This window comes from Lepisma saccharinum, chromosome 5, assembly GCF_977018435.1.
Source record: "Lepisma saccharinum chromosome 5, izLepSacc3.1, whole genome shotgun sequence".
In the NCBI taxonomy this organism is placed as follows: Eukaryota; Metazoa; Arthropoda; class Insecta; order Zygentoma; family Lepismatidae; genus Lepisma; species Lepisma saccharinum.
In genome coordinates this window covers 92,139,369-92,242,513 of record NC_139233.1, presented here as the reverse complement: position 1 = coordinate 92,242,513, position 103,145 = coordinate 92,139,369, and the positions used below count along the sequence as shown (strand labels likewise).

General features: G+C 39.4%; 1 protein-coding gene across 3 annotated transcripts; it reads left to right on the top strand.

The window, feature by feature from the left end:
- Positions 1-45,633: 45,633 nt before the first annotated feature.
- On the top strand, positions 45,634-101,965 carry LOC145988429 (recQ-mediated genome instability protein 2-like). Of its 3 annotated transcripts, none has more exons than XR_014441756.1 (2): positions 45,634-45,694; positions 101,663-101,965. XR_014441756.1 is itself a non-coding variant. In XM_083123322.1 (2 exons), exons 1-2 carry the CDS (start codon positions 48,442-48,444, stop codon positions 101,851-101,853), a joined length of 348 nt encoding a protein of 115 aa, XP_082979448.1. In that variant the 5' UTR covers positions 48,388-48,441; the 3' UTR covers positions 101,854-101,965. The 3 variants fall into 3 exon arrangements, 2 of the variants coding, with proteins under 2 accessions (XP_082979448.1, XP_082979447.1); XM_083123322.1 differs by lacking the exon at positions 45,634-45,694 and adding an exon at positions 48,388-48,598; XM_083123321.1 differs by lacking the exon at positions 45,634-45,694 and adding an exon at positions 48,388-48,712.
- The last annotated feature ends 1,180 nt before the right edge of the window (positions 101,966-103,145 follow it).

Genomic DNA, 103,145 nt, shown 5'->3' with positions numbered 1-103,145 from the left:
TTAAATATATTTTCGACTCATTTTTCACGAGACAACCTTAGTTTTTATGAAAAGTGATTTTGATCTTCCTACTTAATTCAATTGTAAATTTTATTTTATTATTTCGTGGCTCCAGACACTAAGGTCGAAACATGACTCTGTATCATTCTACTGCAAATTTTCGAATGTATGTTTTTTTTTTATTATTTCATTTCCTATTGGCTATTAATTTTGGCAATTTCTTCACACGGAGCATTGCATTCTAATGTACTACATTAGAATGTTAATAATAAGTGCACTCCTCTATACATAAGAATAATTAGCAACTTAACTAGGGTCGGAAGTTGATGACCTAAAACATCTACAAAATTACCTATGACCTTAAAATTGTTAAAAAAAATGGCCTAATTTTTTTTTATAAAATAACCAAAAAAAATCACTCCTAAATTAAAACCTTGCTTTTCTCCATACATTAAAAGAGACTAGTTAAATAAGCTCGGTAAAATCTGTTGTGTGGTGGCTTATACTACCGAAGCAAAGGCGAAAAAACAATTACGTACTGATGTAGTGTTCTATATTTTTACTTCAAGATTACGTAAAATACAGCGCAAGGCCTTTCTGCAAAAGGCATTCACCTCCCTTTTTAAGTGGGCCTTGCCCAAAACAGTAGTCAGTCAACATCTGAAACTATAGTTTTGTTTCACGGACATCACATTATACAGGGTGTTTCTAAAGGTCGTTTACAACGCTTGGGAGGTGATTCCTCACACGAAAACAAGCAAAAAGTGTGAGTTCCATTTTTACGACTGAGGCTTCGTTTCCGAGATAGGAGCCTCGCAAAAGGTGACAAAGTGAACGTCACACCTAACTGGGGACAAATACTATCACAGATAGAAAGGCGGTTCCAAGGGAATCATCAAGGAATCGTATGCTCAGTCCGGAAGTCACTATGAAAAGTTCACTGCACGCATGCGCAATGGAGTCCTCAAAGGAATTGGGGATTTCCAACAAGAACAATGCTTGGAAAGGGTGTGTAACGCAGCAAGAAGGAATGAGAAATGCGTTAAAGACAACACATCCCGACCTCAAACATCAAAACATGAGCACGGAACACAAAATCCGAAAAGTTGAGCACGGTTGCATACCCCAGTTACACGCGAGGAATGAACGAATCATGTCATGTGGCATACGAGCGACACACACACACACACAACAAACAACAAATGCTACAATGTCTTACGCACAGACAGTGCGTGTCACTGTACACCAACTGAAGATGTCACTTTCACCACACAAAGGGGGTGGGGAGCAAAACCAAGAGTGTTCTCACTGGGATTTGCTGAGGGCGATAATCACAGACGGTTTTCAAAGTATCTGCCGTTCACTTCTACGCAGAGATGACAGCGACGAATCAATGATTGATGAGTACAAGCAAACAAGCCAGGTGTATCTGCTACCGTCGCGGCTGCGACGTTGATGCGAGCAACGAGGTCCTCAGCTGATGTGACAGGTGTGTCGTATACGGGGGTTTTCATTTCTCCCCAGAAGAAAAAATCCAGAGGGTTGAGATCTGGCGACCTCGGTGGGCAAGGCACAGGCTCATCCCTACCAATGAACCTATTGCGAAACACGTCATGCAGGAAATGTCGTACATTACGATCGAAATGAGCTGAAGCCCCATCGTGTTGGTACCACATTTCTTGCCGCAGTGCCAAGTACGGTCTCTAACAGTTCAGGCAGAACCTCACTAAGAAATGCATGATACGTGCGACCATTCAGGCGAACAGGGAGAATGTATGGTCCAATTAAATGATCATGTACTATCCCGCACCACGCATTCTGAAAACCTGTGCTGGTGATGGGCCACAAAAAGTGCATGTGGGTTGTCAAAGTCCCAGACATGACTATTTCTACTATTGAAGACATCCATCCTGGTGAAAATTTATTCATCTGTCCACAATACCTTTGCCCCGAAGTGAGTGTTTGTGTCCAGCTGATGCAACAACCATTGGCAAAACTCCATACGAGGGCGAAAGTCACGACGTAACAGTTCTTGTACTTTCTACAGTGTAAAAGGGTGCATTCCTTGCTCTGACAACACTCGCCAAACATTCACATGAGACGTGTTTCGTGCCCGAGCGAGCACGCGCGTACTGGTGCCAGGATGTTCTGCGACCGCTGTTAACACATCCTCTGCAAACTGATGTGTGCGTACACTTCGGGGTCTTCCAACTTCTTGCCGCGGTGGTAACACTGACCCTGTTTCACGCAGTCGACTGTCCACTACCTGAAAGAAAGCGTGAGTCGGTAAATGTCTATGTGAAAAGCGTTCTCCATAAAGACGCCTTACCTCACGGCTATTACCACGTGCCTCCCCATACATGACATGCACGTCTGCTAGCTGCTGGGTCGTATACGCAGCCTTCTGTGTAATAGGGAGCTAGAACTGCAAAGTATCGTTTTTGTTTAACACTGGCACACTGCACAAATTGGCCGTATCACCGTACGAACACCATAGACCAATTGTTGCGATACTTGACTTGCCCACTCCACCACGTCAACTTCTTTCAATACAACATACTAGTAATCTTCAATGCGTATGACAACCTAGAGCGAACTGCTGATCACATCCCAGCACCTGCAACACGACTGGGACGACTGCCGGAGAGAACCAACCCTACGAGCTCCTCTCGCGGGTACAGCAGTCATGAAGGTCAAACGTATACTACGAGAGCCAGACTTGCCTGCGCAGCGCTTCCAAAACTGGTCTCTTTTACGTCACAGTGATCGCGTGCGAACACTCTTGGTATTGCTCCCCACCCCCTTTATGTGGTGAAAGTGACATCTTCAGTTGGTGTACAGTGACACGCACTGTCTGTGGGTAAGACCAGTGACGTGCGGTGACGTCGACACTTGGGGTAGCAATCAGTGACGTGCTCGAGGGGGTGGGGTTGGTGTGGGTCATACCCCTCCCCCTTTAGGACACAGTACTCCTAAAAATAGAACGTCAATAACAAGAAAAGATTGCAAAATGACGAATGAGTACTAAAAAAGTACACGTAACCTCCACCCCCCCCCTTCGAAAATAAAAAAGATTTGATTTGCCTACTAAGCCAGAGATCCTGAGTTCTAATCTCGGCTTGACCATGGGTATTCTTTGATTGTGTCCCTTCATCAATTATATTGTATCATCTTCGCGATTAGCCAAAAGTGACGGAGAAGCAAAGTAAAATAAACCAAATCAAGCAATCAATCAATGATTTGACTCGATTTTTGTTACTTAGCGCAGCTTTTTTTTTCATATTTGGTTAATTGCGAAGATGATACGATAAATTAATGAAGGGACAAACACAAAGAACACCCATGCCCAGGTCGGGGTTCGAACCCGGAACTCCTGGTGTTGTAGCGCGCTGTGACAACCATTCCCCCACGGTTGGTTGATTTGGTGTTTTAAGTCCACTTTATTCACAGAAACAAAACAGGTAACAAAACACACTTTTTTGTAGTTTCTTCAATAATATTCATTTGGCTTCTTGAGTTCTGAGATACATTTTTCATTTCAAATTATTTCATTATTCACTGCAGAGTACAACACAGGAACAAGAATGCGCGCTCATCACAGGTTCGAATCCCGGCCTTTATTGTTCGAGGTCTCTTCATCAATTTCATCATATCATCACTCATCCCCTTTTTGGCGATAACCAAATGTGGCAGAAAAGCGAAGTAAAATAAACCAAACCAACAACAATATGAACGTGCATTCTCTTGCGCAAATAAATCGTACATCCGTTGGAGGCCAAAAGATTAGTATATTTAAATAAAACACTACTAAAACGAGAGCGAGAGAGAGCCTGAGGAAATATTTGTAATTTAATCATTATATATTCCATATTTGAAAAAAAAAATAAAGAAAGCATAACATTATTGTCTGCACATAACACATTCCCATTTCATAAATAATAAAACTACATCCCATAAGGTTCTGTAAATACAGAGAACATACGTAAGTACTGCAGAAAATTTTCCCTTGAGTTCTTTAGAGGATTTACAAAGAATCAAGGGAAACCAATCCCCTATCTGTCCTATAGGAGATAGACTGGGTGACCTGAAACCACGGGCTTTCAAAAATTGCAGCGGGTCGAGGGGACAAGGGAGGTAGAGGCACAAATCTTCCCTTTTCCTTCGGGCGACCGTTTTTACCTGTAACTACTAAGGCGGAAGAAGAGCGAGCTAGGCCAGTTTTGCCCGCGGATCACACCGAGGACGAGAAGCGCGTGAAAAAGAAAGTGTTGCATATGAACTGTGGCTTTAACAAGACAATAAATATTGTGATTTGAAAATAATTATAGATGTGAGATTGATTAATTTATCTCTGCTAGACTAGCTACTCCTCAGTGCACGTCACTGCGTAAGACATTGTAGCATTTGTTGTTTGTTGTGTGTGTTGTGGGAGGGATATTACGTAGTTGTCGCGTGTAAAAATACGTTGTCGTAATCATCTGATATTGTGATTTTCTTTCCCTCCTCCTGGTGGAGTAATGTGTCGCTCGTATGCCACATGACATGATTCGTTCATTCCTCGCGTGTAACTGGGGTATGCAACCGTGCTCAACTTTTCTGATTTTGTGTTCCGTGCTCATGTTTTGATGTTTGAGGTCGGGATGTGTTGTCTTTAACGCATTTCTCATTCCTTCTTGCTGCGTTACATACCCTTTCCAAGCATTGTTCTTGCTGGAAATCCCCAATTCCTTTGAGGACTCCATTGCGCATGCGTGCAGTGAACTTTTCATAGTGACTTCAGGACTTAGCATACGATTCCTTGATGATTCCCTTGGAACCGCCTTTCTATCTGTGATAGTATTTGTCCCCAGTTAGGTGTGACGTTCACTTTGTCACCTTTTGCGAGGCTCCTATCTCGTTTGCTTGTTTTCGTGTGAGGAATCACTTCCAAGCGTTGTAAACCTTAAGGGGAAAAATTTCCCCTCTTCCCGCAAACAGAGAGAAATCGGTATTTATGCTTTACTTAGCTTTTCTTTTACCCCCCCCCCAAATCTCTTTAAAAATCGACACGTATGCACATCACCCCCTTCCCATTTAAAGACAATTGAGTTGAATTTAATATGGCGGCCACTAATGTAACGACCGCCATGTTAGGCAGATTTCAGTTGTATATTGGCATTTATCTTATTCGTATACTTTCAAGTTAAAAACTTTTATTAAATTATTTATACTTAATTGTTTTTATAATTCATGTATATATTCACGATTTATCTTATGTTATAATATTATTCGCTTATTTTTGCAACATTTATTCAGAATTCATAGGCTAATAATTATGCCAAATAATATATGCAACGTTTTCATTGTTTAAGCACAAGTTAAATACATCTCTTCTTAATATCGATTTTTGTTCAACAATGTACAAGATTGAAGTAATTTGTCTTCGTTATAAACTAAATCTTTATTTAATCATTTTTATGTACAAGGGCAAATATGATCTATTTGATAAAATCAGTTTAGTTATTTCTATATAGTTTAATATTGTAATATTATAGCAAAGTATTTCTCCCTCGTTTTCAATAAAATATCGTTTTCCTATTGGCTGTTTATGTTAGGAGTGGGGGAACCACGCTTCGTGTTCTTGGCGATGTAAAAACTTCTACGTTGGCATTTGTTAATTGTAGCCAACCTGAACTTTAGCTTACTATCGCTAATTAACATTGATGTGTTATATAAATTATCAGTTTTTCTTGTGCTATTTTATGTTATGAGTTTGTATTGTAAGTTAGAACAATCTGTTATGCTGCGGCTCGCGCTTGAGGTAGCAGTTGAGGTCTTGCTATTAACTGTGAAGTCGGTGCGCGGACTCTCGTGTTAAATAAATTGCTTATCACTGCCTGCGAGCGTGCATGACCCAACAAATTATAACTTTTAACCTATGCGAATCAGTATGTACGCGCGCGATTCGTGATTAAAGATTTTGGACATTTTAATTATAAAGTATTTGGAATTTTATTTACTGTCACCTGTCGCAATTCGGTGGTTACCTTCCTGGAGGAAGGGCGGATCGTCTTAATTCCGATCCCTGGGTGAGAACTGGTGCTCCCAACTGACCAGCCGGAGCAAGGAGCGGTGTGTTGCCAAATCGGATCTCCATACACTGGAGTTACTTACGAGTGGTGGCACGTTGCATTGCATTTTGTGGTGCCGCAACGTGGGGCTTTGCATTTTGTGACCCCGCAACGTGGGGCATTGCATTTTGTGGTGAAGACAACGTGGGGTATTGCACTAATATGGTGGACGTCCGCTTTGAGCACACCAACGTGGTTCCCCCTAAGCCTAACCTGTTTCTATCAATTGTACCCAACCAAACTCCTTTACTTTTTATAGGGGGTGTTAAAGGACTTTTGAATCACCCTGTAGGCCCTCGTCTGTGAGTTTGTCTACATGAGATCAAGAATTGCACACACAGACATTTTATATGTGTAATACATATGTGTGTGTGTGTGTGTGTGTGTGTGTGTGTGTGTGTGTGTGTGTGTGTGTGTATTTGGTTGTAGATTTTGAGCTATGCACCAGTTACATTTGTTTTACATTTCATAATTTTACAGTTTCATAATTTTATAATACAATATTTTCTCATACAATATAGTTGGTAACACGTTAAGTACATATATTATTTTCTTAGTCGGGTTCCTCAAAAGTGTTGACAAGGCGTGTACTTCATTATACCCTGCTTCTTTTAGATCTCTTAAGAAATACTCACGCGTAGTTGCATTAAGATGACATTCAAATATAATATATGATCAGGTGTTCCTTCAGTTGCATCACACTGACAGATTGGGGATTGCACAATCTTCCTAGTGTACAAGTCTTTAGGGGCTAGGGTGTAATTTAGCCGACATCTAAGAAGACTTGTTAAAGAATTTCTTGAAAGATTTATATCTTGATACCAAGGTTCTTTAGGTATAAGTGGTTGAATTGAATAGTATTCTCCCATTAGTCTTCCTGTAATTGTCCATTGTTTCTGCCAACTTTTCAACAATTTCGTTTTAGCATGTGGCTCTAGCGCTTTTGCAGAAAATTTAATCCGAAGCGATCGGTGATTTGATTCTTCAGCTGCGTATTTGGCTAATGCGTCTTCTATGTGGTTTCCTTCTATGGATGCATGCCCAGGGGTCCAGACAAAAGAAATACTGTAACCTGAGTTAGTTAGTTTCTGATACATCTTTTTTTTATGTTAACAATACGTAGTAATCAGCTATTATCAACACCAGGCAGTGTAAGACACGCTGAATAAGAGGCGATCACTACCCTCTTGAGGTTTTTCTCCTGTATATACAACAATGCTTGACGAATAGCAAACGCTTCTACTGAAATAGCCCGCTAAAGTGTAAATCACCAAACTCTGAGACATTCTGTAAACAAACGGTCTCATCGATTCGATGTATCACTCCGCGTCAGCAATCATCTGCTGTTACAGTCATAGTTCGCCGCACCTATTCATTTTATATAAGAGCCTCTGAATGTGAGAACCCGCTCTCAAAACATGAGACGAATATGCAGCGGCATACATTGTTACTCTCCCGGTCATTCTCTCTTTCATAACCCTTAAAACTACAGACACTGACACACCACTGGGATACCAACTTAACCACTTCATTTACTGGTTTCTCAGGATACCACTGACAGAACGTTACATAAATATTGAGTAGAATCTGTTTCTCACCCCTTTTCAAAGGCTGTCCTTGCTGGTGCTTTGAAAACAAGCTCGGAGAACACGGAGACCTTCCCGCACGCATAGAACACGGCATGTTATTTTTCTAAGGATAAGCCAGGCAATATTACTAAGTTGCACTACTTCCTTGCTGTTCACATGATTATTTTTAGAAAATAACCAATGTTATAAAATATCATTATATACACAAATCACTAAGCTCATTGAAAGTTACAATGCATATTACTACAAAATGTTCACACTTATCTTGCCTTGCCATGTCACCAAGTTATTTTACGAAGTGCACTATATTTGGCGGAACAAAAATTGTTATTAGGATGCTTGTCAAAGTTTCCAACCGCAATAAATTTACGAACTTTCTTTGTCTTGTTTTGATCATCATCATCAATATATTTATTGGACTTATAGCAATGCATATGGCTGTTTATGCCCATTATATATTTTATTTACATAAGATAAAATTTACATAAAATCTACAAACAAATTTCAAATACACTCCTATTTATATCAAACAATAGAAATATACATTACCATGTTATATCATTTTGTCTAAAAAAAATGCAAGTAAAATATATTCAATTCGCATGCAAGAAAGAAGCCAAATTTATGGGAAATTATTCCTGGTGCAAAGAGTTAACCATAAAGGTGAAGCAATAAGTAAAAAAGAAAGAGCATTGGGTTTAAAGTGAGACGTCATTTGCGGCAGCGTATCCCATACTACAAATTGGATATTGTTTTACCTTACGTAATGAATCCTGTAACAACGCTGGATTTTCGTATGGATTATTTTACTTCTATGAGTTTGCAATGCTTTCTGCATGCAGTTGGTTTTGTTTACAGAAGGTCTCAGGGTTTGTGATTTGAAGTTTAGAAACAACGCAAATTGCGGCAGTTCTCACGAATAAAAAATAAGACTTAATGCCTTTATTAAAGTGAATCATATGGAGATAAACTCGTAATCAAGAAGTAAATTTAGGCAGCAAACGTCCACTCTGAATAAAGGACACTCACAAAACACCATAATGAATATAGCTAATAATAATAATTATTATTATTATTGTTATTATTAATAATATAAGTATTATTATTATTTTATTATTTATTATTATTATTATATTTTGGTGTGTATGTATGTGTCTTGTGTTGTAGTTGTGCTGTCTAGTATGTTTGTGTAGTAGTTGTGCTGTCTAGTATGTTTGTTTTGTCTTGCGTAGTAGTTGTGTTGTCTAATTTGTTTGTGTTTGTCTTGTGTAGTAGTTGTGGTGTGTAGTTTGTTTGTGTTTATATTGTGTAGTAGTTGTGGTGTGTAGTTTGTTTGTGTTTATATTGTGTAGTAGTTGTGGTGTGTTTGTGTTTATATTGTGTTATAGTTGAGATGTGTTTGTGTGTGTCTTGTGTAGTAGTTCCTCCATTCATATTGGGGGTTAGGCGTAGAGCTGACAACTCTGCACTGTAAAAAGCCATGTCAAGAATCAGCAATATAAGGCCATGGATGTTCCCAAGGTAAAATATTCCGGAGGTAAAATAGTCCCCCATTCGGATCTCCGGGTGGGGACTACTTTGGGAGGTCCCTGGACTAAGGATAAGATCTACATTAGGAATAAGGATATTAAATTAGGCACCTGGAATGTTCTGAGCCTTTACGGCCTGGGGCATTTCAGTGTACAGTTAATGAGATACTTAAGTATAAATTAGATGTAGTAGCTGTCCAGGAAGTTAGGTGGCCAGGAGAAGGGAATTGTAAAACTAAAAATTATACTTTTTTCTATGGTGGTACTGAAAATCATAATTTTGGAACAGGCTTTTTTATAAATAATAGAATTATCTCGGCTCTTAAAACAGTAGAATTTATTAATGATAGGATATCATATGCAGTTTTACAGGGTAGGTGGTGTAAAATTATTTTAATAAACATACATGCACCAACGGAAGATAAAGATGATAATACTAAAGATGATTTTTATACAGAGTTAGAACAGGTCTTTGATAAATTTTCTCAGTATGATATGAAAATTCTGTTAGGTGACTGTAATGCACAGATTGGCAAAGAAGAGACATTTAAACCCACGATTGGTAAAGAAAGTCTTCATGAATTAAGTAATGATAATGGTATAAGATTGATTACTTTTGCAACCTCAAAGAATTTAATTGTGAAAAGTACCACTTTTAAACATAAAGATATTCATAAATATACGTGGTCTTCTCCAGGTGGTAAAACTCATAATCAGATAGATCATATTCCAATTGATAAGAGAAGACATACTAGTATAATTGACGTTCGTACACATAGAGGTGCGGACTGTGCCAGTGACCATTATTTAGTAATTGCTAAATTAAGAGAAAGGCTCCCAGTGTTAAATCATAAGCAACAAAATCTAAAAGTTCTAAAATTTGATACAGGAAAGTTTACTGATGAAAGAATTAAGAAAGATTACCAAATTAAACTGTCAAATAGATTTGATATTTTGAAGGATTTAAATGATGATGAAAATATAAATGAAACAGACGTAAATAAGAATTGGGAGCACATACGTAATGCAATAGAATCAGCAGCTAAAGAAAGTATAGGATACCATAAACCAAGAAAAAGTAAGCCATGGTTTGATAATGAATGTCATAATCTAATAGAAATAAGAAATCAGGCTAGACTTAGGTGGTTAAATAACTCTGATGATACAAATCTAAACAATTATAATAGAATAAAGCGAGAAGTTAAACGCACGTTTAGAAGTAAAACAAGAGATTACTTGAAAAGCAAAATTAACGAAATTGAAACAAACAGCAAAAATAAAAATATCAGAGATTTATATAAATGTGTAAATGAGTTTAGAAAGTGGTGGCAACTTAAATTAAACTTGATAAAAGAAAAAGACGGTGATTTTCTAGCTGATCCAAGCGATATTCTAAATAGATGGAATAACTACTTTAATGACCTTTTAAATGTCCATGTAGGAGATAAATCAGAAGTGAATGAAGTACACACAGCAGAACCTTTAGTTCCAGAACCTAACTTGACTGAAGTTAAAGATGCTATTAAAAGGCTAAAGAATAACAAAGCACCTGGCATTGATTTAATACCAGCTGAGTTAATTAAATATGGTGGAAATTCATGAATATGTCAAATTCATAAATTAATTTGTTTAATATGGAATAAATTAGAAATCACTGAACAGTGAAAAGAATCCATAATTGTTCCTGTGTTTAAAAAAGGTGATAAAATGAACTGCAATAATTACCATGGAATTTCTCTACTCTCAACAACATACAAAAGATTGTCTAACATTCTTTTAACAAGACTAACCCCATATGCTAATGAAATTATAGGTGATTATCAATGTGGATTTAAACGTAACAGATCAACTACAGATCAAATTTTTCACATCAGACAGACACTTGAAAAAAAGTGGGAATATAATCAAAATGTTCATCAGTTATTCATTGATTTCAAAAAGCATATGATTCGGTCAAAAGAGATAAATTATATAATATATTAGTAGAGTTTGGAATACCTAAGAAGCTTGTTAGTATGATAAAAAATATGCACCAGTGAAACAGAAAGTAAAATTCGTGTGGGTATTAATATGTCTGACAAATTTACAATTCATGATGGGTTAAAACAAGGAGATGCATTATCTCCATTGCTCTTTAATTTTGACTTAGAATATGCTGTTAGGAAGGTAAAAGAAACTAAAGATGGACTAAAATTAAATGGTGTGACTCAGTTGTTAGCATATGCAGATGATGTAGACTTACTGGGGGATGATGTGAATACAATTAAGAATAATGCTAAAATATTTTTCAAAACTGCTAGAGAGATAGGTTTGGAAGTTAACAAAGAGAAAACTAAATATATGCTTACAGGCCGAAACCAAGTGTTAGGTAATAATCAAAATCTAATTATTGATAACAACTCGTTTGAACCAGTTTCCAAATTCAAATACTTGGGAGTAATATTAACAAATGAAAATGATATTAAAGAGGAAATAAAAAGTAGGCTTAATTCAGGAAATGCATGTTACTTCTCTCTTCATAAACTTTTGTCTTCTCGTTTAATATCTAAGAAAGTAAAAGTTAAAATATACAAAACAGTAATTTTGCCTGTAGTATTATATGGATGTGAAACTTGGTCCCTTACATTGAAAGAGGAACACAAATTGAGAGTATTTGAAAATAAAATCAGTAGGGGTAAAAAGGGAGTTCTACGCCAGAAAGTGATGCGTTTTTTGCAACCTTAATGGAAAATATCGTAAGGCAAACGCGAAAGTGATGCGCTCGCAGTGTTGCCAGCCCACCCCAAGAAAATTTCACCATGTGATCTTTTACAGGCGAAGCTAACCTACAAATAGGAGTTGGCAACACTGACTACTAGGGATAAAAAGATAGTTCTACGCCAGAAAGTGATGCTTTTTTTGCAACCTTAACGGAAAAAATCGTAAGGCAAACGCGAAAGTAATGCGCTCGTGTACTTTTCTTAGTCTAACTTAACCTAAAGCAAGGGGCTGGTAACCTTGCTTTAGGCTTGCCTTATGTAGTTCCAGTGCATAAAGCAATGTTGCCAACCTACTGGGTTCTTGCCATAGCCTTTTACGATGGGGGTTTCTAGAAAAAAAATTGGGGAGTTGGCCCACCCCCTTTGACTTAGGACTACCAAACTTGGTATAAATCGACAAAGGTAGCAACACCTTTTACTATTTTTATTTATCTCTAACCGTTCTCGAGATATGGCCCACTGACGAAATTTCCGGGGTGGTGGGCCATATTAATCGTAGCGCATCATAAAATGCTTCTTCGAAGTCAAAATTGCAGTCTGTTTTGCTCTATCTCTTACCGTTTTCGAGATATTTGACATTTTAAGTTAAACCATCATCCAGAGCATCAAAACATAAGATGACTACGATTGCGTCAATGCCAGCATTGCGAAATTGCGCGAACAGTTTCAATCTTTCAAAATCCCTAGGTTGGAAAGTATCAAGGCAGAGCTTCAAACGGATGCTTTTCACGCAGCCATCACCGACGCTCAAACTAAACTACAAACGCTGGAAGACTTCATCAACAATCTACCTTCGTCCAGCGAACTGAATGCTATTGCACGCAGTGTTGCCAACATCAAGCTCCAGCTCGAGACCTATGAGGACTTTGGGAAACTGAGAGTACCATAGCTCACATCGAGGATGCACTTGCCGTCATCAAAAATGATCTAGCGAATGTTCACGAGGCATTTGAATACAAACTGCCAGGTATCAGGGACACTTTGGCCAGTGTTGAACAACAAATTACCAAGCTGGAAAATCTAAACACCGAATCAGAGTTGTCGCATTTTCATCACTTGATTGACGACATACAGACTAAGTTGGAAACACTTCAAAAATCCACTCCCACCCAGGACGACATAACACAACTGCAGGAAGGTATAAGCGCGGCTGCGAATGCATCGGAGTTGGATGCTGTGAAGAAAGCTCTGGAATTGCTTCAGAACACGGTGGCCACCCTGCCTACTTCGCAGGAACTGAAAAGCGTGAAGAGGACCCTGAACCGAATTCTCAAATCGGACGACATTAAAAACATCCAAACCGAAATTACAACGCTTCGGGATGCTGTTGGCACCTTGCCTACCAACCAGAACGTCGGCGAGCTACATGCCTTGTTTGCAGAAATTAGGACCCAGGTCCACGACCTTGCAGCTCAAAACCCCAAGTTGACACTTGTGGAGAGCCTGCAGCAAATTATCGCCAACGTAAAAGAGCAAATTGGTAGCATAGAAGCAGGCCAGGAATCTGCCATAGCTAATTTCAGTACCCAGCTGCGCGAGTTAAACGAAAAATTCAAGAGGCTAATTGTCGATGTGAAGATCAAGCCCGATTACGACACTGTTGTTGGTGCTATCGAGGAACACCTGGAATCGGTGAACGGTAGATTGGAGGATGTGGAGAGCGAGGTTCGAACCAATGTAAATACCTGAACGCCAGCATCGACAATCTCAAGTCCACTGTTGTCATCGAACTGTACAGCATTCCGAACAGGGAATTTTCCTCGCTCTTCCATCCGGGCGCCAAACTCTACATGCTGACCCCTGCCAAAGCCTATCACCAGTTTTTCCTTGCTGGCACACTTCAGTTTGTCAAGGTTTCATACTGGTCTTTGCCTCACGCAACCCACTACCCAACCATGACCGTGACGAACATCAGTGACGAGCCTAAAATAAGAGGAGTGGAGTTGGTTGATTTCACCCACCCCGAAACTCGCGAGACTGCCTATGCCGAAGATGCCACTCAAATTATCGACATAGAAATAGGTGATAAGCTGTAGATAGAAAACCCGGCATTGTCTGCGGCCAGAAATCCCATCCAAGCTATATTCTTATTTTCACGCAATGTCTAGGCAGGCTATTGTGAACGAGCTGCACAAATCTGCACGGCGAAACTACGAACGCTTACCGGTGGTCACCAAAGGCATAGACGACCTGTGGCAGGCTGACCTCGTGGAAATGAGCAGTGGCAACTTGAAAAATTTACATAAAATCAACAAGGGATACAAGTATCTTCTCACTGTTATAGACACATTTTCAAAATTTGCGTGGGCTTTACCCCTCAATACAAAAACAGGAACCGGTGTAGTGGAAGCATTCAAATCTATTTTCGATGAAAGTGGCAGGCGACCTCGATTTCTTCAAACAGACAACGGGAAAGAATTCTACAACTCTGTCTTTCAGCAATTCATTCAAAAACGAAATATTCAACATTACTCATCCTATAGTCACATCAAAGCCAGCATAGTGGAACGTTTCAACCGAACTCTCAAAACACGCATGTGGAAGCAATTCACGCTTCAGGGAAACTACAAGTGGGTCAACATTCTACCGGAACTTGTAAGCGATTATAATCACAGTGTGCATCGCACGATACTCATGAAACCAGTTGACGTTAACAAATCTGACGAGCAGCGTTTAATTTCTACAGTTTATCGTCCAAAGTATAAATTTACGAGCAAGAAACCGAAATACAAAATAGGAGACCAGGTGAGGATCAGCAAATTCAAGCGTACGTTCGAGAAGGGCTTCACCAAGAATTGGAGCACGGAACTTTTCACTGTGGTTCGAGTCATGCCGGGGGCGAGGTACACGTATCTAATAAAGGATGCACGCAACGAAATTTTGAAAGGACGATTCTACGAAGAGGAACTTTCGAAAACAAGACACCGGGACACCTACCTCATCGAGAAAATCCTGCGCAGGAAAGGTAAAAAACTATTGGTTAAATGGCTGGGACTCGAGGAAACAAGCTGGATCGACGCGGACGAAGTGATTGTGTGACAGGTGTGTGGGATGTGGTGAGACGACTGCCACATACATCCGCGGAACTCTCTAAGAAAAACTGCGAGCTTCTGTCTGACAATATTCGCTGCCTCGTCGTCGGACCCTCGGGTTGCGGGAAGACAACGTTGGTTGTGGACAATTTCTTGCTTGCACCCGACTGGCTGGACTGGAAGAACAGGCATCTGTATGTTTTCTCCAAAAGTTTGGAGCAACCAAAATACCGCCAGCTGACGAAACTGACGACAAAATACCGCCAGCTGACGACGGGCTGGGCATTGCTACTTTTGCTTCTGAAGTTATATCGCTGGATCGCTGTCGCGATAACTCGGTGGTGGTCTTCGACGATGTAATCCTGGAAAACCAAAACGAGATTCGCAATTTTTTTACTCAGGGTCGCCACAGCGGCACGGACTGCTTCTACCTTGCACAGACTTTCTCCAAGATCCCCAAGCAGCTCCTTCGGGACAATGCTAATTTTATTTGTTTGTTTCGTCAGGATGCCACCAACCTCAAGCACGTTCACGATGAATATGTGGGTGGAGATTTGAGCTACAACGATTTTTCGAAATCTTGCTCTTCATGCTGGAATCAAGATGATTTTGGTTTTGTCACAATTGACATGACGAGGAAACCCAATGATGGAAAATACAGAAACAAAATTAATAATTTTCTAAACGTTGCAACGTTACAAGAAACGTCTTGACGTATTATAAGTAACTACATACCAAAAAATGAAACGTAAACTTGCAGACGACAACCTGAAGCTGCGCGACTTCCTGACAAAACGGTTTAAGGGTTGGAAATCCGAGAATCGTGGAATTTACGAAGAGAAAAAGCAACAGGACCAACCTAACATCGATGCCATCAACGGACTCGGTAAGGAAATCAAAAATGTCACCCAGCAAAACAAAGAGCTGATCAACGAGCTCGTGCCACTCACTGCTCGAAATTATACCATACCAACTCCGATATCCAGCATTCACACTACCCCGTACGAACTTGCGCCGCCACCGAAACGTCAGGCTCTAGGTAGCACCTCTTCGGAAAATGTAGTCGAGCTGGGACCGTTGGCGAGGGATTATCTAAGCACCGGGAAATTCAAGAAAGACGAGGTTTTCGGATTGTACCCGACCATGGAACTCAACGAGGGCGTGGTTTGGAAGATCGGAAAATCGAAAGTCACGTTCGAGGGTGACGACGTGAATGTCAATTTGGGAGAGAAGGACAGCTGGAACAGGTATCCCGCGCACGGTTGGACTGTGGGAACTCATCACCAAAAAGCAGCCAAGAGATTACACAGACGAGGATTACCAAAGTTACAAGGAAATTTTGATCATGACGGATGCCTTGTACCAAAACAACGACGCTACGCAGAATCGCGTCAAATCCAGCAGCGGTGAAAAATACAGGAATCTCATCAAGCCGATATGGAACCAGGTCAAAACAGGTAGCGGCGTCAAACTCTACAACACCCTGCCGAAGGAGTTTGTGTGGGTGGACGACGTGAGAAAGCTCGTGGACCGTTTGCTGGTCATTGCAGGCGAAGAGAATGCCGGCAACCGTAATTTCCACAACGAGAAGGTGGGCATCGTGGACATGATTAGCTCCAAGCTTGCCACCTTCACCGTGAACGACAACAAAGGCGTAGGGTACCTCATCAAGATCATCAACACCTTACCTCCGAAATTTTGGAACGTGGCCGAGGTCTCGTGAACGATATCATCAACAAGCTACCTCTCGAGATGCACCTGCCAGGTTACCAGTACTGCGGTCCGGGTACCAAACTTAATCAGCGACTGGAGAGAGGCGACAAGGGTGTGAATCCCCTGGATGCTGCATGCAAGGATCACGATATTGCCTACAACACTAATACCGATCTCGATGTACGTCATGATGCTGACAGAAAGTTAGAGCACGCAGCTTTCGGGAGACTCGTCAGCAGAGACGCCTCGCTGGGTGAACGGGTCGCCGCATTAGGTACGACCATCGCCATGAACACAAAACAAAAATTGGGGTGGGGTCTATAAATAACAACCTACCCGAACTGCTCTGTAAAAATATTCAAGCTCACACAATATATAAATAACATATCGTCAAAATGAAGCCCAAGGGTGTAGTATATTACATAGTATAGTACTCACCAAGAAACAGCGCGAGAAGAAACATTCTTGCTTGGTCAAAGGACACGGAATGAAATTGCTGCTCAGCATCCCTCAGTTGAAGAGGTTGCAACATTCGCGAAAGCAAGAGAAAAAGACCGGAGGTTTCATATTCACCATCCCGGCCATCCTGGCTGCTCTGGGTGCTGTGGGTAGCTTGGCCGGCGGAAGTGCCGCTATCGCCAAAACCGTCATCGATGCAAAGAAGAACAAGGCCGAGTTGGAAGAGCAAAAACGTCACAACCTGGCAATGGAAAAGAAGGGGAAAGGCGTGGGCAGGAAGCTCAAAGCTTTGAACAAATTTTAAAAAAAGAAGAGCCGCTGTCCAACCTCGACATTGATGCTCTGATCGAGCCGTTGGGAATCAAGCACTTCAGGTGTGTTTTCATGTCCGATTCTCTACCCTCTGTTGTGAAGAAAAAAGAGTGTGGTGTGGTTAACCTGGACAGTTACGAAAATCCAGGTGCACATTGGATTTGCTACTTGAAAACCAGCAACAACAAAGCATTTGTTTTCGATTCATTCGGCGGTGTGCCACCTGCTGGGTTGGTAAAGTACCTCGGTGCTTCGAGTCTCTACTACAACGACGAACGAATGCAAGGTTTCGACGAAGTGAACTGCGGTCATCTCTGCATATCAATACTTGTGTTTCTGTCTCAAATAAATAACCCTACGATCGAGGATTTTCAAAAAGCATTGTGGCACCTGAAGCACTATGGGAGTATTCCATCTCACCAGCGAGACTTCGGTCTTAAAACTCGTGTTGCATGACGACATCATCTATCCTAAATCAATTGCTCTTCGTGCATTCTACAGCATGTACCTGATACCCAATGTGACGATGCATAACAACACAATCAAAGTCGGCAGCGACAAAATCAGCATCACCCCTGGTCAGTACAACCTGTCTACCTTGCAGGTTCACTTGCCGAGAGGTGTGATACTTTCTCAAAATTCAGTCTCTCACAGAGTTGAAATTGTGTCTGCAACGGAAACCGTGGACCTGGGTACCGCCGGAGAGCTCCTGGGATTCGAAAACGATGCCAAGCTCGAACCTGGCATCAAGCACATCGGTACCAACATTCCTAAATTTCTAGCCATCGAGACTCTGAACGTCCACTGCAACGTAGCGGAAGGCATGATCACCAAATCTTCGGACGGCATCCCGGGTAGCCACAAGCAGACTGGGATCATTGCCACGTTCAAACCAAGTTCAGAGTTCATGGAGCCAATCATCTACGCACCCTCCTCACCGATATATTTTCCTGTATCTCGTAATCGCATAGACAACATAGAATTAGCAGTGACAAACGAGAAGGGTGAGGTGGTAAATTTTGCCGGAGCCACGACCACTGCTGTCGTGGAGATTAACATATAAATAACCATCATGGAACAAATCGAAAGTTACGAATTACAGTCTTTCCCTCCCAACCGTCCCACGTTTGCCAACCTTAACGAACCGAACCGAGAGATTGAGTTTGATGTGGACGTCGAGGATGGGTTCATTCACCCTCACAGAGCTGATTTGTACGTCAAGTTTGATGTAGTGAAGAGAGACAACGGGGAAGCATTTCTTGCCAATGCAAATTTAAGACTTGTAGATAATTTTGTGCCGTACCTATTCTCGAAGGTGGAAGTTAGAAAGCATGGCACCGTCATCGATAGGGTTGACTACCCCGGGATTACCTCTACAGCTGTGGGAACACTGAAACTCTCCAAGACCGATGCAGCATACTACCAGGCAGGGGGATTCGAAGCAGGTACAAAAATCAAAACTCAAATCACACAGTACTGTTTCCCATTCGCCTGCTTCCTGGCTTCTTCTCCGACTACACGGAGATCATGTGGAAGGGTGGTTTGCGTGTCACTTTTCGCACAGCTGCCAACGACAACGACGCACTGATGCGCTACAGCACTTTGGGGCCGGACGGGACTACCTCGCTTCCAAACACACTACCCGACGCTGGCAAGTGTCTTGTAAGGTCCATGGAGCTGCGCGTGCCAGTGGTAGAATACGAATCAAACTATGCTCTCAAGTACAAAGCCGACATCCTGAAGAAACCTCAAGTGTCCATTCAGTTTTACGGCTACCAGTGTGTGCAAAAACCTGCTTCCGGCAATCATTTCGAATTTGACGTAACCACGCAATTCAACAACATTCGGTACGACATGCCCGAGTTTGCAGCCGTACTCTTCCAGACAGGAAGGGACAATAACCAAGAAAAAGATTCCAGCCAGTTCGACAACTGTAAGATTAAGAACATTTACCTCAAAAATGGTAGGAACGAAGTTTTCCACGTGAGAACTACAACCTAAACATCGCAGAAGAGGACTACCTGAAACTGTACGAGGCCTACACAGCTTACAAACGAGTGACTTCGGGTAACGTGGATGTGTACTACAATCCAAACGAGTTTATAGCTCGCAGACCCATGTTCGTCATCAACACATCTAAAAGAAAGCACGTAGTTGTTAACGATCGCACCAACATCAAGATTGTGTGCGAGTTCCACGATGCTCTGCCTGCGGACACACTGTGCAGCGTCATCCTCATCGCGGAGAAAACTTTTGTGTATGATGTCAGGAACGAGCGAGTGACAGAGCAGTTTTAAATATGCATAGGAAATAACAAGAAATAATAAAAAAAACATGCTTGAGCGCGCAAAGGAACTTCCCCTTTGGCCCTGCACATGCCCCAAATTTTTCGTCCCGTAGGACACGGCGGGAGTTAGTTCCGTAAAAAAATTTACATCTATATATTTGTTAATTTTTTGTATTCTTTTGTGTAGGTCAACAAAAAATTCTGTTGATTGAATATATAGTATGTATTACAAAAAAAAACTGTGAAATTAATATTTTGAAAAAAATATCCCACCTCCACCCCCTCGTTTTGCATTCGAGGGCAAAAAAACACTAGTAAATCAATTTTTTTTTTATTTTGGGCACACAGAGCAAGTTTTACCTGTTTTCAGGCGATAGTGACCCCACGGCAAGCTATGAATCCCACATTCGAGAACGCATCTCTTGTCGTCTCGTGCATCCAGAGCAATTTTCCTGACGGTGTTGGTTGTAAGTATATGTTTAACACTCTGGATGCGATACTCTTTTCGCAGAATCGGCTTTTTGGTTTCGAGGCACTCGACGTAGTCTTCAAACTTGAGTTTTCTCTGACCCACCTGCTTGCCTATGCCTTTAGCTTTTTTGGTCACAGAACTCTCAGCTCGAATTGCATATGCTTTGGCACGAAGACCAGCAAACTCCAATATAATATCCCCATCTTTTTCATCCTTTAGTTTGCCAGGTACTTTTTTGTTTCGAGCCAGGATTTCATATCGATTTGGTTGGGGATAGCTCGACGTGTCGAACAAGTTAACGAGGGCTTCAATCGTGGCTATATCTTTATATGCGTTAGCAGTGTGGGCGTGATATACCAGACTGTCCGTATCTGTGTAGAGAAGGTTGATGTTGTTACCATAGTGCAAGCGTAGTATATCATAATATATCTCGAACATTTGCAGCTTGCTTAACTCTAACACTGTGGCACCAACATAGACTGGTTTGTTGAGCTTTACCTCACCACGATTCATGTGTACCAAAGCAAGCTGTTCGTTGTAGATTGTTCGAGATTTAAACAGTGGGCTTGCAACAAGTTTGCGACAACGGTCGATGCTAGTAAGCAACCTTATGTCTTCACGATTTCGCGTGTTTTCCATTGTTTTGCCAAATATTATATTATTCATGTCCTTAAAAAATTTGCGATCAAGTTCCGAGGTAGCAGCAGTACGATGTTTAGTATTGAGGTCGATGTATGGCTTCAACCAATTTGAATGGTTGAAAGTGAGGACTCGGTGAATTGCTGTAATCGTGACCCCTCGTTGCATCAACCACCGAAGATTTCGGTAGTGCAACCCGTAACTCTTTTTGGGTTCGAAATCCATGATGAGTTTTTTCTGCTTCGACGCAGGTGGACACTTGAATTCCGATGCTGGTGGGAGGTCGCAGAACACATCCTGTAGCTTCTCGGAAAACTCGAGGTCCACCTCGACATAGAAGCCTCGTTCCGAGTCGTCGAAACCTTCTACGTCGAATTCGGAAGGATCAGCCCACTCAAATCCTCCAAATGGAAGTTTTTGCTCCATGGAGTGCCCATAAAGATTATTAGCATCCGTGTACATGATGTAGCTGGATGGTTGAGAAGGGTCGTACACGGTCGACATGTGTTGGTTGTTGGCGCGAGCGTACCGTTGTGACACCTGGACCATGCCACCCCGAACAAGCTTTTCCACAAAGAGCATCATGTCCACATTGGAAATAAGCTCGAGCTTGACTTTTGTTAGAAGGAGCATGGCCGACCATGCCAGCCCGGGGAGACCGTAGAAGTATGCAGGGTCCAGCTTGTAGATTTGCATTGCATTTGCGCGAAACGCTTGAAAGACGTCTGCGAGGAGTGTTACATCCAGTTTTAAGTAGGCATCGTGGTATTCTCCAAAATTTCGACAACCCAGCTTGAGCCACATGGACTGAGCATGCTGATATTCTTCATCGCTGATGCCCGAACGTCGCAGCCGGCTGTGAAACTTCGCCTGTGGAGGCAACAACTCCTCCTCGAACTTGGAAGGGTCGCTGACATACTCGTAGGGGTAGACCCCCTTACACCTGAAGAGACTAGCATCCAAGTTCGGGAAATTGGCTGAGGTAATAATTAGTTGATTGTTGTTCAGCATCCCAGCAAGAGCATCGAGGCCTGCCTGGAGAAACCTCAGAGAATCGAGAAACCGAAGTTCTATGCCTTGCACCCATTTAGAGATGGTAATGTAGTGCTCCTCATTTTGTGCTATAATATTAATGCGGGCATCGTCGTATCCGAGATGCCTGATAAGGTGGTGAAAATCGTACCCGGAGCCGTTATGGAAGAATACGGGGACGAAGCGCGGGTCCTTAGCTTTCAGGTTGCACCCGTTACACCAAGAATCAATATAGCTCCCGGTGAAGTGATCGTGGTGTTGAACTTTCTTTTTATTCCTACTTTCAATAAATTTTTCGTTACAAACTGAACAGTGTGTAGCCTCTTCGTGTTTACGCTTTTCTTCGGGAGTTAAGTCTCGCATAGCTATAGGATCTAACAATACTTCTCGTATCTTGTTCACTTCTACAATCATCCTCTCCAGAAAATGTTTGGCTGCATCGGGGCCGCGATATACATATGGCTCAGGGGCAATTATTTGATTTCGTCGCACCACAACATAGGCAAAACTGGAGACACTGTGAATTTGACAAGGCGTGGTAGAAGAAACTTCTGGGTTGGGTTTACAGGTGGACAGCGGTTCAAGGAAGGCCTCTAAATCTGCAATGATAATAGCAGGGTGCTCTCCCATAGCACTATGCGCCCGAAATTGCTCCACAGTACCAGGCTCGGGTAAGACTGCAACCCCAGGCCTGTTGTCGTTACAATAGCGCATGTGGCGGGCAAGCTTCTGGGCAGCAATATCGAGACCTTGAATGTGTTGGTAATCTTGTGGTTTTTGATTATCGAACGTGGACAAGCACCTGCGACAGACTTCTATACAACCATTATGCTTGTTTTTTTGACCTGAAACTAACCGGGAGAGAGAGCGAATAAGCGTGTAATGATGGCAAACTCGTTCTTGATAAGTAACAAATTGATTTCTTGTACAGCTTCACCTTCCATGTTGCTCACTCGAATAGGGTATACAATATTCGTGTTCTTAGTAAGGCCGTAAACATTGATAGCTAGTTGCAGGTTTAGTAAGTTGTGTGCACGGGTCTCGAATTTGTTTATGTCCGACAACTGAACTGGGTAAGTAATCCCAGCCATCGCATTTTCTAATTTTGATTCGTAGGGTATGTAGTGGGTAACACGATGCGGGTGATCTTTCCAGTGGATACGATGCAGCGCTGCCAGCACCGACCAGAGAAAACATTTTGAATCGCTATTCTGGATGTTTAGAACAGCCTTCTTGACTGCAATTATTGCCGGTAGTGGAACATAACTAGACCCAGACAGTGAAACAAACTTGTTAAGGCTCAATTTAAGTTTATGCGGAGTACCACACAATGAACCACCCGAGCCTTCAGCCTGATGTTCTTCCTGTTTGGCAACCAGCTCCTCCAAGAATTTGTCGTAGATACTATCAAGGTTGGCAACATCTGCCAAGTGCAATATTTTTGCTTTGGTATTATGGTGAAAGCTGTATTTCTCATCAGATGGTTTTTTGTATTGGCATCCCAGCGATGCATAAAATTTAGTAGAGTTTGAAGCCAGTACATCACTTAAGATAGAAATTATCTTGGGTCGCACACTCTCTAGGAAGCTACGTACATCGCATAAGCTATCTGAGGTAAAATCAAAATCCTCTAATATATGATCAAAAGCAAACCGGCTTGCTTTTGTTGCCGACTTGACGCGTTTGGCAGATGGTAATATGTTAAAAAAATCTGCTTCAGCCTTCCTTTTGACCGAGGTCGATGGTTGCAGCACAGGGTGTCCAGTACCCTTGCAATTAGGCATATGCTTTTTGACATGTGCAATTGTAAAGTGTTTGTTACACTTAGGACACAATTCGGTTGCTGTTAAATGCTTGCTAGGCACACAGGTACGACTATGTCGTGCATAATTAGCACTGGAAATATTTTTTTTACATGTAATACAAATCTTCGTAGGACGCATATTTTTGGGGGGGTGTTTATTTATATATGTAGATATGCTGATGTATGATTTTTTAGATGTCGAATCCACACGTACTGTTGTACAATTAGATACAAAATGTTGTACAATTAGGTATAAAGTGCAGTACAATGAGGTACAGAGTATGGTACAATTAGGTACTGAGTGTTGCACAAACAGATACCCCAAAAAAAAAGCACTACAAGAAAAAATAACTACTCTTCAATCAGTCTCACAAAAACTCAACTACACTGCACTGTGTATACAATTTTTAAAAATCAAACAGAAAATATCACCATGTAAGGCAAATCTACGAGGAACACTGCGACAGGACGTCCGTACTCTTCAAGCTGCTCTCGCAGACTGAGACTGACTGCTCTGGCCCCCCTTATATAACCTCGGTTTATTTATGACGTATTTTTCCCCCAATCAGAAGAGACCACGTTAAGTATGACGTATTTTTTCCACCAATCAGAATAGACCACGTTAGATATGAGTCATCATATTACGTCATAATTTGTTGCGCAATCAGAAGATATGAGCCATCACATTACGTAATAACTTGCGCAATCAGAAGATATGAGTCATCACATTAAGTATTTTTTAATTAATCAGAAAACACAATATCAAAAGCATTCGCTTCTAGCGCAGGCTAATTATTGCTTATATATTTACAATTTGCAATCCCTCAGATTAATGTGTAATGACCGATTTATACAAGTACATAGATTCTGTTATTATTTTGAGGGGTCCTATATTGGACACACGATGGGGTCCGACATAGGATCATCAGCTATATATAAAAAAAACATCGCTCGTGGCACTAACTTCGCAAAACTGTGGGACTAATAACACAATTGCCATATACTTGGCTATTAGCTCCATCTATTTTCTTTATTAATATATTTGTAAAAAATCCATCTAATATCTGAAATTTAAAAAAATGTTAACTGTTTAAGGAATTTTTTTTGCAAAATATCCCTGCCATTTGTTTCAACTTACTAGGACCCCAATTTCATAGGCTTGATCCTAGAAGTCAAATGCACAGCCATGTATCCTTCGTAATCGCATATGCTAGTCAGTCAGATATTATCATAGGAGAATCACATTTCGCCCTATGATCCTACCCAAACTGACATTGCACAAGCTAGAAGAAACAGGGTCGGGATATTTTATGTTAATTACGGCAGCCTGTGTGCAGTTATAAGTTAATTATCAAAAGAGCGCTCTAATATATGACAATACTACTTACAATATTCCCTAACACACAATCAACATACCAGGTAAGATCCTATTTGTCCTTTTATACCCACCAAAACACCTAGTTTTTTTTGTTTCCTCATAGATGGTGCTGACGGCGCCACCCAGCTCGTGATAGTTCCTTTGTTTACTAACAGATGGCGCCCACTGTCCTCCTCCGAAAATTTTCAATAAAAAAACTTAAAATGTCAAATATCTCGAAAACGGTAAGAGATAGAGCAAAACAGACTGCAATTTTGACTTCGAAGAAGCATTTTATGATGCGCTACGATTAATATGGCCCACCACCCCCGAAATTTCGTCAGTGGGCCATATCTCGAGAACGGTTAGAGATAAATAAAAATAGTAAAAGGTATTGCTACCTTTATACCAAGTTTGGTGGTCCTAAGTCAAAGGGGTGGGCAAACTCCCCATATTTTTTTTTCTAGAAACCCCCATAGTAAAAGGCTATGGCAAGAGCTCAGTAGGTTGGCAAACATTGCTTTATGCACTGGAACTACATAAGGCAAGCCTAAAGCAAGGTTACCAGCTCCTTGCTTTAGGTTAAGTTAGACTAAGAAAAGTACACGAGCGCATCACTTTCGCGTTTGCCTTACGATTTTTTCCGTTAAGGTTGCAAAAAAAGCATCACTTTCTGGCGTAGAACTCTCTTTTTACCCCTATTAAGATCCTTAGGAAAATCTTTGGACCTAAAAGGGATGAGGAGACAGGTGAGTGGAGAAGGTTACATACAGTAGAGCGTCGATTATCCGAAGTAATTGGGGGACATGGGTGTTCGGAAAACTGGTTTGTTCGGATAATCGAACTGTACATGTTTATTTGCCAAAAAGAAGTACTGTACAGTAAATTTATTCATAAAAACAGGCATCTCTTTAAGTATGTATTGCAAAGTAACGTACAAAGGCAACTTTAGTAGGAATATATAGTATGTGGTACAGTTTATTAAACAAAAATATGTACATATTACATACGCATTTTGCATGAACAATACACACAGTACACAAAATTAACGTTTAAAAAAATCCTTTATTTTGGTCTGTCTAAGCAAGCCTACACGCTTACGAGCAGCTAAGTCACGTACTTTTTTCATTACAGATATCTGAAAGTGAGCGAGTACACAGTTCGGTTAAGCGGTCGTTCGGTTGACCGACGTTCGGATAATCGACGCTCTACTGTAATTTAGAACTACATAATTTGTATTCATGTCCAGATATTATCATAATGATTAAATCAAGAAGACTTAGGTGGGCAGGCCATGTGGCACGAATGGGAGAGGAAAGCGGAGTTTACAGGATTCTTGTTGGGAAACCAGATGGTAAGAGACCTGTAGGAAGGCAAAGACGAAGATGGAGGGTCAACGTTGAAATGGACCTAAGGGAAATCGGTAGGGATGGAAAAGAGTATATAGACCTTGCTCAAGATAGGGACAGATGGAAGGCCTGTGTTGCTGCAGCCATGAACCTTCGGGTTTAAGAAGGCTAGAGAGTTAGTTAGTGGCAGTTAGATTATTATATTTATATATAGTGTTTTCGGGCGTTTCAATGTGACTGCCCCCAACAATATTTGTCGCCCCTCTTCCGCCTCTCCAGTCACTTTTCCCTAGCGCCGTCACTGATCACGGGTTCGAATCCGGCCTGAGCATGGATGTTATTTGTGAGTACCTCCTCATCAATTTAATCCTTTCATCACTTATATTCATCTTCGAGATTAGCCAAAAGCACTGGAGTACGCAGAGGGGTTGCTGAAGGGGCTACAGTGCCCTCCGAAATGTGAGAAAATCAAAATTTCCTTTTGCAAAAAGCCGTGAAGAACTCGTCGAACACCAGAGTGGTAAATACAAACTCGCTTTAAAATAATCCCCGAGTGCCATTATTGTGTATGTCGACCCCCTTAGCCGGACCCTGTGGCCGAGTGGTTAGCACATCGAGCTGCGACTCCAATGATCCCGAGTTCGAATCTCGCTCGGGCTTGGTTGTTTGTGAATGTCCATTCATCAATTTCATCACTCATCCCCATCTTCGCAAATTAGCCAAGAGGCACAAAACGCGAAGTAAAATAAACTAAATCAATCAATCAATCAATCGCCCCCCTTAGAAAGCAGCCATACATTATCTACCTTTCAATTTCAGCCCCTCCCGAGAAAGACGCCAGTGGCCAAAAGGAATAGAAAGCGAAGTAAAATCACAGATTGGATTGATTTGTTGTTTTAAGTCCACTTTATGCACAGTAAGGCTAATCGGGACTGGACCTACAGTTCAAAATGGGATCCGAACCACTATGTGCCTCCACCGGGAATCGAACCCGGGACCCCTTGGTTACAAGGCGACGACGCTACCACTGCGCCATCGGGGATTCCTGTAAAATCACAGACAAAGATATGCTTCATAAAGTAGGTGTTGCCATGTGTTACAGACGTAATTGCATACATAGCATGATGAATTCATGATAAAACAAAGACCGAGTCTGTTGCCACGCGCATGTCTCTTTTGACGTTCCACCAGAAAAAAGAACGTGGCAGCAGACACTACCATGCGGAGTGGTTAGCACATCGCGCTGCGACGCCAGGGGTCCCGGGTTCGAATTCTGGCTCGAAATAAAATAAATCAAACCAAAATCAAAACTACCATCAAACAATTAACGAGAACCATGCTGGTACACCCAACGGCGAAAGAGAAACGAAAGTAAAAACGGTACAATCCGGTCCAATGGTAGGAAAAATTTATAACGTGCTTAATACCAGAGCCGGAGGGGAGCAAATTCACATAGGTAAATTCAGTGGCGTGGCGTGGGATTTTTAAAAGTGTTACCGGTTATCAGTAGGACATATAAGAGAGGCTTGGGAACCTCCCCACCTCATGCCCCCCTTCCCAATGTCTTCCAAGTAGTTCATATAATATTAATCTGGTACGTCTGCATTTCAATACTAGATTTTGGTAAAGTAATTAATCAGGAAAAAAAATGTTGACATAAGGACTGAAGTGAAATCGCAAACATTGGTTGTTTACACAATAATACGTAATTTGATACTTACAGAAACATCGAAGGCTACTTATAGAGCAGATCAATCCGACGACTCTTCTTTGAAAATAGTTATACAGGCTTTGTCAAAAGTATCGGGACAGGCCAGTAATAACGAGACCCGTGGACGGAGGAAAATCACATGTTGCAAGTGGGTAATGGTGCGGAAACTGCATTGAATGGGGGTGTGGCCATCATGGCAGTCATCTTGCATTCCGCCATATTCGATATCACACAATCTTTTCAAATGGAAATGGTTATGTATGACACATCAATTTAGGCTAGAATCTTCCCACAAATAACAATCCGAACTAGCCTAAATTAATGTGTCATACATGCCCCTTTCCATTTGAAAATATTGTGTGATATCGAATATGGCGGAATGCAAGATGACTGCCATGATGGCCACACCCCCATTCAATGCAGTTTCCTCACAAATACGCACTTGCAACATGTGATTTTCCTTCGTCCACGGGTCTCGTTATTACTGGCCTGTCCCGATACTTTTGACTAAGCCTGTATGATGCTGAGTGCCGGGTTCGAATCCTGGCTTGGGCATGGACGTTTGTCATGTCTATTCATCAATTTCATCATATCATCACTCATCCCCATCTTCGCAAATTAGCCAAAATTGGCACAAGCGAAGCAATATCAATCAAATCAAATCAAATCAAAAAGTTCTATGATGCTGTCATAAAGTGAAGTTTTTCATTTGAATTTGAATTTTAGGGTGCGTCATGGTCATGGTCCATGTTATCCACACCTGAATTCCACACTTTTTTTTTCACCCGAAAATAGAGTACATGACCAACAAAAGAGTTTCGATAACTGCGCACATCCACATAACCACGGATAGTCGTTATGCCACATCCAGCAGACGACTTGGTTTTTAAATCGTTCAAAATAGGCTTTGGCCTCCCTTTCGCCACAATTTCGCTTTTTTCTGCAAAAGAACGAACCGAATGATTGCTTCAAAATATCTTCTATCGCATGATTACACACACTGTTCAGATAGGATGAACCCGCCACCTCGGAATTCGTAGCAAGCTCCATTAATTAATTCACAATGCCCGAAAACAACATAAAGACGAAAGACACCAGTCACAAAACTTGCACTGCACAGTGCCTCCCACAAACCGTTGTTTACTTTTGTAACACGTGAAGCACCCTCCTTGCCCCCTCCCCTCTCGGCATCGGCGCTTCCCCAATATTTCCTTCGGAACCTGCAAGAAGTCCAGTTCTACTACTGTTGCCATGTTAGTTCTTTTGAAACCAGATTTGCCCAAATCGCGAAACTTTTCGTTTCAAATAAGACGTATGTAGTAGATGTAGTCTTCATCTGTTTCCTAACTACTCCCACTCCCATGTTTCGCTAAATCCACTGAAATCTCATTTCTGACACAACTACTATTTCGTATATTTTAAGTCCTTTGCTACCTTTAAGGCTTTCGCTTTATAGGATAATCGTGACGATGAGGATGACTGGTGAATTATTGAAATAAAATTATTATTTCTTTGTGTATGTAATTATTAATTTTTATAATTATGTAAGTAAAATAATAACAACGAACATTGAAATAACCATTTCTTGCTAAGGATTCGAACCTGCGACACCTGATACTTCAGAGCGTGCCAGGGACGGCGACAGGGGTGGGCACGGGTGTGCAAGCGCCCACCCAAAAATTCCTGTGCCCACCCGATTGCCCACCCAATCAAATTCAATAAGTACATATACTTGGAAATAGCTATATGAATAATTCGTTAAATAAATGTATTCTGGTGTTCATAACATGTGGGCTATATTTTACTTGTGAATATTATGCTAGAAATGCTCATATATTATCAACCCATAAAAAGCCAATTTTGTCATTAGAAAGTGAAAGTAATTACTAGAGCTATTGAAACAAAAACTGTGATCAAATGATTAAATGATTTCATGATTAAAAGCAGCTAGTAGGCTTAGGAGGCTCAAAATTATGTAGGGTATGATGAAGATTAGATCAGAATTTAGGTTGAACTTGAGGACTGCAGCTTCGGGCCTCCACATACGTATATAAATCCCGGCCTGGGTATGGTTAAAATAATTTCCAAATCTTCTACTCCCTCTGTTCCATAATGATTGTCCTGTACACTTTTGTTTGTTGTCCCATAATAATTGTCCGATAGGCAAACTGTGACATTGGTGTATACAGAAGAAGAAAATTAAACACGGGAATGAACCATACAACGTTATTACTCAAGGATCAGCACAAATTTGCCGATCAAGTATCCAAGAGAACATAAATAAAAAGTCACCATTTTGGCATACCGGACTATAATTATGGGACAAAGGTAGTAATATATAAAAATGGATGTATGTGTGTATGTTTGTTCCGGCATAAATCACGAACGCCTGGAACGATTTCAACCAAACGTGAAACACTTATCACTTGCAATCTCGAAAGAAATACTGTGGGGGTAAGACATCCCTGGCACCCCTAGGGGTGAGGGTGGGAAGTGGGTGACATGTAAAACGACCGATATTAGAGTGGAATCAGTAGTTTTCATGGTCGCCAAGTTGAATAGTGACACTCCCAATGCAGTTCAACTCCAAGACACCCCTGGCACTTCTAGGGGTGGAGGTGGGAAGGGGGTGACATGTAAAACGACCGATATAAGTGTGGAATCCATAGTTTTCAGGGTCGCTAAAATGAATAGTGACTCTCCAAATGCCGTTCAACACCAAGACACCCCTGGCACTCTAGGGGGTGGGAAGGGAGTGACATGTAAAAATAATCGAAAACGACCGATATTAGTCTGGAATCGACTGTTTTCAGGGTCGCTAAAATGAATAGTGACTCTCCAAATGCCGTTCAACTCCAAGACACCCCTGGCACCCCTAGGGGTAGGGGTGGGAAGGGGTGACATGTAAAACGACCGATATTAGTGTGGAATCCATAGTTTTCGGGGCCGCTAAGATGAATAGTTACACTCCCAATACCGTTTAATTTATTTATTCTTGCTCTTGGAGGTGGATCTAAAAATGTTGTTCATAAATTGTTGTTAAATTTATATTATAGTGAATTTGTAAGAGATTTTACTTTATAATTTGTATACTGTACTTATGTCTTTAAATAGCTGTAAATAAAATTAGTTACATTTTACGCTATAGTTAGAATTCATTAAATACCCGGGCAACTCCGGGTAATCAGCTAGTAAAGAAATAAAAACATAATCTTAGCGTTACTTCCTCCGGCAACACAATACATTATTTCGACATTTTAATTATTATTAGAATAATTTAACCATGAAGACTTAGATGGGCAGGCCATGTGCCACGAATGGCAGAGGAAAGAAAAGTTTACAGGATTCTTGTTGGCAAACCTGATGGTAAGAGACCAGTAGGATAACGTTGAGATGGACCGAAAAAAAATCGGCAAGGATGGGAAACATTGGATTGATCTTGTCCCGAATAGGGACAGATGGAAGACCTGTGTTGCTGCAGCCATAAACCTTCGGGTTTAAGTATGCTAGAGAGTATAATATAGTTTTAATTAGCTCTGCATTGAAATTCCAGAAGTGTCCCTTTTTTATTTCATTACAGTTTTTATATACCTGTCATCTTCAAATATCAATATGGTATGCGAAATATCAACTTTATATTCATTGTACTAATAAGAAGGAATCACAATAATCACTACAATACTGAAATCAATAAATTTTAATAAACCAGTTACGTATGGAAAAGCTACAGAATTTTTCAGTTACTAATGAGTGGCTTATCCTATTTAGAAATCCTCGTCCCACACATAAATTTTGCCACATGAATCAGCCGAAAATATCAACAGAATCTGTAGATGCAGTTGAAGTAAAGAAAAAAAAGTTATGTCACGAAGTATCCAGAAGACGATTTTGTTAGTTTGTTTTTAAGCCCACTTTTATGCTCAGATAGGTTAATCGGGACTAAAACTACAGTTTAACGTGTAGTCCGAACCAGTGTGCATTGTGCATCCACCAGAGGAGGGGGAGTCGAACACAGGACCTCTTCATTATAATGCGACAGCGTTATGCCATTGGGGAAAAATATACAGAAAGAACTCGCACCAAACGTGGCATTTTATCACCACAAAAGATGCGTCCATTTTATGAGAGTGATTGCCTGAGACAAATATTTGAGACTTTCGGAAAACAACGTCATTGTTCACGGAATTAGCTGCCTTGATCCACTAATAACGCTGTGCAATTGAAACTACCACCTCAACTTTCTAAGAGCTATGGACTAATGAAACTCCATTTTTGGAAGAGTAAGTTGTGGTTGATTTGTTTTATTTTAAGTCATTTTTCTGCTAATTTTGATAATGACGACGTTATAAGGTTCAATGGTGATTAGATGAAAGTAACTAAGGGGCAAAAACAAACACACGTTGACACTCAAAATACAAACCCTCATAAATTATTACTTTCACAGTGGTTCCAAGTGCCAGGGACTCGTTGCCCTGTAAGAATAAAGTTTGCAGGGTATGCTGCACAGGATAGAGGTTGACATTCTAGTATGTTCGAAATGGTCACGCAATACAATCCAAGTCATCTATGAAAAATAGATGAAGTATTACTTGTATGGTGATCAACTTCCATGAATTCCTTGTGTCCTAAATAATTTTGTTACCGCAAAAAATATGTTCATGTAACCATGCGTGTATTGCTTCTCCCGCATTAGTAACATGACAGTTCAGAAAACGAATAGCAACTTAGCTAATAATCTCTTCAATTCTGAACAGATTTTTCAATCTTACTTGTTTATTACTTATGAGTGATATTTTGTCAAAATAGCCTTTCATTAGTCTAGGAATACTTCATGGACAATGAACAAAGAATTTGTTTTCCGTGTGTGTTTTAAATCATTCCTAATAAGACGTTAATTTTAATCCAAACATTTAGTGGCGGCGATTAGGAGGTCCGGGAAGTGGGGGATGCAGTTCGCCCCGCCACATTTTGCCACTTTTTGCCCCTGCCACTATGGCCTCTTTATGCTAAGCATTTTCTACCAAGAAAAAGTATATTATCCTTACCCCTCAAATGTTGGCCCCAATCGCCGCTACTGCAAACATTCAGATAGATTTCTCAGTTGTACAAATCTCGTTAGCTAAGAACAGTGACCCCCAAGGAGTAAAAAAACTATTTCAGTCAAAAACTCATACGATAAAAATAGAGCTCAGGAGCATGCATTTAAATTACGAGAAACTTCACGATTGTCTATCATCGCACTTTCTATCATTGTCGCCGAATACATAAAATCAAGTAATTGCCTTGTATTTGCAACACAAGCTTAAACTTAATTCACATTTATTTCACTGTATAACATGAATGAAAGAATGTGATTAGAATGTATGGCTGGGGTATGGCTACGCACGGGTAAACTCTTCCTTGAAATAATTGTGTCCATCAGAGACAAAGCGAGAGGAAATGGAACAAAATGCGAGAATAGATTAGAAAAGAATAAAGAGGAAAACAAGAAAAGGAAAAGGAAATGAAGTACGAGTAAAATCGGGAGTGTAAGAGAGAGGGCAATACATGTAACGAGTGAACTCACAGTCCCCGAAATGACGTGTCAATCATACCCCGGCACGGGGCCAAACGTCGTTATGTGTACGGGAAACCGGTCGTGACTCACGGTCCAGGTTTTCAAGTTCGGTACTGAGACGGTCGTTTATTGTCATACTATTGCGAGGCGGGGATAAATACCTTGAAATATTATACTGTTTTGTTTACCTTGGATATGTAGATTCGAACAATCATAACACACTAATAGCATAATATCCGGTACCTGAAAAACGTCAAATAACAACACTGACGAAAAGTAAAAAGTGAATATATATTGTAACAACAAAAAAAATATTACAATCAACAACTCTTTACAAAGCCTCCTCAAACGCTCACTCATTCACTCTTTCTCTCTTTCACACCTCTGAGGTATTTTTACATGTGAAGTATAGATACAAATCATGGATCTCATTAACATATCATTCCTTTTAATTTTTAAACCTTTATGTGAATTTAGGGCATTTGTCTGCCAGCTCCTGTGCTCTTTTAAATTAACTTAAGTGCCAGCCCTCGGAAAGCGGTTAACTAAGACAATTGGGTCGGCGTGGTTAAACCTTTCGTTCGAATGAACGTATGCATCCAGTCGTAAGCACGACATTATACAAGCTTCTCGGACGGGGGTATTACACATAAGCCTCTCTCGTCCAATGAGAACAACTACACAATTACATAGGGATGCAAAAACTTAATTGGCTCCAGCTGCCGGAAATACACAAATCAATCGTCGGCGCGAGCAAATATTACATCAAAAACCACTATGCAACAAATAATACTACTTCATGCGCACGACCTTGCAATACAAAATTACGCTTTCCGCAATTAAAAAGGACTCATCAGTCAACTATTGACAAATTAAATGGCGCGACGGGGCGGTCGGTTACACAAGAAATGGAACACACTTTGACAATTTACACTAAATATTAAAGAAATGAAATGGAGCTTCTAACGCTGAATGCAGACAATTAAATTAGAACATCTGAACATGAAATAACCCTTTTTTACAACAATACCAAAAATTATCAGACACGGAAATTAGGTTCGGGGTTTCCTGAGTAACTTTGCAAATAAGTGAGACTTCGGCGTTAACAGTACGGTGTTGATACTAACAATGCCGTTTACATGGACATAGACCCTCTGAAGTATACTCTACCGGACTCTGCTACATTGCGTGGTCATTCATCTCTCATGGACGCGGGACTTGCACACGGTTCCTTTGTGGCGAAATTGTTCTCCGAGATCGATCGCGACGAAGAATAATTGCGACGATATGGTGTACTTGCACCTCCTCGGTACTTCGGGCGTTCCTCTTGTCACTAGCGTCGGGTGTACGTGGTCACGCGCCGGTCCGGAATCTCTCTAGTGTCGGGCATCAATTGGGCGTCGATCTGCAATCATCTCTCTCTGGTAACGGGCTTCGATTGGGCGTCGTTCTGGAGTCGTCCTTCTCTCTCTCTCTCTGGTAACGGGCTTCAGCTGGAACGTCGATGTGGAAACGTCCTTCGGGCTTTAAGCAGTGGTTGGTTTTGGCGTCGTCTGGCTGGCTTCTGCGTCGTTGCGGGTTCCGGGCAGGCGACGGCCTCCCTTCTCTATCTTCTTTAGCCCTCCATCATTATGCAGTCCACGCTTGGCAAAAACGAATCACCGCGTAATCTTCACCAAAATAAGGCGCACACTGGTAACTCTCTATCTGCAATTCGCTCACGGTACGTAAGAAAACGAAGTCCACGGACAGAGAACAGTAATCACTCGAGAGTGTAGCGCGGAGATGCTCTCTCTATGAAATCCGGGTCAAAACTGTGTCTGGAATGGTAGTACCGCATATTTATAAGCGATTCAAATTCGTCCGTTGAAAAGCACGCTCAAGTAGCTTGGCTTCGCTTTCGGAGTAGATGCGAATGACCTGTGTCCATTGTCTTGAAACGCGGTCGGCAGCGCGTCTTCGATCCTTGCGGGCTTGGGTCCAGCTGGTTTTCCTGGTCATCCGTGAACATGGGTTCGACCGCCCGCTGCGACTTGAAGCCCGGTCTCGACGAAAATAATCTTTCCTTTTCTCCGTGTTGGTGCAAATATGTCATATTCTAAGCGGCGGCTGTCACTCAGGAAAACCCGTCTCCCAACTCCCGACGTCTGGCTCGAATACAAATTTATCCACAAAATAAAGAACCTCACACTTTTATATTTGAACTTACAATGAATTAATAAACAAAAATAATTTATATCGAACTGCGTTTCACATGTCACTAGATACCGTGACATACATATGTCTTACATACACATATATACTATATATGGTTTTACATTTATACTGCCCACCCTAATATATCAATAAGGAGCTTCTGTCCACCCGGTCGGAAATTTCTTCCGCCGCCCCTGGAGCGTGCTGAAATAACAATCGGGAAATTATGCTTGTAAGTAATGTTTTCACCCAAAAACAGTTCTACCAACTCAAAAACATTGCTTCAATCCGAAATTATCACATTCCTGCGACAACGTATGTCAATCTCAATCGGCCCTTTCAACAATTATCACAAATTCCTGTAACCGAAATAATATTATATGTGCGAAATATAGAATTTTAGGTTGACATTTTTAGAAGGACAGCGGACCCCTGGATCATACCCATCCCTCTCCTCTCCTTCCCGCCCATGGTGTCGAGAAAGGACAAACAGGACTTTCGTAATCGCTGATATTTAAAGTAAATACAAAATATCACTTGGTAGTTTGCTTTTCCCCCAGTGTGATTTGATTTTTTTAAATTTTGATTTGGCGATTTAAGTCCACTTCATGCGCAGTAATGCTAATCGGGACAGTTTAAAGTTGGTTCCGAACCACTTGTGCCTCCACCGGGTATAAAACCCGGGATCCCTTGATTATAAGGCGGCGACGCTACCACTGCGCCATCGTTCCCCAGTGTGACTGGACACCTTCAGAGTAAGATAGACCCTTTTCGGCGACTTAGCTCTTTTCTGTCAATTGAATATGGCAACATTGATCTGTATCCGGTAAGGATCACCGGCAACTACGCCGGATAAACAGGCATGACAATAACCCGCCTCCTCCCGCCATAACAGTCTTTCCCGCTACGCGAAGTTTTCCTTGCGGTGGCTCAGGGCCCTCTCCTCATGTTGCCTGAGGAGGGTACCGGATCAGTCCTCCTATTCGCTTTTGCCGGTGTCAGAAAAAATGTCAGTCTGTAATGTTTCTTTACGACAATATTACCAGTTTATGTACGTAATATTATTTTAAGACGGGTTATTCAATTCTTTATATTTTGGTGTTCCCTGCGGTAACAGCGGCTACATGCACGCCACGGCTCTGGGTAAATTATTCCCGTTACGAACGTCCTCCTTATTTCGCTCACGCCCCCATTATACACTGAGTGAAATATCTCTCAATATATGGCAACACTGACAACCGGGGGAAGCAGACGGCTTTTGCGGTAACTGGAGCGACACTAGAACTGCCGTGGCAGGCGGACGAAACTCGAATTCCAGGATTTGCGAGAATCTCGGAACTTGTGTGAATATCGGGAATTATGAGAATCTCGGAGAGCCTATGCGTTACCGACGCACCGAGTTTTGAATTTAACTTGCATGCAACGTCTTTATATCGTCGAACCTGCAATGAGTTTTTTTTATATAGTGTTTGCCGATTTTCCTCGAGTTTGTTTGTTCTTTGGTGGATTTGTATCTTTCAAACATGTTACGTAATGAAGCTAGAAGTCGAGAGTTCTCAACGTTTAAAATTTCCGAAGATCTGGCGAGGTATGTACGATAAAAATTTATATATTTTTTTCTATGTAGAATTAGTTTTCAGAAATTTATCTAACTCTGAAAGTTATTTTTACAACTATGCGTGATACCATTGAACGTACAGTAAAAATAATATTTAATTTGCCTAATTTCATGTTCACCTCGTGCTTGGACGTGTACTAGCTCGAAACAGCCTTTCTTTCTAGTAAAAGTCGAATCTTGCAACAAAATTGATGGTGGACTTATGTTTCCGTTATTGTCTAAAAAGAAAGCTGTGTGTACAGTCACGGCACGATGTAATTTTTGAATAAATGCCAAGTGTTTCGTCTGTTTTGTCCATAATTGCACCACGTAAAAAAATACAAAAAAAAACTGCCTTGTATATTTCCTCTATCATCGAAAGTTGCATATATTGGCTAATTTTAAATTCTACCATGTATACTTGTGTTTAGTCAAGGCTTGCATGAGATGGTGATAATGAAATTGGTTGTGTGATGCTTTCTGCAAATTATCTTCACACATCTCTCTCTATTTTTGTGGCCAGCTTGCAATGTTGGCTTATGATGCAAGGAGGAACAACTCCCTCATTTTTCAACAAAAATGGAGAGGAAAGATGTTTGTGGGCAAACATATGTATGGTAATCTGGGGGAATTTTTTATGTCTTTGTAATTAAATTAATTATTATTTGTGCTATGTGCTTGACTTTTTAAACTTCAAAACTAATAAACATTTGTTCTTATTTTCAGATTTGCAACTGGTTACCAACAATCAAAATGGAGGATGCAATATCTGCTTCCCTGCTTTTACTCTGAAGTGGCACTTCACAACTGTTCCCAGTTTAGATGCAGCAGTTCAGTTTGAGCCACAACCAAAATATTTCAAGACAAGTGATTTATGTACTAATGACATTCCCCTAACAATGTTTAAAGGAGATCTCAAACTAATGCACATGTGTGATGTCCTGCTTGGCACAATCGAGTGCAGCGGTATATAACTGCAGTGAAACTGTTCCGAAATAAATCCTGCAAGATCCCTGTGTACTTACTTGCTTAACAAAGATGAAATATTTAAGTGAATAGAAAAAATATAAATGTCATTATTAACGTTTAGTAAAAATATGTTTTGAAAAAAAATGTTTTTCAGTGATTTGATCAGTTTATGGTGAGACAGATTCCTTGCAGTGGGAAAAAAATAGTGTATTCTATTTCTAGTTTTATGCCATACCCCAGTTTTTGTCTAATGCTGCTAAATAATATGAATGTTGTTGGGGGGGGGGGATATGTACTACAGGTAAGTTATGTGAAAACAGTCCAGGCAGATAGTGAAGACATTTTTTTGTCCCCAGTGAAAATAAGTAGTTTTCCCAGGTTGTGTAAATGATGTGCTAATAATGTATGATGTTTACCCAGCATTGTGAGGACAATCAGTTTCTACTTAAAATCAATAATTTTGAGCATTTGTGTCTGAAAGCCAGTTGGTATGGCTTGGTTTTTGAAGGACTGTTTAGTTTACGGAGCTAGCTTTTGAGCAATTTTCACCAAATTTTAAGCTGCATGTCAGGGTGTCTACCAAAATAACAAATCTAAAATTTTTGACCTTATTTTCCTTTTTCTTAGCATGTATTTAATCATGCCCTACTTAGGTATGGTTGGAAATTAAGAAAAATAGATATTTTTATTCAATGAAAAACTTCTACAACAAGGCTGGTTAAGATGAAAACTGAAGCTGTACTTTAACAAGAGATTTAAACTTGCTTTAATTATTAGGGCTTCAGACTTCATCCTGGATGGGGAATGGCCACATAACTTTAAAATATTTTTACAAACCTGTACACATGCAACAATGCAATTCGGTAAAATTTTCAAAGCCGGGAAACTGGTTTCTTCAAATTTACAGGAGAAAGTACTGTAGACTTGTGATAGGTCGTACAAGTGTTCTCTCTCATCGGTAAAGTTATTTCACCGTTAATTCATGTTTGTATGCGAGTGCTAATGGAACCTAACCTAACCTCGTAGGCATACCTCGTCCCCGCGATGGTTCGTGGGGCTATAGTGAATTTTTGCCCTTCCGTAGGTATTTTTCTATGAAAATGAGTGCTAATGGAACCTAACCTAACCTCGTAGGTATACCTCGCCCCGTGATGGTTCGTGGGGCTATAGTGAATTTTTGCCCTTTTCGTAGGTATTTTTCTATGAAAATGAGTGCTAATGGAACCTAACCTAACCTTGTAGGTATACCTCGTCCCCGTGATGGTTCGTGGGGCTATCGTGATTTTTTTAGGCTAACGTCAATGGTTTTTGGGGCTAACATCAACCATCCAGGGTAGGCCCAAAAATTCACGATAGGCCCACGAACCATCCCGGGGACGAGGTATGCCTACGAGGTTAGGTTAGGTTCCACTAGCACTCATTTTCACAGAAAAATACCTACGAAAGGGGAAAAACAAGGAAGGTTAATTAATATTGACTGGTGGACATATGCATGTGCATCATCTACAATCTGGCTTGGCCTGCTAAATGGACATGTGTATTCTTTAATTGCTGATGTGTTTGAAGCTTACATCAGTGTGCATTTGCTATCATTGTTAGGTTAGGCAGGTCAGGTTTATGGCTATTAGCATTAAAATTACTTCTGTAAATACTTTCCAACGCCTGATCATGTAATTTCTGGTCTTGAGCACTTTATACTATTCTCTCTACCTGGTAACACACCCATTTTTAATTTAAAATAAATTCTTAGGAGTAAGTTCAGCAACACTTCTTTTGTTTTTAGTTGAACAAATTTCTTTCTGCCGTCATGGGCAACATGATTGTAAAGAAACAAATATATATTTTTTTCTGAAATCGGACTGAATATTTATGCTGGCAACATGCATTCAGTCATGTGTTTGTTGCTTTAAAAAAATGCAAGACACCAATGAAATGACGCTTAAAGAATATGGTCACCCAATTTTTTTTATTGACAATGTTCTATGAACATCACCTATTGTCCATTTTTTTCCACTACGAAGTGGATGTAAACAAAAGCACGTGTTCTGGAGAAAGTCAGTGCAGCCCTATTGGTGGATTCTGGCAATAGTCCCTCCGCAGACCTTTTGCACCCTGATAGATAGTCCATTCAATGCCGTCTTGAAACTAGAGTAATACAGCATTGTATGCTGTTCAAAGCATTTACTAGCCTCATCCTTGTTTATGAATTCATAACCATTCTTTAGTAAAGCACCTATGGTGACATTCACTCATTTAAATTAACGAAATTCCCGCTACTTGTCCGTCACTCCGTGTTGTGCAGTGTTGCAAATTCGCAATATTAAGTACAGTCTATAATCTTGAAACACAGGACTAGACAGAATCAGAAAACATGATTTACACTGACAGTAACTGACATGGGAATCTCTAGATTACACATGTGTTGATGTATATACCACAAACACGCACACACTACTTTCAACTTCATGCGTTTTATCTAGAATGGTAAAATCAACACACTGCAAAAGATTGTAGCGAAACCTTTGAGAAAGCCAAATTGCTTGGTGCAAATACAACCAGTGATGCTTAAAATCGTACGGAATATTAGTTTAGCATTTATTAAATGATCCACCTATGCTTCCTTTCCTTACTTCCCACATAAAACATGCTCAGATTTCAGGAACCTGAATTCCCCCAGCTTGTCAAAGAAAAATGCCAGATGCATACACTGGCAACTGCTTCCGGGAAGGAATTTGTAGAGGGCGGGGACACAAGCTTTTGGCGTTACAGATGGGCAAACTGTGCCATTCAGTGTTGCTACCCGACCTTTATAGAAACATCGTTACAATTCGGTAATATTCCAAAGCTGTTATCGTATCTAATTGCTACATAGCCAACTTCGCAACTACAAAGTTTTATTAATGTTCCAACACGCGTGTACGTAATAAGACATTCACATTTCTTGTATCTAATTCATAAGGGAAAAACTAACAAAGTTGGAGACACTACTTCTGGTGGTCAAGAATCTTCCGAAACACTATTACCCTCAAGCACACGGCTATTTATAGCTTTCCTCCCCTCGACCCTGCAAAACCTGCCCTCCTCTCCCTTGCCGTGTGGTGGTTCTCGAGATTTTGCGTAGTATTTATAGGTTGTAAGTATCATTGAATGTTGATGTGGCTTCAATAGCAAGTGTTACAAAACATCTACATTTGAAACCTTGAGCAAGTGGCGATACCAAAATTGCGGGGAATCCAGAGTATTGTGTTGAATCGTTAACTTCTGAACAGGTGTCTTAAAAACAAGGATTTATGCGGTCCGCAAGGAAATTCAGCCGAACAAAAAGGCGGATGGCACATTTTAGCCGATTTTGTACTTGCTGCCGTCAGCAGGAAAGTGGATGTTTGTTTTTCATGGATATGAGTTTGTCTACGCTGGTTAAATTATTGCATGATTCATTTGGTTTATTTTACTTCGCATTTCTGCCACACTTGATTAATCGCGAGGATGAGGATGAGTGATGATATGGTGAAATTGATGAAATAACACTCACAAAGAACATCCATGCCCAGGCCAAGATTCAAACTCGGGACTCCTGGCATCGTAGCGCACAGTGATAACCACTCCGCCAGCTGTGTGAATTCTTCTTACATGGTATATTACCATTGACGAGAACTGACATCGTAAGTGTTTACCTCTATTTTATTATATTTTCTTCATCTCTCGTATTTACAACAGTGTTCATTTTAAAAACTAATATTTGCACATTTTTAAAAGCCACTTTAGTTTCGAAACGTGAAAAATACTGACACTGAAGCTAACACGTGCGCTAGGAGGGAGGGGCAAGTGCTGGCGAATAGAAAGTGGGCACCGCGCACATTAATACAAATTTCGGTAACTTATTGGCCACACCTACTTCGTTTTAAAGCTGGAAACAGTATACAGTACTAATTCATGTTGTAAACATCTTTTTAAAAATTAGTATTCCATGGTCAATTTCCATTCTTTAATATTTTTACCTAATCAGTGGTGGTTGATTCATGATTACTGTTATTGGCTTTGTAGGGGAGGCAGATTAATACGAAAGGCAGAATGCCTGGTTAGAGGTTACCGAGGTTCCAGCTTGTTTAGTGGCCTGGACGGTCGGACATATTCTCAGTCTGATAAAGAGCCAGCCAAACTTAACAATACATTTTACAGTGTAGTATGTGGACGAGCCTATGGAGGTAACTGCTAATTAGTAACAGTAAGTTCTTTTCTGAACTGTGTTGACTGCTGGTGTCAAAAAAGCAGGTTTTTTGTTTTTTTGAAACAGCGAAATAACAAACTTTGCATGCAAATTGTCACTGGTTCTTATTTTAATTGCTGAAATCCTGTTTTTCATATTTACTTTAATGGTGACATATTAGCAGTAATTATTTCAAATTGAATGGGATTTTTCAAATTCAAAACTTGTAGCAAAAATTGCAGTATAAGCACCTCCACAAGTTGTAATGTAATATCAAGGGTATATTTTTCACAAGGGATGCTTATAAGGTCCTGTGTTAAGCAGTGTTTTGTGTGAATTATAACAGCTATGCGTTTCCTTATTTTAAAAATAAAATCGAACTATTACATTAACATGTCTCTTTTTGCCCCCAGAAGAAATAAGTTCTTTATGGATGGATATTGCCGCTCCAATGCCACAAGCACGAAAGTGCTAAATCTTACTTTTGAGATGAAAACATTTTAGTCAATTTCCCAGATTATTAATAACTTTTGCATTTGAATAAATGTTGTCATTGGGAAAATATGCACCCACTTGTGACTGTTTATTACACCATGTAAATGTATCAACAAATATTCATGAGCAACTGCACTAGGTTAAATAGTCAAAATTTGCACACTCGTGGTTTTGGCATTGAACGACAATATGTGTTGCGTGTTGCAATTTGTTCTGCATGAGGTTAATATATGATATAAGCGATTTGTTGATTTTAAGTTGATATGATTATAGGATGGAAATAAAAATGTGCAATGCACTTTGCTTCTTATGTTTTGTTCTTTGGCATTGTAGTTCACAATTATGGAATTTTGTTTCATATAATTGCCCCATAAATAACCACAATTTCTAAAAATCTGATGTAGTGATAGCAGTTTTGGTCAACTGAAGAGAAATTGTTATTCATTTCAAACCAATTGTATAGCATAGAATGTGATAATTGAGAATCAGAGTGGAACCATGATTAATATAAAGGCAGAGTAGCTAGGTATACATATTTTCACTTTCTATCCTTCAGCATCAAATATAAAAAAATACATGCAGATGGGGGGGGGGGAGTAATTTGGAATTATTTAGGTAGGAATTGCTATTTTTACTTTGTTGCATTACTGAAGGTCTGTCAGCAAATTAGTTTTCAAAAATTTCTCTTCTTTCAAAACTTCATTCCAAATTGTGAGAAAATATTTACAATTCCTTCTCGGAAATTCAAGTTCCATCTTTCTGTGGTTTGTTTTCAGTGAAACAGATGAGGGAGAGAAATTTTTGAATAGTACTTTGCTGGCATGTACCAAAGGCCCAGTGCACTTTTTTCACAGCAACATATTTCAAGCGAATCTTAAGGAGCTGCCGTGAGAGAACACCTTAGTGATCAGCATCTATGGTAAAAAAAAAAAAAAATCAATTCATGCCATAATGTGTGCTGTGGATAAACTGTAGAGGTGAGTAACATGAAATATCTGTATGAATTCTGTTTTGAAACTGGTACCAACTATGATGACAAGTGCAGTTTCTCTTGCCTTGACCTTGCTCATTTTGTGCAAATGAAATTTAACATTTCCAGAAGTACTGCATTGATTTTTGCAAGTGCAGTTGGATGTTCATGGAATTACAGGTATCAGTAAACAAGGGACTGAAACCTATCTTGCCTAATACTTTACAAAATTTTCATTTCCCCCACATTTTATTTGTGAGTGCTTTCATCAAATGCAGTGATTTTCTGTTATGAGCATGTTTCACCTACGTCACAAACTATTGCATTGTCTCTTTGAGAAGCCATTATGGAGGCCACATTCAAGCAAGTGGGCTGGAGATTTGAACCTTATTGATGATGTACTTGGTACAATATTCACATTCTTGAATCCTGAATGCAATGCACTTTTCTGCCATTATAGTAATTATTATTCATTATATATAATGTTGTTCAAACAAGTTCACTATTTTTTTCTTACACATGGCACAAAATTGGCCATGAACATGGTGACTGTGCAAATCCTGGCATCACATGAAACCCACCTGTTGAATCCTGTAATTTTTTCATGATAGATTCTGCTAGTTTTTGCAACTAGTATGATCAGAAATTGCATTCTGTTACTAACGTAATGTAATGGAGTCTCAAATGTTTTATTTTACAGTACAGTTCTGCAAACATACAATTATAGTCTGTACAGTTTGTTGTAGGTTTTTTTTCTACCATGTGTTATGAAGATACACATACTAAAGTTCAAAACTACGAAATCCATACTCTTGGTTAGGATTGCCAAATATCCTTTATTGTGCAATTTTGTTTTGTTCCTGTGAATAATTATATATTATTTCAATGTAATATGTAATGCGAATTTAAATGTATGAAATATATCACCTGTGTGTTAGTGTAACTGGTTTTTATGTACCCGTTCTGTGTGCAAAAGGAGAAATATGGCAACCCTTACCTTGGTGTATGTGTAAGTATTTTCTTCATCTAGAATATTTCTTCTGCAGAGAAAGAAAATTGAATACATTATGAACAGAATTTTTCGAGAAATTTAGGTATTTGTTTTTGCCTAAAAATGTATTTTAGGAACTCATTCAAGACAAAGGATTATTCTTATTACTTTTCACGAAATTCTAATTAGTTAATAAAAATAAATTTATTTGTCTACAAGATAAAATATTGGCCTATTTCTTCGAACGAAAAAGGCTTTCTTTGCGAAAATGGAAACGCAAGCAGACGATCGGTGGTTCCGAAAGCAAGCAGACGAACTGTGGTTCAGGGAATGCTGTGCGTTGCCATGGTAACGGCATGACGGAACCATGTGACGTCACGCTCCCGGCGATACTAGCGCTGCAGCGACAGGCGGAAGAAGCACGCTAGCAGACGACAAATGATTTCCACGGGAGGTATAGGAACATTCCCATCTGTAAAACCTATTTCTAATCTGTGGGCACGAACGAGAAGTCAAACAGAGCATGGACATCAGAAATATAATAACATGTAATTTCTGGTAAGTTGGTTGATTTTGTATTTCCATGAGTTTAAAGTTTTTATGATTATCCTTAGAAATTTTTTTTGGTTGGAACGTGTTTATTTTGTAGCTATATTTTTTTCTGTCACTTGTTCTGTGGTGCAGGTCAATTATACATGTCGGAGCGGCCTTATGATTGCGGGATGTATTATTTGCGTCTATATTGATGTATATAGTGATGGGTTCAAGCCGTTCATTTGTGCGAGTCGACTCATGAGCGCTCGCTCACTGAGAAGAGTCGTTCAAATGAGTCGTTCAAAAGAGTCGTCAAGCTTCTTTTTCTCGAAACACATGCCTGAAGAGGAGGAAGGGGGGTAGGAGGTGTTGAAGCACATGATTGTATTTAAATAAACGAACACAATCCTTCAAGATTAATAAATTGTATTGCATTTTTGTGTATGTGTGTGTGCGTGTAGCCGACTAGATGGCCAAGATTCTGAAGTAATCGACATTTGATCTTGTCACAGAAGTTCCTGGGTTCTAGTCCCGGTCTGGGCAAGGATATTCTTTATGAGTGTCCCTTCATCTATATCATCACGCATCATCCTCATCGTCGCGATTACTTAAAATTTGAAGAAAAGCGGCATAAAATAAGAAAAATACAAATACGAGTCTGTGTGTGTGGATATACATATGTGTAAACAGTAAACACACAGACACAAACAAAATTTATTGCACATACTTGTTTTCATTACTCTGCCTCATGAGTGAGATTTTCTATATTTGTATCTTGTTTCAGTTTACATTTCATGCTGCGGATAATGCAAATTATGCAGTACGATAGCATACACAGAAATGCTATATAATTATATCAACCTTTTATTAGTAATAACGTGCATTTACATATTCTTCCTTTTTTTGCATTCGATCACTGGTTTTAATATCGCAACAAATGTGAGAAAGCGAGTCAACAAAATGCACTCCAGATCTGCGCTGCGACACATGCTTGCATTTCCACGAGCATCGCTCGTTCACGACTCTTGAAACAGCACGAAGAGTCACAGCACAGTCCCACGACTCTTTCCCCATCATTCGTTCACGACTCTCGAGACGGCACGAAGAGTCATTAAGCACCTTAACGACTCGCTCGCCTTAGCGACTCTTCTCCTCCCTCATCGTTCACGACTCTCGAGACGGCACGAAGAGTCATTAAGCACCTTAACGACTCGCTCGCCTTAGCGACTCTTCTGCTCACTCGTCGTTCGCTCGCGAGTCGCGAGCTCTCTTACACAAGGCACGGCGGCGGCAGTCTCGCCAGCAGACTGGATCTACAGTTTAGAGTAGGATCCACCCGCTCGCTCTCCGCGGATGGCTAACAGCTGTGTTTAAGAAATATATATCGCTCTTGAACATTATCCATGTCCATCCCATATCCATGTCCATAGCTTTTTGTTGTTCTACAGTCATTCAATATAAGTTTCTGCCAATATCATAATGTATGATCGAATTTCTATAAAGCGGGCCAAATTATACGTATGTATTTTTTTTTAATGTTGCTTTCTACTAGTAAAACACCTTAACACGTAGGCTCACCGCAGATGGCCAACAGCTTTTTTTTTACTTCGCTTTTCTGTCACTTTTTTTGGGTAATCGCGAAGATCAGGATGAGTAATGAGGTGTACTAACCACTCCACCATGGAGGCCGGCGCTTTAGAAAATAATTAAAAGTAACAATCGCTTTCCACACTAAGTATTTTGTGTTGCAAATTATAAATTACTCCCCCCCTTTTCTGATTCACCCTAATAGCATAGTGGTTAACGCTGTCATGTATTAAAATGCTTTGCTTGGCAAAAATTGTTATAAGTCCACTTTTATGCTCCAATAGGCTAATCGGGTCTCCCCGATGGCGTAGTGATAACGTCGCCGGTAATCAAGGGGTACCGTGTTCAATACAAAGTGAAGGTTCGGATCCCACTTTAAACTGTAGGTCCAGTCCCGACTATCCTATCTGCACATAAAGTGGACTTGAACAATAACAACTCAAAATAGGCTAATCGGAATATTGTAATCAAGAGGTCTGTGCCTAACACCTTCCCAAATTTTTTACAAGACTCCCCTAATATTTTTTACTAACATTTAATTTCTTGTAATTTTAGCGCTAATGGTTTGGCCGAACTTGAAATTACAGGACAAATTTGTTGGCTGTTCTTCGCTGCCCGTCATGGGCTGGGGTTGCGCGCTCTCTCTCTGCAAACAACAGTCGCGAGCTCGCGAGTCGACTCTTTCCTTCGTTCAAAGAGTCGTGGCACACTTTAGCGACTCTTTGAACGAAGGAAAGAGTCGACTCGCGAGCATGCTCCTTCCCCTCTCATCGTACACGGCACGTTTCTGCCCGCTTCACTCAACTAGGGGTAGGGAAAAGGAACAGAGAGGACCCCCCCTCCCTCTCCTCTCCAGTCCCCATTTTCTGCCCGCAGAATCGACTTGCTTTCTTTCAAAAATTCCGGCCGCCAGGCGAGTATACACTTGCGCATGCGCCTTCCTCGCAAAATTCGTGGAAAGGAGAGGGAATAATGGAATAATAGTTGCTTGGCGGGCGGAGGAGTCGTGGCACACATACGACTCTTTGAACGTGTCGTTCAATTCTGGTGAACGAGTCGTTCACCGCTCACAAGAGAGAGTCGTTACTTTTGAACGACTCGTTCACGAACGACCCATCACTAGATGTATATGAAGATACCGTGTCTGCGTGTGTAATGGTGTCAGATTTTTCATAGTTAAGCAGATGTCAGAGAAGGATTCCTTGGATAATTGTGCTTTCAAACTGTGTGTGAAAGATCTGTGTCAATGCAAGAAAAATTCCCAAGGGTCATGGGAATTGCAAATCAAAGTTCCAAACTCAAGAACAAAAACTCTTGTCGTGAATTTAGTTTGGTTGCAAGGTATAATAGACCATACTATCGAGTCTAATATTGCAATTGTGAATGATAAGACAGGAAAAGTTAAAGTTACTAATTGTTCACGAGTACCGGGAGGTGTTTCTTGGCTTTCGAAAGGTAGGGCTTCACCCGTTTCTAATTCTGCATGTAAACACTTGTCATAATAACTTAACTTTCTCAGCAGTATAGCAAAACAAGATATTGTTTCAGGCGATACAGGAGTTGGCTCCGAAGCTCAATTGGTAGAGCAGTGGTATGCTAGAGACCCAGATTTGAGTCCTTGTTGAACCTGCGTTTTTTTTCCTTAAATTCCCTCATTTGCATATCCATAAGGAACGAAACTTTGGGGCTACAAAAGGAAATTGTAGCAAAATTTATGGCCATGATCCGAGGGTTTTCGGGGTTAAATATCTCGGATGGGTCCTCTTGAAAAATTCTGAAATTTGGCACAAACCCCGAAAACTCAAAATTCAATGAACGGCCATGTTTGAGCCTGTGCTGTAAAAAAGGGTTTCATTTCTAAGCACTCATATTTTATTTATAGACACCCTGCAGGCAGGTCTACACATGAAAAAAAAATCAAGCCTTTGACTAAACCCCTTCATTGAAAAAATCGTGCTTCAAAATAAATTTTTTTAACTATTGTTACCCAATTTTCCACCATAATTTTCATACTTACTTACGATGCAATTTTAAGCAAAACATACTTCATTATCATAGAAAGTATACTTCATTAGCTACAAAATAAATTTTGTTTCAGGTCTCTAGCTCTAATGGTTTTTGACATATTAAGGTTTCTGAAAAGTGCTACATGAGCAAAAAATGGCTGCCCCAGGAGAACTAAAGACAATAATTTTTTTGAACATTGGTTTTGATATCGAGAAATATGTACAAACGTATGTACTAAAAATATTTTTTTTCTAAAATGGTCATGCAACCACCATTGGATCGTTGGCATTGAATGACCCCCGATTGTTTAACTCCGATTTCATCATTGTACACAGGCATTTTTTTCATGGTTACATTTCTATTTATGTCTGTTAAAGCATGATTCGCAGTTTTAGCAATTACTGCATGTTTGCTTAAGAATAGTTTTTCACTTCCGTATACACCTATATACCCCTTCTCTTCCAAAAATCCATTCCTTTACTGTCATCTTGGTTACGGAGTGCTGCTGCCATCTAGGTCACGTGTATGGTGTGAAAGAATTTCTTACTTAGGTTAGGCGAGACAGGTTTAAGGCTCTTAGTACCAGTATTCAAATAACATCTCTAAATTCATTCATGGTTAGGTTTGGCAAGTTTAGGACTCCATAGCATTACATTAATTTCCCAAATGCTTTCAACATTTCATCATGTTGGTCTCAAGCACGATGTCCCTTCGAGCCCCATGTCGGAAGTAGTCTGTGGAATGCCTTGTGGATGGGAAACAAGGATATTCGCATAAGGTACCTCTTACATCTGTTTTTCACTGATAAGTATGACTTTTCAGAAAAGCAAACAGTGCAAATTACTTTCAGAAACTTCATATTTTCTTTCACAATCATTTTCAGTATTCTGTAATACTTTCCCTTTCTTCTATGAATGAAAAATGACTTGTCGATGAGATGTGCGAATCTTTGCATAAGGTACTTTTTACGTGTTATTTTGCCTTTAAATTGTACTTTTCAAAACTCAAAACAGTAGTAATTACTTTTACCAAGGTTCAAATTTATTGTAACAATCATTTCTATAAGTCCTCAATACTTTGTCTTTATCTTATGAAACTTTGAAATAATCATTAAACATTTGGAACCATTACCAAATTTATAACATTTTGGAATTCATACATGTAATGCTGTATGTTTAGATTTTTCGTATAGTATAGAGTGACATAAGGTATCTGAACCCAATGTGGCCTACCTAAGGTTTGCTATTCGGGTTCGATACCCGGTGGAGGCACATAGTGGTTCGGATTCCACTTTAAACTGTAGGTCCAGTCCCGATTAGCCTTAATGTGCATAAAGTGGACTTAAAACACTAAATCAACCAACCAACTAAGGTTTGCTATTGTTTCTAATGGTGTGATGACAATAAAGTTAATATATTGTGGAATAGATATGGAATGGTTCACAGTTCCACATTTGTGCAATAATAATAGTAGTTTTGGTCATATGATTACTCCAAATTTATTCATATAATGCAATTTAATGTGTCTGAAGTTACTATTTGAACTATTTTTTTTAAATATGATGATTAACCCTCAGTAAGCTGCATGGTGGCCTTTTTTAAAATTTTGAATTATTTTCTTTACCAGTGCAATAATTGTCAGGAACAAAAACCTGCACAAGACCCAGAAAAAACCCATCTGCGAGGAGGTGCACCTACAAGAATATGCAACATGCGCATCAAGCTCAGGTGTTCGACATCGCACAAGCGAGCTTCACGTCACAGCCGTGGACAGGTCTCAATGCCTGCCAGGTTTTTCTATTACTCGGGTCTTAAGAAGACCCGTGAGACTCGATAGTTCTTGCAATTAGATGCGAGCACTGCTGTCAGTGTTGCCAACGGCCATTATATTTCACTACACGTGGAAATATTTGAATTTCTGCTAGGTGCAGGTGCCTTGAGGTTTTATAACCATTGGCGTAGCAAGGGGTGGGTGAAGTGGGCGACCACCCTGGGCCTCACGCATGTAGGGCCCTCGCGTCCCATGTTACTCGCCTAGCCCTCCCACACTTTACCTCCGCACTCGAGGTTCGATGCACTTTGTACTCGGCTCAGATTTGTCTAGGGGTATCTTTCTTTGTACGACAATGCACGTGGGTTGTTACAAGTCAACATAATTATATTATTAACTACAAGAGACAACGGATAATCTTTGCGAAACCTTATTGCTAAAGGGGATAAATTACCTTGTCCAGCATCTGTGAAATTGAAAACTGAAATTTTGGATATTTTCTATAGTTTAATTAACATAAAATTTGAAGTATATAGAAGTTGTATCCGAACGTTCATTTTTCTAATTACACTGCACAACAAATTTGAAGACATTTTCTGTCCTTTTAAATGAAATCATGTGATTTGGTCTTAACCAAGGATACAGAATTTAAGCGTGAAAACCGTATGCTTCTATCACGTATCATTTTCATTGGACAGCCACCTGATGCATGCGTGACAGGCATATTACAATACACTGTACAGTAAGAAAGCACAGTAACAATACCTACAAACATGACGTTGTGGAGCATTTACGCTTGTGCATATCTGTAGGGGTCTCCCTGATGATAGACCAACAATAGTCAGCAAGCATACTGCCGTTCCAACCACAGCAATGTTCTGGTGGAACCTTTCACCATGTTCATCACGGACTGCTCCCGGGTTTTTCGAGAAAAGCCCACACGTTAGTCCAGAAAGTGTAATTTGAGGTACGTGTGGCATCCCATGATATGGAATCAGTGCACCATGTCACGAACAGTGATTCATAATTGTGTGCTTTGACATTACCCAGGAAACTAGAACACACCAACTTGAATGTCTGCCATGCTGCATTTGCTGGGTCAGAAAGTGTAGAATCAAACGGCTCTAATCTGTGTGCCGACAAACACACCTTCCTTAACCTTTGCCTCACTTAAGTGTGGGAATTTCGTCCAGAGGTACCTGAAAGCTTGGCCATCTTGGCCTAGTGCTTTGACGAAGATTCTTATCAAACCAAGCTTGATGTGTAATGGTGCAGAAATACATTCAGATTGATTTATTGGGCAAATCCATTTCAATTCAGGCAGATTTGAGAAAATCTGTCAGGGTGATGTCACAGATAGCCATGAAACTGAAATATATTATTCTAGATACAAAATTATGAGACACATATTTTTTTGTTTCACAATAAAAAAATTTTTGGCCGTCTTAGGCCGCTTCAAAGTTTGGGGCCAAATTTTCACAAGTTTTGGTGCCAAAAAATGTAAACGACTGTTTCTCAGGAACCATTAAAGATATTTGGATTCTGTTTTTTTTATCTGAAAGTTTATTGAAATCCTTTTCAAATGCATATACAACGAACTTTATATGCAGCTTTTGGGGTGTGCTATGAATGAAATTTTAAAAAATTAGCCCCCTTTTGGACCCCCAAAATCTCGAAAAAGCCACCCTAAAAAATTTTCAAAATTTCAGGGCAATTAACAGCAATACCTCAAGTTGAACATATATAAATTTCACGGGGTGTATATGCCTGGTTGTAATTTTACACAACATTTTAATAAGCACATTGACAAGCTGAAAACTTAAACACAATCGTAATATTGAAGGAGACAAACCTTATTTCATCAGGCTATTATTGGTAAACAATATACAAATCATAAGAGTCCATAACCAAATAACATGTAATTGGTATATATCATGATATTGCTGATCATATTCAACATTTCTTATTTATAGAACATACTAGAAGTCATTTGTTTTTCATGTTCACATGTTCATTTGTTTCTTTTCGTTTGAGACAAATTGCTGTTAATTCCTTGAGTTTTGAGTCATTAGGAAGATGTTTACAAGTGGAAAAGCAGTGTTTTCTGAGAAAAGAATAAAGTGACCTGGTTTGAGAACAGGCATAAAAAATGTGTATATCAAAGCAAGAGTTGGAAGTTCAGACAACTTGAACATATGTTCATGCAGGGTCGTTACACAGTTAAGCACCTTGCTACAGGGCACAATTTATCAGCAAAGCATATTAAGTGTATTCAGACTGCAGAAGAATTTCAGACTGTTGTTCAGACACATACATCAGGTGTTACACTGATTTACATTCCATCTGCAGAGATTCAAACATTCCGTGATATGAAACACAAAGAGTGGGAACATGTGCAGGCAGTGCGAATGATTCATAAAAGTCATGTGTGGCATGCAGAGGGAACTGGAAATGATATTGTAGTTTCCATTGCAAGAACTGCCCAGAATGAGAAACAAGAAGTGAATGTTACTATTGGAAACAGCTCACATGTTATGCAGTATTGTAAAATTCACGACATCAAAGTGAGAACGTTTTTGGCTGTTATGTATGATGACTGCTGGTGGGTTGAAGAAGCAACTAAAGTGTACTTCGAGATGCAGGAAGTGCATGTAAATTTCATGCTGCCACGTGGACCTGCAAAGGGCTATAATTTTCCTGATAGAATTAGGCAACACTAACATCAGTACGTGATACCTTTGCAAAATATTCTGCAAGTTCTTTCTCCACCACACCCCCTTGGACAATCTGGAAGACTGCATGCCATCTCTAATACTGAAACTGCCTGTGTAGAAAAAGCTTTCATGAACAGAACTAACATATGCAATGCCGGTACTGGGAGTTCACATCGCATAGCTTGCATAAAAAATGTCTTACGTTTAAGTTTTCAGCTTGTCAATGTGCTTATTAAAATGTTGTGTAAAATTACAACCAGGCATATACACCCCGTGAAATTTATATATGTTCAACTTGAGGTATTGCTGTTAATTGCCCTGAAATTTTGAAAATTTTTTAGGGTGGCTTTTTCGAGATTTTGGGGGTCCAAAAGGGGGCTAATTTTTTAAAATTTCATTCATAGCACACCCCAAAAGCTGCATATAAAGTTCGTTGTATATGCATTTGAAAAGGCTTTCAATAAACTTTCAGATAAAAAAAACAGAATCCAAATATCTTTAATGGTTCCTGAGAAACAGCCGTTTACATTTTTTGGCACCAAAACTTGTGAAAACTTGGCCCCAAACTTTGAAGCAGCCTAAGACGGCCAAAATTTTTTTTATTGCGAAACAAAAAAATATGTCTCATAATTTTGTATCTAGAATAATATATTTCAGTTTCATGGATATCTGTGACATCACCCTGACACCCCCTGCCTGTCTGCATTTGGAATAGGCGTATTATATTAAAGTAACTTCTCTCTCGTTGCCGCATCCCACATTTTGGGGCTTCTCAATTAGATCTCGTGATATGTTCTTGATGCCTGTAGTAGCGGCCAGTGTTAACGGGCATAATGATTATCTCTGTCCCGATTGTCCACTCAAGAGGAAGCAACAGTATTTCTGTAAACTTCTTGCATACGTCTTATCCAGTCATACCAATGTATAATTTCGAGCATTCCTTCTTTGTAACACAGGAGAAACACACTTTCGGCTATTGCACCTTACGTTTCTTATGTAACTTTCAAATTTTGTGTTTTTGGCTAAATTATACGTGATACATGGAAACAAATTGCAGATTTGTTTTTGTCATGCACATACATTACAATCACACATTTTCATCTAAAGGACAAATTTTGTGTTGTGCAATGTTATCGGGCCAAAACTCTAATTTTGATGTTGGAAATCTCTATTGTTTATACCTGGATGCTTTACATTTCATGAATTACATCGGGAGTACACTTGTCACAAGGTAGACTCGCGTTACTCCAAGAATCGTCTTAACAGGCGCGAGGTCGCCCAACGTGTACATTTCTCAACCTCCACGGTGACAAGGCACTAGGTTGCCCGGCGATCCGTAATTACTTCAAAATAACATCCAGTACAAACTATCTTTTTACCTGTAAACTGGACACCAAGGCACTAGCTTGCCCCGCAATCCAATCTCTTACAGCATCCGTTTCGGGAGACCTGTCCTCCGGTCCTAGCTGACCGAAGCAAAAACAGCCTCTCCCTTCCAAGTCTCAGTTCCAACAGCCGACCTCCCCCACTCTCATCTGGGAGTTTATATACGTTTTGTTGTAGTCTCTTGCCAACGGCCCTTCTTTGAAAATTTTTAATCTTTAACAGCTAAACTGCCCACCTTTCTTTTGAACGTTCGAAACACGAAGACAGAACAGAGAGCTACATGGTTTTTATACATGGAATAATACGAACCTAAAAATGCATAATAAATTGATTTACACTAATCACACATATATATGTTTATACACTTGATTACCCAATTAATTAACATTTTAATAAATATTTCAATAAGGAAAAAAAACACTGTTGCCCTGACACGGGGGCAGGGTAACAGATTCCCCCTCTCCAGTGTTACAATTCAATCTGAAATTTAAATTTCGGTCTGTGTGAATTGTCTTAAAGTAACTGAGAAAAGTTAAGCACTGTAACTGAAAAAGAGAAAAAGTTAACTGATAACGTTATTTTCACTACACATCACAACCGTCTGTTTGAAAAAGAAGTGTGTCTATTTCACTGCACTAAATATCCTATTTCCACATGGTTTCTTCCTCCGGGAATCCTGGACATCTCGGTCATCTGGCCATCTGGACTGCTCCCAGGTGCAGACGTATTCAGCTCCTCCACCTTCCTAAGAACATGTCCAGGTCCCGCTCTAGGGTCAACTCAGCCTCTCCTCGGTCCATCCGAAGAACCTCCGGCTCCTTAGTACCCTAGTCCTTGCATCTGGGACATCCGCAGTGCTCGGTTCGACTCCTGCCAAATTTCAGCTTCAAATGCTTTCAAGGTTCTATCGTTCGATCACATGACCCGATTTTAAAATGGCTTTCCCATTTTTCATCTATAAGGAAACTTTCCCTTCCTTTTCCAGGCATCGAACTGCCATCATTCAGCACTCTCTTAGGGAATAAAATATCATGTCGTCATGTTCAGAATATTAATCACCTTTTATCGGTAAAAGGTCTACATAACATAAAAACCAAGAGTCCGTAATATACAAGGGTCGTTCAAGGTTGACCAGGACTTTTATTTCTGCAGAGGAAATAGGTAGCAGAAGAAACACTAAACTATGTCAGTTTTTCAAAGTATTCTCCGTGCGTGCCGAGGCACCGTTGCCATCGTTCTGGCAGCTCCCGAATTCCTTTGGTGTAGAAAGAACTTGGTTGTTGTCGTAGCCATCGTTGACATCGCTCCGCAGTGCTTCGTCTGTCGTGAATTTCTTCCCTCCCAGATGGTCTTTAAGGGGTGCAAACAAATGATAATCACTGGGGGCTAAATCCGGACTGTAGGGGGGATGGGGCAGAACTTCCCAGCGCATGTCGACCAGAGTTGTTGTTGTCACATTGGCCGTGTGAGGGCGGGCATTGTCATGGAGAAGAATGACATTTCCAGACAACATCCCAGGTCTTTTCTTGCGAATGGACTTTCGTACAGCACCACTCAACAATGTGGAGTAATACTGGGCATTAATTGGGCTCCCTTTGTCCAGAAAATCCACATGGATAACGCCCTTCATGTCCCAGAAGACACTTGCCATGATCTTTCCAGCAGACGGCTGCATTTTGGTTTTCTTGGGGGGCGGGGAACCTTTATGCCGCCTCTCCATGCTGCGTCTTTTGGTCTCTGGGGTTGAATTGTGCAACCATGTTTCATCACACGTGATGATGGATTGCAACAATTCATCACCTTCTGCTCGAAACCGATTCAGAAGCTGTTCACAGACCATCCTGCGTGTCCACTTCTGATCGAATGTCAGCTGGCGGGGAACTCACCTTGCACAGATTTTGCAGAAGCGTAAGTGGTCGTGAATGATTGTCTCAACACTCCCGACACTGATATTCACCTCGGCAGCAATATCCCGCACTGTTACTCACCGGTTCTCAAGAATCATTTGCTCAACACGTGCGATATTCACTGGTGTGACTGCAGTCGGGCGAATGTGTCCATGCGCTTCATTTGTCACCAGCTCCCGTCCTTTGCGAAACTACTCACACCATTCGTACACTCTTGTCCGCGACATCGTTTGTTCACCATACTGTGCTTGCAATCTTCTGAAAATCTCAGCTGGTTTCACTTTCTCCTTCACGAGAAATTTGATTACACACCGCTGCTCCACAGCCACAGACACACTGCTTGCCGCCATGTTCGCTGCAACTGCTGCGCATGCGCAAAATATGTCATGCTGGGCGCTAGTTACTCGCGAAGGAATACATTACGTCACCCACACGTTTCATCATGATTCGGCTATTCATCGATTTTTTACGTACGAAAATCCCGGTCAACCTTGAACGACCCTTGTATAAGTAATATATACCATCTCTCTGTATATTACATTCACATGAAATTAATTTACCAGGACACTAATGTGTAGCGACAATAAATCATGAACTTAATTACTACTGTACAAACAAGAAGTCGGTCACTCGGCTTCTTTTTCATCATTTTTTCAGCCCTTCTACCCCCTCCCTTTGAGATGGATTCTCACGGTAGAATTTAGGGACGAGTACTTTCCCTCACACTTCTCAAATTTCTTCTCGGAATGACCTTCAGCTGGTCAACGTTAGCCAGAACTCTCTTCCCCTCACCTTCCTTTTCCAAAATAACATTATTTGGAGTAGTGAAATTCAGAATTCTGTAGATCCCTTTGAATTTCGGGAAAAAGCACGCAGGTGGCTTATTAAAAGCAGACAAAATTCTATGGCCTTGAAGCAGTACTCGATCTCCGACGTGAAGATTAACCCTTCTTCTGCCCTTATTGTAGGCCCTTGAAGCCTTTTGCCTATAGTGGAACCACAAGCAAAACAACCTGCGCAGACCCGCGACTGCTGTGTACCGTACCCCTGCGAGTAGGGGTGGGGGAGAGTGGACCATGCTTCCTTATGGCCGGAGGTGGAGGGAAGAAGGGAAAGCTGCGCGGGGACTTTTTGTCCCAAGGTTTTTTTCCTTGTGGTCGATCTATAGTCTTTTCCTCTTTTTCTCTTGCAAATTCGTAAACCACACCCATTCTTTTCTTTAACTGCATGACATAATCCATCTGTCTCTCCGCCGTGACGTTCTCCCCGGTTCCATCTTCCCTCTGAAGCTCCATTTTCCGAGTGTCATGCGGTGTGTACAAATCACGTCCAAAGAACAAGAATGACGGCTTCAATTCAGTCATCGAATTTGTTGCATTATTAATGGCAAAATTTATCACGTCCAAATTTTCAGCCCACGACGAGAGTTCCTTGCAGAACTTTCCAAGTGCTTACTTGATTATCTTAATAGATCAGGGCGCGAAATTTCCGGTCGCCAGGTCGCCATTGGCGACCAAAAGTTTGGGGCTGGCGACTAAAATTTTGTTATTTCAAATGTGTGTCGAACATCTCAATACAACGTTCGTACATGGTTTTGGAAAGTGAGCAGATTGAAAACCCCATGTCCACTCAACGCCAACCCCATCTTACAAATTTATTTAATGTAGCATACTATGTAGCTAAACATGAGAAGCCATTTAAAGACTTTGTAGATCTGCTGTGTTTGGCAGAAAAATTAAGTGTGAGTGTTCTACCTAAGTATGGCAATGAAACGCAATGAGGAGAATTTATTCATTTCATAGCTGAAACTTTGAAGTTAGATCTAGTGGAGAAAATAAAGAAAAGTACATACATCAGCCTTCTGATGGATGAATCCACAGATAGATCATCAGTCGAGCATGCAAATGTGTACATATGTTCGATACGTGGATGCAAATTATGGTCACATCGAAGAGGACCTTTTAGGAGTAATAGATCTCACAAACTCTACTTCTGCTGGTTACTTCACAGCCATAACTGATTATTTTGATAAGGCAATAGGTTCAAATAAATACAGAAACAAGTATTACATTGTAGGCTTGGGTACTGATGGTGCAGCAAATATGGTCGGCACAAATCAGGACTGGCTGTTCAAATGAAATCTATTTGTAATAAAATGATAAATATTCACTGCCTTGCACATTGTTTGCAGTTAGCTGTGTTGGAGTTAAATATCGTAGAGCATTTGATTCTGTAATTAGGAATATTTTTCAGTTTTATCATGGCTCTGCTAAAGACTTCACCTTTTGAGAGAAACGTTAGAAGTAATAGGAGGAGAAATTCTAAAACTGAGTAATATCTACACTATTAGGTGGTTAGCCAGCAAAGAAAGTGCTGTAAGAGATCTCTTGCAATCATGGAAAGCTGTTGTGACCGATCTTGAAAAGGTGTCCCATAGAAAATACACTGATGGCGCTAAAGCTAAGGGTTTGCTGAAAAGTTTGAAGCAATTTAAATTTGTTAAGCTTCTGTACTTCCTTTTGGATTTTTACAGGAAATTGAACCCTTTAAGCATGGCACTACAAAATAAGAATATTTTGATTTCACCTCTGAAAATAGGAATTGAACTCTGTATTTCAGTTTTCGCTAACCTGGAATCTAATGTTGGACCAAGCGAACAAGATTTCTTGGATCATGTATCCATTTCAGGGAAGATCAGGGATGTGCAGCTCACAAACATTCAAAATGGAGAGCAAGAGTTTCAGACTGTTAGAGGAAACTTAATTTACAATGCGAAGGTGTACATCACAGAAAGATTTGCAATCTATATCAACAGATATGATTGCATCTCTGCATGTTTTCGACACCTTCGGTTGGCCTCCCAAAGAAAATATTCTTCAGTTTGGGATAGAAGAAATAAAGAAGCTCTACATGGACTTGAACCTGAGCCCCTATAAAAAGAGAAAATGGATGTTCTGTTAGCAGAGTGGACAGAATACAAACTTTTGTTTTCTTCTCTGACTTTGAATCAGATGCTGGAGAAGATTCACAGTGAGGAGTGTTCAGCAAGATTCCCAAATTTGCTCCAGATTTTGACATTTTCTGCTGCTCTACCAGTGAGCATAGCTTCATGTGAGATAGGTTTCGGCTGTCACAACAGACTCAAGACTACTTACAGGAACTCTCTGAAGACTGAGACACTGGATGAAATGCTCCTAGTTTCCGTAAATGGACCCCCCTCTGTCAGTGTTTGACCCAGCAGCTGCGATTGGTAAGTGGTACTTCAGTGTAGAACGACAGCGCTACACAAACATTAATTCCTAAAGTATGTTGTTTTTAATAATTGCTTATATTTTTATTATTTATCAATATAAAGTAGTGGCAACCAAAAATTTTAGTCCGGCGACTGACTTCAAACTTGAAATTTCATGCCCTGTAATAGATGCTTCTGATTTATTTCCCTTTGGTCTATACGGCGTAATATAGACAGGCTTGCAATTCACAGAACGCAATGTTTGTGAATACAGTTTGCTTCGAAATACACTCTGGTTGTCACTGACAACGTATTTCGGGAACCCTGACTGAAAACAGTACTTCAAAAATGCCTGTGAGATTGTTGTAGTTCTAAGTGGTGTCAAACTAATGTACCTTGAGAACTCATCTTGAATGACTAAACAGTACTTGTATCTCCCCTTCGTACTTGTAGGCAGTGGTCCAAAAATGTCCACAAACACTTTGTATCCAGGCGCAGTAGCTTTCCTCGAGTTCATAAATTCCATCTTTCTGCTGTTGTCAGGATTATACTGAAGACAAGTGATACAACTTTTGCAATAGTTACTGACATCTTTGACTACTCCGTCCCAAGTATAATTCTCTAGGACCTTAAACAATGTCTTTCCATGTCCTAAGTGCGCAGATAAAAAATCATCATGCGAAGATTTAAGTACTTCACTCTTCAACTTCTCTGGTACCCAACTTTAATCTGGAGCTAAACGGTGGATCAAGCTCAGTGTTTTCGTCAACGAAACGGTAAAGCAGTCCATCATCGTCGAGACAGGAATGTTGCAGATAAAAGTCAAATTTTCTCTTCTCTCGAGCATCCTTTATTTCAACTTCTTCTCCGTTTAAACATCCAATTAATTTCGACAAGTAAGGATCACTTCGTTGTTCTCCTTTCCACATTTCTTTATCGTTAAGATCTACGGACGGCTAAGTTTCTGTCTTCCGTTTACAGTGTTGCCAGCTGCATCTGTAAACATCGCTTCAGTTTTCCTTTTCTGCTTCCCGTCGAATTTCTTCTCTTGCTCAGAAAGTGGCCTAGGTTTCGCTCGGAATGGCTTCTCGTTATTCACACCCAAACGACGTCATCGCCTTGTAATCAAGGGGTCCCAAGTTCGATACTCGGTGGAGGCACAAGTGGTTCGGATCCCACTTTAAACTGTAGGTCCAGTCCCGATTAGCCTTACTGTGCATAAAGTGGACTTAAAACACCAATTCAATCAACACCCAAACGAACCTCGTAATCCTTTGCTAACCCCGGTTTATCTTGAAAAACATCAATATGCCTTCTCAGTATGGCAATCAATTTCGGCTTGTTTTCCTCTACAGGGTGGGTCAAAAGTCGCAATACACCTAAATAAAAGAAGCCACTGTGGGGATAGGTGTCAGTGAGTGTTGGATATGCGTGTTGGGGGTGGGGGGAAAACTTTATGATGAGGTTAATCTTGACGTCCGCCATCTTGGATTCAACTTCATTTTTTTAAATGGGAAGGGGGTCGTGTGACACATAATTTTAGGCTAGAATTTTGTCAGGAATTAAATGGTGTTGTCCATTTTGACATATCTTTATTCGTGTAGGAGTTACAAAGGTTTCTTTTTTCAAGTTTTGAAAAGTGGCACACTTTACATGATGTGTTCGATGTGGCCTCCTTCATGCTGGACAGTCATTTCCATTCTCTTCTGTCACCCCATATGCACACGTAACAGGACATCTGGTGTAATAGCCGCACATGCATCAATGATCCACTGTTCCAGGTGGCGAAGATAATTGATTTTGACCACATACACCATGGCTTTGAGGTGGTCCCATAGGTAAAAGTCCATGGGAGTGAGATCGGGGGATCTTGCAGGCCACTCCACTGGACCTCGACGACCAATCCAGCGCTGTGGAAACTGTTCGTTGAGTAATCCACGTACCTGCAGACCGTAGTGAGGTGGTGTCCCGTCGTGCTGAAACCATAAGGGGAAGTCACCATCCTCCGTCGCTACGGATGGGAACACCAGCTCCTCCAACATCTCTTTGTAGCTGTCGGCATTCAAATTGTTGTGGATGAACACAGGACCAATGGCCCGTGTTCCCCAGATCCCGCACCACACCATGACTTTGGTATGTCCAACCATCTTGGATGGATCAGTCCAATGTGGGTTACTGTCTGACCAATAACGCAAGTTCTTCTTGTTAACCTCCCCGTTAACGTAAAAGTTAGCTTCGTCCGTAAAGAGCACATTCTGGGCGAACTGTGGGTTATCTGCAAGCTGTGCTGTTGCCCATTCCGTAAACTGAAGCCGGCGGTCAGGATCGTCTTCAGAAAGGTGGTGTAATAACTGCAGCTTGAATGGATGAAAATGATGTGTCTTCAAGATCCGGCGTATGGAGCATCTGCCAACACCAGTCACATGAGACATGCTACGCACACTCCTTGTGGGACTGAGGGCGAAGCTACCTAACACGGCGATGGTTGTCGCCTCATCTGTTGATGAACGTGGCTTCCCAGACCGTGGCGTATCTTTCACACTCCCTGTGGCAGTGAACCGGGACAGCAGTGATGTAACTGTGGCGTGGGAAATTGGATGTCGGTCTGGATGGCGAGCGTTGAAATCGGCTGCAATGGTGCGAGAACTTCTTTCCCCTGATATTAGGATGATCTCAACCCGTTCAGCGTCGCTTAGTTTCATGTTGTCCTGTCAACCTGAAACGAAGAGAAAACCTTTGTAACTCCTACACGAATAAAGATACGTCAAAATGAACAACACCATTTAATTCCTGACAAAATTCTAGCCTAAAATTATGATCCACACGACCCCCTAAAGGTAAAAGGTAAAGTGTTCCCCTGTGCATAGCACCACGCCATGAAGGCGTATAGGGGGTGTGGGGGTAACGCCCCACACTTTCTTGATCCGGTCGTGAGTGGGGGTGATGTGATCAGCATCACGCTCCTGACCGCCTTTACCCCCCAGGGTTTCCCCCAGGTACCCATGTTATTCGACGTTGGGTAGGCGCCGGGGCCGCTTCCACCGTTAGAAAAGTTCCCGGATTTGAACCGGCCGGGGATCGAACCCGGGACCTTGAGCATGGTAGTCAGATGCGTTACCGACTGAGCCACCGCGGCCCCCTTCCCATTTAAAAAAATGAAGTTGAATCCAAGATGGCGGCCGTCAAGATCATCCTCATCATAAAGTTTTACCCCACCCCCAACATGCATATCCAACACTCACTGACACCTATCCCCACAGTGGCTTCTTTTATTTAGGTGTATTGCGACATTTGACCCACCCTGTATATCGGTATCCTCCATCAGCATGGCAATCCTCTCTTCGTCAACCCCACCTCCTTTGATGTTGCTGCTACGTGTGTCCGCTCCGCAAACAGAAACTTTCTCTCGGACTCCTTCGACTCCATCCGTAGTCAAACCCAGTCCCTTAGAACCAACAGCATCAACGCTGTCACGTGTCAGCGGCGAATCAAAAGGCATGATTTTCGAAAGATCAGGCTCAATTGCCCACCCGTTACCATGAATCATGGGTATAAGTCCCAGCTTAGCCATTAATGTCCTTCCCATTAACATTTCATGATTAGCATTAGCTAACACAAATATCTGATCCCGAGCCTTGTGTCCGTGAAACTTAATATTCACGTAAGCGCTCCCCAAAGATTCAACATTTCCTTCCGCAAGTATTACTTTGGTTTTACAACCCTTCAATTTCACTTCATTTGTCTTCATTTTCTCGAAAATCTCCAAAGACACAAAGTTATTGGACGACGCCATATCAATACATGCGTGTACTTCTACATTAGCCACGTTGCATAAAACGATAGGTTCCCTTATCTCTTTAACATTTACATTGTGAGGTGAAAAATTTTCCTTCTGTGTAAAATTTGCTGTTTCCTAGCTGACCGAAGCAAAAACAGCCTCTCCCTTCCAAGTCTCAGTTCCAACAGCCAACCTTCCCCACTCTCATCTGGGAGTTTATATACGTTTTGTTGTAGTCTCTTGCCAACGGCCCTTCTTTGAAAATTTTTAATCTTTAACAGCTAAACTGCCCGCCTTTCTTTTGAACGTTCGAAACACGAAGAAAGAACAGAGAGCTACATGGTTTTCATACATGGAATAATACAAACCTAAAAATGCATAATAAATTGATTTACACTAATCACACATATATATGTTTATACACTTGATTACCCAATTAATTAACATTTTAATAAATATTTCAATAAGGAAAAAAACACTGTTGCCCTGACACGGGGACAGGGTAACACCCATAAGGTTGATACGAAAACGTAACAAATGGAAATGAGAAAGATAGAAAAGGCTAATGTTTGTGAGCAATACACTACGTTCAAGATGGCGGAATATAGTCGAAGCATGTTTTCTCTCCGCAAGAGGTGTCATTATTCTACTGTTTTTTTGTTATATTTGTGTGCTTCAACGCTGTGTATGTGAAGAACAGTTTTCTAGTGGCTCAGCGTGTAGTTTTGATGCTTAATTTGATGGGTGGAACCTGGAAAAATAGGAGCTTTTTATTTCCTGCAGCTGGATGTGTACCTGGACTCTCGGCAGCCATGTCGTGGTCACCGACCCAAGGTGACCAACCACGAGGTAAGCAAACCGTCGCCCGGCACTTTCACCTGCTTTGCCTCGCGCTCATGTACGGCAACATCCACCTGAACCCCGGTCTCTCAAAACAAAATGCAACTGCTTTCTCTGTTTATTATCAGAACACACAGACCATAAAGAACAAGCTCTCTGATTGTGCTATAAACCTAAGTGAGTTAATACAATATGACTGTGTAGTTTTCACCGAGACCTGGCTGAATGATACTGTGAGTGATGCTGAACTTCTATTTGCCAAGCACTTTAACATTTTTTAGAAACGGCCATCTAAATCAACGTGGGGGTGGTGTCATGATTTGTGTAAACATGAAGTGGAACTGTATACACCGTAGTGATGTGAGTCGGGCTTGCGAAGTTATTTGGGTGGAGGTCAATATTCATAAAGAAAAGAAACTTATTCTTGGTTCATATTATTGCCTGCACAAAAACTCTCCCCTCCATATCCTCGAAGCTTGCAGGGATTCAGTGTTGGCAGCTATGAAATGTGGAAATGTCGTGTTGTGTGGTGATTTCAATCTCTCCATTGAGTGGGAGCATGTCTAAGGGTTGAAACTTGGTGAATGACCACATCTATATCAGAGCTCTTTATCCAGTAAAGCTCAACTTGTTGACCATTTCCCTCCTTGCAAATAATATCTGCTAAAATCAGGACTTTTAGCATCAATGACCTATTTTTTCAAACGTAAATTTCATCCTTTCATAATTCATATATGACAATGGCTAATACACAGTCTTGTAGCTTACAGTTTGCTGATCATTTTGGTTTTTGTTCCACCTCGATAGGATAATTCGGGGCTGAGATATTTTAGATTCGGTAACCCCTTACGACACCACCAAATGGCGGATCTTTGAAAACAAATATGGCTGCCACTCGAAGCCTACAGCCACTAAAATTAAAATAATGACTGTTTTCGACTAACAGCATGGTAAAGTAACTGCACAGAAAATATTAGATTTTTAAAAAATTGTCAGTAACATGGATGGTCCCGACACTGTTTCACAATGCGTACGTATGAAAACTTAGTATGGAAAAGGTTCATTACGTAACCCTTCCAATAGCGGTTGATTTTCAGCGCCATTTCATAACATTCACTACCAACACTCACGCACCTACAAGGTCGGACACAACACTGCTTCCGCCAGCAGACCCATAGTTCCAGCATGATACACCAGGTGGCAGCACCGAATTGACAATGGTCGGATATAAAGGGAACAACCTCTGTATGTATAAGAAATGCCATGTTAAATTTGAATCAGTTAATTGATATCTGCTCTCATCTACAATAACAAGCAAGCTTATAAGTGATTTAATACCTCAAATGGGGGCCTCCCTGATGGCGCAGTGGTTACCTTGTAATCAAGGTGTCCTGGGTTCAATACCCAGTAGAGGCACATAGTGGTTCGGATCTCACTTTAAATTGTAGGTCCAGTCCCGATTAACCTTACTGTGCATAAAGTGGACTTAAAACACTAACTTAATACCTGAAATGGAGGATTTGAGGAATGTTACATAAAGTGACACAAATATATTTTACATTTGGAAGTGATTAGTTAGATGTTGAGTTTTGAAAATTGAGAGCAGAATTGTAGAAGACCTGGATGAAGAAATTATACTCAAGCAGAATTCTTGCAAGTAAAAGATATATGAAAAAGACTGATTTTTCTTAGAGAAGATTGTCTAAGACATATTTTCTTTATTTAAATTTCACTTTGTTATAAATAATTGTTTTCCAATAATTTGGTTATGTTTTAACTATAGATTTTTGCTTGGTTATAACAATATATTGTAAATAAAAATTACTCCACTGTTTTTACAAAAATTATATTTCCTTGGTAAATGTAAGCTGGTATTACCTTTTCAGCATGTAACTGTAGCTTCCTACTGCACCACTCATTTATTTGAATTCTGATTGTATGTTATTACATATCAGGCAGTTATATGATGTGATGATGTGTCGATCAGAACTTCAGATATAACAGAGAGAGTTTACCAGTCACATGGTTTGTGATATAAAAAGTAATTTGTGAGACATGATTTAACAGAATTGTTGACCACGCTGTCTTCCCTATTCTCACTGTCTTGTGTTGTTTCGTATTAGTTTACAAAGTCATAAAGCTAAAACTACAATTCCGCTGGGCCAGGAACCAGCGTGGTGCCTTTATGGCAGTGACCCTGTGTTGCCACATTTACCTGCGAAGGAATTCGCGATCAAACAGCCAGTTAGAGCCACCGCTTTTGCAAGAGCTGACAACGGTAAAATTTCCCCTCCACAGAACAGCCAGTAGGGAAACAGGATTTTATCAAAATAACCGTTCTGCACTGTGATTACACACCAGTTAGTACGGTGACGGAATTCTAACGATAAGATTCAAAAGAGGGTACGTTTTTGGACATTTGCTGAAAATTAGTCTATTCCAAATAATAACATGGGTAAAGTGAAGATTTTGTTAAAAAGTAACATTTAGGGCACATATGTTCCCAATATGGCCTAGTAATATATTTTGTTCTATCACATTAAAAAATGTAACAGAAATTGTAAAGATAGTTCCATAATGTTGTTATTTTTATAGATAGATAAGTATATTGATCAGTGACATGCACTGAGGAGTAGCTAGTCTAGCAGAGATACATCAATCAATCTCACATCTGTAATTATTTTCAGATCACAATATTTATTGTCTTGTCGAAGCCGTAGTTCACATACAACACTTCTTTTTTCACGTACTTCTCGTCCCCCGGTGAGACAAGACTGGAAGGAGCTACTTCCTCTGCCTCACCAGTTCCTCTACTTCCCCTGGCCCCTCGTTCCCCACTGCAATGGTTGAAAGGTCGTGGTTTATGATACCCAGTCTATCTTCTAGAGGATAAATTTCAGCAGTACTTATGTTCTCTGTATTTACACCACAACTTTATACACGTTGTATAATATGTATGTATAATATGTGATGTAAAAATATAGTTTTATTGTTTATGAAATAGGGAATGTATTATGTGCAGACAAAAATACTTGGAAATGTTATGCTTTTTTAAAATTTTGTTTCAAATATGAAAGATATGAGGATTAAATAATAAATATTTGGTCATGCTCTCTCTCACTCTCATTTTAGTAGTGTTGTATTTAACTATACTAATCCAATGAAAACAATTGGGTAAGCTAAATATTCATAAATTCGGATGTATTTATTTGGGCAAGAGAATGCTAGTTATTATTGTTGTTGTTGGTTTGGTTTATTTTACTTCGCTTTTCTGCCACATTTGGTTATCGAGGAAATGAGGATGATTGATGATATGATGAAATTAATGAAGGGATTTCACAAAGAACATCCATGTCCAGGCCGGGATTCGAATCCATGACGAGCGTGAATTCTTGTTCCTATGTGTTGTACTCTGCAGTGAATAATGAAATAATTTGGAATGAAAAATGTATCCCAGAACTTGAGAAGCCAAATGAATATTATTAAAGAAACTACAAAAAAAAATTGTTAACAGTTTATTCCCCTTTAATATATTGAATTTTTGCCACCTCCCATCACTTTTTTCTAGCTATATAGATTTAATCATGATAATGAGCTAATAAGCTTATGGAAGTCATGAGGGACAATCGTGAACAGAGAACTCTGGACTCCTGATTTTGCAGTGCCCTGCAGATGCACTGGGAAGAGATTATTTGTATTTTTTTTTTTAGCATTGCTCTTCCATCACTGTACCTAATTTCTGCCATGACGATGAACGTAGATTCAATTTAATGGGTGAAGGGTGGATGCAAGAGAAACACTCATGCAGAGGCCAGTGCTCAAACCTGGATCCTTCAGTAACAACACCATGAGATGGAAGAATTAAAGCATTTTTTTTTTTCAAAAAATCTTAATCATGTACAAAGATGGTGTTTCAAAAATCCAATTGAAAAATATCACTGAGGAAATATGCAGTTTGCATAAAGGAGACTTAAAACAACAAATCAAAGAAAATCAAATAAGATTTAAATTAGTAATATAAGTATAACTGTATTAAATGAAATCTACAACAGCTGAGGTTTTGACGTACTGACCACACATCACCCCCATTACTGGTTGAAGATCTCCACACTTCTAGGTTGGATTGTGGGAGGGAGAGTGGCAGTCCAGAGATCAGCCTAGGCCCTTCAAGGGCTGTCGAGCCACAGGTTATTTAAATTAAATTAATTTAAACATTTAAATCAATTAATATTATATTTTTATTACATGAATAGGTAAAAAGATGGTATAAGAACAGTGATTTAACAGCACATATTCCTTATGTAGCTTACGTATAACTAAGGTCGGCAAAATTTGTAAAAAAAAATGCCCTGTGAAGGAAATAAATGTCAAACAGATAAAGATTTGAATATTTATTGAAGATAAAACAGGATTTTAGACAGAGTTGACGAAAAGTAATATGTTATGTGTAGTATAATAGATCTTGCATAAATCTTCTTTGGTACTGTCATCCAAAGTGGTATGATTCCAATATAATCCTTGCCTTTCAATTAGTTCGGTGGATATAAATAACCCTTGATTAAACAACCAAGTATATTTTCATTATTTCATTTGAGTTATATTATTATTTAATTTTAGAACTTACTTTCTGGGGGTCTGGATCCCCTGGACTCTCTCCCCTACATACATCCTTGGGGGTAGAGTATTTGGGGTCAAAGTTAATTTCTTGTACTACTCTTGAGGAGAGAACTAGCATCATCAATGGTGTATAAGTTATAGTATTCTATATACGTATATATATATATATATATATATATACTAAAATATACCCAATATTTTACTTGCTGGGGAGAAGGCAGACTCCACTGAGTGCATTTATTATTATAATAGGCCAGAAGTGAGATTAGCAAAGGGTCCTCACAAAAATGCCATAAAATCGGAGAAAATGAACTGCTTTATTTGTTTCTTACAAGGAAGAAACCGTCAGAAAGTTTGAAAGATTCTGCAATAAGAAAATTATGAATATTACCGTGACTGAAATGGTCGTTTGAAAATCTTTAACAGATTTTCAAGACATAAGCCGCGGTGGTCAACTCTGTATAGCATCTCACTGCCATGCAGGATCCTCGAGGTGGATGATATAATGTCAAAATTTTTCGGGCCTTCTCCGGCTCCGGGTTTCACCCATCTCAAATCAATGGTTACCTGGAGGAAACTGTGGAAGCAATTACATTGCTTCCAAAGTTGCCGAGATCGAGAATATGCGTAGCCCTACCCCCACATCCCCTAAATGTGCCCTCATAGCAGGTTTACATGTTTACGCATATACATGTTTCCTCTAAAAAAAAATTATAGCTCTGATATTTCATTGCTTACCTACTAAAAAAATATCTTATACATTGATTTCCCTTCAAAATTGAATATCAGTCAGTTTTGACCATAAATTTCAGCCATTTGCATTAGATGTGGTAAGAAAAGATACAGAACATAAAATGTAGCCTGAAATGTATTGAAAACAATGTTTTTTACCCCAGATTTCTAAAATTTTTCTTAGCTGAGTTATCATAATTATCGCAACTGTCTGCATAGACCAAAAATGTTGCAAGTCATGAAAAAAAATGGCCGCCATTTTCAAACGAAGTCTAGTTTTAGAAAAATAATGCCTGTTTTGAACTACCCTTGTACAGAGGTTACAACGACAAACAAATGAAAAATTTTAAAAATGGTCGCGTGACCAGTGCTGTTAAAAAATAACCTAAACCATAAATACATTATTACAGGTTGTCTACCAGTCAAGAATATCAAGAAAAAATCTAAATCAACAGCAGATAGGTCAATAAAGTCAAGAAATTATGATCGTGGTCAAGAATTTTTGCTATTTTTTTACAGTATAGTGAATTTACATTGTTATATACCTGTATCGGGATTTGATAAAATTGAATATTTACAAATCTAAAATTCTATTGAGTTGTGGTTAAGATTTTTTCACTTTGTTTCTTAAGAATTTCATTCTTGTATGCATGAAGTTTTATAAAAATATGTAAATAATGTGGCCATTTTACATCCAGGATGAAGTTTGAAGCATTAATTTTTACATGCATTAATAATTAAAGCTATTCTAAATCTCTTGTTAAAGTACAGCTTCGGTTTTCAACTTGGTAGCGTCGTCTCCTTGTAATCAAAGGGTCCCGGGGTCGATACCCAGTGGAGGCACATAGTGATTGGATCCCTCTTTAAACTGTAGATCCAGTCCCGGTTAGCCTTACTGTGCATAATGTGGACTTAAAACAACAAATCAAAAAAATCAAATCGGTTTTCAACTTAACCATCTTTATCGTAGGGATTTTTCATTGATTAAAAATATATATCGCTTTTATGGATTGCTTTTCCATAATTTAACCTGATCGTGTTGTATAAGTAAAGCTATCTGAAATCAAATTCCACACAATCATCAACTATTCTGTAACACAAGAAGATCTTGACGTTGAGGGTAGTACATAATTCTCCAGAGAAATTATGCATGGCGTATGCATGATTTTCACCAATTTTTTTTCAAATTATCAATTTTGATCAATGAGACAAAATTGGTAAATCGTCAAGAGTATTGAATATGTAATGAGTAGCTATTTAGTTAAATGGACGGGTTAAAGTTACAGTGGTGTAAGTCACTTTTTGTTTTTAAAAAAAGAGTCTTACTCACACTGATCAACACAACAGCTGTTTCCTTTATCACTAGACCTTAAACTGTCGTCTGTTGACAGTTGAATGAATACCTGACTTACTTCACATTTTCTGTTAACATATTGACTTATCTCGATCTGGTTTCTGTGTCGAAGTCTCTTTTTTCTCTTTTTTTTAAAAAAGGGACTTACACCACAGTAACTTTAACCCGTCCAAATATTAAGCAGTGGGGTCGAATTCAATAAAAAAACATTTCTCTTCTGGGGGAAATCATGCCCTTTGAGGTGCAAATACTACATTCATTTCTTAATATGAAATGCCCGAGACCACATTAATGGTTAAATTGAAGTCAAGAGGACAAGAATTAGATTACATTCGAAAAGTTTCCAATCTGTTCTGCGAGTTGTACAATCACGGACACTTCTGTTTTGTAACGATCTCACTGAAATCAAATGTTTTTTTTTTTTTTTTTAACCCTGAAGTGTCCGTGACTATATGTAGTAGCCCGAAACCGATAAATGGATTTTGAAACATTTTTACCACATGGAAATCAGGCTTTCCTGCTAGAAATCTCTCTCTCTAACTTTCTCTCTTCCTCCTCGTTTTCTCTCTCTCCCTCTCCCTCCTCTCTCTCTCTCTCTCTCTCTCTCTCCCCCCCTTTTCCCTCGCCCTCTTTCTCCTATTTTTCTCAGGCTCTTCCTTTTCTCTCTCCTTTCCATAACTCACTCTCTCTCTCCCTGCCTCCCTTCTCTGGCTCTTTTCTCTTTATTTATTTATTTATTTATTATCCTGCGCACAACAGGCATCTGCCCTTTTACAGTGCACAGTAAATGTCTTACATTTGAGGATTTATACACATTTTCAGATATAAAAAAAACAAACATATAGAGGTTATATATCATCCTTATACATTACCATGGATAAAAAATGAATCAAATCTTACACAGTTACATTCATATATGTATGGGTATATATATACACATAAAGAAGGTAAAATAATAATAATAATAATAAAAATTAAGTAAGAATGTTGTCCCATAAATAGCGTTTATACTCAGAAAATTTAGCAAATATGTCCAAGTGGCCGCGGTGGCTCAGTCGGTAACATGTCTGACTACCATGCTCAAGGTCCAGGGTTCGAATCCCGGCCGGTTCAAATCCGGGAACTTTTCTAACGTTGGAAGCGGCCCCGGCACCCACCCACCATCGAATAACATGGGTACCTGGGGGAAACCCTGGGGGGTAAAGCCGGTCAGGGGCGTGATGCTGATCACATCACCCCCACTCACGACCGGATCAAGAAAGTGTGGGGTGTTGTCCCCACACCCCCTATACGCCTTCATGGCGTGGTGCTAAGCACAGGGGAGCACTTTACCTTTTATGTCCAAGTGTACTCCCCTCTCTAACCATTGCATTATTGAAGCTACACATTCTTCGCAGGGGAGCCATTTCTGCGGATTTTGTACGGGTGTGGGAAATTGCAAAGAGTTGCTTTCTTGATCGCAACTTTCAATGGGGGACATAGAAAGCTATTTTTGAAAGCAGAGAGGAAGAATCCAATTTGTCGTTAAGAAGTTTGAAAAGAAAAAGGAGCTGATGTATGGTTCTTCTGTTTGCAAGGGAGGTAATATGTAATTTAATTAGTAATTCGTTATAAGGTGTCATCTTTGGATATGCACCATCTATCCAAAAAACTATATAGCGAGTGAATTTATTTTGAACTTTTTCAATAAGATCTATTTGTTTACTGGTTTGTGGACCTCACACTATAGATGCATACTCTAATTTGGGCCTAATGTATAGGTTAAATAATGATAACAACGCTTTATTTTCATTGAATTCCTTTGCAGTTCTCATAATGAACCCCAGTTTTCTATGCGCGTCATTAACAGTCTTTGTGATATGTAACAAACGATAATTTATCATCGAACACTACACCAAGATCTGTTATGGAGTTTGCCCTGTCTATCTGTCTGTGTGCTATTTCGTAGTTATAGTGTATTGGGGATTTCAATCGTAAATGTTACGGCCCTGCATTTCTTATGGTTTAGATTAACTTTATTTGCTTTACACCATGCGTTGAGATTTGTGTTTGTGTTTATCTTGTGTAGTAGTTCCTCCATTCATATTGGGGGTTAGGCGTAGAGCTGACAACTCTGCACTGTAAAAAGCCATGTCAAGAATCAGCAATATAAGGCCATGGATGTTCCCAAGGTAAAATATTCCGGAGGTAAAATAGTCCCCCGTTCGGATCTCCGGGTGGGGACTACTTTGGGAGGTCTCTGGACTAAGGATAAGATCTACATTAGGAATAAGGATATTAAATTAGGCACCTGGAATGTTCTGAGCCTTTACCGGCCTGGGGCATTTCAGTGTACAGTTAATGAGATACTTAAGTATAAATTAGATGTAGTAGCTGTCCAGGAAGTTAGGTGGCCAGGAGAAGGGAATTGTAAAACTAAAAATTATACTTTTTTCTATGGTGGTACTGAAAATCATAATTTTGGAACAGGCTTTTTTATAAATAATAGAATTATCTCGGCTCTTAAAACAGTAGAATTTATTAATGATAGGATATCATATGCAGTTTTACAGGGTAGGTGGTGTAAAATTATTTTAATAAACATACATGCACCAACGGAAGATAAAGATGATAATACTAAAGATGATTTTTATACAGAGTTAGAACAGGTCTTTGATAAATTTTCTCAGTATGATATGAAAATTCTGTTAGGTGACTGTAATGCACAGACTGGCAAAGAAGAGACATTTAAACCTACGATTGGTAAAGAAAGTCTTCATGAATTAAGTAATGATAATGGTATAAGATTGATTACTTTTGCAACCTCAAAGAATTTAATTGTGAAAAGTACCACTTTTAAACATAAAGATATCCATAAATATACCTGGTCTTCTCCAGATGGTAAAACTCATAATCAGATAGATCATATTCTCATTGATAAGAGAAGACATACTAGTATAATTGACGTTCGTACACATAGAGGTGCGGACTGTGCCAGTGACCATTATTTAGTAATTGCTAAATTAAGAGAAAGACTCTCAGTGTTAAATCATAAGCAACAAAATCTAAAAGTTCTAAAATTTGATACAGGAAAGTTTACTGATGAAAGAATTAAGAAAGATTACCAAATTAAACTGTCAAATAGATTTGATGTTTTGCAGGATTTAAATGATGATGAAAATATAAATGAAACAGACGTAAATAAGAATTGGGAGCACATACGTAATGCAATAGAATCAGCAGCTAAAGAAAGTATAGGATACCATAAACCGAGAAAAAGTAAGCCATGGTTTGATAATGAATGTCATAATCTAATAGAAATAAGAAATGAGGCTAGACTTAGGTGCTTAAATAACTCTGATGATACAAATCTAAACAATTATAATAGAATAAAGCGAGAAGTTAACCGAACGTTTAGAAGTAAAAAAAGAGATTACTTGAAAAGCAAAATTAACGAAATTGAAACAAACAGCAAAAATAAAAATATCAGAGATTTATATAAAGGTGTAAATGAGTTTAGAAAGGGGTGGCAACCTAAAGTAAACTTGATAAAAGATAAAGACGGTGATTTTCTTGCTGACCCAAGCGATATTCTAAATAGATGGAAGAACTACTTTAATGACCTTTTAAATGTCCATGTAGGAGATAAATCAGTAGTGAATGAAGTACACACAGCAGAACCTTTAGTTCCAGAACCTAACTTGACTGAAGTTAAAGATGCTATTAAAAGGCTAAAGAATAACAAAGCACCTGGCATTGATTTAATACCAGCTGAGTTAATTAAGTATGGTGGAAATTCATTAATATGTCAAATTCATAAATTAAGTTGTTTAATATGGAATAAAGAAGAAATCCCTCAACAGTGGAAAGAATCCATAATTGTCCCTGTGTTTAAAAAAGGTGATAAAATGAACTGCAATAATTACCGTGGAATTTCTCTACTCTCAACAACATATAAAATATTATCTAACATTCTTTTAACAAGACTAACCCCATATGCTAATGAAATTATAGGTGATTATCAATGTGGATTTAAACGTAACAGATCAACTACAGATCAAATTTTTCACATCAGACAGACACTTGAAAAAAAGTGGGAATATAATCAAAATGTCCATCAACTATTCATTGATTTCAAAAAAGCATATGATTCGGTCAAAAGAGATAAATTATATAATATATTAGTAGAGTTTGGAATACCTAAGAAGCTTGTTAGTATGATAAAAATATGCACCAGTGAAACAGAAAGTAAAATTCGTGTGGGTATTAATATGTCTGACAAATTTACAATTCATAATGGGTTAAAACAAGGAGATGCATTATCTCCATTGCTCTTTAATTTTGCCTTAGAATATGCTGTAAGTAAGGTAAAAGAAACTAAAGAAGGACTAAAATTAAATGGTGTGACTCAGTTGTTAGCATATGCAGATGATGTAGACTTACTGGGGGATGATGTGAATACAATTAAGAATAATGCTAAAATATTTTTCAAAACTGCTTAAGAGATAGGTTTGGAAGTTAACAAAGAGAAAACTAAATATATGCTTACAGGCCGAAACCAAGTGTTAGGTAATAATCAAAATCTAATTATTGATAACAACTCGTTTGAACCAGTTTCCAAATTCAAATACTTAGGAGTAATATTAACAAATGAAAATTATATTAAAGAGGAAATAAAAAGTAGGCTTAATTCAGGAAATGCATGTTACTTCTCTCTTCATAAACTTTTGTCTTCTCGTTTAATATCTAAGAAACTAAAAGTTAAAATATACAAAACAATAATTTTGCCTGTAGTATTATATGGATGTGAAACTTGGTCCCTTACATTGAAAGAGGAACATAAATTGAGAGTATTTGAGAATAAAATCCTTAGGAAAAATCTTTGGACCTAAAAGGGATGAGGAGACAGGTGAGTGGAGAAGGTTACATAATTTAGAACTACATAATTTGTATTCATGTCCAGATATTATTAGAATAATTAAATCAAGAAGACTTAGGTGGGCAGGCCATGTGGCACGAATGGGAGAGGAAAGAGGAGTATACAGGATTCTTGTTGGGAAACCAGATGGTAAGAGACCTGTAGGAAGGCCAAGACGAAGATGGAGGGACAACGTTGAGATGGACCTAAGGGAAATCGGTAGGGATGGAAAAGAGTATATAGATCTTGCTCAAGATAGGGAAAGATGGAAGGCCTGTGTTGCTGCAGCCATGAACCTTCGGGTTTAAGAAGGCTAGAGAGTTAGTTAGTTAGCCATGCGTTGAGATTTTCGATATCCTCCTGTAATTTAATGGAATCATCTTCATTGTGAATGCTCGTATAGAATTTTAAATCGTCAGCGAATAAGAGTTTCTCGGAATTTCTAAACTGTTTTGGTAGGTCATTAATTAATATTAAATACAACAAGGGACCAAGATTAGAACCTTGAGGTACGCCTGAGCCAGCTACAAATTCATCGGAGCAGCAACCTTGATAATTTACGTATTGTTTTCTGTTTTTGAGATACGAGCACATTAAATCTACGAGGGATGAGGAGAATTTATAAAATGCTAATTTCTTCAAGAGAATATCATGGTTTACAGTGTCGAACGCTTTGCAGAAATCTGTGTATATAACGTCTACCTGACCTTTGTTGTCAAGTTCAGTGATATGAAGTTTGTAATTTCTACGAGGTTCGTCACGACAGATCTCTTTGGTATGAATCCGTGCTGGTGCGAGGAGAGAATTGGTTTTACGTGAGCAAAAAAGTGTTTATAAAGAATCTGTTCTAATAGTTTAGCTGGCGCAGAGAGTATCGCAATAGGTCTGTAGTTTGAAATTTGAGATTTATGTGATATTTTTGGTATGGGACAAATTTGGGACAATTTCCATTTATCTGGAAATCTTGATGTTTGTATTACAAGGTTGATGAATATATGTAGCGGATATTTTAGACTTTCACCACACCCCTTGATTACATAGGGGGGGGATAAGATCAGGCCCTGCCGTTTTTTTAGGTTTAAGGTTCTTTATTGCTTCTTCTACTTCAGTGATTGATATAATCTGAAAATTTAGAGAAGATAAAAGGGTGTCGGTTTCAGACAGAGCGGTTGGTGGTTCGTTACAAGATTGTTCCTGTACGTAAACAGAGTGAAAATGTTTCGCAAATGCTTCGGCAATTAAGTTGTTGCTGCCGAGTTCTTGATTTTCATTACAGATAAGTTGTGCATTTGATGGTCGTTTCTTATTTCTTAGGAAAGACCAGAATTGCTTCACGTCCCCTGTTTTAATGTTTCAATGCTTTTCAAGTAGTTTGAGTACGCATCCTGAATATTCTTTTTTAGTCTGGTTCGTATATTTTTGAATTTTGCTGCATGCATTTGAGTATTCCCTACGTTATGCTTCATTTTACGATGATATTCTGCTTTGGATGCCAGATCCCTTATAATCTGTCGCATGAACCAACAAGGGTAGTGCCGGGAGGAGTGGGTTGAAAGAGGAATGCAATCATCGAACACGGACGTGACGATCTGATAAAATTTTTCAACGGCAATATTAACGTCTGAGCACAATTTTAATTCTCCCCAATCTATTGATGTAAATTTTTTATACATACTGTTAAAATAAGCTTTCCTAAAATTATAGCGTTCCTCGTTTGGTTCCGGATTTCTTGTTTTACAACGTACATGACCTACTTTCAAATATAAAGTGGGGTGATGCTTAACCTCAGGAACAGACAGAGGTTCTTCTCTGGACAATTTTATGTGGTTCAGATTTGTTAGTACTAGGTCAAGCATTTTCCCATAATTATTCCTAATATTATTTTTGTTTTGTAGACCAGTTAGTTGGGGAAAGTTACATAATGATTGACAGGTTTTATTGTTGTTTAATACTTTGCAATCTGTATCATGAATTTCCAGAATGTTAAAATCACCAATTATCAGAATGCTCTACCTCTCCTTCCACTTTCCATTCTCTTTTCCTTCCTTCCACCTTTTCTCTCTCCCTCTCCCCTTCTTTTCTTTCTCTGCTTTCTTTCGTTCTTTATCTCTCTCTGTCTCTCTTTCACTCACGTCGCAAATTGTCATCTCTAATAGTGCAATGTTTCTCAGCTTCTCATCATACAAATCATATCATTAATATTTTACGAATAACTCTCTATTTATCTTATGGCATTTAGATGAAAATTTTAAAACTTTTAAACAATTTTCCCAAACGTGATTGTAAATGTAAGCTTGTTTTTAATTCCGCTATTGCTGCATGTGGGGCACCGAAAGAATAGTCTCTGCTGTGTAACTACTAAGACTTGAAGACTACAATGCAGAAATACATCATTCACTTTACTAAATTTCAAGGCATCTACTACAAACACTTGGAAATAAAAGTAGAATTTCAAGACATCAAGAACTGGTCCAGATTGAGTCTACATTGTGCTGTTCTCTTCCAAGAGTTTTTTTTGAAGTTCCAGATCTTAGTTCCGCTCATCTATTTGTTGATGTATATGTACTGAAAATGCTGCTTGATGTTACTGATGAAGTATGAAGTCATACTGTGGGCATAAATTTATATGTGAAGCCAATTCTCTCTCTCTCTCTCTCTCTCTCTCTCTCTCTCTCTCTCTCTCTCTCTCTCTCTCTCTCTTCCTTGTCTGTGTTCTTCTTTTTTCTCCTCTGTTTCTTCCCAATCTTCTCTCTTAGTTCTCTCACGTTGTGGCTGTAGGATTACTCCCAGCTTTCTCCTACTGTCTCTTAGATGAGTGGCGTGTCCCGAAAATAAATGGAGAAAACAACAATTAACAATTCAAGAAATTAATACTATCAAATAATAACATGACAAGAACAATGATAATAATTTATTATTATTATTACTTTTATTACTGTGTAAACTAGGCAAAATTTTTCCTTGCAGTTTCTGTTGGACAAAATTGGATCTCTTTGAGATTAAGATGTGGTATGGCCTGGCTACCCTGCGCTCATTATGCAAGAATAGTGAGTCTGAACAACGGTAATTGCAGACTCGTAATGTTTTGTCTGAATGTCCTTGTATACTGCCAGAGATGGTACTAAAAGATAGTTGATATTCTGTACATGTGTCTTCGTTCTTCCAATGTAATTTTAATGCATTTTCTTGTATTGTAATTATCTAATAAAATGCAGTTTCTCGATGTAAGATTTTGACAACAGATGTCCAACTCTATAGCGAGACTTCCTCAGTTCCTTGATTAGAAGTCGGTTTCAAGAGTTTTTACTAGAACACATTTTTCATAGACAGACACTTATTTTCAGCATTCTAGTTTTTGGACTTTTAACCACTGTTATTTTTAAAAGAGATTTACCTACGTTTCGGAGGCTGAATCTGCCTCCGTCTTCAGGGTAGCATGTAGTCTGTTAGGTCACATAAATGGTTGCCTAGGAGGATTATTCTTGGTGGCCTAGGCTCCACCGCATCTGTCGGTCACAAGGACCTCTATATACAAAAAGTTGCCAGGTAGGATTATCAGTGGCCCAGGCTCCACTTTGTCAGATGACCATGTCAAGGTCACGTAGGTAAATCTATTTAAAAAATAACAGTGGTTAAAAGTCCAAAAACTAGAATGAATAAATCACCACTGATTATTTTCAGCAGTTCTAACGAGACACAATACAATGCACTGAATCCAATACGCCAACATTTTCTTTGCAAGAATTAAAATCACTGAGTTAATATTGAAAACTTTTACTCATGAAATAAATATTTTAAAACTGGATAATATAGCAAAGTTTGGTGACTTGTAGCATGTGACTGTTGTTAGTTGTTGTTATTATTATTAAACGTACTGCATCACATGTTCCATACATGCTGTAAGTCAAATTTTCTTCCATTGGATACATCTTTTGTGCAGCATTAATTCCATTTTTGTCACTAGATGGCAGCATGTTAAATTTATAACGGGAGGTTATTTCAGTCGTTCACCGCCAGCGGTTCGGCCGTTCGGCGGACTCTTCATGCAACAGGTCCCGGCAAATTGCGTTCAGGAAGTCCGTAACAGAAACCGCTTGTTTTGTAATGTTTCCACTTTTCACAATTACAGTTACAATTACAATTGAAATAAGCACGTACCTTGTCGCAAGGATGCTGGAAAAGGTGTCCTCCCAAATACAAATATTTCTGGCACCTTATTTCTGACATCTAATCTTAGATTAGACATCGTTACTTTATCGTCAGTTGTCAGAAAGGGAAGACAGCATCCCGGCGCATAAAGCAAACCGAAAGCGTAAAATGATATTTAAAAGTAATAATAATGATGATCACTAACCTCCTGTGTTATAAGAGATGTTGAAAATGACCTCCTTTAACAGCAATACAACACGTTTCTTAGGTTCAAGAGATCCTGTCTATCGTAATTCCCTGACCACTTTTCTGCAAGAATTCGTTTTCACGTAATTATCGTACATAAAAACTCTCTGTTCAAGACTATATTTGTTTAAGGACATAACTAATGAATGAATAACAATTAACACACAATAAAGCACTGGCCATGAGTAGCACATTACAATAACACAGTATAAGCAACACGTGTACTGATAAACGCAAACAGAAGTGAACATGAACGTACACTGACGTCTGGTAGCCGACAGTGTTGCTAACCATTTTTCGGCAATGTCCCTACAGACGTAGTCAAAATGTCCCTACAACTGACCAAATGTCCCTACGCCAAGTAAAGCGACTAAAAAAATTATCACCTCATGAGCATGCAAAACAGAAGATAAAATATACACATTTACTTACCAAATCTTTCTGCTCGGTGCTTCCACAATTAATGAAGGAGCGAATTTACATTTGCCTATCCTAACTTAACCTAACCGTACCTGGAAGCGGCCCCGGCGCCTACCCAGCGTCGAATAACATGGGTACCTGGGGGAAACCCTGGGGGGTAAAGGCGGTCAGGGGCGTGATGCTGATCACATCACCCCCACTCACGACCGGATCAAGAAAGTGTGGGGCGTTACCCTCACACCCCCTATACGCCTTCATGGCGTGGTGCTAGGCACAGGGGAACACTTTACCTTTTTTGTACCTGAATGGTTCGTGGGGCTATCCGTCAATGGTTTGTTGGGCTACCCGTTTTTCGAGCCCAAATTTTAACTATGTTTGCCTTGCCTAACCTAACTTAACTTAACCTAACCTTACCGAGAATGCTCAGTGGGGCTATTCCTGAATGGTTTTGCGGTAATTGTGATTACGAACCGATAAAAAATATTTTTTCGTAGCACTTTAACATCATCGAGGACGCCATTTTAGTATCCTGCAATTTTATGATTGATGTAATGTTGCCAAATTTACCTGTAATGAAATCAGTTCTTCTACATCGTGATTGTCGCTGTCACATGTAAGCACGTTCTTTGGGCAATATACTGAAATGAATAAGTTTATTAATTAGCCCTCCTGCACACTCCACCTAACAATCTGTATAACATTAACAACTTTTTTACTGTTCTCTTCCGCTATTCTTACACAATCCATGCTCTCCAAGTATGAAATAAACAGTGTGGCAACGCTGTAGACAGCGTAACTAATTGTAATTTGTTCATATCAACAAATATGGCTACCATACTTGTATACGGAGAATCATTGCGAGAATTGAAATGCTTATTTTACAACTTCTACACGTTAATTAACATTTTTTCCCCCTCACCCCAACATGTTAACTTGAGATAAATCATCACGAATAATTATTTCGTGAGTATAAGACGTAGCATAGAAATTACAGAAGGGTCCGGTATTGTAAATTCTTGCCTTAATGAATAATAGGGGTGTGCGGGACAGAATTTTTTGGGTCGGGACGGGATCGGGACGGTATTTTTTTTAAATCCCGACATTCGGGACTGAAAAATTTGCAATTTCCCGACCAAGTCGGAAAATTTTCGGGACGGGAAATGTTCGAAATTTCCCGAAGCACTGGAAATCTCGAATTTTACAAGTCATTTTCACTTTAAGTGATTGTTTTTGCATTTCTAGAATAAAAACTTACAATTTTCGATAAGTTCCAGAAACTTACAAGGCAGAAAACGTCGAGAATTAACGACTTTTTAAAGTAAAGTATCCCGCACACCCCTAATGAATAAGGTTGAGTCGTTTACTGTTGATTATGTTATTTGAAGTCATACATGCTGCTGCTGTGCAGAGATAGATGTTGGTTGGTGATGCTGTATTTCCTGCAGTCTTTAACAATTCTGGTCCCATTTTATTTCCCTTTTTTTTTTTGTATCACTTAACATTGAAAATATTATTTCCGTTTCCGCTTTAGAATGTGGCAATGTTAGCACTATTTTCGCGAGAGTGGAAATGTTTTCAAAAAGGAACTTGCCTTGAAAGTTTTTGGTAACCGATAACATGTTCCAAAATTCTGATGGAGATTTGTTAGTTACTTCTTTTTTCTCCTCTTCGCTAAAGTATCCAGATAAACTAATTCATAAAATGTCATTTACCAAGATTGAAAAAAGTACCTACGTTTTCCCTCATTTGGCAAAATCTGTCCCTACGTTCCTACGCGGGCGAAATTTAGTGAAAAGTCCCTATGCTTAGGGACATGTCCCTACGGTTGGCATCACTGCGACACGTGCAGTATGAAGCGCCCTCTCGCGGCTGACAACTCACCCAACCCCCGATAAGCTGCCGGCGCTGTCGCGACAACTGAGGATAAAGTAGCGATGACTAATCTAAGATTAGATGTCAGAAATAAGGTGCCAGAAATATTTGTATTTGGGACAAGGTACGTGCTTATTTCAATTGTAATTGTAACTGTAATTGTGAAAAGTGGAAACATTAGAAAACAAGCGGTTTCTGTTACGATAATTACGTGAAAACGAATTCTTGCAGAAAAGTGGTCAGGGAATTACGATAGACAGGATCTCTTGAACCTAAGAAACGTGTTGTATTGCTGTTAAAGGAGGTCATTTTCAACATCTCTTATAACACAGGAGGTTAGTGATCATCATTATTATTACTTTTAAATATCATTTTACGCTTTCGGTTTGCTTTATGCGCCGGGATGCTGTCTTCGCTTTCTGACAAATGACGATAAAGTAACGATGTCTAATCTAAGATTTTCTGTCAGAAATAAGGTGCCAGAAATATTTGTATTTGGGAGGACACCTTTTCCAGCATCCTTGCGACAAGGTACGTGCTTATTTCAATTGTAATTGTAACTGTAATTGTGAAAAGTGGAAACATTACAAAACAAGCGGTTTCTGTTACGGACTTCCTGAACGCAATTTGCCGGGACCTGTTGCATGAAGAGTCCGCCGAACGGCCGAACCGCTGGCGGTGAACGACTGAAATAACCTCCCTGTACAATAAGCTTAACACATTTTTTTAAAAAAATATATATATATATGTAACTTTAGATTATTATAATGCTTAATACTTATAATTATTATTGCAGATCTGCTTTTGTTGAAATATTGACAAAATATATCTTTGAAGCATATTTATACTTACATCTCATGTTGAGTTTCTCTACAAATCTTATGAAAGACGCAAGACGCAGGAGAATAAGAGATTCCTGGAGTTTTGGAGAGTTTTAAATATTTTCCTTATCACAAAGGAAAGAAAAGTGCAGCTAACGTGCATGGTCTTCTATCTGAACAGGAAGAACATACACGATATACGGATGGGAGCATAAATAAACACACACATATTCTCTCTGAATCCAAAGCAAGTCTTATGATCCCATGAGAAGAGACAGTTCACACTGTAGATAGTTCAGGACTGACGAAAGGGGTAAAGAGGAACAAAACCAAATTATTATAAAATGGTCGAATGAATTCACGGAATGCAACTGGTTTTCCTGCTTGCAATGCAGCAGCACTTTCTTCCTTTGCAATAAGGTGTTGAGAATTCTAAATACAGAGCTTCCACCAAAATCCAACCTGGGAATCCTTGAATACAAGGCGACAACCCTAACTACTAGGCTGTCAAAGAGGCTCAATCAATTCAATTATATCTTGCTGAGAGAGAAGCGAATTAACTACGCAGTAGTACTTTTTGTAGTATCCCTACACATCATAAGATACATTTTTCTTTTGTGTGCTCCCATATGGGGATTATCATTTGTATGCGAGAAGCAACAGAAGTGATGAAATCCTTTATCCTTTCCTCTCGGCTTTCAAACTCTCTAGTTTCCAGTTGGATAGGGTAATGTTTCTCTTTCGTAATGTGTAAACGACTGTAAATAATTAAAATAACAATGAACAAATGAATGAGTTAAAATTTTGATGTACGTCAGCACATGTGCCTATTTTGCATCCTTCAAAGTATGCGAGGATAAACCCTCCTACCTAAAATCCTTACCTTAGAGTTAAAAACGTGGTGTAGAAAACTGCTTGAGAAAGGTTGAAAATGTAAGTTTGTAAAGGGACCTGTACGGGACATACTCACCACGTTAAAAACGTAAGGATGTTCTCAGATACAGTGCAAGATGCTCGCTCTTCTCAAAAAACTAAGAACATTTCAAAAGGACTGTCATCATCTTCCAATATGCATGGTAAACAGTTGGGCAGTTTGTAGGAAAGTAAGTAGAGTCCAGTGCAGATATTTCTGCCGTGCGATGCGCGAAACAACTAAAGAAGCAGTGTTGCTAATGGAGCAGATAGAAAAATCGCTGCAGTGCGCTGATGCACAGCTGTTACATACAACAATAAAATTAGAGAATTCAGGTCTATCTAACGTTGAGTTTTAAACGTCATGCATTATACTAGGACTAGGATTAATATGTACTAACAAGTGGCTTTGTATGTAGCTACATACATATGGACTAAAAATTCGCAAAATGTGAACTAACACATAAGTAAAATTACCAAAAATGCTGCAAAGAAGACTTCTTCATACGATTCCTTATTTGAGTGATTTCAAACAAAATAAAAAAATATATATATTATTTTTCATTGCATTAATGCACTGGTGGCGTTCTAACTTTTCACTCCCAAAACCCGTATACACTGGTATGGAACTGCAACGGCAGATAATAACATGCCAACGTGTTAAACCGCTACAATTGCACCATAACACTCCTCCTCAAGCAGTATTATTATTTCCTCTCTGAGATCGGCGACAGTCGGTTGCCTTTGTTGTACATTTACAAAGGATGCTGGCTTCCACAACAATAACAAGTACATATACTGCCACTATACGATAAGCTGCGCGGCTTTTTCTTTTGTTATGAACCACGGCCGGCGCCAGTCATTTTGCCTCCCTGGGAGGTGGCGCCAGATGCCGCTCTATTTTGACCCCCCCCCCCCCCCATTACGCAGCAACGGAAAATTGTAAATCAATATATTCCTAACTAAAACATCAAAATATAAAATAAATAATGAGACTTCTTATGCTATTTCTATACTATTCAGTGCGAAAGAATATCTCGCTCGATCACAGTTTTCAATAGGCTTATTTTTTTCTTCTCTTCAAATTTTGCCTCTCTGGGCAATGGCACGGTTCGCCCTCCCCTTCCGCCGGCCCTGCTATGAACTTGGTCACCCATCAAAGCATGGCAATTTTAACACAGAAAACAATATGTATCGCATTAAGCAGCAAAAATGACAGCCTCCTCTATGCAATTTCTACAAGAACACGTGCCGGAGCCAGAGTTGAAATGATGTTGGAGCCACATAATTTATTTATTTTGAATAATTCCAAAATTATGAAATATGAACAATTTGTTGCTGCTGTTCACTGCTCTCTTGCCAAAATGCTTTATTGGGATGCTAACACCATGACTGGCTTCCTCCTTCATGAACTCGTGCACGTTGCTTAGAATTTCCCGAGCTTGGCTATGCAAGGTTTTTGATTTCAACTTCGACAGAACTGGAGGCATTATGGAATTTAACGTTCATTAGCAAACACACACTTTTACATACACACACGCAATACACGCACACAACGTCAAACCGGTCAAATACTTAGTATAAAAAAAAAATATGGTGCTTCCAATCCAACAAAACTCACCGCCACTTTACCTGCCTTTCCCCTTCCATGACAGAAATAGTGCTTCATTATTACAGTTGGCAACACTAGTTACTAGCTAGCCAATGAACATGCACTGCATAAAAGAAGCAACCACTACGCTGTGCTATATTGCCACATTACCGTCCCTGCCGAACGGTGGGAACCGCGAGCTGGAGCGCTATTCAATTGTTTTCAATGATGTTTGCGCGAGTGTGTCCAGGAATGGAATGACAATATGGCAACAATAGCGAAGGTTTTCGAGCAGGGTAGAACACGTGATGCTAAGAGAGAGGGAGTCAAAACGAAAATTCGTTTCTACACAACGGCAAATTTATGTGGGATGCACTCTAAGAATACGAGGTGTGGCAATTAAATAACGAGACTGGTGTCATAACTGTGATGTATTGCAAGAAAGTTACAATTGACTGGTATCCCCTTCAATATACTCCCCTCCCCTATCAATACACCGCTGCATACGTGTCTTCCATTGTTCAAAGCAATGCTGTAGGTCATCAGATGTCACACTGTTCAACAACTCTGCCGTTTTTCGTTTCACCTCTTCCACGGAGTGAAAATGTGTTCCCTTCAATGCACTTTTCACTTTTGGGAAGAGATAAAAGTCACAGGGGGCCAGGTCTGGGGAATACGGAGGATGGTCGAGCACAGGAATGCGCTTGGCGGCTAAAAACTGCTTCACAGAAAGGGCATTATGGGCAGGCGCGTTGTCCTGGTGGAAGATCCATGCATCGTTCTTCCACAAATCTGGTCTCTTCTTCCTTATTCTTTCCCTCAGTTTGCTTAGCACTTCTTTGTAGTAGGTCTGATTCACCGTTTGACCCTGAGGCACCCATTCAATCATGATGATACCCCTGATATAAAAAAAAACGATGAGCATTGCCTTCAGTTTCGACTTGCTCATTCATGCTTTTTTCATTCTTGGCGATGTGGGAGTCTTCCAGTGCATGGATTGACGCTTGGTCTCGGGATCATATTGGAAAATCCATGTTTCATCACATGTGATGACACGTGTTAGCAATTCTGGGTCTGCTTTGAGTCGTTCCATGATGTCACAGCAAATGGTCTTTCGATTGTCTTTTTGGTCCTGAGAGAGGTTTTTCGGAACACTTTTTGCACACACTTTTGTCATGTTTAAATTCTCATGCAAAATTTGTCTTACTGTCTCTTTGTTAATGTTCATCATGTCTGCGAGCATCCGAATGCTCAGACGTCTCTCTTTCCGCACAAGTTCATGAATTTTTTTTAACATTGTCGTCCTTTCTTGAACTCACAGGGCGGCCGGGACGTTCATCATCTTCACCCTCCTCCCTCCCTTCTGAAAATCGTTTGTGCCATTCGAACACTCGCGCACGTGACATAGCATTATCACCATACACCTCTTTTAACATTGCACAACATTCCGTCGGTGTTTTTTTTTTAATTTCACCAGAAATTTGATGTTAATGCGCTGCTCAACTTTATTGCCCACCATGATTCCGGCACTACTACAGAACACTGTCCTCTTCAAGCAAGCCTGCAAAGAAAAGAAAAGCTTTCAGAATCATGAAACAAACAGTGGGTGCGCATGAAGGTTCAATATCAACAACACATCAATAGCTACCTCCCCCCACTATCCTACGCGGCAGGAGGTGCGCAGTCTCGTTATTTAATTGCCGCACCTCGTAGTAAGAAAGTAAGGAAATTAAAATCGGCACATGCGATGAGAATATGCCGAACATTGCTTTATCAGTAAGGTGATCGCCAGTGCTTACGATGTGTGTTAAGGGTTTGCGTAGACAGACATTCTTGTACAATATTCCTTAAAGTTACTATGTTACTTTGGTTTCTTAAATACGTGCCTGCACGCAACAAAATTAATGTAATTACAGTAGAGCGTCGATTATCCGAAGTAATTGGGGGACATGGGTGTTCGGAAAACTGGTTTGTTCGGATAAACGAACTGTACATGTTTATTTGCCAAAAAGAAGTACTGTACAGTAAATTTATTCATAAAAACAGGCATCTCTTTAAGTATGTATTACAAAGTAACGTACAAAGGCAACTTTAGTAGGAATATATAGTATGTGGTACAGTTTATTAAACAAAAATATGTACATATTACATACGCATTTTGCATGAACAATACACACAGTACACAAAATTAACGTTTAAAAAAATCCTTTATTTTGGTCTGTCTAAGCAAGCCTACACGCTTACTAGTATGGGTAAAATAAGATTGGAGACGGAAATAATTATTAGAAAGCTGATTCCTTCTGAAATACATTCTTTAGGTCCCCCTGTACTTCCCCAGAAAAATCCCAAAAAATCCTGCGTGGGGAACACCCTTAAATTTTGAATAAACGGCCGCCATCTTGGATTTTTCAAAAAATGCGATAACTCAGTAATGGACAAACATAGGGAGATGGTGTTGGTGCCAATCGTTTCAGTTTTGGCAGAAGGAACTTATTACTGCAAGCAAAAGTGTAAAATATAGAGTTTATATAAATTTATTAACATATTATTGCATAAAACAGGTTTGAAAACATACAAAAACATCATTTTTTCAGAAAAGAATTGTAGAATTTGTTTGGAAACATTTCAAAATGAAAAATGAACACGTATACATAAACAGGTAGTGTTTGATATGTCTGACAAATTTCCGTCTTTTCTCGTCGTTTCAACAACCAAAAGATCCCCGTCACTAGGGGCCTGGAAAACTGGAAACTTTGCTTTCTGGAATTCTGTGCTAAGGAGTTCCAAAAAAACTTATTTTATTCTCAACGTTTGACAAGAAATTCTCTTTTGCAATTGTCACGGGGTTGGATGGAGTTACATCAACCCTCGCAGCTGATTTCCCTACAGCTCGTCGCATATGCACTGCATCTTTCGTACTTTTTTCATATCCGTCAAATACTACGATGACATTTGTTCCGTAATTTCGGTTCACGTAATCTAAGTAGGCATTGCACACATGACCATACGTTGCTGGACGGGGCCAATGTACTCTGTGCAAAAGATCCCCACCGTCGAAAGTTTGGGTTTTCCGGCAATTCATTGTTAATCGTGCACATCATGCAACTTTCTGGATGACAACGATGACTGCCAGTACCTGCTGTCTGACCTTATAGAGATGCTCTTACAGTTCAGTACCGACAGTGACAAGTTAACAGTGAAAGGCGTCTGCGGGAGCTTTTATCAGCAAGCTACGGCAATACTGTTCTTATGACATCCAGCAAGAAATGTTTCAGGACTGTTGTTTCTTTTAGGCCCGTTGCATCGAGGATTTTAACGGACAAGTGGTACAGCGATAGAAAGAAAGACGCTGTGGAAGAAAAGAAGAGGATTATAGACACGACTATTACCATTCTCCAAGAAGAGATAAGATCTAAAGTTTATGATTGCTCGACATATCCAACCTACGAAGAAATATCGAAACATGGAGAAAATCAAGTAGGTGAGATGCTCACTCATCTGCTTTCTGGTCTAATGAAACCAGTAAAAGGTCCACCTTGCAATCAGAAGGTGTTGAGTGTTGCGCACTCTATCATTTCTTCGGTGCGTCGACGTTCATTTGTGTCAGCTGTGCAGGTTGAAATTGGAGTGTTTCTTCATAGGCGTTTCCGATCAAAACATCTAATTAACCTTCTGCATAATTTAGGCTGCTCTGTTTCCTACAGTGAAATTTGTAAGTATGAAACTTCCGTGACAACGAACACTTCAAGTGAAGTTCAGAAACATGGATTTGTGCAGTTTGTCTTCGATAATGCTGATCATAACACTCGAACTGTGGATGGACATGGAACCTTTCATGTGATGGGAAGAGTGCAGTGTGTGACGCCTTCTTCAGCTGTTCAGACGAGTTCTCGTGTTCCACGACCGAAGATTATACCAACGTCAACTGTTGTTGGAAAGTTTGGCTTCATCTCAATCGTCACTCACGACCGGCCCAAGAACCATGGATTGAATCGCCTGGTAATGGATTTGCGGCCGATGGATGCAGAAATCGGAACCTGATACCAATGGATTTGGATGGCGGGTCCCAAGTCAGCTGAAGAACCTCATACGGGATGGAGTGGTTTCATGGAGATTGCCGCAGGAAAAAGATCCTGCGAAAAGTCAGCAGTGATACCCTTGCCCTTCGTCAATCTTCAACCTTCTAACCAAACCCGATTAACACCTGTCTTCCTTTCGCGGTAGAAGAATAGAAGAATGCAGGAAGCAGCAACAAAGGTGTATTGTGACATTTGATCAGCCACTTTTCATTAAAGTCGTGGATATAATCTATCAGGCAGACGAAACTGATGATCCGTCCAAGGTAATCTTGAGATTAGGTGGATCTCGTCTGCTTATGAGTTACATGGGTGCGGTGAGCAAAACCATGGGTGGAAGTGGTATGGAAGAAATGTGGGGTGAGGTATTTGCCAAGAACGCTGTTGTCCAGATGGCTAATGGACATGCTTATGCAAGAGCATTATGAGCTCATTCGCTGTCTCAGGCAGCTATCGCTCATTTGATTTTGGAGTGTTGTGAGGAAGGCGGACTTTTGATCAGCTCTGACGTCCAAACTCTCAGGGGAATTCACAGTGAGGTGTTAAAATTGTCCTCCTCCGCAGAATCTTTCTTTCCTATTCAAAGTGAAACCTTTACTGAGTGCGGTATCCAGTGTGATGAAGACACTTGAAGAAAGAAGTCGTACTGCTAAATTATGGCTGCAGTATTTCAAGCAAGTTTTTATAATGCATGACTTCGTGAGAGCGGAAAGAACAGGCGACTGGAACCTTCATCTCTTCTCCGTTCAACGCATGTTAGTTCACCTCCATGCAGCTGGCCATATTCATTACGCTAAAACAGCCCACCTCTACCTCCAGAATATGTCTAAACTTAAGACTACTTTGTCGGATCAAGAGTTTGAACGTTTTGTCAGTCAGGGTTATTTTACAGTTCGGCAATCGGATAAGTTTTGGTGCGGCGTTTGGACGGACATGACCATAGAGCAGGTCTTAATGCAATCTATGAAGGTTAGCGGTGGTTTGACACAAGGCCGAAATATGTTTGATAGCGTTGTAGCGCATTGGATTTGCACCATGCCAGGAAGTCTCCAGGTGATGGAAGCAGTGGAAGCTTTCGCAAGAGTGACAGGTGAATCCTCCGACCAGAACATTTCTTTATCAAGACTGTGGCAGACTCGAGATACCAGTGATTTGAGAAAATTTTTGAAATCCTCTAACTTGGACTCGTTAACAGGTCTTCCGACCACATTTTCAGATGGCTCACCTGGCATACTTGAACCAACGTTTGAAAATCGTGCATCACAGTTTTTATGATATTACGATTCGGCCGCAATCAGGTCACATTCGCTATTAATGCGATTTAGAACTACCCCCCCCCCTTGTGGCACCTATTTGCGCACATACTTAGAATACTTGACATTTTTTGTAAAGTTTCCACTTGGCATATTTTTGGGTGGCGATGTGTGTGCTTGTTGCAAGCTTCCTTATCAACCGTCTCCCCGCAATAAAGACAGCACGTTTTAAAGTCGAAGGGATGTAGGTCACTTCTGAGGAGGGGTTTTCTTGCATTTGTTCCTACAGGAACGTAATTTCCATGTCTGGTATAACGTTTTTTGCACTGTACATGCACTCGCACATGACTAACGCCCTCAATTTTTTCCACAATCCCATCTTTTCTCTACTGAGATTCCTCAAAGTCTGTAACCCTCTTGTCACTTTGACACTGTCAATGTCCATCATCCCGCCTTCACCGTAGATAATGCACTTCTCCTCCATCTCCTATTCAGCTTTCCAACAACCGAATACGATCACTAACACCTGACTAGAAGAAAAACTATTAATAATAATGGTAATGCCGTTTTTTCTGAACATTCAATTTCTTTTATCAAAATTCTTATTAATTTCATTAAATTTTTACCGTAAACTGACTTTCTTTAGAAAATACATGTTATAATCGATTATACTACACAAACCATGCATTTTAGCGCAAAACAGCACCTCCCTATGATTGTCCATTACTGAGTTATCGCATTTTAAAAAAAATCAAAGATGGCGGCCGTTTATTCAAAATTTAAGGGTGTTCCCCATGTAGGATTTTTTGGGATTTTTCTGGGGAAGTAGAGGGGGGCCTAAAGAACGCATTTCAAAAGGAATTAGCTTTCTAATAATTATTTCCGTTTCGAGCCAAATTTAGGTCTAAATGTACTATACTATACGAGCAGCTAAGTCACGTACTTTTTTCATTACAGATATCTGAAAGTGAGCGAGTACACAGTTCGGTTAAGTGGTCGTTCGGTTGACCGACGTTCGGATAATCGACGCTCTACTGTATTTTGGTATCAAGCACACTGCGTATAAGTGTCTGTTGTAGGCCCTGGCAGTGCAACGCACAGTGCAAATTGGTTTCCATAGTCACATATTTACATTACTTGACGTCGTATGCAAATGGGCGAGATAAGGACCACATTTACAAGGGTTTCTTGGAATAATTAACACTTTGAAAGGCAGTAAGGTGATCTAGTGAGGTCTAAAAGCATAATGGGATAAGCCCTTGGCAAATACCTGGGTAAAATGAATCAAAACAATCTGCTGTGCTATACATTATTTCTAGTTGAGGAGAATTCATAATTATTGTAGCAAACTCGATTTACCTTTCTCATAGACACGTGATTGTAGAGAAAACTTACACTCCGCAATTGACAACGTTGAAATAAAGATTATGTTCCTTGGACATATAATAACAGTTCGCGACCTTAAAGTAAAAAGGTTCTATCTGCACTTTTGTGCAAAAATGAGTTTGTGACCTTAAGCAGACCATTGGTTTACATTCTTTGTACTCCATAAAGATCATGCTTCGAAGGATATTAGTTTTGAAGAAATCAACGGAGTATAAAAGTACTATCTGCAAATGAGGTTTTATGTTGGGGTAAAAAAAAGTTCTATCTGCTTTGTTTCCGGTCTTTGTGACTACCAGACAAATGGCACAACATTCATCTCCTATGTATCCATCTATTGGAACCTCCAACATAGAGAGGAAGCAATTAAGTAAAGAAAAAGTGTCAGATCTCACTTATATGATGAAGTGGACCAACGTTACTTTGCTACGGTGCTGAAGAGAAACATATAAGATACTTTTTTTTCCATTTGTTTACAGTCTTGTAAGCGATATCTACTCTCAATGAGTACAAATATTTTTCATTTTCTTATCAGAACGATTTGCAGTAGCATGTCATAACATTAAAATAAACGTTTTGTGTTTCCTCTGGGATTATATACTACAACACTTTTTACAACATGGTTACTTTTTTCAACTTACTCACATGTCAATACTTTCTAGTAAACATTATTTCAAAATCCAATCTTCACACTCTTACGTAATTAGTTTATAGTATTGGATGAAACAATTTGTATTATTTTGTACTCTGTAGTTATTTACCTTAACATGTACATAGTTCATGCAGAATATAGAATAACTAGAATATAACTATTTTCTCACCTTCCTTTTTTTGCAAAAAGTTTGAATATTTATGGGATAACCTTTTTACTCTCATCTGAAACGTTACTTTAGGAGTAAAAAGGTTCTAACTGCAAATTCGTCGTTGCAATACCTGAACATTAGTAATATTTTTCCTGAGGCACAAATGCCAGAGGCACAACTTGTTGGAATAATTAGTTTTCCCTGTGCACATAGTCAAATCTTTAACTAGCTCTCCTCAGAATATTATGACCTGGCAGATAGAACCTTTTTACTTTAAGGTCAAGAGTTGTAAACTCTGTCTATATGGCTTTATATTAATAAATATTGTGTTCTTTCCATGGCAACAATAAATAAGAGACAAACAATTACGTATTGTCGAAACAAAGCAATAATTAAGCACGAGGTTCAATTGACAAATAAATTTACATTTGCAATGTATTTTTTCTAAACAATGCATGGATTGAAAAATCAGGAACGAACTCTCACATTATTTACCATAATTGGAATAAAATTAAACCAGAACGGAATATTTCTTTTGAAGCAATATTAAAGCAGATACTCTTATATCCTTTACAATGTCCTAGGTTTGATTTCACGGATGTTTACTACATGGAGAAATAATTGAAGATAGTCTCTATCAGTGGCGTGTGGTGATAAATCAGGCAGGGGAACAGGTCACCTGCACTTGCTCCCCCTCGCATGGGTGTCTTAATATAATACAATAGATCAAGTAAAATTCAACCCTTATTGAAATGTCAGAAGTGACAAACATGAGTGATGTTAAAATTATATGACAATAATAATTTTAAAGCAAATGTGATATAATATAAAGAAAACATTAAAAATAAAATTGTTGATGCGCAACAAAGAAAAAATTGATAATATAAATTTATGAGTCATCAGAGAAAGAAAATAATATTTTGTCGTGACCTGTTTCATCTCTTTATTCGTAGATTAAGGTGACGTTTCTTCATAGAGTTTAGTATTCTTGTAATTCAAACTTCCTCAATGCAATAATGGCACACAGATGGTTGAGTTTTTTCATGACGTTCGCTAGATTAGTCAGGGTGGCTACTGAAGGACCATAATAAAATTCAAGCATAATTCCCGGTTTTCAAGGCGAACTTTACAAAAATTCAAGCACATGTTTTCTCTATTTCAAACTAAGGTTTTACCGTCTCTCACCACCCACGCACATACACACAAACAAATTCTTATATTAACAATAGGCCTATATGTGTGCGATTCCAATGAATCCAATAATTCTAATTCATTTGGATGGTACATATATATAATTTAAGGCGCGGAGTTTACATTTGTCATTTCACATAGCTACTCGGCAGTGGCATGCCCAAGGGGGGGGGGGGTTGGTAGGGGTTATACCCCCCTCCCTTTGGCCCAATATTCCTAAAAAAGAACGCCAATGGTAGGAAAATATGACAAAATGAGGGCCGACTACCAAGAAAAAGTATAGGTAACCCCTCCCTTACAAAAATCCTGGGCACGCCACTGCTACTCGGGACTATAAATACTGGGTTATTATAAATGATTGACCCGATTTCATAAATTCACTGTAGCTTTATTATTTGACATATTGTCAAAAAACTTTGCAGACGTCTAGAAAAACTCGAAAAGTTTTTTTGTGACATATTGCAAGTGCTCTATATGTCCTCCCCTAGCAATTCTGCAAATATCAAGTCGATAATCAAGTTCTTCCCACACTCGGTGCAGCATGTCCCTATCAATCCGTTGGAAAGCACTGTTGATGCGAGCTCTCAGTTCTGTTAGGTTTGTTGGTAGCTGAGGCATAAACAATGTATCCATCACAACCCCACACAAAAAATCGCATGGGGTTAGGTCCGGAGAGCGTGGAGGCCATGACCGGAATTGCTGATCATCATCCCCACCACGACCGATCCATCGGTTTGTCAATCTCCTGTTTAGGAATTCTCGAAAGTGTCGTTGCACTGTTACGACAGACTGATGTGAATGAAACTCGAGCACAACATAAGCTTTCTCTCTGCCTGTCGCCATATTGAATAAATGCTCACTGCTGCGCTCTCGTGGCAGAAATCAGAAGCGAGCCTGCAACACAAAAAAAACTTTTTGAGTTTTCCTATACATCTGCAAAGTTTTTTTGACAATATGTCAAATAATAAAGCTACAGTGAATTTATGAAATCGGGTCAATCGTTTATAATAACCCTGTACATCTACAAACACAAGTCACAAATGTTACGGGAAATAGTAATCTACGAAAAATTGTTAATTCTATAAGAATTTTAAATTTACCTAATCAACTTCAAGATATTTTATCAGATGGATTGTTCCGCAAAGAACGCTAACAAAGTAAACGGATTGGGAGAATTCTGTTTAATTTTCCACGCAGCTTTCTTTTTCTTCCTTGATAAAAATAAAACCTAAACTGTGAGAAACTTGTTTCAGGTCATTAATAAATATGTATAAATTCAATGGAATTGGGATTTTAAAAAGTTGCAATTTTTCATGTCTACGGAGAAAATTTCAAGCAGAATTCACGCACAATTCCCGGAGCCAATAATTCACGCATAATTCCCGGAATTCAAGAAATTCCCGGTGAGTAGCCACCCTGTTAGTAGAAGTTGTTAATGTGACAAAACCCGACCTGTTCCAGACTCCCTTCTCAGGATTAAACAAGGACAACAATATAATTTGCCACTGGAAGAATATCTAGTTAATCATTTTACAGAGTTATAGTAACTCGTTTGACAGAGTTATAGTAACTCGTTTGAAAATACCTTGTGTATGATTTCGTTTTAGTTTTTAATTCAGTTAGGATGTGTGTTGGTTTGTTGTATTTTCTGCAAAGTTCAATGAACTATAGGCTTTCGTATTCAGCCGGTTGATCATACAACACTCGCATCATTTGCTTTCTTGTCCTGCCGCTGCGTGCCTTGGAACTTTGGTCTTGGGGTTGGTGGAACAGGTGGATGTGAGCTGTTCCCTCGGAAGCTATTTCGCAGTGTTTAGCCAAGGCATTTAGCAGACGCTTAGACTGTAGAAGATCTTTTCAGTTCGTTATGAATGTCAGACGCAAGTTCTCAATGACATTAGGAAGTTATGGACTTTCTACACTCAAAAGTATCACTTATGATGCGATTAAACTTCAGCACATAGCAAAAACTGGAAGAAAAGTGAATCCGCAATATCTCTCTGAGGGAACAGCTAGAGTGTTCAGCTTCCGTGGTGCCGTGGGGATCGTTTACCTTCGCGCATGGTCGGAAATACTCGGCTTCAGACAGTAGAGGGCATGATACTAAGAGACCATGGTAGAGCATGGGGTGGGAACCATGATGTGTTGCGGGTAGGTGATGTGAACAAACGTCCAGCCACAGTGAAAGATTTTCTTCAGTGTTACTTTTGGAAACGTTGATTTCGGGAGAAAGAAGTGTTCTTATTATGTTAATATAAATAATTTAAATAGCCCAAAAGCGCAGGAAGTAGGAGGGAACAGCCTGTTCCCTCTGTTCCATGGAGGGACCGCCACTGGTCTCTATATATATCAGTCAATCAATGAAGTTCCGGGTGTGACAATCACACACTTCTAAATCTAAAACAATAACTATTTTCTAGAGGAAGTCATGAGTTGTGAAATTTGTCCAGTGACGTTAGGACGTAAATTATATAGTTTGTTACATACTTGCCGTTATTTGTCAGAAACCACATTTTATGCCAATTCTAAGAATGAAGTAAATAATTGGAGGTTTCTAATTCAATTAGGATTCAAGATAGCTCTATCAAACAAAAAACATAATTTAGCAAATTTTCTGCTCTTTCATTTTGGTTATCTTTACTTTTTGTGTACAATCCATCTTTTTCGAGATTTTTTTTTTTTACTTTTCAAGGTGAATTTTTGGTGCCATTTTTTCAAGTTCCCAACATGACATTACTTTACTAGACTGTAAAGTGTTCACTGAATGTACAGTACATATACTACTGTCAGATTGTTTTATTCCTGATCCCAAAGCCATCCCAAAATGAAACTTACACCAAACAGAGAATACATTTAACTCTACAACATACCTTATTCCCACTAAAATTGAAGATAAGTTGGTTTCTTTTTATTATTTTTTTTTAGATATTCAAGGTCAAGGGTCACATCATGTGACCTTAAAGTAAAAATTTCTGTATTTTCATATGAAACTATTTTTTATGAAAATTATGCTTCCATAGCTTCAAAGTAAACCCAAGATGAAAGTTATACCATAATAATAAGAAAAGTTATGATTTTTATATTGTTGTTGTTACTTCAGGTCCTCTACCATCCCACCAAATTTTATGAAAATCTGAGATGGCCGGGTTGAAAACTTCATTTTTCTGTGATGATTTGGCATGGAATGACCCTTACTTAAAGTTAAAACATAATTGGAAATTTAAAACATTCTTCGATTAGTTCATCTAAATGTAGGCTTTAAGCTTCAGTTTAATGCTGTTTAAATAGTATTTGGACTAACTTTACTTTTTGAAGTGGTAGGATCACGTTGTCATGGATTGGCTGAAATATTAAATTATATTAACAACAAGAAATTTAGAACTATGAAGGCAAAAATTTCGGTATTATTTATTCTGCGTAAAGGAGGATGTGACTTTCAAGGAGGGACAAAGAACAATGTACCAAGTGCATAGACTTCCGAAAGGGTGGGGAAGCAAGGGGACCAGACCCTTCCCCTGGAAAATGAAAGTGAATCAAAAATTATATATTTCACACATGATTTCATTTCTGCCACAATAATATATGTTAAATAATGCATGAACATGATAACTTCAAATTGAAGCAATGTTTTTTTTTTGTATAAATATGAAAGTAATATGACCACTCCACATCCAGAAAAAAGTATGAAGCATTAATTTTTACATGCATTAACAATTAAAGTAAGTCTAAATCTCTTGTTAAAGTATAGCTTCAGTTCCCAACTTACCCGGCCTTGTGGTAGGGGTTTTTCATTGAATAAAAATATCTATTTTCTTAATTTCCAACTACAGGGTGTACCAAAAGTCCCCTTACCCCCCTTTTTTTTAATTGTAGACAAACCTGCAAAATGTTAATTTTAACAGCATGCATATGATGAGAGGATGGTATATCATTAAATCAGACAAATGACCACCATTTATTCCAGAGGATCTGTGTGCACACCACCATTTTCATGGCACATGTATTCTCTTACACGTATTGCAAAGTGCACTTTTGCCCCATCCTCTTGGAATCAGATTCGACCAAGAAGACCCAAACGTTCCAATTCCGGTATGTACCTCGATGATGTGTTCAGAGACAAATGGATTGGACGAGAATCGCAAAATTTGCCAGCACCTCTGAAATGGCCACCCCGAAGTCCAGATCTCACATCTTGCGATAATGCTCTACGGGGGCACATCAAACAGAAAGTCGCCCATAATCGTTACCAGACAACTGAGGCACTTCAAGAAGCTGTTCGCTGTGTGTTTCCTTCCCTCACGCCAGCCATGTTACGGAGGATTTCACATCGCACCTGGAGGCGAATAATACTGTGCCATGAAAATGGAGGTGTGCACACAGATCCTCTGGAGTAAATGGTGGTCATTTGTCTGATTTAATGGTATACCATCCTCTCATCATACACATGCTGTTAAAATAACATTTTGCAGGTTTGTCTACAATTCAAAGGGGAGTAATGGGACTTTCAGTACACCCTGTACACCTAAGTAGGGTCGATTACATAAATGTTAAGAACAAGCGACCATGGGGTGGTTAGCATATCATCCTACGATGCTAGCAAACCCAGGTTCAAATCCCAGCTTGGGCATGGATGTTTGTGAGTGTCTATTCATCAATTTCATCATATCATCACTCATCCCCATCTTTGCAAATGAGCCAAAAGTGGCACAAAAATCGAAGTAAAATAAAGCAAATCAATCAATCGTAAGAACAAGGGAGGAAAGATCAAGAAAAAGGATAGAAAGGTTAGGAGAAAGTCATGAAAAAGTCAAGAATTTTTGATTTGTTGTTTTGATTAGACACCCTGTATTATTTGATTTATTCACACATATAAAAGTAATAAAGTTAATTCCTTTCATTTCTCTGATGTCGAAGGGTGCTCGCAGGATGATTTTTCTCAGCGGGGGAGGTGGGGGGAGCAGAGTAAGATTTCATATCTTGACCTTCAGTTATTAGGAACATATTTTACCTATAATTATTATTATTTTACAATCATAAAATTGTAATTGAATTCAAGGTACTTTGGAATTGTTAAGAAGTTCATATTTGAGTCGACTATTTAGAAGAAAAACATAGAGATCACTTACTTTGCTCTCCTTCATGGTACCTCTGATCCATGATTTTACGCACTGAAAGATACTGGTAAAAAATGTTAAAACTTGTTCCAGATATCTCAGGGGCGCAAGTGCTCTCTGGTTCCACATCTGCTGGCTCCCTTCCTGACGTCACAGCTTTAAAACTCTCAACTTGCAAGAAAGGTGACCTAAGACTTGAAGCTATCAGTGTTTGGGTGTGTCTCCCTCCCATCAACAGTTGTAAATTATATTGCCAGCTAAGTGGAAGAGAGAAGCAGATGTGGACTTGACCAACTCTCTCCACCCCGCACCCCGGCAGTCTCTTCAGTAGGGTTTCCAGAAACCTTGTCGAGTCAGTAATTCGCCCCCTAGACCTTAAAGCAACAAATTACAAACAACATGAGTCACACCAATAGACCAGACTGACACACAAGCAGCATGTGAAGTTTGGTATAAGAGATTGCATTTATTTCTGATGGCTGGATTCCAATTTATCCACACACCCAATACAACCCTAACGCCCCCTCAAAAATTCATCAAACCTACCCTAAAATGTTTCACAAAGGCTCTAAAATTGTCCGTACACCATCCAGATGGAAAGTTCTGGATAAATCCCTGCCATACTGATGAGCCAAAAATATAAAGACAATTCCCATCAGATGCTGGAAGATATATTCTAAAGCAACTTGACCCAACCCACATTATAGGGTGGAGTGAGGAAATGAATGTTGCTTTATGGAGTATGTGGAAACCTGTTTTGGGGCCGTTTACGCACTGTACCCCCTCGAGAATTTATTTTAATCAACAGATTTCGATGTTTTACAATATAAGATTGGATCCATCGTGCGGAAAAGACAAACAATGGAGATGTTTGATCCCAAAATCTGACCATAAATAAAAACTGCCATTTCGGAGTACTTTCGCTGCTTTTTGTTAGTAAAAATCATTTGTATGCACACGCAAATAGCGGAAGAACATTTAAATAACTGTCAGTCCCAAACCTAAGGACTTAAAATTATTGCTGCTGTTGTGTAGTGCCATGTTGAGTGCTACATTTACTTGCATGAAGCCTTCGGGCTGTTCTGCTTCACGGTAAAGTAGCACGTCGAGGAAACAGACATGCTTTACTCCACAATAACACATTTCCGCAAGCTAAAATCAACTGAAAACATTCATAAACAACATATCTTTGTAAACCATGCAAAATATTTAAATTTCTCAAGGGGGTACAGAGGGTCAAGGGTACCCATATTTTTATGTATCTGTCACACTACATCTAAAAAAATTATAAGTACAAGTGAAGACTGCTTTTCTAATTTCCTGAAATCCTCTTTCTCTAGGTGTATACTGCAGTGTGATTGGATATTTAGTGAGTGCTGTTGGAGTGCCTGAAGTTTATGCAGTGAAGATGACTGATCTTAGTAGTAATCTGGCTGCTGCTTCTATGTGGCCTTTGGAAGTAGAAGAACTGAAACTGTTCCTAACAGAACAGGTAGTTCCCGATATGACACCAGTTGACTCTCTTCAGTGATGTGTTCTTGCGTGTCATATTGCAACAGTGACTAAATAGTATCTGGAACTGCAATGTAAATAACCTTCTTGTGTAAGTTTTAATACTATTTAATAAAACAAATTGCTTTTTAGCTTACTTTCTCTGTGTACCAACTAGTAATTAGAATCTTATGGTAAAAGGTAAAGTTGCCCATGCATATAGCACAATGCCATGAAGGCTCATTTCGTGGATGTGGGAGTAGGACTCCACACATTCTCAATTTTGCTCATTTTGGAGGTAATGCAGGGTGGCTATTCACCGGGAATTCCTGGAATTATGCGTGAATTTTTCTCCGTAGACATGAACAATCACAACTTTTATTCATCCAAACCCCATTGAATTTATACATATTTATAAATACCCTGAGGCATTTTAGTTTAGCTTTTATTTTTATCAAGGAATGAAAAGAAAGCTGCGTGGAAAATAAAACAGAATTCTCTTAATCAGTTTACTTTGTTAGTGTATTTTGCAGAACAATCTCTGACAGGCAGAAGATTATTGCAAGATAAGATATCTTGAAGTTCATTAGGTAAATTTGAGTTTGAAATTCTTATACAATTGCCAATATTTCATAAAGTAGTGTATCCTGTAACATTTGTGACTTGAGTTTTTCAAACCAGAATATGCGTAATGGCAAATGTAAACTCCGTACCTTAAATTAAATATTTAAGTGTATATATACCGTTTAATTGAATTTAATTAAAAATTTTATATACATTGGAATTACACAGACCCTTTATATTGTTAATATATTTGTGTGTGTATCTCTGTTGGTGGTGAGAGGCAGCAATAACTAAGGTTGAAATAGAAAAAAACATTGTCTTTTATCCTTGAATTTTTAGAAAGTTCCTTGAAAACCGGGAATTATACTTGAATTTTATCATGGCCCTAGAGTGGCCATCCTGTAATGTGATCAGCACCACTCTCCGGCCACCTTTACCTCCCAGGATTGCCTCCAGGTACCCATTGGTTTGAGGCTGGGTGAGCCCCAGAGCTGTTTTATGGGGGAACAAGGCTGGAAAAATCCGACCAGATCACCCACCCCAGGAATCAAACCTGGGTCTCCCACATGCCAGTCAGGTGCCCTACCAACTAGACCATCTCGACACAATGTTATGGCCTGTTTTTAAAAATTATGGGATCAACATTCAATTCCTTCCTGGATGCTAATTTCTTCATTATGATTGCGTTTGTTCTACATATTATGAATTGATTACATGCATAAATGCACATACTGAAGGGGCATAATTTTGTTACTGGACTGCTGAAAA

Bases quoted from the DNA above. Each gene is read 5' to 3' on its own strand.
- LOC145988429 (XM_083123321.1), top strand. From the start codon at position 48,442: ATGTCAGAGAAGGATTCCTTGGATAATTGTGCTTTCAAACTGTGTGTG. The intron at 48,713-101,662 runs GTAGGGCTTCAC...CTCTTTCTCTAG, and splicing joins TGTTTCTTGGCTTTCGAAAG to GTGTATACTGCAGTGTGATT.